The sequence below is a fragment of the Somniosus microcephalus genome, chromosome 2, assembly GCF_052327205.1.
Source record: "Somniosus microcephalus isolate GS21.2 chromosome 2, FLI_Smic_1.0, whole genome shotgun sequence".
NCBI lineage: Eukaryota > Metazoa > Chordata > Chondrichthyes > Squaliformes > Somniosidae > Somniosus > Somniosus microcephalus.
In genome coordinates, this window is record NC_140988.1 from 262,478,424 (window position 1) to 262,622,602 (window position 144,179).

At 46.4% G+C, this 144,179-nt stretch overlaps 1 protein-coding gene across 1 annotated transcript; it reads left to right on the forward strand.

Annotated features, from left to right (window-relative positions):
• The first annotated feature begins 4,770 nt into the window (after window positions 1–4,770).
• Window positions 4,771–109,570, forward strand: elovl7a (ELOVL fatty acid elongase 7a). Its single transcript, XM_085971557.1, has 8 exons — window positions 4,771–5,344; window positions 68,389–68,488; window positions 69,162–69,352; window positions 88,617–88,697; window positions 89,836–89,892; window positions 97,904–98,009; window positions 103,995–104,131; window positions 106,757–109,570. The coding sequence occupies exons 2-8, from the start codon at window positions 68,425–68,427 to the stop codon at window positions 106,958–106,960; spliced, it is 840 nt and encodes a 279-aa protein (XP_085827683.1). The 5' UTR covers window positions 4,771–5,344; window positions 68,389–68,424; the 3' UTR covers window positions 106,961–109,570.
• The last annotated feature ends 34,609 nt before the right edge of the window (window positions 109,571–144,179 follow it).

A 144,179-nucleotide genomic window follows, 5' to 3' on the forward strand; every position in this document is an offset into this window, starting at 1 on the left:
GAACAAAGAATACTAGTCTTTTATCATTTGTATGTTGGTCAAATACAGCTTGCAGGCTGTAGGAGTCCTACATAAAATAAATTTGGCCATCTCTGTCCCATTCCAATTTGGCATTTTGGAAATACGGCATAAAACTGCATCTAATTGAGCATTAATAAGCACAAAATTGGCAATCTCACTGCAAGAGGCCACAGTGGAGATACACATAAGTGCGCTTGCAGTCTTTGGAATTTGATGGTGGATCACCTTGCTGGACAGAAGAATGACACCACTGCAGAATCTATGAAGAAACCGATTCACGACCAGAACTGACTTAGGAAGAATCACTAATTGTTACTGGTAGTAAAGTATAAGAAATGGAATGGATTGCATTACTTAGCCGAACTCTGTGTGGCTGGGGCTGGACCCGCCACCTTATTCTAAATTAGGTGCAATTTTATGCTGTGCTCATGCCAATTCGGAACGGGACTTAGAGTGCCAAATTTATTTCATGTAGGACTCCATGGAGCTAATAGGCAGTCAGGGCTGAATTTGACCTTGTATCAAAGATGAAAGAGCAATAAAATTGTCTTTTTGGAGTGTGAAAAATGAAAAAAAAAAGCAAGGGGACAAAAATGAAGAAAACATTTAACGTGACTTTTGAGAATAGAAAAGTAGCTACTTCTTTGCTTGGACCACTCTGCCTTAACATATGTTTTGTACTGAATAAGACAGTATTCTGTAAGCCATAATTTGAGTGGTCCAAGCACATATTAGTTGGATTGCCTCCATGATCCCCACACAGTGGTTGATTGAGGACTTGACTTCCAGCAGTGATGTACATGGAGAAGCACATAGAAGGTTGTAGCATAGAAGGAAGCTGTTTGACCATGGTATCTGTTCCAACTCTTTGCTAGAGCAATCCAAAACAAATCCAATTGTTAACTCGCCCCATAGTCCTCATCAAAAATGTATTCACTTTTCCATTAAAATATACACGGATTGCTGTGCAACGCATTCAATGCTTCAACTACTCTGTAGAAAGAAATATTTTCTAAACTCTTTCACTAGATACTTATAGAAGAAGAAGTTCATTCAGTTCATCTTAATTCATCCATCTAGAACAACCCTACATTACCCCCATTGCTGAATCTAGTTGTTCCACTCTCTTAATTCTCCAATTCTGGTCTCTTGTGCATCCCTTCTTTCCTTTGCTCTACCATTGATGGCCGTACCTTCAACTGTCTCGGCCATAAATTCTGGAATTCCCTCCCTCAACCTCTCCATCTCTCTCCTCCTTTAAGATGCTCCCTAAAATGTACCTCTTTGACCAAGCTTTTAGTCACCTGTTCTAAAATCTCCTCTGTCTTGGGTCAAATTTTGTCTGAAAAGGACCTTGGGACGTTTTACTACATTGAAGGTGCTATATAAATGCAAGTTGTCAATGACAATTTTAAATTGATGATCCTTAACTATTGAGTCCTCAAAGAAAGGAAGTGGTATTTTCCTATTCATGCAATCAAAGCCCTTTATAATTAACTTCTATTAGATTTTTTAGCCTTGTCTGTGCCAGTGGAAATAGACCCAGTATCTCAAGTCTCTTCTTATAACTATACTTTCCTAGCCCTGTCTTATGTGAATTTGGCAGATGAGGACGGGATTGTGCTCGGTTACGATGCTCACCGCAGTTAGAAAACCTGCTGGTACTCACTTTCTCGGCTCATGCGAATGTGAGTGATGATGTATTTGAAATATCGAAAGGAACAGGAGAGAAAAGTTGAGGACTACTGACCATATTAGTATTGTTAAAATAGATGATATGAAAAGTTGCAATACAGGATCGAAGTACCATGGTAGTGTTCATAGTCATGCCGTCATGGCATTTCCTGTCTTGACAAATGGACAGGAGCTTGTACCTTTTCATACTGAGGAACTCTATTGGAGACTGAGCTGACAGATGCACAAACTCATTCTTCATTACCCTGCGTACAAAGTAAATGATTGCATCCTGTTCAGAAATGCTGGAAGAGTCACTCCAAATATGAGCCCATATTTCAAGTCCTGGTTCTAAAATTTCCACTCAGCACATCACTCGCAGCAAAAAAAAATGGGTTCCTTTGAGTGTCGAGGCTTATTTCCTGCTTTTTAGTGTGCTAAATTGTGATAATCACCGTCGTGATGTGTTTAAAATTGTTTGAAAAAATAAAGTAATACGCAACATTTGAATGCCGAGAGAAAGCTGGCGTTTCCGCCTGTTTTGTTTACTTTTGATGACATCAGAACTACAAATATAGTATTTGGCTCTTGTGTTTTAAGACAATGAAAGCGGCTATTATTATGTATGGAATGTATATTTTTATTTGAAAATGATCTCTTACCTTGTCCTTTCCTCGCCCTCGTTCTTTAAACGGTGTCAGCTTTTCTAAATTGGTCGCTCTATTACCTTTGGGCTGGTAGGTTGTGGGTTTGAGTCCCATACTACTGTACTACCTGAAGTTATAATCTAGGCTGGCACTCCAGTGCGGTATTGAGACAATTGTGTCCTTTTTGCCTGCATAACAGCGGTCATTTTGCCCCAAAAAAGTAATTTGTTTATGAAGCATTTTAATTACATGATGATCTGCTAGTAAATGCAACGATAAATAATGATTTGCACAGTGGGGTTTCTGTGCGCTGACGAATATAACTTTTTTGAGTTATAAAATGAGTATAATTACTATGCTGCATTTGCTGAGGTGTGGCAACCCCACTATTCAAAATGTTGTCCCGAACTAATGTTACCCCACTATTCAAAAAAGGTGGTAGAGAGAAAATGGGAAATTACAGACCGGCAAGCCTGACATCGGTAGTGGGGAAAATGCTAGAGTCCATCATAAAAGATGTAATAGCAGAGCACTTGGAAAACAGTGACCGGATCGGACAAAGTCAACATGGATTTACAAAAGGTAAATCATGCTCGACTAATCTACTGGAATTTTTTGAGGATGTAACTGGTAAAATAGATAAGGGAGAACTAGTGGATGTGGTGTATTTGGACTTTCAAAAGGCTTTCGATAAGGTCCCGCATAAGAGATCAGCGTGTAAAGTTAAAGCACATGGGATTGGGGGCAAGGTATTGACTTGGATAGAGAACTGGTTGGCAGACAGAAAGCAGAGTTGGAATAAACGGGTCTTTTTCCGAGTGGCAGGCAGTGACTAATGGGGTACCACAGGGATCGGTCCTTGGACCCCAGCTATTCACAATATATATTAATGATCTAGACGAGGGAACTAGATGTAATATCTCCAAGTTTGCAGACGTCACAAAGCTGGGTGGGCATGTGTGCTGTGAGGGGGATGCCGAGAAACTCCAGGATGATTTGGACAGGTTGGGTGATTGGGCAGAAGCATGGCAGATGCAATATAATGTGGATAAATGCGAGGTTATCCACTTTGGTGTCAAAAACAGGAAGGCAGATTATTATCTGAATGGCAATAGATTGGGAGAAGGGGGAAGTGCAACGAGACCTGGGTGTCCTTGTGCACCAGTCGCTGAAGGTAAGCATGCAGGTGCAGCAGGCAGTTAAGAAGGCAAATGGTATGTTGGCCTTCGTAGCGAGAGGGTTTGAGTACAGGAACAAGGATGTCTTACTGCAGTTGTACAGAGCCTTGGTGAGACCACATCTTGAGTATTGTGTGCAGTTTTGGTCGCCTTATCTGAGGGAGGAAGTTCTTGCCATGGAAGGAGTTCAGCAAAGATTCACCAGGCTGATACCTGGGATGGCAGGAATGACGTATGAGGAGAGATTGGGTCGATTGGGCTTACACTCGCTGGAGTTGAGAAGAATGAGAGGAGATCTCATTGAAACTTATAAAATTCTGACAGGACTGGACAGACTAGATGCAGGAAGGATGTTCCCGATGGCCGGGGAGTCCAGAACCAGGGGTCACAGTCTAAGGATAAGGGGTAAACCATTTAGGACAGAAATGAGGAGGAATTTCTTCACCCAGAGAGTGGTGAACCTGTGGAATTCTCTACCACAGAGGTAGAGGCCAATTCATTAAATATATTCAAGAAGGAGTTGGATATATTCCTTAAGGCTAAAGGGATCAAGGGATATGGGGAGAAAGCAGGGACAGGGTACTGAATTTGGATGATCAGCCATGATCTCATTGAATAGTGGAGCAGGCTCGAGGGGCCGAATGGCCTACTCCTATCTTCTATGTTTCTATGTAACTGCTGGTCTAATCCAGTTGTAGCAGTGCATTACAGATAAGTGGTTACTTGTTTTCATTCAGAATGTGATTTCTTACAATATCAACTGCAGGATTAGCTCTCATCTTTTACTTTACAACCATTTGAGCTGTATTACAGACTCAAATTCCTGAGGTGGAATTTCCCATTCTGGTTCCGGGTAGAGTTGGGAACTGGATCAGGCAAAGTTTATCCAAACCTAGGTCCTTTCCTCTCATCATAATAATAATAATAATAATAAAGTATAAATTGCAATTGGTGCTGGCTTGTACATCCATGTTAATGCCTGTCTTAAACGAGCACAACAGAATTTGCTCCGCTAAACGTTTGAATTAACAGCACCAATTGCAATGTCTACCCTACTGTGAGCAACGCCGTCGGAGCGGGACTGGCCAGAGCTCGCAAACACTGGGAATACTGGGGGGAGGTTTACACCTGAAGTGGTGATTTCACCCCTCCCCGCAAAAGGTGGTGATCTCTGTATTCCCCCATGATAAATCCTGCTATGCGTTGGAAACTGTACAGACAACATGTGTTATTAACCCCCTTCAGCCCTATTATAGGATTAGTTAAGATTTTGATTCAGCCAATATATCAATTTGATGTGACTCCATCCTTGTATCCCACCTTTCTTCATTAATGTCGTAGTTTAGGCGTTTTATTAAACAAAACACTTGAACCGCAACGTTTTTGAGAGCTTGCAAGCAATTTCGTAGCAGAACATTCTGTCATTTGACTCCATCGCGTAATAGTTACTTAAAGAAAACAGAAGTGGCAAAACAGGTATTGGGGCTGCACCAGGATCACTTCCAAGACACTTCTGGAAAAACTGGTTTCTGACTGAAACGACCAACCAACTGGGTGTGTCATGTTCTCAACAACGAGCTGAAACAATTGATTGTAAGTGTAATTAAAAAAAAAGTGATCCCTGGACTCGGCTTTATGGCACCTCCGCATTTTTGAATGCTAATTAACAAAGCGCAGCCAATAGCGAGCGCCCCGACCCCCGCGTTCAGTGTTGAAGTGATCTCCACTTGCATCACATGGTACTGGAGACCCGAGGGAGGTGTTGAGAGTGAGTCCTTGCTGAGCTCTGAGGCTGTTCCGTCACCACCTGATCTCACCAAACAGGTAGATATGTTGAGTTTTTTTTTAATGGTCTACATTTTCACTATATGTAGTTTATCGTTATGGTTAAAGCGAGCAACAGATTTGTACATTCAAGTATTTGCAAAGTAGCAAAAATGGTAAAGATGTTAAATAGGTAAACATTCATTTGAATGTAACTTGTGTACACACGCGTTCGTGTGTGGTTTTTTTTGTAAACACATTTAATTTGTACTTTCTTAAACCTGACCGCTGGCGGGGTTTTATTCAGCAGCCCCAATGTTTCAAACCCCAGAACTTGGTTCTGTGAATGGCGTTACTCAGCGCAGACTATCACTACACGTGCAAAAAAAACTTCAGATGTTCGGTGCACTTGAGTCTTTGGGGGAGAAATTCATTATAGCCCCGTTTGGGGCGCTAACTTTAAAAAGTTGAGAAAATTAATGTTTCTAAATTTTTTTTAAATTCGGTTTTGCGCTCCAGGAAGGAAGTGGAGTGCTAAATCAAGTTTGATAAGATAACAAAATACTGCAGATGCTGGAAATCCGAAATAACAGAAAATGCTGGAAAAACTCATCAGGCCAGGCAACATCCGTGGAGAGAAAATATGTTGACTCTATTTTCTCTCCACGGATGTTGCCTGGCCTGCTGAGTTTTTCCAGCATTTTCTGTTATTTAAGTTTTTGGTAAAGTAAGTTTTTATTTTACTTGGCCACCTCACCTTTAATCATCGCCCGCCCGATGCACACCTCCTGCAGCAATCAGTGATTTCGACCGGTGCTACTGCAGGGGACGGAAGTCAATTTTGGGTCCAGGATGATGTGTATGGCGATGATGTAATGATAGCCAGGTGAAGGAGATTGGGGTGCAGTGCCGTGGCGCCACTGAATATGGCGGGAGTTGATATCAGCACCGCGCCCGGTCGCAAAGCCATTTCGGGGGCACTAACTGGAGGCACAATTTCACCCCCTTTATTCCCTCAAATCATTGCCCTGGTTTATGATTTAAGTACAGGTGTACTTGAAGATTCCTGAGTGTTGTTAGGCTACAACGAGGCGTGTTTGATACAGCCTTTGGTAAACCCTGCATGAAATCTCCTATTGTTTACAGAAGGGTGTGTTGCTATTTGCAGGATCGTCTAACTGATAAGGCCAGGGTTGATTGCTGCAGTTAACCCATATAGACGACTTCTTTCTACTTCGCAGATATTCAGTGATGCAACTTTTTGTGTTCAAAACTGCCATGATCTGTGCTCGTTTGTGTATTGCGTGAGCATGCATTTTATACTAGAGCTGGTGCACTGCACTTTTGGCTTTGTAGTATAGAATGTAAATATTTTGAAAATGTGAACTGATTCTGAAGTGCAGTGGACTAAGCCAACTTCCTCCAGGGCTACTCTGCATTAAAAGCAAATCTCCCCACCCCCCCCCCCCCAAACCTTTTTTCTCTCCCTCTTGTGTTAAATTGGGCCCTGGCTCTAGATTAATCTGTCAATTTGCGCTTTAACTACAGTGCTAGTACAAAGATTATCCAAATAACTGCATTGTTTCCCCCGAGTTTTTTTTAGTTTGGTGCTGCACTGTTAATGTTTGTTTCCCCCATACCACTGCTATAATAGCATTTCTCTGCTATATTCTCTGCCTCCATCAAAGCCCACCCAAGTAGTTATAGTCCCTCAATGCTGGAAGTAGGTCTGTTAGCTTGAGTACACCTACCAAATGCATTTAATTACTGAAGTCTATTGAAACTGCCTGGTGTATTTACTAGCATGAGTCTGATTCCTCCACAGTAATGATCTCTTGCCTAATATGCAAGTCCCTGACATTTACTCAGAAACTGAAATTCCCAGTTTTGTCTTGGGCTGAGATCCAGCTAGTGTCTTTGTCATTTAAGGTTTCAATAGGATGTAACATTTGGTTTGTGGCTTGTACTGTCCATTTGAATTGTTCTGGATAATAAACAGAAGCAAAAACTCTGGCCAACCTGCAGCTCTACCTCCACCAGTCCACAGTAAATATGTATTACCAAGCATTTACAGCACAGAAACAGGCCATGTTTATGCTCCACATAAGCCTCATCCCACCCCTCTTCATCTAACCCAATCAAGATATCCTTCTATCCTTTCTCCCTCATGTGCTTATCTAGCTTCCCTTTGGATGCATCTATGCTCATCACCTCAACTACTCCCTGTGGTAGCAAGTTCCACCCTCTGGCTAAAGAAGTTTCTCCTGAATTCCCCTTGGATTTATTTAGTGACTATTTTGTATTGATGGCCCCTAGTTCTGGTCTCGCCTGCAGGTGGAAACATCATCTCTACATCTACCCTATCAAACCTTTTCATAATCTTGAATACCTCTATCAGGTCACCCCTCAGTCTTCCCTTTTCTAGAGAAAAGAACTCCAGCCTGTTCAATTTTTCCTGATGGATATAGCCACTCCGTTCTAGTATCATTCTAGTAAATCTTTTTTGTACCGTCTCTAGTGCCTCTATATCCTCCTTATAATATGGAGACCAGAACTGTACACAGTAACCAAGGTTCTAGTCAAATGTAACTTAACTTCTGCTTTTCAGTTCTATCTCTCTAGAAATGAACCCCAGTGTTTTTGAATTTTAAGGGCCTTATTAATCTGTGTTGCTACTTTTAGTGATCTGTGTTTCTGTACCCCCAGATCCCTCTGATTCTCTACCCCATTTAGATACTTATTTTGCAAGGAGTATATGGCCTCCTTATTCTTCCTACCAAAATATATTACCTCACACTTATCTATATCTAAGTTAATTTGCCAATTACATGGCCGTTCTGCAAGTTTATTAATGTCTTTCTGTATTTTGTCACAGTCCTCCTCTGTATTAACTATACACCCCCCAATTTGGTGTGAAACGCAAATTTTGAATTTGTACTTCGATTCCCGAGTCCAAATCATTTATGTAAATAGTGAACAATGGTGGTCCCAGCACCGCTCCTTGTGGAAACACCACTTTCCACCATTTACCAATCTGAAGTGGGGGAGGAGCTAAACACGATCAAAATCACTAAGGAAGCGGTACTCGGTAAAATAATGGGACTCAAGGCGGATAAATCACCTGGACCTGATGGCTTACATCCTAGGGTCTTGAGGGAAGTGGTGGTAGGGATTGTGGATGCACTGGTAATAATTTTCCAAAACTCCCTGGACTCAGCAAAGGTCCTGGCAGACTGGAAAACTGCTAATGTAACACCCTTATTTAAAAAGGGCAGTAGACAGAAGGCTGGAAACTATAGACCGGTTAGCCTAACATCTGTGGTAGGTAAAATTTTGGAGACCATTATTAAGGAGACAGTAACAGGACATTTGGATAATCATAATTTAATAGGACAAAGTCAGCATGGTTTTATGAAGGGGAAGTCACGTTTGACAAATTTGCTGGAGTTCTTTGAGGAAGTAACATATAGGGTGGATAAAGGGGAACCAGTGGACGTAGTGTATTTAGACTTCCAAAAGGCATTTGACAAGGTGCCACACAAAAGATTATTGCTTAAGATAAAAAATCACGGGATTGGGGGTAATATTCTGGCATGGATAGAGGATTGGCTATCTAACAGAAGGCAAAGAGTTGGGATAAATGGTTCATTCTCAGACTGGCAATCAGTAACTAGTGGTGTTCCGCAGGGGTCAGTGCTGGGTCCCCAACTCTTTACAATCTATATTAACGATTTGGAGGAGGGGACCGAGTGTAACATATCAAAGTTTGCAGATGATACTAAGATGGGAGGGAAAGTAGTGAGTGAGGAGGACATAAAAAACCTGCAAGGGGACATAGACAGGCTAAGTAAGTGGGCAGAGATTTGGCAGATGGAATACAATACTGGAAAGTGTGAGGTTATGCACTTTGGCAGGAAAAATCGTAGAGCAAATTATTATCTTAATGGCAAGAAACTGGAAAGTACTGAAGTACAAAGGGATCTGGGGGTCCTGGTGCACGAAACTCAAAGGGTTAGTATGCAGGTGCAGCAAGTGATTAAGAAGGCCAATGGAATGTTGGCTTTCATTGCTAGGGGGATAGAATATAAAAATAGGGAGGTATTGCTTCAGTTGTACAAGGTATTGGAGAGACCGCACCTGGAATACTGCGTACAGTTTTGGTGTCCATACTTAAGAAAGGACATACTTGCTCTCGAGTCTGTACAAAGAAGGTTCACTCGGTTAATCCCGGGGATGAGGGGATGGACATATGAGGAGAGGTTGAGTAGATTGGGACTCTACTCATTGGAGTTCAGAAGAATGAGAGGCGATCTTATTGAAACATATAAGATTGTGAAGGGGTTGGATCGGGTGGATACGGGGAGGATGTTCCCGATGATGGGTGAAACTAGAACTAGGGGGCATAGTCTTAGAATAAGGGGCTGCTCTTTCAAAACTGAGATGAGGAGGAACTACTTCACTCAGAGGGTGGTAGGTCCATGGAATATGCTGCCCCAAAAAGCTGTAGAAGCTACATCATTACATAAATTTAAAACAGAAATAGACAGTTTCCTAGAAGTAAAGGGAATTAAGGGTTACGGGGAGCGGGCAGGAATTTGGACATGAGTCTAGGTTCGGATCGGTCATGGCCCTGTGGGTAGCGGAGCAGGCCCAGGGGCCATGTAGCCTGATCCTGCTCCTATTTCGTGTGTCTAATTCTGTTAGATTCAGGAGATGGTTCTGTGATAGTAGATTGGCGGTTAGGATCAGATCAGCCATGATCTTATTGAATGGCGGAGCAGGCTCGAGGTGCCGATTGGCCTACTCCTGCTCCTATTTCTTATGTTCTTATGTATGAATAACTACCTTTAACCCCTACTCTATTTTCTGTTTTGTATCCATTTTGCTACTTGTCCCCTGACATATTCTGACCTTGGTCATGAGTCAACTATGCTGTACCTTATCAAAGGCTTTTTGGAAATTCATCGACTACATTACCGTTATCTACACTTCCTGTTATTTCTTCAAAGAATTCAATAAAGTTGGCCAAGCATGACTGACTCCCTTTTGGGGAGCTCAGTAATGGATTAATGAGTTCAGATGGAAGTTCTACACCTGTTCTCCACAGATGCTGACTGATCAGATTTGTTTCAGCATCTGCAGTTTTGCTTTTTGTTGATGGATTTCTGTGTTGACTTCAGTGTAACACCTGCAGCTGATGCAGCATCCTTGAACTGGCGTGTAATAAAAATGTCTCTCATTGGACTGCTCTATCTGCTTGAGAGTTTGACTCTTGTACCATTTCTGCAGATTCATTTCAGCTGTTAAATTTCGTATTGAGCATAATCTGAACAGATTTCTTTTAAAATGCAGGTCAGTTGATGGGTGTGCCACCCTGCTCTCTTTTCTTCGTTTACGTTTACGCCTTTTTAAAAATATGTCTCCAAGGCAAGTACACAACACGTTTTAATTATCTGCCTTTGGGTGTGCAAATAATGGCAGTGTAATCTCAACCTTGTGAACATTCCCATTCACTTGGTTGGCAGTAAATCAAATCATTATCAATGTTCTACTTCAATATGTTACAATAAATGGCAGTGCAGACTGCTGTATTCTGCTTTCCCTTCCTACTCTTCATGGTCTTGGAACTTGTAATATTTGCAGGAACATTCCTGCTCTATTCCTTACTGACATTGGATTAAAGTATCCTTTCACAGTTAAATAGGTGAGATATGTAAACATAAAATGCATATTTTTTTTCCAAAATATTTTTCATTACGTATAGTGCTTTGACACAAGATTGCCTACATTTGCCAGTATACTAAGTGGTTTTTGTATTCTCCAATGTAGGAACCACAGTAATGAGATAAACAAGCAGATATTTTGTTTTAGTGACATTGATTCAGGAATAAATGTTGACCAGCAGAACTCCCCTACTCCTCTTCAAACAGTGCCATGGGATCTTTTATGTCCACATGCTATGGGATCTTTTATGTCCATTTGAGGGACATCTCATTTGAAAGATGGCATGTTTGACAAGGCAGCGCACTCTCAGTACTGCATGAAAATGTCAACGTAAGATTGTGTTCATAGAATCATAGAATGGTTACAGCACAGAAGAAGGCCATTCAGCCTGTCAAACCCGTGCCGGCTCTCTGCAAGAGCACTTCAACTAGTCCCGCTCGCCTGTCCTTTCCCTGTAACTCGGCAAATTTTTTTCCTTCAGGTAGTTATCCAATTCCCTTTTGAAAGCCACGATTGAATCTGCCTCCACCACCCTCTCGGGCAGTGCATTCCAGATCATAACCACTCGCTGCACAAAAAAGTTTTTCCTTGTCTCGCCTTTGGTTCTTTTGCCAATCGCCTTAAATCTGTATCCTCTGGTTCTCGACCCTTCCACCAATAAGAACAGTTTCTCTCTAGCTACTGTCTAGACGCCTCATGATTTTGAACACCACTATCAAATCTCTCAACCTTCTCTGCTCTAAGGAGAACAACCCCAGCTTCTCCAGTCTATCCATGCAACTGAAGTCCCTCATCCCTGGAATAATTCTTGTAAATCTTTTCTGCACTCTCTCTAAGGCCTTTGCATCACAGAATCACAGAATCACAGAAACCCCACAGTGCAGATAGAGGCCATTTCGGCCCATCGAGCCTGCACCGACACACATCCCACCCGATCCCCATAACCCCTACATCCTTCCTAAAGGCTCAAGTCTCTGGAGTAGGGGTTGAACCCATGGCCTTTTGACATGGGGAAAGAGTACTACCGCTGAGCCAAAGCTGACTTTAAAAAAAAAAAAAAAATGCAACAATCATCCTATATACTAAATACATTCATAAAATTACATAGAATTTACAACGTGATAATGGCCCATTTGACTGAGCCAGTCTGTGTTGGTGTTTATCCTCCACATGAGCAGTAGTCTTAATCTCCTGCAACTCCACTCACTTGCTCCAAGTAAAAGGTGTCACCTTGGGGATCAGTATGGGCCCTGGCTATGCCTGCCTTTTTGTGGAACATTCTTTGTTCCAGTCCTACCTGGGTAACCTCCCTCACTTCTCTTTCCAGTACATAGACTGTTGGTGCTGCTTCCTACTGTTGTCCTGAACTGAAAAATGGCATCAAATTTGCTTCCGATTTCCACCCTTCCCTCTTTATCATGATCCATCAAAGTTGTTGTACTTCCTATTTTAGTATACTGTATTCGCTGCTCAGGTTGCTGTCTCTACATTGCGGAGACCAAACACGGATTCGGTGATTGTTTTGTTCAACACCTCTGTTAAGTTTGTAAGCGGAGCTTCCAGTCACTTGCCACTTTAATTCTCCATCCCACTCTGCTGACCTCTCTGTCCTTGGCTTCTACACATTTTCAATGAAGCCCAACACAAGCTCAAGGAACAGCAGCACCTCTTTCAATTAGGCACTTGGTAGCTTTCTGGCTTAAACACTGAATTCAACATATTTCTATCATAACTACCGCTCCTGTTTTCTCAGACAGTAGATGCTGGTAATGGTTCTGTTACAATTTACAGCTCCTCCTAGACCCAGCTTTTGTTTCTTCACTTGTCCCATTACTACTCCCTTTTGCCTTGCACCACCATTGTTGTCATTTAATCACCCCTGCCCTCTGCCCAATCACAGACCTTCCCCTTTGTTCTTTCCTTTCTCCACCACTACCCCTGGCTCTCTACTTTTTTATAAACTGTTAAATCTCTAATTTTGCCTGTTCTGATAAAAGGTAATCGACTTGAAATGTTAACTCTTTCTCTTTCCATGATTGCTGCCTGGCCCCTGTATTTCCAGCATTTTCTGTTATTCCTAATCTCCCCTTTACTTCAACGACCTATCTAACCTATTTTTAAATGTTGACATGGTCTCAAATGTTGGCACGCTTTTTCAATCAGTAATACTGGTTGTTGTGTATGTCCCTTTAAGGGAATAACTGGTCTCAGACTGCAGTACCGGCAGTGACCACCCCTGTATAAAAGGCGCTAGCAGCCTTCTGTAGTTTCAGTTTCCAGAGTGTCTCCATTCAGTAAAGACTTGTTAAACCAACTCCTGCATTCCGTGTCTCCATTAACACACGGATTTAATACTGGCGACGAGTAAGAAACGAACTTACCTGCAACTCGGCATGCACCTCAGACGACGTTATTGAAGGTCGAAGCCAGAAGAAAGAAAAAAATATATAATCCAAAGAAACTCGAGAAACGGGCGTCGACCGTGGGCAACCGCCCTCCAAATCATCGGATTGAAAACTTGCAGGAGAGGCTGTCAAGAGCCAGGCTTGGTTCCCCAGTCTGTGGTTTCCCAGCTAATCGGGCTGGTGGCAGGTCGTGCACTGATCCTTCCTGGGCTGCGGCGGGCTAGAGCTCGATCGGGTGGCTCTGCAACGGGGCTGGGCAGCGAGTCGGGAAGCAAAGAGAGAGAAAGGGGGTGGAGCGCACACGGCGCGGCCGGTGCTTCACAGCCGGGCAGCGTTCGGACCTAAGAAGAGGGAGGGAAGTGTCCCAGAGGGTCCGCTCCACGACGGGAATGGTTAAAAATAAAAATACTGCGGAGAGCGGCGTTGACAGCAGCGGCGGGAAAGCACGGGAGGCGCCATCTTAACTTGGCGGGGAAGAAGGAAAAGCGCGGGAGGTGCCATTTTGATCCATCGGGGACGAAGGAAAAGCGCGGGAGACGCCATCTTAGATTTTCAAGATGCCAAAGACTGGCGATATCACTGCCTTCGATAATGCAATAGAAGACTGGACCACGTATGTGGAAAGAGTCAAGGTATATTGCGAGGCAAACGAAATAGCCGATGAGAAAAAGGCATCGGTATTCCTAAATTTAATGGGCGCAAGAACGTACGGCCTATTGCGGGACCTGATTACTCCAGCCAAACCGAAGGCGAAGAGTTTTAACGAAATTGTTGCTATCCTACAGGAACACCTAAATCCTACACCGCTGCTGATAACAGAAAGATTTAAATTCCACAGGAGAAATCGGCATAAAAATGAGAGCAATGCTGATTACCTTACGGAACTACGCAACCTATCAAAGCACTGCCAGTTCGGAGCAGGACTGGCAGATACCTTACGGGACAAATTTGTCTGTGGACTCCTGAGTGAAGGAACCCAGAAGAGGTTACTCTCAGAGAAAGAGCTGACGCTAGATAAGGCTTTCAGCGTGGCAGTATCGTACGAAGCAGCAGCAAGGGGAGCTGCGGAAATACAACAAAAGCCACAGGAATACGGCACCCACGAAATGACACGGGGATTTGCAAAATGTTATCGCTGCGGCAGAAAAAACCATGACCAGAAGGACTGCTGGTCCAAGGACAAAATATGCAGGCAATGCGGAAAGATGGGACACATTGCACGAGTTTGCAGGTCTGAGAAGAAGACCAACTACAACAAAAAGGCTACTAAGGAACCGTACAGGAAAGTACAAAAGATGACGGGACAGTAGTTCCGAAGACCAGATGAGCGATAGTGAATCCGGGAACAAGAGACTAAGCTGTCTCAAACTTCACAACGTAATCGCAAAAGAGGATCACCGAACCATTTGGGTCACCCTCACGACAGCAGGGTCCCAAGTCAAAATGGAATTGGATACAGGATCAGCTCTAACAATCATGAATCGACGAGACTACGAGCAGCTATTCTCACACATACCCTTGAGAGAGACAGCCATTGTCTTGAGGACGTATACGGGGCAAAAAGTATACCCCAGAGGAAAAATAAGGGTGCCTGTCGAATACAACGGCAAGAAAATACGGAAATTGTATCTCTACATTCTGCAAGATGGTGGACCACCATTATTGGGATGTGAATGGATCAGAAAGATAAGTTTAGACTGGCACTCCATTCAGGCACTGACGGTGGCTGGTAAAAAGGATGACGACGTCACTCCTGGACGATTGTCAACAATCTTAGCTGACGCCAAAGAGGTATTTCAACAAGAACTGGGCACACTTAAAGACGTAACCGCCTCGATAAAAATAGAGGAGAATGCAATTCCCAAGTTTTTCAAAGCAAGACCGGTACCATATGCAATTCGCCCAGCCGTCAAGGCAGAGCTGGAGAATGCAGGCGTATTGTCTAAGGTAGACTGGAGCGAGTGGGCGACACCCATCGTTCCTGTCATGAAGAAAACATTAAACAATAAGTCTGAGGAGCCAAGGAAGGTTCGCATCTGTGGGGACTTCAAGGTGATGGTGAACCCAGTCCTTCACACAGTACAATATCCTCTTCCAAGGATAGAAGACATCTTCGCCTCACTATCTGGAGGGAAGCGTTTTACAAAAATTGACCTAGCACAAGCATATTTACAGATGGAGGTTGAAGAATCCTCTAGGAAGTATCTCACGATAAACACTCACAAAGGTCTTTACCAGTATCATCGATTGGTATTCGGAGTAGCATCGGCTCCGGCGATTATGGCAAAGAGCGATGGAACAAGTCTTGCAAGGGATTCCGGGGACTCAGTGTTACTTGGATGACATCCTAGTGACAGGTGAAGATGACAGTGAACACCTTAACAACCTAGAACAGGTGCTCACTAGACTACGGGAACATGGGCTACGAGCCAACCGCCCAAAGTGCGAGTTTTTTAAGAAACAGATATCGTATTGTGGCCACGTGATTGATGAAGAGGGGTTACACAAGTCACCTGACAAAATTGAAGCGGTTGTTAAGGCCCCAGCGCCTGAAAATGTGTCGCAACTGAGGTCATTCCTCGGATTGGTGAATTACTACCATAAGTTTTTACCGAATTTGTCCACAATTCTGCACCCACTGAACGCCCTACTACAAACGGGAGTAGCATGGAAATGGAGCAATGACTGTAAGCGGGCCTTTCAGAAGAGTAAGGACTTCAAGAGAAGTATTGGCTCACTACAACCCATCACTACCGATAAGACTGGCGTGTGATGCGTCTTCCCTACGGCATTGGGGCGGTACTGTCACATAAATCCCTTGATGGTTCAGAGAGGCCGATAGCTTTTGCGTCACGCTCGTTAACTTCAGCCGAGCGTAACTACGCCCAGATTGACAGAGAGGCCCTCAGCCTAGTGTGGGGGGTGAAGAAGTTCAATTACTACCTGCACGGTCAAAAATTTACTCTAATAACTGATCATCAACCTCTTGTCTCCATTTTCAACCCTCAGAAGGGCGTACCGATAATGACAGCACAACGGCTACAGAGGTGGTCCCTTTTCCTAGGGGCACACCAATATGACATCAAGTACAAAGGAACTAAACAGCATGGGAATGCTGATGGATTGTCGTGCCTACCGTTACCGACGGTGGAAGAAGAACTTGCATTGGATCCAATGGAGATATTCCACTCGACCATAGTCGAATGTCTCCCTGTGACGAATGCAAACATAGAAAAGGAAACACGAAATGACCCGACACTATCCCGGGTCTATGATTTAACGGTGAAGGGATGGCCAGCACATGGCGAACCACTGCTGCCAGCATTCTCGCCGAGAAGAGAACAGCTGTCAGTGTGCAGAGGAACCTTGATGTGTGGATCCAGAGTAGTGATTCCACCCAAATTGAAGGATAAAGTGCTCAATGAGCTTCATGAGGGTCATCTGGGAGGGGTAAAAATGAAGAACTTAGCTAGAGCGTTTGTGTGGTGGCCGGGAATCGATAGAGAAATCGAAGAGATGACCAAGAGCTGTACAGGATGCCAGAAGGTCCAACACGCCCCACCACAAGCCCCTCTACATCCATGGGAGTGGCCCTCATCTCCATGGCAAAGGGTGCACATTGATTTTGCTGGTCCCTTCATGGACTCGATGTTTTTAATTGCGGTGGATGCACATTCAAAGTGGCCAGAGGTAATAAAAATGTCCTCAACCACCACAGAAAAAACTATCACAGTCTTACGAACCATATTCGCCAGGAATGGGCTGCCTGAACAGATTTGCTCTGACAATGGACCACAGTTTGTGTCTGAAGAGTTCCGGAGGTTCTTAAAGAACAATGGTGTTAAGCATTACACATCCGCCCCATATCATCCAGCCACTAATGGATTGGCTGAGAGGTTTGTTCAAACATTCAAGAAGGCTATCAAGGCAATGTGTAATGAAGATATACCCCTACAACTCCTGCCATGATGTTCTTCAATCGAAGACTACGATGCCGCTTGGATTTGGTTAAGCCGAACATCAGAAGAGATGTGGAGAACAGGCAGTTTCAGAATATGAATGAAAGGCCGACCAGGAGTTTTAAGATAGGTCAACCAGTTTTGGCCCGGGACTACCGCACAGAGAAATGGCAGCCAGAACGATCTGTACATGGCAAGGACCTCTCATGTATACCGTGGACGTTGGAGAGCGCATTGTAAGACGCCATGCTGACCAGATTCTAGAGTCACTGGAAAACGTCAACTCCACACCACGATCTGATATACCTGGCGATGAAGCCGACGTACCAATTGCATCTACCGCACAATCGGTGATATTGGAAGCAGATGAACCAAACAATGACATTGATCCCGACTCAACTTTACCAGAAGAACCTGATACCCCAAAGAGGCGTTATCCAGACAGAATCAGGAAGCCTCCTCAAAGACTGAACTTATAATTGCTTAACCTCAACCAATGTATCTAGCAACTGTAATTGTAATTAGTTATCATTTAGTTGTTAAATGAATGTTATGTACTGTTTATCTAAAAGGGGAGGAATTGTTGTGTATGTCCCTTTAAGGGAATAACTGGTCTCAGACTGCAGTACCGGCAGTGACCACCCCTGTATAAAAGGTGCTAGCAGCCTTCTGTAGTTTCAGTTTCCAGAGTGTCTCCATTCAGTAAAGACTTGTTAAACCAACTCCTGCATTCCGTGTCTCCATTAACACACGGATTTAATACTGGTAGTGCATTCCACAGCCTCACAACTTCTTCTACCTCTCTTATGTTTAATCTTGTATCATTGTCCCCTTGTTCTAGACCCCTGAATCTCTGAAAATAGTATTTTCTACCTACTCTGTCCCATTGCTTTATAATGTCAAAACACCTATCAAATCACTCCTTAATCTTCTGTTAATGAAAACAGTCCCAATTTTTTAATCTTTTTGTACTTTATTATATGAGCTGGCATCCTAGTGAACCTGCGCTGCAACCTCTCTTATTGCCTCAACATCCTTCTTAATGTGGAGCCCAAAACTGCTCACAGTCATCCCACTGTGATCTAAGGTTTTAAATAGATTCAATATTACATCTCTATATTCTATACCTCTGGTCATAAAAACCTAATATAAGCATTTTTTTAAATGGCCTTATCCACTTGAGGTGCTGCTTTTAATGTCTTGTGAACCTGAAGCCCCCAAATCTTCTCAGTGGGAGGGGAGAGAAACATATGGCTGCAGGGACTGAACAATGCTTTCAGGACTTATGTCGGCTGTTTTTGGCAATAAAATGAGAATTGGTGCAGCACCCAGTAGGTGTTCCTGTGCCTAAATAAGACCTTTCCCCCTCTTCTGTTGGGGCGCACCTGGTAAGTGTTTCCTTTTTTTTTAAAGGTGATCCTTAAATAGCAGAGGGCAGCCTCAGTCTTAGCAGTTCCATTTGAGCTCTTAGCTAGTCTAATCCCACAGATTCAGTGTAACATTCTGGTAGTGCGGATAAAATGTGGGAATTCCTCTGGTTGTAATCGGGGCCAGCATGCAACTGCCCTTGTTATTTGTCATTTGCTGTAAGTCCATCACTTCTATCATAAGCATTCTAGGGGTGGGACCACTTTTTAGTTTTCTTAGGTGTGAGTTTAATGGTATTAGTAGCAAATGTTGCATTGGGATTGGCCCATTCCTTGCCTGCTCTTATCTCAATAGACGTGGATAGATATGCATAGCGATGCAAAAAGTTATGGAATGGGTGTATGAGTGGCCAGCTAGCTGGCGGTCGTGGTTTGTGTGGGAACCAATAATATAGATAGTCGTAGGTTCAGGGTTCTGCAAAGGGATTTCAAGGAGCTCAATTCTAGATTAAGAAGCATAACCTTCAGGGTCATAATCTCTGGATTACTCCCAGTACCACACGCTGGACCAGAAGGAAAAGAAAGATTCGGATTGTTAACGCGTGGCTGGAAGGATGATTTAGAAGGGAGGGTTTCACATTCCTGACAAGCAAAGGCTACGGATCCCAACAACATCCCAGTTGTAGTGCTGTAGGCTTGTGCTCCCGAACTAGTCACGCCTCTAGCTAAGCTTTTCCAGCACAACACTGGCATCTATCTGACGATGTGAAAATTGTTCAAGTATGTCCTGTCCACAAAGCAGAACAAATCTAACCCGGCCAATTACCGTCCTATTAGCCTACTCTCCATCGTAAGCAAAGTGATGGAAGGAGTCATCACAGTACTATCAAGTGGCATTTAATCATCAATAATCTGCTCGCCAATGCTCAGTTTGGTTTCCGCCAGGACCACTCGGCTCCAGACCTTATTATGGAAGAGGAAGTAGCAATATTGATATAGACAGAATTAGCACAGTAGAAAGAAGGGATTTGAGTAAGTGTGATCAGGCAGTGGAAACAGTATGTGTAGAGTTAAGGAACAGTGAAGGATACAAGATTCTGATAGGAGTTCTCTACAGACCTCCTGATGTGTGATGACGTGGGAATGATGGATAAATACGGAGATCAGGGAAGCACATAGTAAAAAGAGTGGTTATAATGGAAGATTTTATTTTCACAAACTGAGAAAAGCAGAACAGCTCAAGTAGTAAAAGCAATGAATTTATTTGGGAATGTTTTCTGGAAAGGTGGCCTAGAAATTCAGTGTAGCCACTTTTGGGGCGGTAAAGTCGGGCGGGCGCTAAAGTTAGCGCCCGCCGGAAAGTGGAGGCCACTTCGCCGATATTCAGTAGCTTTGGCCAAGGAGTTTGGGCGAGTGCTGAAACTGGCATTGCACTCCTATCTTTAGGCGCTAAGCCGGCGGTGCAGACTGATAACGCTGAGGCCGGGCGCAGCGCAGGTGCGGTCATGTTTTGATTGACAGCAGACACCCTGACGCCGGCCAGCTCTTAAAGGGGGAAGGGTCGACTTTGTCTGCTGCCACGCCCTGGATAGTGGAGCCCTGCAGCTAGGCCTGAACACCGCTGGTGGACCCAAATAGCGCCTGAAGCCATGCAGAAGGCCCGTGAACGAGCGCAGCGCTTCTCAGAGCATGCTTTGAGGGTGCTGCTTAGGGGTTTGGAAAAGAAAAGAGATCTTGTGCCCAGACAGTGGCAAGAAGGCTCCCAGGAGGCAGTACAGGAGAGCCTGGAGGGAAATCGCCCAGAGGGTCTCAGCCAACAGCGATGTCCCCAGGACTGGTGACCAATGCCGCAAGAAGTACAATGACTTCACTCGGTTGGTCAGGGTGAGTACCTTTTCCAGTGTCCTCCTCATCCTTGCATGTGTACCTCACATTATGGGCAAAGGGACCTCAAAGGCCTAATGGCCAGCCCTCCTCCCGCAGCTATGGCACTGGCATGATCATCAATAGCACTTTCTGCACTTTACACACTGGCCAAGCTATTCGACCATGGGAGGCAGTGCACACAACAACAGGGCACCACACTGGCCAAGCTATTCGACCATGGGAGGCAGTGCACACAACAACAGGGCACCACACTGTACTTAGAGGCCGTCCTTTCTCTTGCAGGCCAAGCTGGCGCAGAATCTGAAGAGCCGGACTGTCACCGGGGGAGGCCGTGTCCAGTTCCAAGAGCTCAGTGACCGGGAGGAGCGCGTGGCTCGACTCATGCGTGCCCGGGTGGTTGGCCCCGTAGCTATTGGAGATGCCGACCCTGTGCTGGGCCCCAATGGTAAGGACATGACCGTTTGGACCTCTCTCGTTCCCCTTGCGCTTCAGATCTACATCCTTTGCCACTGTCCCACCAATGCGCATAATGCCAACACTCATGCCTCCCTCGCTGACGCCCTGTCCTCACTCTAAAGCTACTCTTGTGCCTTCCTGCTTTCAGCTGGTGAGGAGGAGGTGGTCCCTGAAGCTGAGAGTGCCAGTCCCTCGGAAGAGGAGGATGACGAGGACCAAGAGGAAGGCAGCACATCGGGGGAACCCTCATCCGCGCCAGGGGATGGCAATGGAGGGGACACGTCTTGCCTGGAGGAGAGCCAGGGGGAAGTGTTGCAGGGGGGTGTAGCTCCTGGGCCCAGTGGCGTCCAGGCACGCGGGAAGGGTCGGGCAGCACGGCTGCCTTCTCCCCAGAGGGGGGAAGTGTTGCAGGGGAGGGCAGTTGCTGGGCCCAGTGGCGTCCAGGCACGCGGGAAGGGTCGGGCAGCTCGGCGGCCTTCTCCCCAGAGGGAGAGTCCGGCCTCCAGTCCGGAGACGGTCCTCGCCCAGGAGGTGCGCCTCCTTGATGAAATGTCCGCGGACTCGGAGCGGCGCCACACCGAGTTCATGGGGGTTGTGGGACAGTTGCCTCAGGCCATTGAGTCCCTGGCTCATAGTGTGGCCGATTTCGGGGATTCACAGGCCAGGGGTGTCGACCAACTCGCGGCAGCACAGGCCGCGAGTCGAGAGTTCCTGAGTGGTGCCGTGCAGACACTGGCTGGTCTGATGCGGGCACAGACCAGGGCAGTTCGGGCACTCACTTCTGCCACACTCGCTGTGTCACGGACGCATCGCCAGGGCACCCGCCGCCCTGCTGCAGCACAGCGGTCTGGCCTTCACCAGATTGCTGCGCTTGCTGCAGTGCCAGCCCGGCCGAGTGCCAGTGTCTCTGGCGACCAGCGAGCGCCTGGCATCAGCCAGCTTGCCCCCATTGCTGCAGCCGCCACTGCCACTCCCCCAGCCAAGCTGCGACGAGCTGCTGGTGAGACTGATGCTGCCCAGCCACAGCTGCAGCAGTCAGCAGCGGCTGGACCTCGTCTAGGCCGACCCCCAAGGGCATCTGCCGTCACGCATTGTGCCCCTCAGGAGCCTTCCCCCAGCCTTGCAACACCCACAGGGCCCAGGTTGAGGCAGAGCAACAGGTCGGGCAGGGGCCGGAGAAGCCTGCACAAGGACTCGCCCTCTCGGCACACCAAGTAGAGTGTGTTGCCAACTTTTTTTATATGGGGGTGTTTGTGTTCTGTATGGGGGGGTTTGTCTTGGTTAGGCCGAGGATGAAGGCCAATTGGATGGACAAGTTTTGTTATTCCTCCCCAGGTTGTGGGAGTGAGATATGTTTTTGACTTTTTTGGGGGTCTTGTCTGTTTTTCTGTTTCATGTGGGAAGGGCCCTGAGTTTGTTAAATAAAGCTTTTTATTTATTCAGCTTGTCAAGGTGTCATGTTTCAAGTGGTTGTTGCGTTAACCGGCTGAGGGCTTGCGGAGCGGCTGCATTCATGTGCCTTCATTGCCACAAGCCATTCCCTGACGGGGCCTAGAAGTGTCGATCAATAAGCCGCCGGCGGACGGCCCTTTGACCTTGTGGCTCCCTCCTGGGCTGGTACTCCTCCTCCTCCTCCTCATGGTCCTCCTGCTCGTCCTCCTGAGGTGGTGGTCCAACGTGAGGTGGCAGTGCCTGAGTCCTGCGGATAGCCAGGTTGTGCAGCATGCAGCAAACGACGACGAACTGGGAGACTCTATCCGGCGAATACTGTAGAGATCCGCCGGAACGATCCAGGCAGCGGAACCGTTGCTTGAGGACGCCAATCGTTTGCTCTATGATGTTCCTTGTGGCTTGATGGCTTTCGTTGTATGCCTCCTCAGCAGGGGTCCTGGGCGCGCGGAGCGGGGTCATGAGCCATGTACACAAAGGATAGCCCTTGTCCCCAATAAGCCATCCCCTTGGTGGAGGCTGTGCCTTGAACATGTCAGCCACAGTAGTCTGGCGCAGGATAAATGCATCGTGGCTGCTTCCTGGAAAGCGGGCATTGACAGCTAGGATGCGCTGCCTGTGGTCACACACCAGCTGTACATTGAGGGAATGGTAGCCCTTCCGGTTGCGGTAATCCTCGGCATTGTGATAGGTGCCCGCATAGCCACATGCGTGCAGTCAATGGCGCCCTGCACCATGGGGAAGTCAGCGATCCTGGCAAATCTGACTGCACGCTGCTCCTGCCTCTCTAGGGTCATGGGGAAGGAGATGAATTGGTGTCTCCTTGCGAAAAGGGCATCGGTGACCTGCCGGATGCAGCGATGCACGGCGAACTGGGAGATGTTCGCTATGTCCCCAGCAGCGGCTTGGAAGGATCCGCTTGCATAAAAGTTCAGAGCCACCGTGACCTTCACTTCCACCGACAGAGACGTCCTGCACATCAGCTGTGGACGCAGATCTCTGTGAAGCAGCTGGCAGATCTCTGCAACCACCTCCCTTCTGAAGCGCAGCCTCTTAACACAATGCGCGGCAGTCATGGTGAGATAGGACACCTGCTGCCGGTATTCCCTGAGTGGGTAAGGCCTACGTTGCCGACGCCTGATGGCCCCTCTGCGTCTAGGCATGGCTGGCCCTCTCACACGGCGCCTGCGAGCCCTTCGCACATAATGCTGGAACTGAGGGTTGGAACCCCATGCAGCCCCCATAATAAACTTGCAAACAGTGAAATCACAATGAGTCAAATTTCCAAGCTCTGGCCAGAAGCCAAAAATACCTCCTATGTTGTCCCAAATCAGCAAGGTCTGTTCCTTGGTCTCTGTCCAGAAATCCAAAGCACAAAAGTCATTGCAGCAAAATGGCTGGCCTTTATAGTTCAGTCTAAGTGCCCTTTAATTAGCGCTCCCCGAGGCCCACAGGGCCTCTGCTGCGTTCCACTTCACAGTTCTTAACAGCGCCACGCCCACATTGGGCGGGCGCCACTGAATTTCCGGTTTGGGGCGCACAAACAGCGCTGCACGACGAAATGACGTCACAAGCTGCGCGCGCAGCTGAGCGGGCGCAAACACTTTGCGCCGGCGCTAAATGTCAACTGAAGTTGGGCGTAGGCGCAGATCGGCCTGCGCCCGGGCGCTAAGTGCCTAGCGCTCGAAATCTGCCCCTCTTATGGCGCTAACGGCTGGCGAACGCAACTGAATTTCTAGGCCGGTATGTTTTAGAACCAACAAGGTTACAGGACATACTGGACTTAGTGAAGAGTCACAAACAAGAATTGGATAGCAATCTGACGGTGAGTGGGCATCTTGCAAATAATCACTGATTGAATCCAAGTTTTAAAATTTAAATTAAATTTTAAAATTAGGGCTAACTTCAAAGGGATGAGATATAAATTAACCACAGTAAACTGGGCTGAACTGTTAATAGACAAGCAGTAGGAAGTATTCAAAGAAATATGTGGTGCAATACAAAACCAGTACATACTCCAAAAAGGCAAAAGCTCCATTTGTGTAGGTAAGCAACCATGGTCAACAAATGAGGTGAGACACAGTATCAAGCTAAAACAAGAGGAACAGCACCAACTACTGTACATGGCCACCTTTGACCTCACACAGGCCTTCGACACCATCAACCGTGAGGGATTATGGAGTGTTCTCAAATTTGGCTGCCCTCAAAAGTTTGTCACCATCCTCCACCTGCTTCACGACGACATGCAAGCCATGATCCTGACCAATGGATCCCGTACGGACCAGGGCTAAGCAAGGCTGTGTCATCGCACCAACGCTCTTCTCGATCTTCCTGGCTGCAATGCTCCATCTCACCCTCAATAAGCTCCCCGCTGGAGTGCAGCTAATCTACAGAACAAACGGGAAACTGTTCAACCTCCATCACCTCCAGTCCAGATCCAAGGTCATCCCATCCTCTGTCATCGATTTACAGTATGCAGATGAAGCTTGCGTCTGTGCACACTGAGGCCGAACTCCAAACCATCGTCCACACCTTCACTGAAGTGTACGAGAGCATAGGCCTTACACTAAACATCCGTAAGACAAAGCTCCTCTACCAACCTGCCCCCGCCACACAGTATTGCTCCCTGATTATCAAAATTCAGGACGAGGCCTTGGACAACGTGGACCACTTTCCATACCTCGGGAGCCTACTGTCAACAAGGGCAGACCTCGATGACGAAGTCCAACACTGCCTTCAGTGTGCCAGTGCAGCATTCGGTCGCTTGAGGAAGAGTGTTTGAAGACCAGGACCTCAAACCCGGCACCAAGCTCATGGTCTACAGAGCAGTAGTGATATCCGCCCTCCTGTATCCCTCAGAGACATGGACCATGTACAGCAGGCACCTCAAAGCACTGGAGAAGTACCACCAAAGCTGCCTCCGCAAGATCCTGCAAATCCAGTGGCAGGATAGGCGCACCAACATCAGTGTTCTCACTCAGGCCAACGTCCCCAGCATCGAAGCTTTGACCACCCTTGATCAGCTCTGATGGACGGGCCACATTGTCCACATGCTCAATACGAGACTCCCAAAACAAGTGCTCTACTCTGAGCTCTGACACGGCAAGAGAGCCCCAGGTGGGCAGACGAAACGCTTCAAGGACACCCTCAAAGCCTCTTTGGAAAAAGTGCAACATCCCCACCGACACCTGGGAATCCCTGGCGCAAGACTGCACAAAGTGGAGGAGAAGCGTCTGGGAAGGCGCCAAACACATCAAGTCTCTTCGCCGGGAGCAAGCGGAAGCTTTTTTAGTGATGTTGATTGAGAGATAAATATTGGCTAGGACACTGGAGGTAACTCCCCTGCTCTTCTTTGAAATAGTGCCAAAGGATCTTTTATGTCTGTTTAACAGCTCATCCAGAAGACTGCTCCTCAGACAGTGCAGCACTCCACTGGGGTGTCAGCCTAGAATTTTGCAGCGAACTCTCTGGAGTAAAGGAAGATGGCAAAGTATTAGCAGAATAAGGGAAACTAAAAATAAGTCAAGGGCAGGAAACTTAGTGGATTTAATATAAGTAAAAATGGTAATGGAGAAAATAATGGGACTTGACAAAGAAATTGAGGAAATTACAGGTACATTAGTCATAATTTTCCAAAGCAGTCTAGAAGCAAGAATTGTACCTTTCTTGGATTAGAAAATATCACCCCATTATTTAAGAAGGGAGGGAGAGCAAGAAACCAAGCAATTACAGACCCAGCAGTCTAAAAGCAGTTGTGGGGAAGTTATTGGAATCTGTCAGCGGGGAGAGTGTGAGCACTTGGGCAAGTATGAGTTGTTTGAGATTCAGCATGGATTTGTGAAGGGTAGGTCATGTCTAGCATTCTTAACAGACTTTGGTTTTGGCTTAAAAGCTACCAAGCAGTTCTGTTGACGGATAAATAAACGTAAGAAGTCACACGACACCAGGTTATAGTCCAACAGCTTTATTTGAAATCACAAGCTTTCGGAGCGCTGCTCCTTCAGGTGAAGTGGAGAAATGCATAAAGACACAGCTTATATAGTCAGAGAATCATGTCAGATGTTTACAGGTAACCTTTCCAACTGCCATTTATCACACCTCGGCAGAGAGATAATCACAGCAGTCAAAGGTGTGAATGGTGTCCAAACAGGTCAGTCAGGGAAACATTACATCAAAGAACAATGAGGTGGGGTCACAAGGGGTCAAATATTGCAGATGCTGGGGTCTGTATGAAAAACAAAAAAACAGACAAAAAACACTCATCCGCTTCATCCTTGACCACAATGTCTTCACCTTCGACAACCAGTTCTTTACCCAAACACACGGAACAGCCATGGGGACCAAATTCGCACCCCAATACGCAAACATCTTCATGCACAAGTTCGAGCAAGACTTCTTCGCTGCACAGGATCTCCAACCAACGCTATACACCAGATACATCGACGACATTTTCTTCCTATGGACCCACGGCGAAGAATCACTGAAAAGACTACACGATAACATCAACAAGTTCCATCCCACCATCAAACTCACCATGGACTACTCCTCAGAATCAGTCTCATTCCTGGACACACGAATCTCCATCAAAGACGGACACCTCAGCACTTCACTCTACCGCAAGCCCACGGACAACCTCACGATGCTTCACTTCTCCAGCTTCCACCCTAACCACGTTAAAGAAGCCATCCCCTATGGACAAGCCCTGCGAATACACAGGATCTGCTCAGACGAGGAGGAACGCGATGGACACCTACAGACACTGAAAGACGCCCTTGTAAGAACGGGATATGACGCTCGACTCGTCGATCGACAGTTCCGACGGGCCACAGCGAAAAATCGCATAGACCTCCTCAGAAGACAAACCCGGGACACAACCAACAGAGTACCCTTCATCGTCCAGTACTTCCCCGGAGCGGAGAAACTACGCCATGTTCTTCGCAGCCTTCAACATGTCATCGATGATGATGAACACCTCGCTAAGGCCATCCCCACGCCTCCACTACTCGCTTTCAAACAGCCGCCTAACCTCAAACAGACCATCGTTCGCAGCAAATTACCCAGCTTTCAGGAGAACAGCGACCACGACACCACACAACCCTGCCACAGCAACCTCTGCAAGACATGCCAGATCATCAACACAGATACCATCATCACACGTGAGGACACCACCCACCAGGTACATGGTACATACTCATGTGACTCGGCCAACGTTGTCTACCTCATACGTTGCAGGAAAGGATGCCATGGTACATCGGCGAGACCATGCAGACACTGCGACAACGGATGAATGGACACCGCGCAACAATCACCAGGCAAGAGTGTTCCCTCCCAGTCGGGGAACACTTCAGCAGTCAAGGACATTCAGCCTCCGATCTTCGGGTAAGCATTCTCCAAGGTGGCCTTCGAGACACACGACAACGCAAAATCGTCGAGCAGAAACTGATAGCCAAGTTCCGCACCCATGAGGACGGCCTTAACCGAGATCTTGGGTTCATGTCACGCTACATGTAACCCCACCTGATGCAGGGTCATCCAGACTCGAGTCGACATTGGCTTGTTCTCTCTACACAGATGCGGCCGGACCTGCTGTGATTTCCAGCCAAAAAAAATGTTTTTTGTCTTTTTTTGTTTTTCATACAGACCCCAGCATCTGCAATATTTGACCCCTTGTGACCCCACCTCATTGTTCTTTGATGTAATGTTTCCCTGACTGACCTGTTTGGACACCATTCACACCTTTGACTGCTGTGATTATCTCTCTGCCGAGGTGTGATAAATGGCAGTTGGAAAGGTTACCTGTAAACATCTGACATGATTCTCTGACTATATAAGCTGTGTCTTTATGCATTTCTCCACTTCACCTGAAGAAGGAGCAGCGCTCCGAAAGCTTGTGATTTCAAATAAAGCTGTTGGACTATAACCTGGTGTCGTGTGACTTCTTACATTTGTCCACCCCAGTCCAACTCCGGCATCTCCACACCATGGATAAATAAACAGTGGCAAAGACAGCCGATTTACAGTAATATACAGAATCTAGCGCGTCTTTCTCAGTACATAGAAATTAACCAAATAATTGCACTTCAAGAATTCCCTAACCCAAATTCTGCTTTGGAGTTTGCTGCTAACCTTCTATGGACTCTCTTACCCCTGTCTCGGGAGATACACTTTGTCATTATTTTAGAAATTCAACTAGTGAACAACAAAGCCAAATAAGTATCTCTCCTGTTTGCGTTAGCTTGTCAAACATGTACAGGATGTTATCCATGAGGGTGAGCTTCCAAAAAACTGTTTCTATGGTGATAACTGGGAAGTTTTAGGTTTGCATATAAACCGCCTGGGAATTGTATGCATTTTGACTAATCAAAATACCAGGACTGACCACTGCTGCTATCCCTTACCCTTCTTAGGCAGTCCCTCGGAACCGAGGATGACTTGCTTCCACATTAAAAATGAGCTCGCATGTGGCTGATGAGTCCAATGCGGGACCTACATTCTCTGTCACAGGTGGGGCAGATGGTGGTGAAGGGGCCGGTGGGTGGGGTGCTTGGGTTGACTTGCGCTGCCTGCGCTTGGCTTCCACTTGCTCCCGGCGAAGAGACTCGAGGAGTTCGGCGCCTTCCCGGATGCTTCTCCACTTTATGCGGTCTTCGGCCAGGGATTCCCAGGTGTCGGTGGGGATGTTACACTTTTTCAAGGAGGCTTTGAGGGTGTCCTTGAAGCGTGTCCTCTGCCCACCTGGGGCTCTCTTGCTGTGCCAGAGCTCCGAGTACTGCGCTTGTTTTGGGAATCTCGTATCGGGCATGCGGACAATGTGACTCGTCCATTGGAGCTGATTGAGTGTGGTCAGAGCTTCGATGCTGGGGATGTTGGCCTGAGCAAGAACACTGATGTTGATGCGCCTATCCTGCCAATGGATTTGCAGGATCTTGTGGAGGCAGCGTTGGTGGTACCTCTCCAGTGCTTTGAGGTGCCTGCTGTACATGGTCCATGTCTCTGAGGCATACAGCAGGGCAGGTATCACTGCTGCCCTGTAGACCATGAGCTTAGTGCCGGGTTTGAGGTCCTGGTCTTCAAACACTCTCTTCTCAGGCGACCGAAGGCTGCACTGGCACACTGAAGGCGGTGTTGGATTTCGTCGTCGACGTCTGCCCTTGTTGACAGTAGGCTCCCGAGGTATGGAAAGTGGTCCACGTTGTCCAAGGTCTTGTCGTGGATTTTGATAATCGGGGGGCAGCACTGTGTGGTGGGGGCAGGTTGGTAGAGGACCTTTGTCTTATGGATGTTTAGTGTAAGGCCCATGCTCTCGTATGCTTCGGTGAAGGTGTTTACGATGGTTTGGAGTTCGACCGCCGAGTGAGCGCAGACGCAAGCATCGTCTGCATGCTGTAATTCGACGACAGAGGATGGGACGACCTTGGATCTGGACTGGAGGCGACGGAGGTTGAACAGTTTCCCGTTTGTTCTGTAAATTAGCTCCACTCCAGTGGGGAGCTTACTGAGGGTGAGATGGAGCATTGCAACAAGGAAGATTGAGAAGAGCCTATTAGTTGTTAGAACAATGGGCTGAATTTTAATAGGGAAGACGTGTTGGGGGTGGGGGGCTCCAAGGTTGTCGGGGAAACCCGGGCGAATGGGTTTCACGCAGGCCTTGCTGAATTTAACGGCAGGGCCTGATTAGCACGAGAAGCCTGTTTCCCATCCGCGGCTAGCCAGATTGAGAGGCTGGCTGGTTCAAGGCAGGTAGGCCTGCGGCACTAGGCCACACAGAGGAGGATGGGAGGGATTGCGTGGGGGCCGTGCAGCGGCTGCAGCAGGGGGCGGTGTCCAAGTTAGATCAGGGTGTCCGCAGCAGTGGGGGTGGAGGGAGGGTGGTCCTAGGAGGATTGGTGGCTGGAGGAGCAGGAGGGCATCTGAAGAAGATTGGAGGCTGGGAGCAGCACGGGGAGTTCGGAGAAGTGGAGGGGAGGCCTCATCGGGGGATTGGAGGCATAAGGGGTTGGAAAAAGTCTTGGAAGGGGATCGGAGGCCTCTAGGTGAGGTGGCGGGGCGGTCTCCCATCACGGGGGGTTGGTAAGGTAGGGATGTTGGATTCAGGAAGTAAGTGTAAAAGCACTTGCCTCCTGGGTCCAGCAGTCCTCGCCTTGCATTAGCTGGCGGGTTTCACACGATGTACAAAACCCAACCAGCTAAAGTTAAATACAAAATGGAGGTTCAAGAAGAGGCTTCCAGCCTATTATAATAATTAAATAGATGACCCGCCTCCTGGCAGTGGCAGGGACCGAGTGTAATGTAGCCAAATTTGCTGCCGATACAAAGATAGGTGGGAAAGCAAATTGTGTGGAGGATGCAAATAATCTCCAAAGGAAAAAGATAGGCTAAGTGAGTGGGCAAAAATCTGGCAGATGGAGTTTAATGTAGGAAAATGCGAGGTTATCCACTTTGGTAGGAAAAATAAAAAAGCAAATTATTATTTAAATGGGGAGAGATTACAAAATGCTGAGGCATAGAGGGATCTGGGGGTCCTTGTACATGAATCACAAAAAGTTAGCATGCAGGTACAGCAAGTAATTGGGAAGGCAAATGGAGTGTTGACCTTTATTGCAAAGGGAATGGAGTATAAAAGTAGGGAAGTCCTGTTACAACTGTACAGGGTGTTGTTGAGACCACACCTGGAGTACTGCGTACAGTTTTGGTCTTATTTAAGGAGGGATTGGAGGCAGTTCAGAGAAGGTTCACAAGGTTGATTCCAGAGATGAAGGGGTTGTCTTATGAAGAAAGGTTGAGTAGGTTGGGCTTATACTCATTGGAGTTTAGAAAAATGAGAGGGGATCTTCTTGAAATATACAAGATTCTGAAGGAGCTTGACAGGGTAGATGCAGAGAGGATGTTTCTCCTCGGGGGGGTGGGGGGGGAATAATTTCAGAATAAGGGGCACCCATTTAAAACGGAAATAAGGAGGAATTTCTTCTGAGGGTCTTGAATCTTTGGAAGTCTCTTCCCCAGAGAGCTGTGGAGGCTGGGTCATTGAATATATTCAAGGTGGAGATAGACAGATTTAAGGGAGTCGAGGGTTATGGGGAGCAGGCAGGGAAGTGGAGTTGAGGCCAAGACCAGATCAGCTCGAGGGGCCAAATGACCTACCCCTGCTCCTACATCTTATGTTCTTTATATATTACTGCACACTTCGCCACATTGGTCTGACAGGTGGCAGATGCCCTATGCTGCCTTGAAGTGATTCACAGTCCTTTTCACTCTGTCAAATCTTTTCTGTATTGGCAAATTTCAGTACGATCCCTATGCCAAGTCCAAAGTGGACCCAGCATTGACCCCTGGGGTAACCCACTTTCAACCTTTCTCCAATATGAGCAATACCAATTAACTTTAACTCTGTATCCTGTCTTGGCGTGCTGGTACATTTCCTCTTGTACCATATGCCTGAATTTTTCTAAAGCCTCTTGTGAGACATGTCATTGAAAGTTTTCTGAAAATCCATATACACTACGTCTTCTGCATTCCTTTTATCCAATTAGCCACATTTTCAAAATACAATTTGTTGAACACAATTTGCCGTTAACAAAACTATGCTGGCTGTTCTCGATTAACCCATACATTCTAAATGCTCGTTAATTTTATCTTGAATTATGGATTCTGAGTTTGCCCACAACTGACATATTAGTCTTTCAAATCCCTCCATTGGCCTAGCCCCTCCCTATCTCTGTAATCCAGCCCCACAACCCCCGGAGATATCTGCACTCCTCTGATTCTGCCCTCTTGAGCATCCCTGACTATAATTACTCAACCATTGGTGGCCGTGTCTTCTGTTGCCTAAGCTCTGGAATTCCCTGCTTAAACTTCTCTGCCTCTCTACCTCTCTTTCCTCCTTTTAAGACTCTCCTTAAAACCTACCTCCTTGACCAAGCTTTTGGTCACCTGCTCTAATTTATCCTTATGTGGCTCGGTGTCAAATTTTTTGTCTTATACTCCTGTGAAGAGCCTTGGGACGTTTTGCTACGTTAAAGGCGCTATATAAATAATTGTTGTTGTAATTAGTGTGTAGTTACCCAGTTTATCCTATTATTTGGCTTCTTGTTACATTGGCTAGAGAAGAATTGAAACATTATGGGCAGAATCTTGCTACCTCTTCTGACTTTGTTCATGCAGCCTAGGGTGAATGCCATCACGGTCCACCCGAGTTCTGCTACTGTTTTCTTTTTAGAAGCAATTATTTTCTGCAGTTATCTCTAATAGAGCCACCTGGTAGACTACTGATATATATAATAATAAAGCCCTGTGCAGTACAGTTCTTACCGGAAGCCATGTTATGCGTGTGTATATATCCCCCAAGATATCAGAGAATTGGCAATGAGAATTTTTGTTGGAGGATAATCTGCCAACCAACGGAGGGACTGTTAGAGATTCTTTTTGCAGAAAAACTTAAAAATCCGAGGTAAATTTTGAGCACACGTGGCTGAACTGTCGACGTTGCCAGAGTCCAGATGGCTGCACCTATGGGAATAATAGGGCGCTTGGGTGAGTTCCATTGCGACCGAGACACTTTCGGAGCGTATGTGGAGCGGCTAGAAATGTTTTTCACTGCGAATAGTATTGTCAAAATCCCCGATGATGTAAACCATAACCGGGTGGTTTTAGAAATGAAACGGGCTATTTTATGACTGAAGCAGACCCCCAAGTGTATGAAACCCTGAAAAATGTGCTTGTTCCCGCCAAGCTGAAGGACACGCCACTGAAGGAGATCCGAACCAAATTAGAACAGCACTACAGTCCTGAGCCCCTGGAAATTCCTGACAGTTATTGTTTTGGAACACGTGATCAATTAAATGACTAGGGTATCAGTGAGTACATTGTAGCTAAAAGCTATCCATTCACCATCATTTCGGAAACTTTCAGGACCGAACCTTGCGTGACTGCTTTGTTTGTGGGTTGAAAAATGAACGCATCAGAAGTAAATTGTTGACGACCCCTAACTTGACTTTTGACTTGGCTTGTCAGACAGCTATGTCGATGGATATGGCCGACCAATACTCCAGAGAGTTCGCGCCATTTCCAGTCATCAGACAACCGAGGTGAATTGGCTGCAGGCTAAAAGTAAAAAGCAGTTGGGCCCCAAGGCCTCAGCAACTGGCCATGGTAACAGTGCATAGAAGTCGTGTTATCGGTACCTGAGACAACACATTGCTCAAAGCTGTCCATATGTGAAGGCAGAGACCGGGCATCTTATGAAGGCCTGCTGACAAAAGAGTAATGCTAGAAGTAGAAATCACCAGACACTACATACCATTGAAGAGAATCGGCAGGATGATGAGTTTCTGGAGATTCACGTCATCAGGAGCACAAAGGTATCTAACAGCGATTCGCGAGGTTTTGTCATCCAAGTAGATGTTGCAGGACCCAGGATACCCACGGAAATAGACGCTGGTACATCTGTGAGCGTAGTACTGGAATCACTATATCATGACAAGTTGCATGATTATCTACTAGAGAAATCAAAGGTAGAGCTGTGAGGCAACTCAGGAGAGCAAATCCCTGTAGTAGGAAGTGTCACCATACCAGTGAAATACAAAGATCAGTGTCCGAGCTTGCCCTCTCATAGTAGTGGCAGGAGACGAGCCTGCCTTGATGGGTAGAAATTGGTTGGGATCACTGAAGCTGGATTGGAATGAGATTTTTCGTGTGGAAGCGAAATTTGCATCGAAAGATGATTTCATCAAGCAGTATCCAAAGGTGTTCGGCGAAACGGGCAGTCCGATCCAAATCTTCAAGGCGAGTGTCAGTGCAAAAGGACACAAGACCCATTTACTGCAAGCCACGTCCCGTACCATATGCACTCAAGGAGAAAGTTGAGCAAGAACTCAAAAGACTAGAAACTGAGAACATTATCTCTAAGGTAGATCTGAGTAATTGGGCTACACCCAAGTTGTTGTACCTAAGTCAGATGGTAAGGTAAGCTTTGTCATTGATCTTTGGGGCCAAGAAGTTTCACACGTACTTGTTTGGTTGTAAGTTTACCATAGTTAGTGACCATAAGCCCCTGGCCGCAACCCTCCATCCAAAGTCCCCAGTTCCAACCGTAGCTGCAGCCCGAATGCAGAGATGAGCTTTGATTTTTGTCAGTGTATACGTATGACATTGAGTACAGACGATTAGCTGATCACTGTAATGCTGATGCTATGTCCAGGTTGCCATCCCCATCACAAGTTACACCCAATAAGGAAGAAGTGTTCTATTTCTCACTGAGCTGCCAGTCACAGCTGAAGAGATTGGTAGGGCAACCAAACATAACCCAATTATGTCAAAGGTGTATGATTACATAGCAAACGGATGGCCAAACCAATTATCAGAGGAAGCTATCCATCCATACTTCGGAATGAATTGTCAGTGGTTAAAGATTGTATCATGTGGGGAGCAAGAGTGGTTATCCCAAATAGGTTCAGGTCTAAATTGTTAGGAGATCTTCATGACCACCACCTGGGGATGTGCTTGACCAATAGCTTTGCACTCAGTTACTTATGGTGGCCAGGTTTAGATAAAGATATAAGAGTACATAGTCAGTGTACATCGTGTCAATCAGTGAGCAAGAAACCACATTCAGTACCATTACAGCTATGGAAATGGCCTCCCAGAGTGAGGCAAAGGTTACATGTAGATTTTGCTGAGTTAGAAGGACCGCAATTGTTCAGTGATAGACAGTCACTCGAAGTGGGTAGAGGTGTTTCTGCTGCAGATAATAACAAGCAAAACACTAGCTAATTTGCGAAGATTGTTTTCTTCATACGGCCTCCCAGAAGAAATTGTGTATGACGATGGGCCGTAATCTTGTTCAGAAGAGTCCACACAGTTCAGGAGCAGAAACGGTGTGAAACATACCAAAGTTCCACCATACCACCCTGCTTCAAATGGTGCAGCAGAGCACACAGTACAAATTGTCAAAGGTGCCCTCATCAAGCAAATGTTGGATCCAAATCCAAAGAAACATCAGTTGTCGTTGGACCACATGGCAAATTTTCGAATTACCTATCGGAAAACCAGCAGAGTTTTATCTAAAATGACTGCCATGAACCAGGTTCTCGTCGTTAAAGCCAAACTTGGCATAGTCTGTAGAAGAGAAACAATCAAGGCAGAAAGAGTCATGATAAAGGTAGAGTTAGAGAGAGGGTGTGAAGTTGAACCAGAGGGTTAGAGTGAAGAACCATCACCATAAATGGTTAAAGTGGTTACCAGGAAGAGTAGTGAAGATATGTGGCCCTCGCACATATTTGGTCAAGATATTTGATCATGGAAAGGTTAGGTTTGTTCACATTGATTGTATCTTAGCTACAAATATGGAAGGAATTGAAAGCTGGGATACAAACATACGAATTAGGAGCAGGAGTAGGCCACTCGAGCCTGTTCCACCCTTCAATAAGATCATGGCTGATCCGATTACTCCATATTCCCGCCTACCCCCGATAGCTTTTCACTGCCTTGGTTACCAAGAATCTATCTACCTCTGCCTTAAAAATATTCAAAGACTCTGCTTCCACCGCCCTCTGAGGATGAGAGTTCCAAAGACTCACGACCCTCTGAGAAAAAATCTGTCTTAAATGGGCGACCCCTTATTTTTAAACAGTGACCCCTAGTTCTAGATTCTCCCACAAGAGGAAACATCCTCTCCACATCCACCCTGTCAAGACCCCTCAGGATCTTATATGTTTCAATCAAGTCACCTCTTACTCTTCTAAACTCCAGCGGATACAAGCCTAGCCTGTCCAACCTTTCCTCATAAGACAACCTGCCCATTCCAGGTATTAGTCTAGTAAACCTTCTCTGAACTGCTTCCAACGCATTTACATCCTTCCTTAAATAAGGAGACCAATACTGTACACAGTACTCCAGATGTGGTCTCACCAATGCCCTATATAACTGAAACATAACGTCCCTACTTTTGTATTCAATTCCCCTCACAATAAACAATAACCTTTTATTAGCTTTTCTAATTACTTGCTGTACCTGTATAGTAACCTTTTGCGATTCATGCACTAGGATGCCCAGATCCCTCTGTATCTCGGAGCTCTGCAATCTCTCACCATTTAGATAATATGCTTTTTTATTCTTCCTGCCAAAATGGACAACTTCACATTTTCCCACATTATACTCCATTTGCCAGATCTTTGCCCACTCACTTAACCTATCTATATCCCTTTGTAGCCTCCTTATGTCCTCTTCACAATTTACTCTCCTACCTATCTCTGTGTCATCAGCAAATTTAGCAACCATACCTTTGGTCTCGTCATCCAAGTCATTTATATAAATGGTAAAAAGTTGAGGCTCCCAGCACTGATCGCTGTGGCACACCACTCGTTACATCTTACCAATCAGAAAATTACCCATTATGCCTACTCTCTGTTTCCTGTTAGCTAGCCAATCTTCTATCCATGCCAACATGTTACCCCCTACACCATGAGCTTTTATTTTCCGCAATAACCTTTGATGTGGCATCTTATCAAATGCCTTCTGGAAATCTAAGTACAGTACATCCACCGGTTCCCCTTTATCCACAGCACATGTTACTTCCTCAAAGAACTCCAATAAATTGGTTAAACACGATTTCCCTTTCACAAAACCATGTTGACTCTGCCTGATTACATTGAACTTTTCTAAATGCCCTGCTATAACGTCTTTAAAAATAGCTTCTAAAATCTTCCCTATGACAGATGTTAAGCTAACTGGCCTGTAGTTTCCTGCTTTCTGTCTCCCTTTTTGAATAAAGGAGTTATATTCGCTATTTTCCAATCTAATGGAACCTTCCCCGAATCTAGGGAATTTTGGAAAACTATCTCACCAAGACCCTAGGATGAAGTCCATCAGGACCCGGGGACTTGTCAGCCCGCAGCTCCAACAATTTGCTCAGTACCACTTCACTGGTGATTATAATTTTCTTGAGTTCCTCCTTCCCTTCCATTTCCTGATTTACAGCTATTTCTGGGATGTTACTTGTATCCTCTGTAGTGAAGACCGATGCAAAATACCTGTTCAATTCAACTGCCATCTTTGTTAACTTTTCTTTTTAAAATATCTATAGAAACTCTTAGTATCTGTTTCTTTATTTCTAGCTAGCTTTCTCTCGTACTCTAATTTTTCTCCTTATTAATCTTTGTCATTCTTTGCTTTTTTTTATATTCTGTCCAATCTTCTGACCTGCCACCCATCTTTGTGCAATTATATGCTTTTTCTTTAAGTTTAATACTATCTTTAACTTTTTTAGTTAACCACGGATGATGGGTCATCCCCTTGGAATTTTTCTTTCTTGTTGGAATGTATATATTCTGTGTATTTTGAAATATCCCTTTAAATGTGTGCCACTGCAACTCTATTGACCTATCCCTTAACCTAATTTGCCAGTTCACTTTAGCTAGCTCTGCTTTCATGCCCTCATAATTGCCCTTATTTAAGTTTAAAATACCAGTCTTGGACCTACTCTTCTCTCTCTCAAACTGAATGTAAAATTCAATCATATTATGATCGCTGCTACCTAGGGGCGCCTTCACTATGAGGTCATTAATTAATCCTATCTCGTTGCACAATACCAGGTCTAGTATAGCCTGCTCTCTGGTTGGCTCCAGATCGTGCTGTTGTAAGAAACTATCCCAAAACATTCCATGAACTCCTCATCTATGCTACCTTCGCCCATCTGATTTTTCTAGTCTATATGCAGGTTAAAATCCCCCATGATTATTGCCGTATCCTTCTGACAAGTTCCCATTATTTCTTCCTTTATACTCCATCCTACCATGTGGTTACTGTTAGGAGGCCTGAACACCACTCCCACAAGTGACTTCTGGCCTTTATTATTTCTCATCTCTACCCAAACCGCTTCTACATCCTGCTTTCCTGAACTTAAGTCATCCCTCACTATTGTGCTAATACCATCATTAATTAAAAGAGCCACCCTCCACCTTTTCCCACCTTCCTGTCCTTCCTAAATGTCATGTACCCTTCAATATTCAGGTCCCAATCTGTCATCCTGCAGCCATGTTTCTGTAATGGCTATCCGATCATATTTATTTATTTCTATTTGCTCTGTCAGTTCATCTGTTTTGTTTCGAATGCTACATGCATTCAGATTGTTGTGTATGTAACCGTTTACCTTTAAGGGAACTATAGAATGTGACCGTTCGCCTTTAAGAGCACTACTTCAGGGTGGCACTATTTATTGGCTCATGTATACTGTAATACCGATAGTGACCACACCAGTATATAAGGGTTGTGATACGTTAACTAGGGCAGAAATCGCCCAGACCTCTGAATAGTAAAGACCTGTTTTGTTTGTACTTCTAAAGTCTCTGAAGTTATTTACTGCACAACTTACAGACTTTACAATGGCGACGAGGCCGATCGTACCCTGTGGCAACAGTAGTTCCTAAGCAACTAAGGAGCGTCGAAGTGAGGCACCCGCCCTCGTCGTTCTGCTGGGTGAAAACTCGAGGCTGCAGCGATAGCAAAGAGGAAGATTTTGGCATTGAAAACTTCCATCTGCAACAGGCACTGACGGTCCCTTCTGCCACAGTGAGGAGCGAGCCGATCGACAAGAGAGGCAAGGCTGCCACGGACTGTGAGTAAGGGAACAGTAAAAGAAAATAAGGAAGGAGTAAAACCAGAGGATAAGGGCGGTACACTCGACCACGGTCGAGGGGGAAAGGAGCCAGACAAAGTCGGGTCCAGAGGCGCTGAGACCGGGAGCAGGCCGGGTGAGACAGAGCCGAGAAATCGGGAATTGGCCGAGAGCCAGTTCAGAGGCTGTAACTGTCCGCCGTCATCGGGGGTACCCGGAGCCGGTTGCCTGCCGCGGGAAGGAGAGCGCTGAAGCCGACGCGCGGGCTGGGGATCTGAAAGCCAGCGGAGAGCGCTGAAGCCGACGCGCGGGCTGGGGATCTGAAAACCAGCGGAGAGCGCTGAAGCCGACGCGCGGGCTGGGGGTCTGAAAGCCAGCGGAGAGCGCTGAAGCCGACGCACAGGCTGGGGACCGGTAGCCAGCGGCCGTCGCCCGCGGGGGAAAGTGTACCCCTCCCGCCAGGGGAAGAAGCGGGAAACCGCCATTGCTGTGGGCGGGGAGAACAGAAAAGCGCGGGGAAAACCGCCATTAAAGTGGGCGGGGAGAGCCGAGAAGCGCGGGAAAGCCGCCATTTTTCGCGGGAAAACCGCCGAAGAAGAAGGAAGAAGCGGGAAACCGCCATCTTGGAAATTATTAAGAATTTCAGAAAAGTAATAAGATTTTTCAGAAAGGCTGGTGTGTTCTCAAGAAGAGAGAAGAAAATTAATAATAAGTAAAGTAATACTTGTACTGTTCTCAAAAAGAGAAGATGCCTAAGCGAGGAAATATTAATGACTTTAATGCAGAAATAGAAGACTGGGCCACGTATGTGGAACGCATAGAAATATATTGCGTAGCCAACGAAATTGAGGATGACAACAAGGCAATAACTTTGTTAAATTCGATGGGAGCAAAAACATACGGGCTTTTGAAACATCTAATAGCACCAGTTAAACCAGTGGACCAGACCTTCGAAGAGATCGTAACAGTGTTGAAGGATCACTTGAACCCCACACCGTTGATGCTGGCTGAACGATTTAAATTTTACGCCAGAACCCAGAGGCAAGATGAAAGCAATGCGGAATACTTAGTCGAACTGCGTAAGCTAGCGAAATACTGCCAGTTTGGAGGGAATTTGACAGAGGCGCTGCGGGACAAGTTCGTATGCGGCTTGGCCAAAGAAGGAATGCAGAAGCGACTTCTGGAAGAAAACGACCTCACACTGGACAGGGCTGTCCTCATAGCTTCATCGCACGAAGCCGCAGCGAAAGGGACGGCGGAAATGCAGCTAAAGGCGGCGGCACTCGGGGTGGACCAAATTACAACAAGCACTCCCAAATGCTACCGTTGTGGAAAGACAACGCACGACCAGAATCAGTGCTGGTTTAAGAACCAAGAGTGCAGGAAATGTGGCAAACTGGGTCACATCGCGAAGGTATGCAGGTCCGGAAAGAAGACCAACAAGCAAAGGAAGCCACCACCACAAGGAAAGTACAACAAGGTGCATCAGGTGGCTGAAAAGAGTTCAGACGAACAAAATTCAGACTCAGACCCAAACAGCCAGGAGCTGGATAGTCTGAGAATCCACCATGTGGGTAAAGTAACTGATCTACAGTTGATCTGGGTCACACTAAAAATAGCGGGAGTCCAAGTACGAATGGAGCTGGACACGGGATCAGCTGTATCCGTCATCAACCAAAAGGACTATCACCGGCTATTCTCTCACATACCCTTAAGAAATACAAAATTCGTATTACAGACATACACGGGGCATCATGTATACCCCCTGGGAAAAATACGAGTCAAGGTGAGAGATAGGGGTAAAGAACACCCACGAATGTATCTGTACGTACTACCTGAGGGAGGACCACCACTTCTGGGACGGGAGTGGATCAAGAAAATAGACATGGAATGGCACTACCGACAAGCAATGACGAGTGAGGACTCGGTGCAGACAAGCAGCTCAGACTCCGAGCCGGAAGACGATAAGTCCAGCTTATGTATGAAAAACAAGATTAACATGGACTCACGGACTAAGGTTGGGAAATCGATGGCGTGCATAAAGACAGAGAATTCTGAGTCTGTTCAAGCTACAGACAGATGCATTACGGAGGAACACCGGGCTAGAACTCAACGTTATGTCAAAGTAGAACGACAATTAGAACAGTTGAGTGCCCGTCTCCTACAAGAGATGGAAAAGGTGAAAAAGTTCTGGGACACCGAATGGGAGTCCCTGGAAAGACAACAGAGACAGCCCGCTCAAGCAGAGAGCGACCATAGAGCCATCGTGGTCAAGTACCAATCACATCTCCCTGAGGCTGTTCAGGAACTAGAATATACACAGAACGATCCAAAGGAAGAGGAATCTTCAGGAAGTCAGGATGGTATTCCAGTTCACCTCTACGACTTGTTGCAAGCAGAGTGTAACGAGTTGAAAGAACAGTATGAACAGGCTCGGACTACAATCCTGGAAGGGGTTAACTTGGCAACTTCCGAAAAGCTCGTGTTAGTGAAAGAACATGAACGACTAAAGGTTGACCATAAGCAAGAATTACAAAGTCTGCAGGAAATGTTTGATGAGCTTCAGGCCAAGGCTGACTCATCGTTAGGGATTCAATCCATAGGAAAAAAATTAGTGGTGGAAGACATACCAGAACAGGGAATTCAGGATGTCCAAGAACTCGTTAAATTATTAAAGGAAACACAAAATAAATATGAAGCGGCAATGGCCGAGGTCCAACGACTTGAAGAACAGATGCAACTGGAAATCTTTTCAGTGGAAGAAAAGGGAACTGTAAGAAACACAGAGACCGTAAGAATGGGCCATGAACATGAGCTTAAATCGTCAGAGGAGAAGGGTTTGGAGCTCTCAAAAGTTATTGAAATAGCCGAGGTTGCAACACAGACGGAGAAGATGGCAGCAGAGCAACCCTTAGATACCAAAAGTACGCTGACTCATGTCAAGGTTGAACAACAGAACGCTGAAACAACTGCTCCGGTAGAGGGATTGAATAGTCCGATCAATCAATCTCCAAAGGAAGTTGAAGTATTAAAATCACAAATGAGGTCATTAGTAAACAACTTGCTGAAAGCCCAGAAAAAGTTAGAGGAAGCGGAACACGTGAAGAAGTCTCTTCAGGAAAGATGTCTGGATTTGGAACAAAAATTGGCTGACGTCCAGCTGGGTAGGGAGGATATAGAAGACCCTCTCGCTGGCCTAGCTCAGGACGACTCCGAATATTACTATGTCCTGTCCTGCCCAACTTGTAACTTCGACTCCCACCATACAGAAATCATGGAGGAGCACCGAAAGTCTACGGAACATCGGGAGAAGGTGGCTCTACTACGGAAAAAGGAGGAAGAGAAGGAGGAACTGCGCATACAGCTGGCAGCTGACAGTGGAGCCCAGAGAGTCTCCAAGAAGCAGAAAAGGAAAAGTCAAAACAGAAGATGACCCATCTGAACCATGATTACCTCTACCAGATCACACACGTGGTCGTCCCTCCGAACGGAGCCAATTCAGTTCGGAAGTTCAAACTGTTAAACCCATGGAAGGACTATTGAATGAGTCACTCCAGCAATGTGAACCGACTACACCACAGAGACTGAATCTATGAACTGTTTTCCACAGAGACTGAATCTGTGATCTGTTTTGACATGAAGATATATATGTTATTATGTTATGTTAAACATGAAGTTATATGACGTTGACTCCATCGAGAGTATATCTGTAAATTGTTATATGACGTTGACTCCATCGAGAGTATATCTGCAACCTGTTTATATAAAATTGAAGATTGTATGTTTAACGGGATTCTGTAAGTAATAAGCTAGGAAGGGAGGAGTGTTGTGTATGTAACCGTTTACCTTTAAGGGAACTATAGAATGTGACCGTTCGCCTTTAAGAGCACTACTTCAGGGTGGCACTATTTATTGGCTCATGTATACTGTAATACCGATAGTGACCACACCAGTATATAAGGGTTGTGATACGTTAACTAGGGCAGAAATCGCCCAGACCTCTGAATAGTAAAGACCTGTTTTGTTTGTACTTCTAAAGTCTCTGAAGTTATTTACTGCACAACTTACAGACTTTACACAGATGCAGAGCCTTTAGTTTTGTCCTTTTATTGTTTTTGTAACCTTTAGCCTTATCTGTTGATTTACTCTTAGAAATATACTCTCTATCCCTTCCTGTCACGGTCTGTTTATCATTTCCCATATTAATACCTTTCTCTATTGCCTTGCCTCTAATCTTTGAATTACCACATCTTCCCAAATTTGATCCCATGCCCCCAATATTTAGTTTAAAGCCCTCTCTACCTCCCTAGTTATACGATTCGCTAGAACACTGGTCCCAGCATGGTTCAGGTGAAGACCGTCCCAACGATACAGATCCCATTTTCCCCATTACTGGTGCCAGTGCCCCAGGAATTGGAAACCCATTTCTCCCACACCAGTCTTTGAGCCACACATTCATCTCTCTAATTTTATTTACCCTATGCCAATTTGCTCGTGGCTCAGGTAATAATACAGACATTATTACCCTTGAGGTTCTGCTTTTTAATTTAGCCCCTAGCTGCTCATACTCTCTCAGCAGAACCTCTTTCCTAGTTATACCTATGTCGTTGGTACCTACATGGACCACGACCACTGGCTCCTCCCCCTCCCACTACAAGTTCCTCTCCAGCCCAGAGCAGATGTCCCAAACCCTGGCACTGGGCAGGCAACACAGCCGGCCGAAGAGAACTGTATCTATCCCCCTGACTATGCTGTCCCTAATTACCACTACATTCCTATTAACTCCCCCCGCTTGAATGGCTTCCTGTACCTCGGTGCCATGGTCAGTTTGCTCATTCACCCTGCAGCCACCACTTTCATCCATACAGGCTGCAAGAATCTCAAACCTGTTGGACAATTACAAAGGCTGAGGCTCCTCCACCTCCTGGGTCCCCATACCTGCCTCACTCGCAGTCACATCCTCCTGTCCCTGACCACTGACCAAATCAGAAGACCCTATCCTAAGGGGTGTGACTGCCTCCTGGAATAAAGTGTCCAGGTAACTTTCCCCCTCCCTGATGCATCGCAGTGTCCGCAGCTCGGCCTCCAGCTCATCAACTCTGAGCCGAAGCTCCTCAAGCCGCAGACACTTACTGCAGACATGTTTGTCCTGGATCACACTGGCGTCCGGGAGCTCCCACATACTGCAGTCGCAACACATCACCTGCCTTGCCATCTTTATTGAGTCTTAATTAATTTATTTTTATTAATTCCCTACTACACCTAATAAGATTTATTACTGCTAGTAAACTAGTACTGATGAAACCTTACAATTACTAATAAATTTCCTGGGCTTTAAAAGATAAGGGAAGTGAGCAAAATACTCGCCAACCAATCACTTACCCTTTTCCCTGTGATGTCACCTTTTTATTTTTCTCCAAATGCGGTTGGAGGGTGTCACAGGGCCGAACTCCTGCTGGTTCTCTGTCCTGTCTTGTGCAGCTTTTTAACTCCTGCTCTCCTGGAAGCTGACAAAGATAGAAAAAGAAAGGAACACCTCCTTCCCCTCACTCCCTCACTCACCAAACTCGCAGCTTTACACTCTGTTCCGAGCTGCACTCAATTTATTCTGATGAGCCAGATAGTCTTGTTCCATGTAGAATCCTACATCAAACGTACCAGAAACAAGTCCAAGACAAAGTCAGAATTTAAGTCTGAGCCTGAAACAGGCAGACAAACAGTCTGAAAGTGTAGAGTCCAAATGTAGATCAAGGTCAACCCTTGGAGAAAAATTCTCTGCAGGCTCAGCCTAGAATGAATCAAAATCCTCCAAGAAGATCTGGAAGTTCTGTTCAAGAAAGAAGGTATCCTCTTCAAAACAGAAAACCAGTGGTTAAGTTTAATCTCTCAATATGGAAAATAAGTTCATATCTATAACACACACAAAATTCTACAGTAGAATTTGGAAACACAAAATGGGTTCCATTTGAGAAATTTATACCAAGAGTTATGTATGCCATGTAAGTCATGTACAATGATTATTTGCTATGATTAACTTCAATAAGGAGGGAAAAATGTAATAGCCACCTGGTGGACTTCTGATGTGTATATAATAAAGCCATGTGCAGTACAGTTCTTACTGGAAGAGAGTGGAGGGTGGGGGAAAGGAAGAGAGTGCAGGGTGGGGGAAAGAGGTGTGTGTGTGTGTGTGTGTGTGTGTGTGTGAACAAATGCAAAATATTGATTTTATTACCACTGCCATACCTTCATCCTCCATAAAAGCATTTCCTTTTGATTTAGTTATATGTTTTGATTGAACACCAAATTGTTTCTGAAATGCTAGCCAATACTGTTAATAATTCAAGTATTACAACTTAGAGTCATAGTCATAGAATCGTAACGGCACAGAGGGAGGCCATTCGGCCCATCGAGTCTGTGCCGGCTCTGTAGAGCGATCCAGTTAGTCCCATTCCCCCGCTCTATCGCTGTAGCCCTGCAAGTTTATTTCCCTCAAGTGCCTATCCAGTCTCCCCTTGAAAACATTGAATGTCTCCACCTCCACCACTTCCGTCGGTAGCGAGTTCTCGGTCCTCGCCACTCACTGCGTAAAAAAGTTCTTCCTCACGTCCCCCCTGTATCTCTTGCCCAAAACCTTAAACCTTAAATCTGTGTCCCCTAGTCCTTGTACCATCAACTAGTGGGAACTGCCTTTCCCTGTCTAGCCTATCCAAACCCATCATAATCTTGTACACCTCTATCAAATCACCCCTCAACCTCCTTTGCTTTAATGAGAACAAATCCAGCTTCTCCAACCTGTCCTTGTAGCTAAGATCCGCCATCCCCGGAACCATTCTGGTAAATCGCCTCTGCACCCTCTCAAGGGCCTTCACATCCTTCCTAAAGTGTGACCACCAGAACTGGACGCAATACTCCAGTTGTGGCCTAACCAGTGCTTTATAAAGGTTCAGCATAACTTCTCTACTTTTGTACTCAATACCTCTATTTATGAAGCCCATTTAATGGTATAATTACTGAGAAATTGCTGATACTGAAGGATTACGCCATTATGTAATGACCGGGTAGAGCAGAGAACACTCCTGTGAAGAGTGAAATATTCTCCTTATCCAGATCTTGCTATTAATAGTAAGCATACAAGATTAATCTAGTATTTGAGCAATTCTTTTTTGAGATTTGCTTATTAGCTGGGCTACTATGGTGGCATTGCCAGGCTGTGTAGATTTCTAGATTGACAATTCTATTGAATTATTTGGGCAATAGAATCTTGTAGCCTGGCTTTGAGGGGTACTTCTAAGAATTTTTCCTCCTCTGCTTGGAAGGCATTGACTTCATATTGGAGTACAGTTCTTTAGGTGCCACTAGCTTTCTGGGCAGTTGGCAGTTCCTCGTGTGAGTCTAACAGTTGGGGGCAGTACATCATTGAGCCTGAAGTATGCTTGTGCTGTTTTCTTTTCCAATTGCAGTATCCCAACTATTTCACTGGTTGAAAAGTTAATTCAGAACAGACTGAGGAGGAAAATGAACTGTTTTACAAGTATGTTTGTGAATTTGGTTGCATGTCGTCAAGTTTTTAAAAATGTGTTTATGGGGATGTGGGCGTCGCTGGCAAGGCCAGCATTTATTGCCCATCCCTAATTGCCCTTGAGAAGGCGGTGGTGAGCTGCTGCCTTGAACCGCTGCAGTCCGTGTGGTGAAGGTACTCCCACAGTACTGTTAGGTAGGGAGTTCCAGGATTTTGGCCCAGCAACGATGAAGGATCGGCGATATACTTCTGAGTCAGGATGGTGAGTGTTCCCATGCACCTGCTGCCCTTGTCCTTCTAGGTGGAAGAGGTCGCGGGTTTGGGAGGTGCTGCCGAAGAAGCCTTGGCGAGTTGCTGCAGTGCATCTTGTAGATGGTACACACTGCAACCACGGTACGCAGGTGGTGGAGGGAGTGAATGTTTAAGGTGGTGGATGGGGTGCCAGTCAAGTGGACTGCTTTGTGCTGGATGGTGTCGAGCTTCTTGTGTTGTTGGAGCTGCACTCATTCAGGCAAGTGGAGAGTATTCCATCACATTCCTTACTTGTGCCTTGTAGATGGTGGAAAGGCTTTGGGGAGTCAGGAGGTGAGAAACACGCCACAGAATACCTAGCCTCTGACCTGCTCTTGTTGCCACAGTATTTATATGACTGGCCCAGTTAAGTTTCTAGTCAATGGTGACCCCTCCAGGATGTTGATGGTGGGGGATTCGGTGATGATAATGTCATTGAATGTCAAGGGGTGGTGGTTAGACTCTCGCTTGTTGGAAATAGTCATTGCCTGGCACTTGTGTGGTGCGAATGTTACCTGCCACTTATCAGCCCAAGCCTGAACGTCATCCAGGTCTTGTTGCATGCGGGCATGGACTGCTTCATTATCTGAGGAGTTGTGAATGGCGCTGAACACCTGTGCAGTCATCAGTGAACATCCCCATTTCTGACCGTTTGGGGAAGAGAGTTCTAAACTTCTACCACCTTTTATGTGGAGAAGTGTTTCCTAATTTTACTCCTGAAAGGTCTGGCTCTAATTTTTATTTTGCCCCCTAGTCCTAGAATCTCCAACCAGCAGAAATAGTTTCTCTCTCTCTCTCTACCCTATCTGCTCCCCCTTAATATCCTGAAAACTTCAATCAGCTCACCCCTTAACCTTCATGGGAATACCACTCTAATTTGTGCAATATCGCATTGTAACTTAACCCTTGAACTCAGAGTCGTCGTCTTCTTAGGCAGTCCCTCGGGATCGAGGATGACTTGCTTCCATGTTAAAAATGAGTTCGCAGGTGACTGCTGAGTCCAATGCGGGACCTACAGTCTCTGTCACAGGTGGGGCAGACGGTGGTTGAAGGGGCGGGTGGGTGGGGTGCTTGGGTTGACGTGCGCTGCCTGCGCTTGGCTTCCGCTTGCTCCCAGCGAAGAGACTCTGTTCGGCGCCTTCCCAGATGCTTCTCTTCCACTTTGTGTAGTCTTGGGCCAGGGATTCCCAGGTGTCGGTGGGGATGTTGCACTTTTTCCAGAAGGCTTTGAGCGTGTCCTTGAAGCGTTTCCTCTGCCCACCTGCGGCGCTCTTGCCGTGCCGGAGCTCTGAGTAGAGTACTTGTTTTGGGAGTCTCGTATTGGGCATGCGGACAATGTGACCCATCCATCGGAGCTGATCGAGCGTGGTCAAAGCTTCGATGCTGGGGATGTTGGCCTGAGCGAGAACACTGACATTGGTGCGCCTATCCTGCCAATGGATTTGCAGGATCTTGCGGAGGCAGCATTGCTTTGAGGTGCCTGCTGTACATGGTCCATGTCTCTGAGGCATACAGCAGGACGGGTATCACTGCTGCTCTGTAGACCATGAGCTTAATGCTGGGTTTGAGGTCCTGGCCTTCAAACACTCTCTTCCTCAGGCAACCAAAGGCTGCACTGGCACACTGAAGGCAGTGTTGGTATCATTCTGGTAAACCTACGCTGCACTCCCTCTAAGGCCAATATGTACTTCCTAAGATGTGGTGCCCAGAACTGCTCACAGTACTTTAGGTGTGGTCTAACCAGGGTTTTCTACAGCTGCAGCATAACTTCTACCCCCTTGTATTCTAATCCTCTAGATATAAAGGCCAGCATTCCATTAGCCTTTTTGATTATTTTCTATACCTGTTCATGACATTTTAATGATCTATGTAGTTGAACCCCCAAGTCTCTTTGGACCTCCACTGTTTTTAGCTTTTCACCATTTAGAAAGTACCCTGTTCTATCCTTTTTAGGTCCAGTGGATGACCTCACATTTGCTTACACTGGAATCTATTTGCCACAGTTTTGCCAATTCACTTGATAGATTAATATCCTTTTTGTAATTTTATGCTTTCATATACACTGCCTACAATATTACCTATCTTTGTGTCATTGGCAAATTTGGATATATGACTTCCTATGCCATCATCTAAGTCATTACTAAATACTGTGAATAGTTGAGGCCCCAACACATCCCTACAGGACACCACTAGTCACACTTTGAGTGCATACCCATTATCCCTATGATGTCTCCTGCCACTCAGCTAATTTGCCCTCGATTCGTGGGCTTCTACCTTAAATAACAGTCTCTTATGTGGGACTTTATCAAATACCTTCTGTCCACTACTTTAGTCACCTGTTTAAAATATAGGTTTTATTTGAGTAAAACATTTTTTTACTGCACTTCAGTTAATTGTTGAACCCAGGCAAGGTAGCACCCACCAGAATGGAAGTTAAAAAGCACACTTCTCATTCGTGAGATGGCACACTCAAACAATGGCAATTCTAGATACTGAATTATAAACTAAAGCAAAACACAGCAGATGTTGAAAATCTGAAATAAACACAGAAAATGTTGGAAATACTCAGCTGTGGAGAGAGAAACAAAGACATGGAATTTGCAGTCAGCGGCAAAGCAAAGGCATTTGGCACTGGCCCCAAAGAAAGCTGCCCACAGATCTTGCATTTTCGGCATGTAAATGATCTCAGTGCAATTTTACAAGATGCACTGCAGCAACTCGCCAAGATTTCTTCGGCAGCACCTCCCAAACCCGTGACCTCTTCCACCTAGAAGGACAAAGGCAGCAGGCGCATGGGAACACTACCGCCTCCAAGTCACACACCATCCTGACTTAGAAGTATATCACTGATCCTTCATCATCGCTGGGTCAAAATCCTGGAACTCTCTACCTAACAGCACTGGAATGAATTTTTAAAAAATCACTCTTGCATAACTAGTATTGTTTGGTTAAAGAATGAGACAAATCATAGTACATTATGAACATTTGTAGAGAGCCAATGAATCCCTTAATTTAAAATAAAACTATGTTAATCCAAAACCAATGCAGGAAAGCATTTCTCAAACTGGCATGCCCAGTCATATGCCCCATTTTAATCTATAGTGTTGACAAACACCCTTTGTTCATTACCTACATTCTTGAGAAGTGCCATAGCATTTTCTTCAAGCGATTGAATACTTAAACAATGACTGATGCATTGCATTGCCACAACTAATATAGCAAGTATACACAATTATGAGAAAATTCATCACCACTCATTACCAGAATCTGCCAAGCTTGTTTGGAGGCAAGAGGATGCCATGCAGTTTTAGCTATTTTTCCCAATACTCCTAGAAATCCGTTTAATAATTCTGTAATAGAAACAGAAAATGCTGGAAATACTCAGCAGGTCAGGCAGCATCTGTGGAGAAAGAAACAGAGTTAACGTTTCAGGTCGATGACCTTTCAGCAGAACTGGAAAAAGTTAGGGAGATCAGTTTTTAAGCAAGTACAGAGGCAAAGAAAAAGAGAGGGGAAGAACGAACAAAAGGTCTGTGATGGGGTGGAAGGCAGGAGTGTTTAAAGGACAAAAGGGATGATGGTGCAAAAGGGGGTGGTAATGGGACAATAAAACACAAGATGGGTCTAGAGGAGCAACCAAAGTGCCGAATCAAAAGATACGATGCTGTTCCTTGAGTTTCATTGGAACAGTGTAGGAGGCAGAGGTCAGAGTGGGTGGTGAATTAAATGACAAGCAACTGGAAGCTCAGGGTCACGCTTGCACCCCATCACACCTTCCCTTTTGTTCTTTCCTCCCCTTTCCCTACTTAAAACCTGTTACATCTCTAACTTTTTCCAGTTCTGATGATGAAAGGTCATTGACCTGAAATGCTACCATTGGGCTGGAATTTGCAGTGGGTAATAACGGCAAATTAACAGTTTGACAGTTACGGCTCATAGTTTATAAAGTTTAGAAGGTCTTAATTTTTTTGTGGTTATACTTTCTAGTGCTTGTAACCAAGGGCCCTTGAGTATATCATTTAATTATAGTGTAATTGGTGGTATTGATTTGATTTAAGTTAATTTAAATTAATTGAAGGGTAAGTCATGGCAGGACAACTCGGTGCCATGGTATGCTCCTCCTGCACTGTGGGAAATCAGGGACACTTCCTGTGTCTCTGATGACCATGTGTGCGGGAAGTGTATCCAGCCGCAGCCATTGGCACTGGCGTTGCGAATGGATACATACTGGAGCATTCGCGATGCTGAGGACATCGTGGATAGCACGTTTAGGGAGTTGGTCACACCGCAGGTAAAAGCTGCACAGGCAGGAAGGGAATGGGTGACCGCCAGGCAGGGTAGTAGGTGCAGGCAGGTAGTGCAGGGGCCCCCTGTGGCCACCCCCCTCTCAAACAGATATACCGCTTTGGATATTGTTGGGGGGGTGGCTTATCGGGGGAAGACAGCAGCAGCCAACTTCCTGGCACCATGGGTGGTTCTGCTGCACAGGACAGGAGGAAAAAGAGTGGGAAAGCTATAGTAATAGGGGATTCTATTGTAAGGGGAATAGATGGGCGTTTCTGCGGCCGCAAACAAGACTCCAGGATGGTATGTTGCCTCCCTGGTGCAAGGGTCAAGGATGTCTCGGAGCAGCTGCAGAGTATCCTGGAGGGGGAGGGTGAGCAGCCAGTCGTCGTGGTGCATATAGGTACCAAGGATATAGGTAAAAACCGGGATGAGGTCTTAAAAGCTGAATATAGGGAGTTAGGAGGTAAATTAAAAAATAGGATCTCAAAGGTAGTAATCTCAGGATTGCTACCAGTGCCACGTGCTAGTCAGAGTAGAAATAGAAGGATATTTCAGATGAATACGTGGCTAGAGGAATGGTGCAAGGAGGAGGGATTCAAATTCCTGGGACATTGGAACCGGTTCTGGGGGAGGTGGGACCGTACAAACTGGACGGTTTGCACCTGGGCAGGACCGGGACCGATGTCCTAGGGGGAGTGTTTGCTAGTGCTGTTGGGAAGGGTTTAAACTAAAATGGCAGGGGGTTGGGAACCTGTGCAGGAAGACAGAGGAATGAGAAACAAGGATAGAAGCAAAAGACAGGAAGGAAAAAAGCAAAAGACAGGAAGGATAAAAGCAAAAGTGGCAGGCAGAGAAGTCAAGGGTTTAAATCAAACATGGCCACAGTAAATAATAGTTTTAAAGGTCCAAGAGTGTTAAAAAAACAAGCCTGAAGGCTTTGTGTCTTAATACAAGGAGCATTCATAATAAGGTGGATGAATTAGCCGCGCAAATGGATGTAAATGGATATGATATGATTGGGATTACGGAAACATGGCTCCAGGGTGACCAAAGCTGGGAACTCAACATCCAGGGCTTTTCAATATTCAGGAAAGACAGGCAAAAAGGAAAAGGAGGTGGGGTAGCATTGCTGGTTAAAGAGGAGATTAACACAATAGTAAGGAAGGATATTAGCTCTGATGATGTGGAATCTGTATGGGTAGAGCTGAGAAATACCAAGGGGCAGAAAACGTTAGTGGGAGTTGTATACAGACCCCCAAACAGTAATGCCGAGGTTGGGGATGGCATTAAATGGGAAATTAGAGACGCGTGCAATAAGGGCACAGCAGTTATCATGGGTGACTTTAATCTACATATAGATTGGGCTAAGCAAATTAGTAACAATACTGTGGAGGAGGAATTCCTGGAGTGTATACGGGATGGTTTCCTGGACCAATATGTTGAGGAACCAACTAGAGATCAGGCCATCTTAGACTGGGTATTATGTAATGAGAGAGGATTAATTAGCAATCTTGTTGTGCGAGGCCCCTTGGGGCGGAGTGATCATAATATGATAGAATTCTTCATTAAGATGGAGAGTGAAGTATTTGACTCAGACTAGGGTCCTGAATTTAAATAAAGGAAACTACGATGGTATGAGGTGCGAGTTGGGTAGGATGGATTGGGGAATGCTACTTAAAGGGTTGATGGTGGATAGGCAATGGCAAACATTTAAAGATCGCATGGATGAACTACAGAATTTGTTCATCCCTGTTTGGCATAAAAATGAAACAAAAAAGGTGACTCAACTGTGGCTAACAAGGGAAATTAGGGTTAGCATAAGATCCAAGGAGAGGACATATAAATTGGCCAGAAAAAGCAGCAAACCTGAGGATTGGGAGGAGTTTAGGATTCAGCAAAGGAGGACAAAGGGATTAATTAAGAGGGGGAAAATAAGAATATGAGAGTAAGCTTGCAGGGAACATAAAAACTGACTGTAAAAGCTTCTATAGATATGTGAAGAGAAAAAGATTGGTGAAGTCAAGCGTAGGTCCCTTGCAGTCAGAATCAGGGGAATTTATCATGGGGTACAAAGAAATGGCAGACCAATTAAATACATACTTTGGTTCTGTCTTCACAAAGGAGGACACAAATAACCTCCCAGAGATGTCGGGGAACATAGGGTCTAATGAGAGGGAGAAACTGAATGAAATCAGTATTTGTAGGGAAATGGTGTTGGGGAAATTGATGGGATTGAAGGCCGATAAATCCCCAGGGCCTGATAATCTACATTCTAGGGTACTTAAGGAAGTGGCCCTAGAAATAGTAGATGCATTGCTGGTCATCTTCCAAAATTCTATAGATTCTGGAACAGTTCCCATGGATTGGAGGGTAGCTATTCAAAAAAGGTGGTAGAGAGAAAACAGGGAATTAAAAACCGGTAAGCCTGACATCGGTAGTGGGGGAAATGTGAGAGTCCATTATAAAAGATGTAATAACAGAGCACTTGGAAAACAGTGACAGGATCGGACAAAGTCAACATGGATTTACAAAAGGTAAATCGTGCTTGACTAATCTACTGGAATTTTTTGAGGATGTAACTAGTAGAATAGATAAGGGAGAACCAGTGGATGTGGTGTATTTGGACTTTCAGAAGGCTTTCGATAAGGTCCCGCATAAGAGATTAGCGTGTAAAGTTAAAGCACATGGGATTAGGGGCAAGGTACTGACTTGAATAGAGAACTGGCTGGCAGACAGGAAGCAAAGAGTTGGAATAAACGGCTCTTTTTCCGAGTGGCAGGCAGTGACTAGTGGGGTACCGCAGGGATCAGTGCTAGGACCCCAGTTATTCACAATATATATTAATGATCTAGACGAGGGAACTAGATGTAATATCTCCAAGTTTGCAGACGACACAAAGCTGGGTGGGCATGTGTGCTGTGAGGAGGATGCCGAGAAACTCTAGGATGATTTGGACAGGTTGGGTGATTGGGCAGATGTATGGCAGATGCAGTATAATGTGGATAAATGCGAGGTTATCCACTTTGGTGGCAAAAACAGGAAGGCAGATTATTATCTGAATGGCAATAGATTGGGAGAAGGGGAAGTGCAACGAGACCTGGGTGACCTTGTGCGCCAGTCACTGAAGGTAAGCATGCAGGTGCAGCAGGTGGTTAAGAAGGCAAATGGTATGTTGGCCTTTGTAGCGCGAGGGTTCAAGTACAGGAGCAAGGATGTCTTGCTGCAGTTGTACAGGGCCTTGGTGAGACCACATCTTGAGTATTGTGTGCAGTTTTGGTCGCCTTATCTGAGGAAGGATGTTCTTGCCATGGAGGGAGTGCAGTGAAGATTCACCAGACTGATACCTGGGATGGCAGGAATGACCTATGAGGAGAGATTGGGTCGATTGGGCTTATACTCGCTGGAGTTTAGAAGAATGAGGGGATCTCATTGAAACTTATAAAATTCTAACAGGACTAGACAGACTAGATGCAGGAAGGATGTTCCTGATGGTTGGGGAGTCCAGAACCAGGGGTCACAGTCTAAGGATAAGGGGTAAGCTATTTAGGACAGAGATGAGGAGGAATTTCTTCACCCAGAGAGTGGTGAACCTGTGGAATTCTCTACCACAGAAGGCAGTTGCGGCCAATTCATTAAATATATTCAACAAGGAGTTAGATATATTTCTTAAGACTGAAGAGATATGGGGAGAAGGCAGGGACAGGGTACTGAGTTTGGATAATCAGCCATGATCTCCTTGAATGGCGGAGCAGGCTCGAGGGGCCGAATGGCCTACTCCTGCTCCTATCTTCTATGTTTCTAACAGCATTTGCTGTTCGTACTCCTTTGAAATTGACCGCAACTCCAGGATGTAGCGCATGTGGAAATCTTGAAGTTGCAGTCATTGATTCACTGCTCCGACACTGGCTGCGCTGTTACCGCCCCCCACCCCATATTGCTGGCAATCAGTGTAATCAGTGAAATTGACACAAAATTGGGCTTTTCAGATGTAATATCGCTGTTAAATATCCCATTAAATGTTAGACCTTGTTGGATTAGGAGTAACTGGGGTTTTAACAGCGTACTGACTGCTAAACAAAAGGTTATGGCCCTGAAAAACTACAAAATAAGAAACCTAAAAAAAAATGTTTTAAGTTTGTTCATATTTATTTAAGGTTTACCTTATCGCCATGTGAGAACCCCAATCTGTTTTGCTCTAACATTTTTAAGTTAGTGTAAAAGCAGGTTCCCATTTCCTGCTTCCCTGTCTGGAGAATTCTACAAAGTGATTGGTTGCTTAGACAGCTTGTTGATGTTTCCAAGTCAGGATGATGTATGACTTGGGTAACTTGGAGGTGATGGTGTTCCCATGCGCCTGCTGCCCTTGTCCTTCTAGGTGGTAGAAGTCATGGGTTTGGGAGGTGCGTGTCGAAGAAGCCTTGACAAGTTGCTGCAGTGCATCTTGTAGATGGTATACACTGCAACCACGGTGCGCCGCTGGTGGAGGGAGTGAATGTTTAAGTTGGTGGATGGGGTGCCAGTCAAGTGGGCTGCTTTGTCCTGGATGGCTTCGAGCTTCTTGTGTTGTTGGAGCTGCACACATCCAGGCAAGTGGAAAGTATTCCATCACACTCCTGACGTGTGCCTTGTAGATGGTGGAAAGGCTTTGGGGAGTCGGGAGGTGAGACACTTGCCGCAGAATACCCAGCCTCTGACCTCTTTGTAGCCACATGTATTTATGTGGCTGGTCCAAGGTTCTGGCTAATGGTGACCCCCCAGGACGTTGATGTTGGAGGATTCAGTGATGGTAACGCCGTTGAATATCAAGGGGCGGTGGTTGTTGGAGGTAGTCATTGTCTGGCACTTGTGTGGCGCGAATGTTACTTGCCACTTATCAGCGCAAGTGTGAATGTTGTCCAGGTCTTGCTGCATGCGGGCATAGACTGCTTCATTATCTGAGTTGCGAATGGAACTGAACACTGCAATCATCAGTGAACTGCCCCACTTCTGACCTTATGTTGGAGGGAAGGTCATTGATGAAGCAGCTGAAGATGGTTGGGCCTTGGACACTGCCCTGAGGAACTCCTGCAGCGATATCCTGGGGCTGAGATGATTGGCCTCCAAACTCCACAACCATCTTCCTTTTGTGCTAGGTATGAATCCAGCCAATGGCGAGTCTTTCCCCTGATTCCCATTGACTTCAATTTTACTAGGGCTCCTTGATGTCAAGGGCAGTCATTCTCCCCTCACCACTGGAATTCAGCTCTTTTGTCCATGTTTGGACCATGCTGCAATGAGGTCTGGACCCGAGTGGTCCTTGCAGAACTCAAACTAAGCATCGGTTTGCAAGTTATTGGCGAGTAAGTGCCACTTGATGGCACTGTCAATGACACCTTCCATCACTTTGCTGATGACTAAGAGTAGACTGATGGTCCGGTAATTGGCTGGATTGAATTTGTCCTGTTTTTTGTGGACAAGACATACCTGGGCAGTTTTCCACATTGTCAGGTAGATGCCAGTGTTGTAGCTGTACTGGAACAGCTTGGCTAGAGGCATGGCTAGTTCTGGAGCACAAGTCTTCAGTATGACAACCGGGATATTGTCTGGTCCCATAGCCTTTGCTTTATCCAGTGCGCTCAGCCGTTTCTTGATATCATGTCACCCTGTTGCAATCGTGCTGATCGACCGCAGTTCGACACAGAGATGAATGCCCTTTATTTCTCTGCATAGAACAATGCCACGTTTACCGTCGGATGTGTGGAAGCATTTTACCCCAGGCATTAAAGATGGAAAGACTGTGTACGTGTGCAAACACTGTAGAAAGCCATATGTAAAGAATGCCACAAAGATGCAGCAGCATTTATCCAAATGCAACAACTTCACTCAAAGCTCACAGTAGTCAGCCCAGAGTTCCTCTGCTTCCATTCAAGAAGATGATGGTTCTCATTCAGCATCAGGCTCCTTATCATCAGCAACTGCTGGCCCACTTGGAAGGTTCTTTGATACAATGGATAACCATAGCCAGAAGAATGCAGATGAGTGCCTTGCTCGAGCTGTATATGCAACAGGCTCACCCCTCATGCTCACAGCCAATGTGTACTGGAAGAGATTTTTCAATGTTATTCGCCCTGCATACTGTCCTCCCACCAGACATGCTTTGTCTACTTATTTGCTGGAGGCTGAGTATAACAGAGTCCAAGGAAAGCTCAAAGAAACGATAGCGATGGCAGACTGTGGTGCAGTTATCTCAGATGGGTGGTCAAATGTACAAGGGGAGGGCATCATAAACTACATCGTCTCCACTCCTCTCCCAGTGTTCTTCAAGAGCACAGACACGAAGGACAACAGACACACAGGCACATACATTGCTGATGAGCTGAAAGCGGTCAGCAACGATCTTGGATCACAAAAGGTCTTTGCAGTAGCTACTGACAATGCTGCGAATCTGAAGGCTGCTTGGGCTCAAGTGGAGGAGGCCTACCCTCATATTACGTCTATTGGGTGCGCAGCTCATGGGCTTAACCTGCTCCTCAAGGACATCATGGGTTTGAGAACCATGGAAGCACTGTACAAGAGAGCCAAGCAAGTTGTTAAGTATGTCAGGGGAAAACAGGTAGTTGCAGCAACCTACAACTCCAAGCAAATGACAAAGAACAAGAACACCACACTGAAGCTGCCCAACAACACTAGATGGGGTGGTGTTGTCATAATGTACAACAGCCTTCTGGAGGGTAAGGAGTCGCTGCAAGAAATGGCAATATCCCAGTCTGGGGATATGGAAACCACCATCAAGAAAATACTGCTGGATGATGTGTTTTGGGAGAGAGTGGTTAGCAGCCTTAAACTACTCTCACCAGTAGCATCTGCAATTGCTCAGATTGAAGGAGATGACGCTGTCTTGTCAGATGTTCTCAGGCTTTTTACTGATTTTAAAAGAACAAATCAGCATTGTCCTACCCACATCCCTGCTGCTCAAAGCAGAGGAGAAGGCAATTGTTCAATTCATACAGACGCATCAAGAATTTTGTGTCAAGCCGATTCATGCTGGACCCAAAGCATGTTGGGAGACCAATACTTTCTGGAGAACAGATCAACAGTGCTTACAGTGTGATTTCTACCCTCTCACACCATCTCAATCTGGATGTGGGCAAAGTTCTGGGAAGTCTGTCAAAGTTCTCTACCAAGCAAGGTCTTTGGAATGGGGATGGGATATGGGAATCATGCAAGCATATCAGTGCACATACCTGGTGGAAGGGACTTTGTGCATCTGAGGCCCTGTCACCTATTGCATCGGTGATACTCCAAATCCCACCTTCATCAGCGGCCTCTGAACGAAACTGGTCACTTTTTGGGAATACGCATACAAAGGTGCGCAACAGGCTGACTAACAAGAGAGTGGAGAAACTGGTGGCTATCCGGGCGAACCTACAGAAGTGTCCACCACACAGCTAGACACTGACACAGAGGAGGAAATGGACATGTCAGAGTCAGAGAATCAGGAGGAGCAATGAGGAGTAGAAGACTCAGAAGACTCATGAGTAGAAGACTCAAAGGGACAAAATAAGGACAAATTACAGGCTAAATAAGCTGACGCTCTTTTTATTTTATTTTAGATGGGTCTTTTTTGTGGGGGTTCAATAAAGTTCAAAATTATAACCTAAATAAAGTTTTGAAAGCCTGTTTTTATTTGTATGGAACAGTATGTCTATTTTGACGACAAAGATAATATAAGGGTCAGAGACAAAAACCATCAGTGTGCAAAAAAACTCTAAATTCCCATAAATTCCTGAAAATTCCCATGGAAAGTTTCCTCTTTTAAAAATTCCCAGAATTTTGCAACCCTAATCACGTGGAGTGAATCGAATAGGTTGAAGACTGGTTTCTGTGATGGTGGGGACCTTGGGAGGGAGGCCAAGATGGATCATCCACTTGGCACTTCTGGCTGAAGATGGTTGCCAACGCTTCAGCCTTGTCTTTTGCACTCACGTGCTGGGTTCCGTCATCCTGTAGTTATTGGGAAAGTCATATTGAAAATTTTTATCTATTTGATAGGAGGGATTTTGGTTTAATTTGTTCCTGTGAAGTTAAATTCGGTTTGCAAAGAGTTATTAAATCTTAGCGAGTGAGAGGAAAATTTAGCACTAATTAGTTGGAGTGCCAGCTGAATTGGGTGTGTATTCTCGTGTACCACACTGCTTTTGGAGTCATTGGAGGCTGTTGGTCATAGGAACAACAGAGTAGGCCATTCAGCCCCTAGAGTCCATTCAATTGGTGAAGTGCTTTGTGACCTCATCACTGAACAGCCTCACTCCAATTTTTTGGTTACCCCCCCCACCCCCCCTTGTTCTTGGCTCTCCCACGAGAGGAACTAGCTTCTCTCCAATGTTTCCTTTAAGCTGTGCAGGCCGCTTGCTGGCTTTCTAATGGAAAAACCACGTGCGGAAATTTGAATGGGCCGTACAGCGCACATACCCCCACCCCCACCCCAAATTAGAGGGAACATTGCTTCTCTTTATCTACCCTATCGACTCCTTCAATCATCTTAAACACATCAATTAGATCGTTACCTTCATCTTCTATATGCGGGAATACAAGCCATGTCTGTGCAACCTGCTTTCATAACTTAACCCTTTTAGCCCCGGTATCATTCTGGTGAATCTGCGCTGCAGCCCCTCCAAGGCCAGTATATCCTTCCTGAGGTGTAGTGCCCAAAACTGAATGCAGTGCTCCAGGTGTGGTCTGACCAGAGCGCTCTAACATAACTTCCACCCCTTTTGTATTCCAGCCCTCTTGAGATAAAAGCCAACAATCTATTATTAACCTTTATAATATTTTGTTCCTGCCCACTAGCTTTTAGTGATTTCTGTACTTGGACCTGAAATCTCTCTGCTTCTCCAGAGTTCCTAGCTTCTCGCCATTTAGAAAATACTCTGATCTATCTTTCTTGGGTCCAAAGTGATGACCTCACACTTCCCCACATTGAACTCCAGCTGCCACAGTTTTACCCACTCACTTAATCTATCAATGTTCCATTGCAACTTTCTGTTCCCATCTGCACTACTCACTGTGCCAACTAACTTAGTGTCACCAGAAAACTTAGATATACAGCTCTATTATTTCATCCAAGTCATTTATTTATAAATATAGTGAAAAGTTGAGGCCCCGGTACAGATCCCTGGGGGACACCACTAGTCACATCCTGCCAATTTGATTAGATATCCCTACTCTCCACTACCTCCTAACCAATCCCCGACATAAAGCAATAAGTTGCCTCCAGTTCCATGCTCTTTTTTTAAGTCTCTTGTGTGAAAGGTTGTTGAATGCCTTGTCCTATTCTAGAACAGTTGGAGATTTTCAAGACTGAGCGAAATAGTTTTGTTTGGCAGGAAGGGATATGGAGCAACGGTGGGTAAAGATCAGCCATGATTTAATTGAATGGCAGAACAGAGTCAAGTGGCTGAATGGCCGACTCCTGTTCCTATGTTCCTCAATTACAGGGCTGAGGGAGGAGTCGGAGGTCAAGTTTATCCATTTTTCTGAACAAATCAGTTGAGAGATCGGGAGGTCTCACTTCCTGTACTGCTGACCATAACCAAGAGCAAATCCAGCTAATCTATTTTGATATGCAGAACATTCAGAAATTGGTAAATCTTGCTGTGAAAGTGGTATTCTGTTCATGCATAGGAACAGGAGTAGGCCATTCAGCCCCTCAAGCTTGTTCTGTCATCCAGGTGAGATCATGGTTGATCTGTATCTTAAACTCCAACCTCCCAGCTTGGCTCCATATCCTTTTTATTCCCTTGTCTATTGAACTCCGATTTAAAATGAATTGAGCTTGCGTTACTGCTTTTTGGGGGAGAGTGTTCCACCCTTTGTGAAGAAGTGTTTGTTAACTTCTCTCCTGAATGGCCTGGCTCTGATTTAAGGTCATGTTCCCTTGTCCTAGACTCTCCACCAGCGGGAAAAGTTTATCTCCTATTATATTAATTAATTTCAAAATCCTAAAAACCTCCAATCAAGTCACCCCTTAACCTTCTATAGTCCAGGGAATACAAGCCTAGTTTAGGTAATCTCTCTTCCTAATCTAACCCTTGGAGCCCTGGTATCATTCTGGGGAATCTGCGCTGCACCCCTTCCAAGGCCAATATATCCTTGTTAAGGTGCGGTGCTCAGAACTGTACACACTTTTCCAGATGTGGTCTTACCAGTACTTTTTATACACTTCCTCCCCATTTATATTCCAGCCCTCTTGTTATAAAGACTAACGTTCCATTAGCCTCTTTGATTTTTTTTTGTAGCTGGCCATTACATTTTAGTGATCAGTGTACATGGACCCCTAAATCTATTTGGACCTTCATTGTTCCTAGCTTCTCCCAATTTAAATAACACTCAGTAATAACTCATTCACGTATCTTATTTATAATAAACCAATTTGTTGGTATACAGCTATACTTCATTTTGAGTGTTTCTGAAAAGAGAAAGCACCTGGAGGTCATAGAATCTAGTTCACGCAACAAAGGGTCTTTGTATGACTCGAGGGTCATCATAAGAACATGGAGCTGGAGTAGGCTGTTTGGCATTTCGAGCCTGCTCCGCCATTCAACAAAATCATGGTTGATCTTCTCCCTCAACTCCACCTTCCCGCACGATCCCCATATCCCTTAATTCCCTTCGTTCCCAAAAATTTATTGACCTCTGTCTTGAATATACTCAACGACTGAGCGTCCACTGCTCTCTGGGGTAGAGAATTCCAAAGATTCACCACCCTTCGAGTGAAGAAATTTCTCCTCATCTCAGTCCTAAATGGCCTACCCCTTATTCTAAGACTGTGACTCCATGTTCTAGATTCCCAAGCCAGGAGAAACATTTTCTCAGCATTAACCCTGTCAAGCCCCTTAAGAATTCTATATGTTTCAGTTAGATAACCTCTCATTCTTCTAAACTCTGGGGAATATAGGCCTGGTCTACTCAATCTCTCTTCATAGGGCAATCCCCCTCATCCCAGGAACCAGCCTAGTGAACCTTTGTTGCACTCCCTCGAAGGTAAGTATGTCTTTCCTTGGGTAAAGAGACCAGAATTGTGCACAGTACTCCAGCTGTGGCCTCACCAATGCCCTGTATAATTGTAGTAAGATTTCTTTACTCTTGTACTCTAATCCCTTTGTAACAAAAGCTAACATACCATTTGCTTTCCTAATTGCTTGCTGTACCTGCATGTTAACTTTCTGTGATTCATGTACAAGGACACCCAGGTCCCTCTGAATGCAAACATTTCCCAGTCTCTCTCCATTCAAAAACATTCTGCTTTTTGTTTTTCCTACCAAAATGGAACTTCACACTTCCCCACATTGTATTCCATTTGCCATGTTCTTGCCCACTCAGTCAACCTGTCGATATATCTCTCTGCAGCCCCTTTGCGTCCTCCTCACTGCTTACTTTCCCACCTAACTTTGTATCATCAGCAAACCTGGATACGTTACACTCAGTCCCTTCATCTAAGTCATTCATATAGATTGTAAATAGCTGAGGCCCAAGCACAGATCCTTGCGGTACCCCACTAGTTACAGCCTGCCAACCTGAAAAGTCCCATTTATTCTTACTCTGTTTTCTGTCCATTAACCAATCCTCCATCCATGCTAATATATTACCCCCAATCCCTTGAGTCCTAATTTTGTGTAACAACTTCTTGCATGGCACCTTATCAAATGCTTTTTGAAAATCCAAATACACTACATCCACTGGTTCCCCCTTATCCATCCTACTAGTTACATCTTCTATCTATATATATAAAAGGATACATCTGTCTGTCTGTCATTCCGTCTGTCTGTCTGTATTGAATTAACTCGAAAGTTATAGAGCGTACCTACACGTGCGTTATGTCGAAAGAAAGCTGACGATTCCAGAACCGTCCTAAGCGTATTTACGTTTCGGCCGGACAAGAATTGCACCCGCGGTATCCAAAAAACGTTCAACATTCCGCTCATTATCCGCTCATTAGCATCGAGTGACGTCGAGGTTGACCAATCGTACGGCGGGTTCCTGGCGCGTGCGGCCGGGCCCTCCTACGGTCGAGTGACGGGACGATTGACCAATCCTACACTTCGGTGACCTGACGGTCCACCAATCAGTGCGTGTGTGGGTGGGCCTTATTGTTCTGAACCGAGGTGAGTCGCCGCCATCTTGATTCCAAACTTTTCCTTTCTTTTTCCCGCTTTCTGCGTGTTTCTTTTCAAATCTATATTTCCAGCAAAAAAAAGTTGCTTTTAAAAGACAAATTGTTTTTTAAAAAAGTTAATTAATTTGCAAATCTTTTGTCTAACCTCCCCTCCCCTCCCTCCCTCCCCCCTTCCTCCTCCCCTCCTCCCCCTCCCCTCCCCTCCCCTCCCCCTCCCCCTCTCCCTCCCCTCCCTCCCCCCAGTCGCTGTCTCTCTTCCCCCCAGTCGCTCTCTCTCTTCTCCCCAGTCGCGCTCTCTCTTCCCCCCCAGTCGCGCGCTCTCTCTCTCTCTCTTCCAACAACAACATGCCCTCGAAAAAGCCTCGACACTGCCGGGCACTCCAGCTAGTCCTCAATAATAGATTTGTCAAACACGATTTCCCTTTCATAAAACCATGTTGACTCTGCCTAATCATATTACGATTTTCTAAGTGCCCTGTTACCACATCCCTAATAATAGATTCTAGCATTTTGCCTACTACTGATGTCCGGCTAACTGGCCTATAATTCCCCATTTTTTCTCTTCCTCCTCAAATAGTGGGGTTATGTTTGCTACCTTCCAATCCTTGGGGACTGTTTTAAAATCTAAGGAATTCTGGAAGATTAATACCAGTGCATCCACTATCTCTGCAGCTACCTCTTTTAAAACCCTAGGATGCAGGTCGTCGGGTCATGGGGATTTTGTCGTCACTTAGTCCCATTAATTTCTCCAGTACTATGTCTTTACTTATACTGATTTCTTTAAGTTTATCATTCTCTCTAGACCCTTGGTTCCCTATTATTTCCGGAATGATTTTTGTGAAGACCAATACAATGTATTTGTTTAATGTCTCTGCCATTTCCTTATTGCCCATTATAATTTCTCCTGTCTCTGCCTATAATGGGCCCACATTTCCTGTGGCAACACAGAAACACAGAAACCTCACAGTACAGATAGAGGCCATTTCGGCCCATCGAGCCTGCACCGACACATATCCCACCCGATCCCCGTAACCCCTACACCAACACATATCCCACCCTATCCCCGTAACCAATCCCCCTAACACTAAGGGTCAATTTTTATCATAGCCAATCAACCTAACCCGCACATCTTTGGACTGTGGGAGGAAACCGGAGCACCCGGAGGAAACCCACGCAAACACGGGGAGAATGTGCAAACTCCACACAGACAGTCACCCGAGGCTGGATTCGAACCCGGGTCCCTGGCGCTGTGAGGCAACAGTGCTAACCACTATGCCACCGTGCAAAACATATTTGTTCCCTCTTTTTGTTTCCAGGATGGATGTGGGGTGAATTGTAGTTTTTACATTATCCTTCAGTCAGATAGTTGTGACTGCTTCGGAGTTTATATGGTCCTCACAGAACACCCACATACCAGTGTGAAAAAAGTGGGTATGTGGAATGTGAAGTATTTTAATGTAGGCTGCTTCAAGGCTTAAGTATTTTGAAAAACCTGTTTTCTTAAGTAAACTGATTAGTATGTCTGCCATGTTTTGTGCTCAATTTTACAAAGATTCAGAAGGATTTGCTTTTTTTAGTTGGAACCATAGAAGTTTACAGGAGAAGAGGGAGCCATTTGATCTGGCTTTTTTTGCTAAAGCAATCCAAAACTATTCTCGCTGCCCTGCTATCTCCCCATTGTCCTGCATCTTCTATGCATTAAATAGTCACCATCTCTTCCTTTCAAACGATGCCATGGTCTGCCCCTCAGCCACTCTCTGACAAAGAATTCCATGCTTTAACCTTCTTTGTGTAAATAACCTCTCACTCCTATTTTAAATTGATTTCATTATTGACTCCCCAACTAGAGGAAATAGCTGTGCAGGAAGGAGATACAATAGGTTAGTGAAAATGGTACTGACTAGAAACTGAGATTTGAGTTCAAATCCCATCATGGCAAGTTAAAGAATTGAATTCCATACTCCAATAACTCTTCATAAAGAAATACCTCCTAACCTCTTTCCAGACTCAACCATTGAAACTTGATCCCTTCATCAGAATCCCCAACTAGAGGAATTTTTTTTCAATATTCACTCCTTCATAATTTTAAAACCTCAATTAAATCTGCTCATAGCTTTGTCTGCTTCAGTAAAATAGTACCAGTATCTTAAGTGTCTCATAACCAGTTTATCGTCCCTAGGATAATCCTGATAAATCTCTGTCTGCTTTTTATGGTTTTAATGCCTTTTCTGTAATTGACACCCAAAACTTCACAGTACTCATAATGGTGGCCAAGCAATTATTCAAATGTATCAATGCCCTCAAACGCTATGGGCTGGATTTTCATTCGGCAGTCGGGAAGGAGGCGTGACTACAACTTTTGGGTTTTAGTCCCGCCTCCATCGACGTCCGGCCAATCGACGCGATTTTCCCTTGATTGACCTTGTTGAGCCCGCCCAGCGGGCTCAGCAGGCCAATTATGGGCCACCTGGCAACAGGTGACGTCACAGACTGAAATTTCATCTGTCAAGAATTTTTGACAGATGAAATATCAGTGTTTCACAGCTGTTTGAAGCTGTCAAACACTGAGGGGTAGATTTTCCCGAACCTGTCGGGAAGAAGGCGGGACTTCCCCTTTCAGGTTTTTGACCCGCCTACTTCGACGTCTGGCCAATCCGCGCGATTTTCCCTTGATTGACCTTGTTGAGCCCGCCCAGCGGGCTCAGCAGGCCAATTAAGGGCCACCCGGCAACAGGTGACGTCACAGGCTGAAATTTCATCTGTCAAGAGTTTTTGACAGATGAAATATCAGTGTTTCACAGCTGTTTGAAGCTGTCAAACACTGACAGTCTGAGTTCTACCATGAGTCATTCTGCACAGACTCAGTTAGAACTCTTACCGGCACTCAAAGCTGAAGGCTGTCACTTTTCACAGATCGCAGCCGTTCAGCTTTAAGTAATGGCTGAGTGATGCGCTCCCGACGGCTACAGGAAGAAAGGCTGTGAAGGTAAGTACAGGTAAGTAAAAGTTCTTTACACACTTTAGACACACCAAACACACTTACCTTTACACTCATGCACCCATCACTCACCTGAGCACCGACATCGCGACTCCTCCAACTCCTTCAACCCGACGGCCCGCCTGCTCTAACCTGGCGTGGTTTGGAGCCATTGGGAAACCCACACAAAACCCCTCAAAATAGGGATTAGGCTAAAAACTGCCTGTTAACTACCTGTTAATAGGCAGTTAATTGGCACTAATCCCTTCCCGCCTGGTTTTGGCGGGTCCCAGTGTGGGGCGGGTACCCGCCGCCCCTGAAACTTACGTGGGGCGGGGTTTTGGGCGGGATGGTGTCGGGACCCCCAAATTCAGGATTTCCCCCCCCCCCCCACATGCCTGAAACCCCGCCTGACGGCTCCACGAAAATCTAGCCCTGACAGTCTGACTTCTAACCTGAGTCCTTCTACGCAGACTCAGTTAGAACTGTCACCGGCACTGAAAGCTGAAGGCTGTCACTTTTGACAGATCGCAGCCATTCAGCTTTCAGTGCCGGCTGAGTGATGGACTCCCGACGCCTAGAGGAAGAAAGGCTGTTAAGGTAAGTACAGGTAATTTAAACTTCTTTACACACTTTAGACACACCAAACACACTTACCTTTGCACTCATGCACCCATCACTCACCTGTACACCGACATCTCGACCTCTCCAAGTCCTTCAACCCGACGGCCCGCCTGCTCTAACCTGGCGTGGTTTGTAGCTGTCGGGAATCCCACACAACACCCCTCAAAATAGGGATTAGGCTAAAAACTGCCTGTTAACTACCTGTTAACAGGCAGTTAATTGGCACTAATCCCTTTCCGTCTCGGGTCGGTGGGTCCCAGTGCGGGGCGGGTACCTGCCTCCTCTGAAACTTACATGGAGGCGGGTTTTGGGCGGGATGGTGTCGGGACCCCCGAATTCGGGATTTTTGCCCCCCGCACGCCTAACAGCCCGCCTCACGGCACACTGAAAATCTGGCCCTATATCTCTATGTATCAAACCCAAACTGCTACTGCCTTTTGTATGCCTTTAGTAGTACTGCAGAAAATTCTATTTAAAAGTTATTTGGTTCTATGTCAGTTTGGTTTTATCCTTAAACTGCATTAAAGGGACTTGTACATGACTGGTTGAAATTTTATTCTGATCCTGTTTTCTGGAAATTGCTGCACTGAACAGTACACATGAAATCATTTTCTCTTTCTTCCTTTTCTCTTGCCCTCGTGCTCTCTACAATTAGTATTGAATTTTAAAATGTTTTTCTTAAAAAAAACTGCAGATCTAATGGGATATAATTATTTCTTGCAAAGTATAAAGCTAACATTCACCTGGTTAATGAAGTATCCTATATATTGTCCAATTCTAGGCACCACACTTTAGGAAGGATGTGAAGGCTTTGGAGAGGGTACAGAAGAGATTTACTAAAATGGTTCCAGGGATGAGTGATTACAGTTATGTGGATAGACAAGAGAAGTTGGGGTTGTTCTCCTTGGAGCAGAGAAGGCTAAGAGGAGATTTGATAGAGGTGTTGAAAATCATGAAGGGTTTGGAGTAACTAAAAAGAAACTGTTTCCAGTGGCTGAAGGGTCAATAACCAGAGGGCACAGATTTAAGGTGATTGGCAAAAGAACCAGAGGCGACATGAGAAAAAACTTATTTACGCAATGAGTGGTTAGGATTTGGAATACCCGATAGTGTGGTGGATACAGATTCAATAGCAGCCTTCAAAAGGGAATTGGATAATACTTGGAGAAAAAACTGCAGTGATATGGGGAGAGAGCAGGTGAGTGAGACAAACTGGGTCGTTCTTGGAAAGAGCCGGCGTAGCCTCGATGGGCCGTACTATATGCTTCTGTGCTGTACTATTCTATGATTCTGTGCTGTACTTTTGTGGTGCTCTTGAAATAAAGTTGGTATTTCATTACCCCCGCCCCCAATAATGGGACCTTTTATAGGAACTAAACTTATATTTTAATTGCAGGACTTAAGTACTCTCGAGTAGAATTTTGTGCTGGAAATGTCTTTCAAAGAACTGACATCCAGAGCGGTGCTGCTATATGATGAGTGGCTTAAAGATGCAGGTAAGTGTCTTTTAATGGAGGTAAGAAATGGGAAGAGCTTGTCATGGTATTGTTTAGATATTGGCATACCTTTGAACGTATTATATCATATAATTGTGTATATGGTACTGAAAGCCCTTTTTTATTATTTTCAACTTGAGCGGGGTCAAAGCAAACTCCCTGCAATAAGAATTTTTCATAATCTCTGGCAATAACTTGCCCAATATTTATTCAAAGCTGATTAATATTGAGTTTTGCATTGCATTTTATTGCAAAACAACATACTATGACACTCCATGTGAGCTGGGTGGAGTCAGTAAAAGCAAAGTTTCACAATTTTTCTGTTGGTTGAGGGTGGTGTCTTCATGCTGAAGTACAGTTTATGAGGGTGTCAGCAGCTCTTTGGCACTGCACCAACTTGTTGCCAGTTTTTATGTGACTCAGGTGTGAGTCAGCAGACCTCCATTATTTGGGATGGGGCAACATTCTATCAAAATGTGATCCTGGCCTTGAGAGGCTCTATGCTGAGAGCGAGTTTCAATATTTGTTAAATGAATTGTGCACTCGGCCTTTAGGAGAACTAAAGCCTTCGTCATTCATTTTAGGAGCAGTGTAAGTTATGAAGTTGGAGCAAAGCAGAACTAAAATGAACAACTATTTCTGTGCTAAAAGGGGTTCTTATTTCATTTTGCAGATCCCAGAGTTGGAGACTGGCCATTAATGTCTTCTCCACTCCCACAAACAGTTATCCTCGGAGCCTACATCTACTTTGTAACGTTATTTGGACCAAAACTAATGGAGAACAGGAAGCCATTGAACTTGAAGCAAATAATGATTGTGTACAATTTTTCCATGGTGATCTTTTCAATGTATATGTGTTATGAAGTAAGTATTTTCTGGCTGTAATTTGACTACTTTTGTAAAACTTGCACCTTGTCGATGACTGTTGATCAGATTTGATATGTTGAATTTGCACTTTATAGCAGGAAGGGCTCGATATATGAGAGAATTAAACTATTCATATTTCCTAGTGTGTGAGAGCACACTGCATGTTGCTCTCATCTCTATCTTAGATTCGCTTGTTCCCAGTGAAAAACTCTCCCACCCTTGCTTCCCCCCCCCCCCCCGCCGCCCCCCCTCCCCCGCAGTACAACATACATTTTCACTTTCCTCAAATCTGACGAGTGCAAGTTTAAGTCTCCTTGGTACGCATTCGGCCTAGTCATCCGTTGAGCACTACTGTTTGTTTGGCTTGCCTCCACCAAAGCCACTACCATCATGCTAAAGGGCAAGTGTAACACCCAGGTGCTCTTCCTCTCTATAACCAATTGCCTCCATAAACTCCTCCCCATGGCTCCTTTGTTGGGCTGCCCTCATAGCTCCATCCCTCCGCACAAACACGAAATGCAGGAAGCTCATGGATTTCTTCATCGGGATCAAGACTTTCTGTGCAGCTGCCTTCCAAAATACCAGTCTCGCGCTCGCTCGCCTTGATCCCTGGCTTTGCAGCTTCCTGCTCCCTCAATCATCTTCCCACTCAACTGACCAAGCAAACTCACCTTTCTAGCTGTATTGCTAGCTCGATGTAATCAACAGGGTTTTTTTCTCTTTTCTCATGCATATTCCCAAGTTCCTCAAATGTTTCATCATCTCCCGTTCCCAGCTCTGTGCCCATCTCTCCCATAACTCTGTTCGACTCCCTCTAGTCCACCTTCAAACTACTTGAGCACCAAACTCACAAATAACATTATCCGACTGTCCTGCTTTATCACTTCTCTATCTTCTGAATTTTCAAATAGTCAAGTGCCATTGACCTTCAACACCTGTTGTCTAACTTTGTTGGGTTGCCCCCATAGCTCTATTCCTACTTAACCAAACATAGCCATCACATCTCCACCAATAGCTTCTCTTCCCTTCCCTACATCGTAAGCTTGAGTCACCCACAGATTTGTCCTCGCGCGCCGCCTTTCATTATTACATGCTGTCCCTCGGTGACACAATATACAAGCCTGAGGTCAGCTTTGATGACATGCCGCTCGATCTAACCACCACCTTCTTTGCATCTTCTTTGATTCCTCAACTGCCTCTGTGTGGTCACACTGCTTGTCCAACATCCAGATTTGAGTCACAGCTTCCTCCAACTCAACAGGAACACCGAAACTGCCATCTTCAGCCCTCTCCCTGGCCTTTGTCTCAAGTTGAACCAATATGTTTCCAACCATGAGGCATCCTGTTTAATTTTGAGCTGCATTTCACATCCCATATTCTCTCTCTGTCTGCCTATTTTCACCTTTACAACATTGCCCATATCTGCCCCATTACCACTAAATCCCCTATCTTTGCCTTTGTCACTTCCAGAGTTCTCCACTCCAATCCTCGTCTTGCCGACCTCTTCCTCCAATTTGTGGAAGACTCTGTCGGATACCTCCTGTCCCACTTCCCGCAATGATGCAGACATTGCAATCGGTGAGGAGGACTGTGAAATATTAGATGAAATAAACATAGTGAAAGAGGAAGTATTAAGGGGTTTAGCATCTTTGAAAGTGGATAAATCCCCAGGCCCAGATGAAATGTATCCCAGACTGTTGAGAGAAGTAAGGGAGAAATAGCAGGAGCTCTGACCATCATTTTCCAATCCTCTCTGTCTACAGGTGTGGTGCTGGAGGACTGCTAACATGGTACCGTTGTTTAAAAAGGGAGAAAGGGATAGACTGAGTAATTACAGGCCAGTCAGCCTAACCTCGGTGGTGGGCAAATTATTGGAAAGAATTCTGAGGGAGAGGATAAATCTTCATTTAGAAAGACATGGATTAATCAGGAACAGTCAGCATGGATTTGTTAAGGGATGGTCATGTCTTACTAACTTGATTGAATTTTTTGAGGAGGCTCGATGAGGGTAGTGTATTTGATGTAGTCTATATGGATTTTAGTAAGGCTTTTGATAAGGTCCCGCATGGCAGACTGATCACGAAAGTAAAAGCCCATGGGATTCAAGGAAAAAGTAGCAGGTTGGATCTGAAATTGGCTCAGAGGCAGGAAACAAATGGTAATGGTCAAAGGGTGTTTTTGTGACTGGAAGGCTATTTCCAGTGGGGTTCCACAGGGCTCAGTACTGCGTCCTTTGCTTTTTGTGGTATATATCAATGATTTGGACTTGAATGTAGGAAGTATGATTGATAATGAAGAAGGCTGCAGACTGCAGGAAGATATCAATGGACTAGTCAGGTGGGCAGAACAGTGGCAAATGGAATTCAATCTGGGGAAGTGTGAGTTAATGCATTTGGGAAGGGCTAACAAGGCAAGGGAATACACTATAAATGGTAGGACACTGAAGTGCAGAGGATCAGAGATCCTTGGAGTGCATGTCCACAGATCCCTGAAGGTAGCAGGTCAGATAGCTAAGGTGGTGAAGAAAGGCATACGGGATACTTGCTTTTATTAGCCAAGGCATAGAATACAAAAGCAGGGAGGTTATGCTTGAACTGTATAAAACACTAGTTAGGCCGCAGCTAGATTATTGTGTGCAGTTCTGGTCACCACATTACAGGAAGGATGTGATTGCACTAGAGAGGGTGTAGAGGAGATTTACGAGGATGTTGCCTGAGCTGGGGAATTTTAGCTATGAGGAAAGATTGGATAGGCTGGGGTTGTTTTCTTTGGAACAGAGGAGGCTGAGGGGAGACCTAATTGAGGTGTGTAAAATTATGAGGGGCCTAGATAGTGTGGATAGGAGGGACCTATTTCCCTTAGCAGAAGGGTCAATAATCAGGGGGCATAGATTTAAAGTAATTGGTCAGAGGTTGAGAGGGGAGTTGAGGAGAAATGTTTTCACCCAGAGGGTGGTGGGGGTCTGGAACTCGCTGCCTGAAAGGATGGTAAAGGCAGAAACACTCATCACATTTAAAAAGTACTTGGATATTCACTTGAAGTGCCGTAACCTACAAGGCTACGGACCAAGTGCTGGAAAGTGGGATTAGGGTGGATAGCTCTTTGTCGGCCGGCGTGGACAAGATGGGCCGAATGGCCTCCTTCTGTGCTGTAACTTTCTATGATTCTATGAACCCTGTCCTCACAGACATACGTTGGCTCTCTGCCCTCCAAACCTGTGCCTTAGATTTTAAGAGATTAAACTTATCAATGGCCTTGTCCCACCCTCTCTACAAACTCCTTTTGCCTTCTATTTTTTCTCCTTTACTTCACCATTGGCAGCAAAGCCTTCAGCTGCTTCAGCCATACTCTCTGGAGTACCCTCTGTAAATCCTACCTCTTAGTCTTTTTTTGTCAACATGCATCTCTTCAACTAAACCTGTTCACCCATCATAACCTCTCCCTTTCTGGTTCAGCATCAGTTTTCTTATTGCCTATCGGTGAAGGTAACAAATGCAGCGATTTTCACATTAAAGGTGCTGTATAAAAGCGATTTTAATCATCCCATAGCTTGGGACTTGCTCAAAGGCAATAAGAGTAATTAATGTGGGAAGTGGAGAAATTTTCATTGGTCTGTAGAGAGTGGTCTTTTGAGGCTGAGGGATAAAGTAAAGACAGGTTTGCTGACCTTCAGGTTGTGCTGTTTGTAACCTAGAAGTGTTTAATATAGTTCACTGGTTCTTCCATTTTCCAACACTGGCATGCCTCAACCTTGTCGACATAATAATTTGACTCTTGGGATGAATTTTAAGTAGACAATTGCATTGTTTGAATACCACACCCTCTCCACCACCTTTGATGCCCCAGTCCCTATTAAAACAATTACTCTCTCTCTCACTCTGGCCATTACCCCAGTACGGCCCTCCTCTTCGCTCCCTTAAGTCCAAGGGACACAGATTTGAATGGATATGGCAGCCAACTGGTTTAGCCATTCACTGCCAGATCTGGCTGGACCACATAAAGCATTATCGGGTCCTGCTCTCGTCTGCCAAAACTGCTCACTATTCCAGAATCATTCTGGAATGCAAAGATAACCCCTGGCTTCTATTCTCTGCTGCTAACCATCTTCTTAAACCCCTGTCTCCTCCACCCTCCCCTCTAACCAGAAGTGTGAGGGGCTCATGGACTTCTTTGTAAGATTAAGATTATCCAATCAGCTGCATCTGCCACTTTCTTCCTTGCCCTAGCCCACAGGGCCAAGGTAACCCCCTGCCCTAGCCCACAGGGCCGAGGTTATCCCCTGCCCTAGCCCACAGGGCCGAGGTTATCCCCTGCCCTAGCCCACAGGGCCGAGGTTACCCCCTGCCCTAGCCCACAGGGCCGAGGTTATCCCCTGCCCTAGCCCACAGGGCCGAGGTTATCCCCTGCCCTAGCCCACAGGGCCAAGGTAACCCCCTGCCCTAGCCCACAGGGCCAAGGTTACCCCCTGCCCTAGCCCACAGGGCCAAGGTTACCCCCTGCCCTAGCCCACAGGGCCGAGGTTATCCCCTGCCCTAGCCCACAGGGCCAAGGTAACCCCCTGCCCTAGCCCACAGGGCCGAGGTTATCCCCTGCCCTAGCCCACAGGGCCAAGGTTACCCCCTGCCCTAGCCCACAGGGCCGAGGTTATCCCCTGCCCTAGCCCACAGGGCCAAGGTAACCCCCTGCCCTAGCCCACAGGGCCAAGGTAACCCCCTGCCCTAGCCCACAGGGCCGAGGTTATCCCCTGCCCTAGCCCACAGGGCCAAGGTAACCCCCTGCCCTAGCCCACAGGGCCGAGGTAACCCCCTGCCCTAGCCCACAGGACCGAGGTTACCCCCTGCCCTAGCCCACAGGACCGAGGTTATCCCCTGCCCTAGCCCACAGGGCCAAGGTTACCCCCTGCCCTAGCCCACAGGGCCAAGGTAACCCCCTGCCCTAGCCCACAGGACCGAGGTTATCCCCTGCCCTAGCCCACGGCCAAGGTTATCCCCTGCCCTAGCCCACAGGGCCAAGGTTACCCCCTGCCCTAGCCCACAGGGCCAAGGTTACCCCCTGCCCTAGCCCACAGGACCGAGGTTATCCCCTGCCCTAGCCCACAGGACCGAGGTTACCCCCTGCCCTAGCCCACAGGGCCAAGGTTACCCCCTGCCCTAGCCCACAGGACCAAGGTTACCCCCTGCCCTAGCCCACAGGGCCAAGGTAACCCCCTGCCCTAGCCCACAGGACCGAGGTTATCCCCTGCCCTAGCCCACAGGACCGAGGTTATCCCCTGCCCTAGCCCACAGGGCCAAGGTTACCCCCTGCCCTAGCCCACAGGGCCGAGGTTATCCCCTGCCCTAGCCCACAGGGCCAAGGTTATCCCCTGCCCTAGCCCACAGGGCCAAGGTTACCCCCTGCCCTAGCCCACAGGGCCAAGGTAACCCCCTGCCCTAGCCCTGAACTCTCCTCTTCAGTTTCTCTCCAATCTCCCCTCATGACCTACACACGCTCATTTTGTCAATGAGACCCATTTCCTGCTCCCTGGACCCTATACCCACTAAAGTGCTGACCACCCAACTTCCCTTTCTGTCTCCCATGTTAGCTGACATTGTTAATGGTTCTCTCCTTGGGTACTGTCGCCCTCTCCTTCAAATCTGCCTTCATCACCCCATCTCCTCAAAAAATAAAACAACCCTTCACCCCTCCGTTCTTGCAAACTACCACCCCATCTCCAACCTCCCTTTCCTCTCAAGTCCTTGAACTTGTTGTCACCTCCCAAATTTGTGCCCATCTTTCTCGAAACTCCCATGTTTGAATCCCTCCAATCAGGTTTCCGCCCCTGCCGCAGTACCAAAACAGTTCTCGTCAAAGTCACATGACATCCTTTGTGACTGCAACAAAGGTAAACTATCCCTCAGCCTTCTCGACTTGTCCGCAGCCTTTGACACGATTGACCACTCCATCCTTCTCCAATGCCTCTCCATTGTCGTCAAGCTGGGTAGGACTGCACCCGCCTGGTTCCATTCTTACCTATTGATGCGCTATCAATTACTCATAAAAGACTGAGAGTTAGAAGAGTAACTAAAGGCTTTTATTAACAACAGAATGGAGGTCTGCCTCGCGTGGTCGACCGGTCCAGGATACAAAGGGCTGGGGAGCAGTCACCTTTATACTAGGACCTGTGGGAGGAGTCAGCCGAGGCATGTCCAGGCATGTACACAGTGGAATACAAACAGGACAAACAGGAATACAAACAGTGGTTTACCACATTCACCCCTTGTTTAAAATTGAGTCCGGCGGGGTGAAGTGTATTAAAAGTTAGTGTATTGGAGTCTCTCCGGAGGTCTTGTCTGCCGCTGTGATCGGCGTGGCGACGGCAGGGGTAGTGAAGCTTCCGGAGTCGAGTCCAGCGTAGGCTGTGGCACAGGCGTGTCGTCCTCGTAGATGCCGAGCGGGTCGCGGGGCCCAGGCCTGCCGTCTGCTGGGGCTGGATATCGGACCGTGGGGGGGGGGTGGTAGTGGGTAGTGGGTTACTGCGGCCCCCGAGGGTGCAAGGTCTCTTATGGAGACTGTGTCCTCCCGCCCGTCCGGGTATGCGATGTAAGCATACTGGGGGTTGGCGTGGAGGAGGTCGACCCTCTCGACCAGGGGGTCCGTTTTATGGGTCCTCACGTGTCTTCTCAGTAGGACCGGCCCTGGGGACGTCAGCCATGGCGGTAGCGATGTCCCCAATGTGGACTTTCTTGGGAAGACAAACATTTTCTCATGAGGGGTGGCGTTAGTGGCAGTGCAGAGCAGTGACCGAATAGAGTGGAGCGCATCGGGGAGCACATCCTGCCAGCGGGAGGTTGGAAGGCCCCTAGACTTTAAGGCTAGCAGGACGGCCTTCCAAACTGTCGCATTTTCTCTTTCCACCTGTCCGTTCCCCCGGGGGTTGTAACTGGTGGTCCTGCTTGTGGCAATACCCCTAGTTAGCAGGTACTGACGGAGTTCGTCGCTCATAAACGATGAGCCCCGGTCGCTATGGATATAGCTGGGGAAGCCGAACAGGGTGAAGAGGTTGTTCAGACATTTAATGACCGTGGCACTGGTCATGTCCGGGCAGGGGAAGGCGAACGGGAAACTGGAGTACTCATCAATAATATTGAGGAAGTACACATTGCGGTCGGAGGAGGGGAGAGGCCCTTTAAAATCAACGCTCAGGCGCTCGAAGGGGCGAGTGGCTTTTATCAGGTGGGCCCTGTCTGGTCTATAAAAGTGCGGTTTGCACTCAGCGCAGACTTGGCAGTTCCTGGTCATGGTCCTGACCTCCTCAATAGAGTAAGGCAGGTTGCGGGCCTTGATGAGGTGGAAGAACCTGGTGACCCCCGGGTGGCAGAGGTCATTGTGGAGGGCCCGCAGTCTATCGATCTGCGCGCTGGCGCAGGTGCCACGCGATAGCGCATCCGGGGGTTCATTTAGCTTCCCGGGCCGGTACAAGATCTCGTAGTTGTAGGTGGAAAGTTCGATTCTCCACCTCAAGATCTTGTCATTTTTGATTTTGCCCCTCTGCTTGTTGTTAAACATAAAAGCAACTGAACGCTGGTCAGTGAGCAGGGTAAATCGTTTTCCGGCCAGGTAGTGCCTCCAATGACGCACAGCCTCCACAATTGCCTGGGCCTCCTTCTCAACAGCGGAGTGTCTGGTCTCCGGGCCTTGGAGGGTTCGTGAAAAGAAGGCCACGGGTCTCCCCGCCTGATTGAGGGTAGCGGCCAGGGCAAAGTCGGACGCATCGCTTTCCACCTGGAAGGGGATGGATTCGTCCACTGCGTGCATGGTGGCTTTGGCAATGTCCTCCTTGATACGGTGGAAGGCTAAGCGGGCCTCTGCCGTCAAGGGAAAAGAGGTGGACTTGATCAGCGGACGGGCCTTGTCCGCATAGTAGGGGACCCACTGGGCGTAATAGGAGAAAAACCCTAGGCACCTCTTCAGGGCCTTGAGGCAGTGGGGCAGTGGAAGTTCCATAAGGGGACGCATCCGGTCGGGGTCGGGGCCGATGACTCCGTGTTCCACAACACAGCCAAGGATGGCGAGGCGGTTTGTGCGGAATATGCACTTCTCCTTGTTATATGTCAGGTTCAGGAGTTGGGCGGTGCGGAGGAATTTTTCGAGGTTTGCGTCATGGTCCTGCAAGTCACAGCCGCAGATGGTCACATTGTCCAGGTATGGGAAAGTGGCCTGCAACGCATTTTGATCGACCATCCGGTCCATCTCCCTTTGGAAGACAGAGACCCCGTTGGTGACGCCAAAGGGAACCCTAAGGAAGTGATAGAGGCGGCCGTTTGCCTCAAAGGCAGTGTACTGGCGGTCCTCAGGGCGGATGGGGAGCTGGTCAATGGTCGAGAAGACGCGGTACTGCGCGATCTGGTTGACCATATCAGCTATACGGGGGAGTGGGTAGGCGTCCAGCAGGGTGTAGCGATTTATTGTCTGGCTGTAGTCGATGACCAGGCGCTGCTTCTCGCCGGTCTTAACGACCACAACCTGGGCTCGCCAGGGGCTGGTGCTGCCCTCAATAATCCCTTCTTTCAGGAGCCGCTCCACTTCGGTTTTAATGAAAACCCTGTCCCCGGCACTGTATCGCCTGCTCTTTGTGGCGATGGGCTTACAGTCGGGGGTGAGGTTAGCAAACAGTGGTGGGGGGGTGACTCTGAGTGTGGAGAGGTTGCACCTGGTGCGCGGCGGGCAATTTGGAAGCTGCTGGCTGCGGACTGTGAGTGGGGGTAGGGGTCCACCGTACGCCATCGTAACACTTTTAAGGTGGCACTGAAAATCTAACCCCAGCAGGACGGCAGCGCAGAGGTCAGGCAGGACCAGAAGTTTAAAATGATCGTACACGGTCCCGTCTACTATGAGTGTCACCACGCAGTAGCCGCCGATGTCCGCCGACTGGGACTCGGAGGCCATAGAAATCCGCTGTTGCGCAGGCAGGACTGGGAGAGAGCAACGCCGCACCGTGTCGGGGTGGATGAAGCTCTCCGTGCTCCCAGAGTCAAAAAGGCAGATTGTATCGTGACCATTTACCTTAATGTCCATTGTGGAACTGGCCAGTTGGTGCGGTCTCGCTTGGTTCAGTGTAACGGATGCCAGCGTAGGGGTCGGTGTGTCGCTGCGGGTATCAGATGAGGCGGTGTCGGGGGCCTGCTGCGTCCCAGCTGTCGTCCAAGATGGCGGCGTCCATGATCCCCATGTGGCTGGAGGCGTCCAAAATGGCTGCTGTACCGGTGATTCGCACACGGCCGGGGAGGTCCAAGATGGCGGCCCGCATGGCCCACACGCGGCGCTGCTGGGGTTCGGGGTGGCTTTGGCCCTGCAGATGCTAGCGTAGTGTCCCTTCTTCCCGCAGCCCGAGCAGATCGCGTTTTTCGCCGGGCAGCGCGCTCTGGGGTGTTTTGCCTGGCCACAGAAGTAGCATTTCTGGCCTTGGGGCACTGCTGTCTGGCCTTGGGACACTGCTGCGGTAGTTGGGCCGTTGTTGGGGTGTGGCTGGGGTGGCACGGCGCTATGAGGCGGTCCTACCGTGTCCCAGGCTGTCATTCCCCGCGGCGTCCACGGTGCAGAGGAGTAGGCATCCATGCCCTGGTAGGCTGCATCCAACGATAGTGCGAGTTCAGAGGCCTTGTTGAGGTCGAGGTTACTCTGCTCCAACAGTCGCTGTCGGGTGTAATTGGATCTGCGGCCCGCTACAAAAGCGTCCCGGATAAGTTCCTCTGTGTACACGGCGGCCTTTACATCCTTACAACCACAGGCCCGGCCAAGCACAGACAGTGCCTGAAGGTATTCCACGGTCGATTCCCCAGGTTGTTGTTTACGACTCCCCAGGAGGTGCCTGGCGTACACTTCGTTCACTGGGCGCGTGTACTGGTCCTTGAGGAGCTTGATAGCGTTCGCGTACGAGGTCGCGTCTTGGATGACCGAGTACACTCGGTGGTTCACTTTGGAGGTCAGGACATCCAGTTTGTCCTCGTCCGATTTGATTGCTTCGGAGGCGGTCAGGAATTTTTCGAAACACTTAAGCCAGTGAGTAAACTTGGTGGATGAGTCCGCCTCCCGATGATCTAAGTCCAGGCATGCTGGTGTGAGGATCTTCTCCATTATAAAAATGTTGTTAATAAAATTGATGCGCTATCAATTACTCATAAAAGACTGAGAGTTAGAAGAGTAACTAAAGGCTTTTATTAACAACAGAATGGAGGTCTGCCTCGCGTGGTCGACCGGTCCAGGATACAAAGGGCTGGGGAGCAGTCACCTTTATACTAGGACCTGTGGGAGGAGTCAGCCGAGGCATGTCCAGGCATGTACACAGTGGAATACAAACAGGACAAACAGGAATACAAACAGTGGTTTACCACACCTATCTAATCGTAGACAGAGAATCACCTGCAATGGCTTCTCTTCCCACTCCCACATCATTACCTGTGGTGTCCGCCAAGGATCTATCCTTGACCCCCCTCCTATTTCTCACCTACATGCTGCCCCTTGGCGACATCATCCGAAAACACGGCTTCACTTTCCACATGTATGCTGACGACACCCAGCTTTACCTCATCACCACTTCTCTCGACCACTCCATGGTCTCTAAATTGTCAGATTGCTTGTCCGACATCCAGTAGTGGATGAGCAGAAATTTTCTCCAATTAAATATTGGGAAGACCGAAGCCATTGTTTTCGGTCCCCGCCACAAACTTGTTCCCTAGCCACTGACACTATTCCTCTCCCTAGCATCTGTCTGAGGCTGAACCACACTGTTCGCAACCTTGGTGTCATATTTAACCCGGAAATGAGCTTCCGACCACATATCCGTGGCATAACTAAGACCGCCTATTTCCACTTCCATAACATCACCCGTCTCCGCCCCTGCCTCAGCTTAACTGTTGCTGAAACCCTCATCCATGCCTTTGTTACCTCTAGACTTGACTATTCCAACGCACTCCTGGCTGGCCTCCCATGTTCTACCGTACATAAACTTGGTCATCCAAAACTCGGCTGCCCGTGTCCTAACTCGCACCAAGTCACGTTCACCCATCACCCCTGTGCTCACTGACCTACATTGGCTCCCAGTTAAGCAATGCCTCGATTTTCAAAATTCTCATCCTTGAAAACGTTAGTGGGAGTGGTATATAGACCTCCAAACAGTAATGCGGAGGTTGGGGCTGGCATTAAAAGGGAAACTAGAGAAGCGTGCAATAAGGGCACAGCAGTCATCATGGGTGACTTTAATCTACATATAGATTGGGCTAACCAAAAGGTCAGGAAAAGCAAGCCCTGGAAGGTCGGACACCGCGGGAGGCTCAGAGGTCAGACCGGGTGGAAGGAGAGCCAGGGAGAAGCAGGCCCCGGGACGTCGGTACCACGGTAGCTGAAGATTGTCGGGCAGGAGTGCGGGAAAGGCGGAGCGGGGCGAGCGCGGACCCTATTGTGATGGCGCCGATGAAGATGGCTGCCGTCTTTGCGGGCTCCGTGCGTACCAGGCAGCTAAGTGTCCTTTGCTGATTGGTGCGCTCGGCTCGTTAAGAAAAAAGCATTTCACTGACTGGATTTCACTTGTTGTATTTGGTTATGTGACAAATGAAATTGAAATTGATACTGTGGAGGAGGAATTCCTGGAGTGTTTACGGGATGGTTTCCTGGACCAATATGTCAAGGAACCAACCAGAGATCAGGCCATCTTAGACTGGGTATTATGTAACGAGAAAGGATTAATTAGCAATCTTGTTATACGAGGCCCCTTGGGTCGGAGCGATCATAATATGATAGAATTCTTCATTAAGATGGAGAATGAAGTAGTCGACTCAGAAACTAGGGTCCTAAATTTAAATAAAGGAAACTACGATGGTCTGAGGTGCGAGTTGGGTAGGATTGATTGGGGAATGTCACTCAAAGGGTTGATGGTGGATAGGCAATGGCAAACATTCAAAGACCGCATGGATGAACTACAGAATTTCTTCATCTCAGTTTGGCATAAAAATAAAACAAAAAAGGTGACTCAACCGTGGCTAACAAGGGAAATTAGGGATAGCATAAGATCCAAGGAGAGGACATATAAATTGGCCAGAAAAAGCAGTAAACCTGAGGATTGGGAGCAGTTTAGGATTCAACAAAGGAGGACAAAGGGATTAATTAAGAAAGGGAAAATAGAATGAGAGTAAGCTTGCTGGGAACATAAAAACTGACTGTAAAAGCTTTTATAGATAGTGAAGAGAAAAAGATTGGTGAAGTCAAGCGTAGGTCCCTTGCCGTCAGAATCAGGGGAATTTATAATGGGGAACAAAGAAATGGCAGACCAATTAAATACATATTTTGGTCCTGTCTTCACAAAGGAGGACACAAATAACCTCCCAGAGATGTCGGGGAACATAGGGTCTGATGAAAGGGAGGAACTGAAAGAAATCAGTATTTGTAGGGAAATGGTGTTAGGGAAATTGATGGGATTGCAGGCCGATAAATCCCCAGGGCCTGATAATCTACATCCTAGGGTACTTAAGGAAGTGGCCCTAGAAATAGTAGATGCATTGCTGATCATCTTCCAACATTCGATGGAATCTGGAACAGTACTCATGGATTGGAGGGTAGCTAATGTTACCCCACTATTCAAAAAAGGTGGTAGAGAGAAAACGGGGAATTACAGACCGGTAAGCCTGACATCGGTAGTGGGGAAAATGCTAGAGTCCATTATAAAAGATGTAATAGCAGAGCACTTGGAAAACAGTGACAGGATCGGACAAAGTCAACATGGATTTACAAAAGGTAAATCATGCTTGACTAATCTACTGGAATTTTTTGAGGATGTAACTTGTAAAATAGATAAGGGAGAACCAGTGGATGTGGTGTATTTGGACTTTCAGAAGGCTTTTGATACGGTCCCGCATAAGAGATTAGCATGTAAAGTTAAGGCACATGGGATTGGGGGCAAGGCATTGACTTGGATAGAGAACTGGTTGGCAGACAGAAAGCAGAGTTGGAATAAATGGGTCTTTTTCTGAGTGGCAGGCAGTTACTAGTGGGGTACCGCAGGGATCAGTCCTTGGACCCCAGCTATTCACAATATATATTAATGATCTAGGCAAGGGAACTAGATGTAATATCTCCAAATTTGCAGACGACACAAAGCTGGGTGGGCGTGTGTGCTGTGAGGAGGATGCCGAGAAACTCCAGGATGATTTGGACTGGTTGGGTGATTGGGCAAAAGCATGGCAGATGCAATATAACGTGGATAAATGTGAGGTTATCCACTTTGGTGGCAAAAACAGGAAGGCAGATTATTATCTAAATGGCAATAGATTGGGAGAAGGGGAAGTGCAACGAGACCTGGGTGTCCTTGTGCACCAGTTGCTGAAGGTAAGCATGGAGGTGCAGCAGGCGGTTAAGAAGGCAAATGGTATGTTGGCCTTCGTAGCGAGAGGGTTCGAGTACAGGAACAAGGATGTCTTGCTGCAGTTGTACAGGGCCTTGGTGAGACCACATCTTGAGTATTGTGTGCAGTTTTGGTCGCCTTATCTGAGGAAGGATGTTCTTGCCATGGGAGGAGTTCAGCGAAGATTCACCAGGCTGATACCTGGGATGGCAGGAATGATGTATGAGGAGAGATTGGGTCGATTGGGCTTGTACTCACTGGAGTTTAGAAGAATGAGAGGGGATTTCATTGAAACTTATAAAATTCTGACAGGACTGGACAGACTAGATGCAGGAAGGATGTTCCCGATGGTTGGGGAGTCCAAAACCAGGGGTCACAGTCTAGGGATAAGGGGTAGGCCATTTAGGACAGAAATGAGGAGGAATTTCTTCACCCAGAGAGTGGTGAACCTGTGGAATTCTCTACCACAGAAGGCAGTGGAGGCCAATACATTAAATATATTGAAAAAGGAGTTGGATATATTTCTTACGGCTAAAGGGATCAAGGGGTATGGGGAGAAAGCAGGGACCGGGTACTGAATTTGAATGATCAGCCATGATCGCATTGAATGGTGGAGCAGGCTCGAGGGGCCGAATGGCCTACTCCTGCTCCTATCTTCTATGTTTCTATGGAACACTATTTTTGAGGAGTACTTAATTGACACACTGAAGCTCAAATATAAGCCAAATTTAATTTTTGTTCACTTGATTTGGCTTATACCCAAAATAACAAATGGAATTTAAGTTTAAGTGATGGAAGCTTTTGAATAATTTTATAATCTTGAGTAAAATATGGTGCATGCAGTTTTATTCGTAACTGTTCAATTGGAATCTGCTTAAAATAAAATACCCAATAATTGAGGTCTTGACTTTTATATGGTATTAAGCATATTTTTACATTTTTCATTTGGCTAAGTAATTAAATGGCTTGATTACAATGAACCTGCTTCCATCAAATGCCAGCCTTTTCAGGTAGTTGGAATACCCTGAACTGAGTGCCGTCTAACTGAAACTGCATGTAGATAACTAACAAGTAACTTGTTTTCCAAGATCAAGTTAGTCCTTGAAATGCAACAGTTTCTTTCTTTCTTTCTCCATTTCTTCACCCCTTCTATCCACTCCCCCACTCTGAGCAGCAGGACTATAACTTATTCTAGTTCAAAGCAACTGGCCTGTGTTTCACCTTGAACATGAAATGGGTGAGCAATGGAGATGGTGCCAATTCCTCATCTCATCTAATTGCAAAGGAACAGCATCAATGACTCGCATGAAGAGGCAGTAGCTTTTTGGGATAGCCGTTGTTAAATCAACTCCACATAAAACAAAATTTAAATTAGTTCTATTTTAGTTTAGTCATCCCCACACAAACACCTCCATATAATAAGAGTGTTGTATATGAGGTTGACGTATAATACAAATCAAGTTGGAACTGACCATTTCTTGGTAAATAGGTACTTTTGCAATACAAGGCAATGATGCTTCTGAGCTCCATCTGAATTAATAACAATTTCTTGGCAAGCCTAAGAGTAATGTAGATTTTTTTTGAAGAATGTAGTTCAATGGTGTGTTGTAAGACTTAAATATTGGCAGTCTACTTGCTGTGCATCATTTCACCAGCTAAGATACAACAAAATCTCTATACAAATGTCAGTCTGAAAACATGGGAGAAGAAATGCAGACAGAAGGGAGGATAAGAGAAAACATGAGGGGCAGTGAAGTGAATATGTAGGGCGAGGGGAAAACTGGACAAGAGCAGAAAAAAATGGTAGTATCGTAGAAACCGGAGTAGGCCATTTAGCCCCTCGCACCTGTTCTGCCATTCAGTGAGATCATGGCTGATCTGCAACCTAACTCCATATAACTGCCTTTGGCCCATATCCCTTAATACCTTTGGTTTACAAAAATCTATCAATCTCCGATTTATAATTAATAACTGATCTAGCATCAATTGCCATTTGCAATTGTTGTAAGGGAGGGAAAGAAAACCGGTAGTGAAGAGGTGAGGGGAAGAGAATTGTGCGAAGAGGAGGAAACTTGAGATGGGGTGAATGCATTGAAATGGAGGATTGAAAAATGATGGCTAGAACCTCTCCCCTCTGACTTTCAACTCCCTCTGGTGCAGACCATTGGGGCCTGGTGACTTAATCGTGGAGTTCTTTTAATTTTTTCAGAAGCAATTCCTTTTCTACAGTTATCATCCTGTAGTACACCTGTGTTCTCACTTCTGACATCACTTGTAAAAATTAATTCAAAGTATTTCCGTCATGCAATTACCCTCCAAGTAGAATCTCCTTCATCCAGGTGGTCCTATCTTTTTTTTTATACTTAGAAAAGCTCTTACTGTTGCCATTTATATTTGAAAGTCTTTTTTTCATATTCCCTTTAGCCCCTCTAATCAATTTCTTCCTCATCATTAACCTTAACTTCTCTTATTCATTTCAATTTGTTTAATCGCTATTTAGCTATGGAACTCAGTACTTTTTACTTTTATAGGAATGTATTTATTTTGTACATCTCCTATTTGAAGATTCCCCACTGTTGATCTGCCTACTAACTTTTCTGTTCCGTTTAGTTGGGCCAGGTTCCCTTTTTATCACCATTGTCTCGTTCCCCTCTGTACTTTTTGGCTCTTTATCTTTTTCTACTCTTGCATAGTGACCACAACTTAGGTTCAATTTCTCATTTGCTTTCCTCCTTTCACATTAGTTATTTACTCCACTTCATTCACAGAATTAAATTGAGCAGAACTTCTTTCCATGTTGGATTGGAAAAATACTGACCTGTGAAGCTGTCCTGCATGCACTTGAATACATCGGAGGGATGTGAACACACCAGGAGGGGGAAAAAAATGTCTATGGGGAGTAGAGAAACAGAGGGAAGGAAGAGAAAATACAAAATGCAGAGGGACAAGAGAGGGAGCACATGAGGTGAAGGATGTATGAAGGAGGCAAGACCTAAACAGGGGTGGGATTAGTACTTTTTAAATTGATACTATGAATAGTTTTCAATTTCTTAAAACAGATTTATTTATGCACTTGTGAATTTAGCTACCGTGGCCAAGGAAAGCACTAGGGAACCAATCAAAAAATAATTTGCTTTACTGTCGCTAAGCAGAATTACAAACTTCATTCCAAATTCTTGCCTTTTACCTCTGCGCTCTGATGGTGGTTGCTTTTGTCTTCCATTACCTCCTCAATACCTTTTTGCCAACATGGTAAATATAGCTACAGAAAATGCTGGAAATACTCAGCAGGCCAGGCAGCATCCGTGGAGAGAGAAACCGAGTTAACGTTTCAGGTCTGGGACCCTTCATCAGAACCAGACCTGAAACGTTAACTCTGTTTCTTTCTCCACAGATGCTGCCTGGCCTGCTGAGTATTTACAGCATTTTCTGTTGTTATTTCAGATTTCCAGCATCTGCAGTATTTTGCTATTATATTTTATGGTAAATATAGCTGTCTGCCGCTTCTTAAAAATAGTGAGACCAAAAAAAATTGAGCAAATAAGTGAATGAATTTGGCAAAATCAGAGCTGCTGATTCTTTATCTTGATTAAAGCTGCACAATTTGGCCCCCCAAACATGAGTAAAATTCCCAGAATATATACCATATAATTTATTTTCACATTCAGTCACTGTAAATGAGTGGCCATGATAAACGTTGGCATAAAACAGCATGTTTTCCAACTCACGGTGAGCAAAACCACAGGGCCACATTTAATATAAAAGCTGTACATGGTCATATGCATTTCCTTATTCTCATATCACACTTCTAGGCAAATTAATTCCAGGTAAACTGCAGGTCAGTGGCTCCTATGCAAATTTCAAACAAAGTGCGTACAGAGAAACTTTCATACCAATAGAAAATGTTTTATTGACACCCTAATCAGAACACGTGTAGCCTATAACTTTTTTAAAGAATCAAAGCCACCCATTCCATCCTGGGTTCTAACCTACAGCGTGAAGAACAATGAAGCTCTGGTCTTGACCTGTGCAGTTCCCCCACCAAATAATTAAACTCTGATTTGTGCCTCAATGCATCACCTCTCGACTTTCACAACAGAATAATGCATTGCGTATTATAACTCACCTGCCCTTGGTAAACAATATATTCAATTTATTGTGTTGTGTCACAGGAGATATACTGGCTTGTAATTTTAATTAGTATGTGCTACATAATCACATGGGTGACAAATCATTTATGGCTCTCCTTTTTTCTTGAGGGTTTTTGATCCGTGGCTGGCATTGGGATATTCAGCAGTGTGAATAGCTCAGATGCTGGTCTCCCAAAATACAAACTAGGCTCTGGTGCAGGAGGAGCTTCACATTGTTGTATAACAAGGGCTTGTTAGAACATAAGAACATAAGAAATAGGAGCAGGAGTAGGCCAATCGGCCCCTCGAGCCTGCTCCACCATTCAATAAGATCATGGCTGATCTGATCCTAACCTCAAATCTTCTATCACTCTGCATCCAACCTAACCCATGTGATCTCCCGGGAGAGGCGAAAAACCAGATAAAGACCCAATGGCCAATTTGGGAGAAAAAAACCTGGGAAATTCCTCTCCGACCCATCTAGGCGATCGAAATTCTTCCAGGAGATCACTCTGTCCCTATATTTTCTACAGTACTTACCTTCTGTAAAGGCGCTCTCCACCCCAGCCAGGAACAGGAATAAAACCATTTCCTGAAATCTAACAGAATTAGAACACAGTAGGAGCAGAACAAGGCTACACAGCCCCTGGGCCCACTCCACTACCCACAGGGCCATGACCATTCCGAACCTAGACTCATGTCCAATTTCCTGCCCGCTCCCCGTAACCCTTAATTCCCTTTACTTCTAGGAAACTATCTATTTCTGTTTTAAATTTATTTAATGATGTAGCTTCCACAGCTTTCTGGGGCAGCAAATTCCACAAACCTACCACCCTCTGAGTGAAGAAGTTTCTCCTCATCTCAGTTTTGAATGAGCTGCCCCTTATTTTAAGATTATGCCCCCTAGTTCTAGTTTCACCCATCATTGGGAACATCCTCACCGCATCCACCCGATCAAGCCCCTTCACAATCTTATATGTTTCAATAAGATCGCCTCTCATTCTTCTGAACTCCAATGAGTAGAGTCCCAATCTACTCAACCTCTCCTCATATGACCACCCCCTCATCCCCGGGATTAACCGAGTGAACCTTCTTTGTACTGACTCGAGAGCAAGTATGTCTTTTCTTAAGTATGGACACCAAAACTGTATGCAGTATTCCAGGTGCGGTCTCACCAATACCTTGTACAACTGCAGCAATACCTCCCTGTTTTTATATTCCAACCCCCTAGCAATAAAAGCCAACATTCCATTGGCCTTCTTAATCACTTGCTGCACCTGCATACTAACTTTTTGAGTTTCGTGCACCAGGACCCCCAGATCCCTTTGTACTACAGTACTTTCCAGTTTCTTGCCATTAAGATAATAACTTGCTCTATGATTTTTCCTGCCAAAGTGCATAACCTCACACTTTCCAGTATTGTATTCCATCTGCCAAATCTCTGCCCACTTACTTAGCCTGTCTATGTCCCTTTGCAGGTTTTTTATGTCCTCCTCGCTCACTACTTTCCGTCCCATCTTTGTATCATCTGCAAACTTTGATATGTTACACTCGGTCCCCTCCTCCAAATCGTTAATATAGATTGTAAAGAGTTGGGGACCCAGCACTGACCCCTGCGGAACACCTAAAAGCATTCCTGCGACCACATTGAGCTAGCAAGGATTCTTGGTGTGTAAGTAAGTATTAACATACCTCTTTGACCTTCATGGATTTTTTTAATGCACAGTAATTTACTTTTGATGGCTTTTCTAATTAACAGTTTCTTATGTCTGGCTGGGCCACGGGTTACTCATTCCGTTGTGACATTGTGGATTACTCCAGTTCACCCCAAGCCCTTAGGGTAAGTAAATACTCAACTGCCCTTTTTTCACAATCCTGCTTTAAATCTGTGCATGTGAGAGAACATGAAAGGGTTTCTGATTTACTCTAGGTCAGTTTTCAATGTTGGGGGGTAGGGGTAGGGGAGAGAGAGAGTGCAATTTGTTATCCCAGAAAAACAGCCTGGTATAGTAACAACTACAAATTGTTTTGTCTGAGCAAAGTGTAGAAGTACACACTTAACACAAACACTTACGAAGAAGAGCAGGGGAGTTACCCCTGTGTCCTGGCTAATATTTATCCCTCAATCAACATAACAAAAACAGATTATTTGGTCATTATCACATTGCTGTTTGTAGGAGCTTGCTGTGCACAAATTGTCTGCCGCGTTTCCTACATTACAACAGTGACTACACTCCAAAAAGTACTTAATTGGCTGTAAAGCGCTTTGAGACGTCTGGTGGTCATGAAAGGCGCTATATAAATGCAAGTCTTTTCCTTTATTTTATCTTTTCCTTTTTTTCTTTGTCATTGTACAATTGTTTTCTTGTATGTAGTTAGAGTATCATTACAGGACAGAGGAAAACATCTTAATCTATCATGCACGCTCATGTTTTATGGGAAAAAAACTTGAGCAAATTGAAGATAAATTGTGAATTTAAAAAGCCTATTGAGGGATTCCTGAATCCCAATTGTTACCTCTAGAAACAAAAAATCTCAGTTGAGGCCTGTTGCTGCTACATCCAATATGTTTGTTTATGCATCTCCATGTGTTAGATGGTGCAAGTTATAATTGTTTTACCTGTTTTTTTGTCTTTTGCGACATTGAATAGAGGCCCCATCTACCCTTGAGGTGGATGTAAATGATCCCACGGCACGATTAAAGGGGTGTTCTGCTGTCCTAAGCAAAATTCATCCATTAACCATGAGCATCAAAACAGATTATCTAATTATTTTTCTTGCTGTTTTGGGGACCTTGTACACACATTGTCTACAAAATAAAAGACCTAAAATGGTAATGTGTTGGTTGTGAAGCCTGTTTTTGACAGCCTAAGAATGTGAAAGATGCTATATAAATTCAAATTTGTTCTTTCTAGGGTTGGGGGGGGGGGTGAAATAGTTGGGCTGCATTTTCATGTACTAATATACCTTTGTCTTAGATGGCCTGGACCTGCTGGCTTTTTTACATATCCAAGTTTATCGAATTGTTGGACACTGTAAGTATCATGGGAACAGATTAGAAACTTTATTTATATCTTGACACTGGCACCTTGGATCGTTCCTAAAAAAAAAGTATTAATCTTATAGAAATGTATATCAAGTTACATAATTAACAATATTAGGTTGTAGCATGAAGTGTTTAAGAAAAAATGTCTCTTTTTAAAAGGTTGCAGTAATAAAAGTTGTATTCCAAAAAATATTACGCAGCTGTTTAAAGCTGTAATTCAGTTACAGGACACCTTGTTATATTTTGTGTGTGCCACACAATTCAGTGTCTGTGGCTTTTGTGTCAGCCAGTCGCTCAGTGAGTAGCACCCTCGCCTCTGAGTCAGAAGGTTGTGGGCTCAAGTCCCACTCAGGGACTTGAGCACATAAATCTAGGCTGACACACCAGTGCAGTGCTGAGGGAGTGCTGCACTGTCGGAGATGCCGTCTTTCGGATGTGACGTTAAACCGAGGCCCCATCTGCTCTCGGGTAGATGTAAAAGATCCCATGGCACTATTTCAAAGACGAGTAGGGGAGTTACCCCCGGTGTCCTGACCAATATTTATCCCTCAATCAACATAACAAAAACAGATTATCTGGTCATTATCACATTGCTGTTTGTGGGAGCTTGCTGTGCGCAAATTGGCTGCCACGTTTCCTACATTACAACTGTGACTACACTTCAAAAGTACTTCATTGGCTGTAAAGTGCTTTGGGACGTCCAGTGGTCATGAAAGGCGCTATAGAAATGCATTTCTTTCTTTCTCTTTTCTCTCTTTCTTTCTCCTCTCTTATTCTCTCTCTCTCCTCTTTCTCTTTCTGTCTCTCTCGTACGACCAGTGTCAATTTTATGAGACACCCTGTTCCCTTCACTGTCCCCCAAACAAAAAGAAACCTACAATGAATGTTGACATTGCATAGACTCTGGAAATGCTTCAACATATTGTAGAAAAGTATGCAATAATTAATGCTGTGTTGTATTGGTGCCTGTCTTCTCCCATATAGAGTAATATTGATGAGGTTCAGAGTTCAGTGCTGAAGCAGATTGCTTTTACATAAACATTTAACCTTAGTTTTATGGTATATGAATCTAAAATATTATGTCCTTTGTAACCCCAGTATGCTATGTCATGATGCTAGGTCATACAAATGATTCATCACTAAGTTTCTAGTCTCCTCTGTGCAGCTGTGGCAAAGTGCTAGAGAGTGGCCAGTTATGTTTCAAACACCAGCCAGTATTTGATTTGTAGTAGCATTTTTGGAGACTGAGGAACAGCTCACCCTTTCACTATCTAGATGGAAATGATACGTGGCATGGGGACACAGAAGAGGTATTTTTGTTTTGTATGTTCGTTTTAGTATGTTCATACATGCCAACGTAGGAACTAAATGAAAGCTGGTCACCCATTTAATAAAAACTGAAAAGGCCCTTAAAAAGCTGATCAAGCTCCTAAAAGGCTGCCGACGCAATGACAAGTAGTTAGTTACATGGGCCTTGTAACTTAAGCTGTAGCTATACACAACATTCCCTCATTTTGTATTTGGAGGAAAGCACATGAATATGAAATCAATTGCACATTAGATTGGGGTGGGGCAAGGATCCCCAGAGGCATGCTCCCCCAGAAATGGTTGCATTTTTACCTTTAAAATGTTTTAATACATTCTGGTTCATTAACTGAATTACAAAAGTAACTTAATTTTTTTTTTTAATTACATTGATTTTTCAACAGAACGACCGACCAGACTATCACTTATCCAAAAGTTACCTTGATGGTCACTAATTTGCATCCAAGCCCAGATCCTAAAGATAGGCCATTCCTCCTGGAGTTCAGATGCTATACCTCATCCCAATCCCTTTCATAGAGCTGCTCTGTTATCCTTTTACCCTGCTAGTTCATAATAGCGTGCTCCTCCTTTCTCTTCTCCCTCCCCCTTTTTAACCTAGTCTCGATGCAACCTGACCAATTCCTAACTTTTGTTTTCACTTTCAAACCAATTAAAAAAAAAAAAAATGAATTAATACTGTATTTAATCAAATACTTAGTGATTTACTTGCGTGGATGAGGGAAATGTTGAAGCTGAAATTCCTTGAGCCCAGCTCTCGTCGGTGGTATGGTGAGGCGGGACTTGCGGGCGGAAGTCTGGCCTGCTCGAAATGTAAAGATTTATCTTTCACGAAAGAAACTGTTGACCTCAAACTTGCCAGTTTGCTAACATGAAGCATTGACTCTTGGATTCGCCATTAGAAAAGTTGCATTGTGGACTGCACCTCCACACCTACATCATGCAGGTCTACTTTCCATGGGGTAGAAGAGACAGGATTTCTGGTGGGTATTGTCATCCTGCTGGTTCCTCCCTTGCTGCTGCTTAGGTCAGAATGGAATCTCTCATCAAGGAAAAGGGGTTCAAAAAGACAACCGGAGCTTGCCCAAATGGTGTTTCTCCCCTCCCCAACCTTTATGGGGTACACCACCACCTTGCCCTCCTAAACCCTGGAATTCCAGTGCTTTTCTTTTTAATGTTCTGTCACCTTGCAGAAGGAAGTTCCATAACCTACACCTATCAATTACCTCCTTTCTGTTATGAAGCTTAAATTCAATTCAGATTGAAGTTTGATTTGATCCAAATTGGATTCAAATGTCCCAAAAAAAATGTTTTAATTCCTCACCCAGTCTGAGCTGTAATTAGAAGAAAAATTGCCACTTGATTCTGTTATCACAGAATGACAGAAACCCCACAGTGCAGATAGAGGCCATTTCGGCCCATCGAGCCTGCACCGACACATATCCCACCCGATCCCCGTAACCCCTTCACCAACACATATCCCACCCTATCCCCACGTATTTAATCCCCCTAACACTAAGGGTCAATTTATCATAGCCAATCAACCTAACCCGCACATCTTTGGACTGTGGGAGGAAACCGGAGCACCCGGAGAAAACCCACGCAAACACGGGGAGAATGTGCAAACTCCACACAGACAGTCACCCGAGGCCGGATTCGAACCCGGGTCCCTGGCGCTGTGAGGCAACAGTGCTAACCACTATGTTCACCTTGCATGGGTAAAAAATGTTGAAAATGCACAATTTCTGGGTAAATATCTGTTGAAACTGTCTAGCTTTATTGCTCACACTTCCACATGGCTTTTAAGCAAGTTTCCATCCTATACCATTTTCTTTCACTTTTTTCCTCTTCTGCCAGCCTCTCCGCCAATCTTCTCCCCTCTACTGAAAGTGTCATTCTCCTTGCTGGAGTACATTTTGATTGGCTCTGAATAACCCAAGTGGAGAATCTGAATGTGTGAGCCAAGACAAAACCACGGGTGTCAGTAGCCTATTTGACCGTGGGGCACGGCAGCTGAACCCAATCGTTTCCCCACCTGACATCTGTCCATGTGTGCACGCACACAAATACATGCTTCATCTTCTGGGATAGCGAGCGGGAACCCTGACTGATTATATGCCCTCCTCCCACATCAAACCCAGATGCCAGTTGTAGTGTACACTAATCATCTTGGCTTGAATCAGCTAATTCACCACAATGGGAACCTATTCTGGTCTGGATGGTTCTGCTGGTCAGTATTTATAACTCCCACGCATGGAAGCACTGTTTGAATCCAAAACCGACCACAATCTTGCCTCTAACAATGTAATTAAGCCTGTGTGAAAACCTCCCAAGATTGGTTTTACATTGGCACCAGTTTAATGCTGTATAACCTGCAATTCGTGCACACCATTGCTCCCCTGTTGTGAGGTTGATGCATTCCACTTGATGTTTCCTACTGCAGTTTACTGTTGGCCTATTATCTGCCTGTTTTTAATCAAAATGGTGTGCCCTAGCAAAAAGTTGAACTTGATTTGGTATCGAGTTGTCCAGCTGAGTCAATCCAATATAACGGGCTGTTCCATTTATATTGTCCTTATTTCTAGATTATGGCATCAGTTTCTCCCTTGAATCAGCATCCCTTTCAGAAGATTTAAGCTTCTTCCTGCATAACAATAGCACCCTCCTCTAATTAATCCAGTTGTTGCTACACAACGCAGCAACAATACCTAGCTTTAACTGCAGAAGTAATGATATTTTAAAAATGTTTTGAGGGTATCGGAGCCCAGAATCACTTGACTCAAAATGGCTCACCACCACTTTCTCAAAGGCAACTAGGGATGGACAATAAAAAAATTTTTTTATTCGTTTATGGGATGTGGGCATCGTTGGCAAGGCCAGCATTTATTGCCCATCCCTAATTGCCCTTGAGAAGGTGGTGGTGAGCCGCTTTCTTGAACCGCTGCAGTCTGCATGGTGAAGGTACTCCCACAATGCTGTTAGGGAGGAAGTTCCAGGATTTTGACCCAGCGACGATGAAGGAACGGAGATATATTTCCAAGTCCGGATGATGTATGACTTGGGGAACTTCGAAGTGATGGTGCTCCCATGCGCCTGCTGCCCTTGTCCTTCGAGGTGGTAGAGATCATGGGTTTGGGAGGTGCTTGTCGAAGAAGCCTTGGCGAGTTGCTGCAGTGCATCTTGTAGATGGTACACAGTGCAGCCACGATGTGCCGGTGGTGGAGGAAGTGAAGGTTTAAGGTGGTGGATGGGGTGCCAATCAAGCGGGCTGCTTTGTCCTGGATGGTGTCGAGCTTCTTGAGTGTTGTTGGCGCTGCACTCATCCAGGCAAGTGGAGAGTATTCCGTCACACTCCTGACTTGTGCCTTGTAGATGGTGGAAAGGCTTTGGGGAGTCAGGAGGTGAGACACTCGCTACACAATACCTAGCCTCTGACCTGCTCTTGTTGCCACAGTATTTATGTGGCTGGTCCAGTTAGGTTTCTGGTCAATGGTGACCCCCAGGATGTTGATGGTGGGGGATTTGGTGATGGTAATGCCATTGAATGTCATGGGGTGGTGGTTACACTCTCGCTTGTTGGAGATAGTCATTGCCTGGCACTTCTGTGGCGTGAATGTTACCTGCCACTTTTCGGCCCAAGCCTCAACGTCGTTCAGGTCTTGTTGCATGCGAGCATGGACTGCTTCATTATCTGAGGAGTTGTGAAAGGCACTGAACACCGTGCAGTCATCAGCGAACATTCCCATTCCTGACTTTATGTTGGAGGAAGATTATTGATGAAGCAGCTGAAGATGGTTGGACCTAGGACACTGCCCTGAGAAACTGCTGCAGCAATGTCCTGGGGTTGTGATGATTGACCTTCAATCACCACAACCATATTCCTTTGTGCTAGGTATGACTCCAGCCAGTTGAGAGTTTTCCCCCCAATTCCCATAGACTTCAGTTTTACTAGGGCTCCTTGATGCCACACTGTGTCAAATGCTGCCTTGATGTCAAGGGCAGTCATTCTTGCCTCACCTCTGGAATTCAGCTCCTTTTGTCCATGTTTGGACCAAAGCTATAATGAGGTCGGGAGCTGAGTGGTCTTGGCAGAACCCAAACTGGACATCGGTGAGCAGTTTATTGGTGAGTAAGTGCCACTTGATAGCACTGTCGACAACACCTTCCATCACTTTGCTGATGATTGAGAGTAAACTGAAGGGGCAGTAATTGACCGGACTGGATTTGTCCTGCTTTTTGTGGACAGAACATACCTGGGCAGTTTTCCACATTGTCGGATAGATGCTAGTGTTGCAGCATTACTGTAACAGCTTGACTAGAGGTGCAGCTAGTTCCGGAACACAAGTCTTCAGCACGGTAGCCGGGATGTTGTCGGGGCCCATAGCCTTTGCTGTATCCAGTGCGCTCAGCCGTTTCTTGATATAACGTGGAGTGAATCGAATTGGCTGAAGACTGGCTTCTGTGATGGTGGGAGCCTCAGGAGGAGGCCGATAAGGATTATCCACTTGGCACTTCTTGCTGAAGTTTGTTGCAAATGCTTCAGCCTTGTCTTTTGCACTCACGTGCTGAGCTCCACCATCATTCAGGATGGGGATATTCATGGAGCCTCCTCCTCCCGTTATGTTGAATGGTCCACCAACATTCACGACTGGATGTGGCAGGACTGCAGAGCTTTGATTTGTTCCGTTGATTGTGGGATCGCTTAACCCTATCTATAGCATGCTGCTGCTGCTTTTTAGCATGCATGTAGTCCTGTGTTGCAGCTTCCCCAGGTTGGCACCTCATTTTTAGGTACGCCTGGTACTGCTCCTGGCATGCTCTTCTGCACTCCTTATTGAACCAGGGTTGATCCCCTGGCTTGATGGTAATGGTAGACTTAGGGATATGCCAGATATGGTGGAATACAATTCTGCTGCTGCTGATGGTCAACAGCGCCTCATGGATGCTGTACTGGTCTCGCTAGATGTGCTCCTATCTAGTTATCCAGCAAGTTAAACACTTATTCAAATAATTCCTCGAGAAGCCGGTTTGCTGTTTTGAAGCTTTACTTGAACAAATTTGTGAAACTGTAAACAAAGACAAAGTATGTTTTGTACATAGAACTGAGTACTGTACATTAGATGTTACATAAGATATAAACATATTTATAACAATAGAATAGACTAATTGTATAACTAACTAACATTTGAGCTAGACTTCTGTAAATACCAACTATTACTTATAAACATAGTATTGTCAAATACTACACTGACAAAGTTGCTATCATGTTAACGAACAAGGATGCTCACAGATATTGCGTCTGGCCTAGCATATGAGATGAGATGGCATAAGATTGAGATTCTCACATGGAATTCTCCATTACTCAGTAAGTAGCTTCTTTCTGGCAAACTACTTCCGGGGTCAAACAGGAAGAAAGGTCAAATGACCTCTGCTGTATACTAACACTGCTATACAATAGCTACCACCAGAGGGTGCTATCTGCATGTAATAAATCCAGCACACTCCCCATCTGGGGTCGTTAACGACTCCACATAGTCCTAACTTTACTTGTCACTATCTGCATGTAATAAGTCCAGAACAGATGCCCAGTTTTGAGATGCTAGCTCTGTTCTGAATCTATCCCATTTAGCACAGTGGTAGTGCCACACAACATGATGGAGGATGTCCTCAGTGTGGAGATGGGACTTCGTCTCTACAATGACAATGCGGTGGTCACTGCTACCAATACTGTCATGGACAGATGCATCTGCAACAGGTGCATTGGTGAGGATGAAGTCAAGTAGGTTTTTCCCTCGTGTTGTTGTTGGTTCTCTCACCACCTGTTGCAGGCCCAGACTGGCAGCTATGTCCTTTAGGACTCGGTCAGTAGTGGTGCTACCGAGCCACTCTTGGTGATGGACTTTGAAGTCCCCCACCCAGAGTACATTCTGTGCCCTTGCTACTCTCTGCTTCTTCCAAAATTGTGTTCAACATGGAGGAGTACTGATTCATCAGCTGTGGGAGGTGGTAATCAGCAGGAGGTTTCCTTGCCCATGATTGATCTGAAACCATGAGACTTCATGGGGTGTGGAGTCAATGTTGAGGACTCCCAGGGCCACTCCTTCCCAACTGTATACCACTGTGCTGCCACCTCTGGTGGGTCTGTCCAGGGATGGTGATGGAGGAGTTTGGGACATTGGCTGAAAGGTATAATTCTGTGACTGTGACTATGTCAGGCTGTTGCTTGACTAGTCTGTGGGACAACTCTCCTAATTTTGGCACAAGTACCCAGATGTTGGTGAGGAGGACTTTGCAGGGTCAACTGGGCTGGGTGCGCTGTTGCCTTGTCCGTAGCCGGTGCCGAGGGCGATACCGGGTGGTCTGTCCATTCGTGTTTCATAGCTGTTTGTTACTGGGCCATTTCAGAGGACAGTTGAGAGTCAACCACATTGCTGGCCTTGCTAGTGACAGAGCCCAAGAAATGAATAAAGTAAAAAGAAATGCATAGTTGGCGGAAGCAGTTAACCACAAGTGACACAAATAATACATTTTTATATTTAAAATTTATTCAGCCACTGTTTGTATATAAGTGGAAACTCTTTGCCCACTGCCCCCTCAAAATCTAAACTGGTAAAACAATTTTCAGATGATTAATGACACCAATAAATTGTGATGGCATTTCCTGTTTTCCCACACAGATCTTCTTTGTACTTCGAAAGAAGAACAGCCAAGTGACATTCCTTCATGTCTATCACCATACCATCATGTCTTTCACATGGTGGTTTGGAGTCAAATTTGCTCCAGGTAAAGTTGTTGACCAATGGGATGTTCAACCCATAAATCAACTATGATGGTTTTTACTTCTTAAGGTTGGACTTTCAACAAGTGGGTCACTCTACCTCTGGTAATCTGTGAATGTATGTCTTGGTTTGTGAAGCTGTCTAACAATTGCCTTAGTCAGCAGAAACACTGCATGCTCGGATTTGAATTGTAGTCTCATTGCATCTCCTGTTCCAAAACATGGAAAATACTGCAAACTGACCCAATTTGTACAGGCTAAACTGATGTACAGGCTAAACTAATTTGAACAATTGCTGAAGCAGGTTAACACCTAAAAGTACAAAAAATGTACATCCCTAATCTATTAAGTCTTGTGTACAGCGCACACGTCTAGGGAGTAAAACTTAATGTCATCACACTATTGCCAGCCTGTTAAATATAATGGGGGAAAAATTCAGTATCGCCCCGTTTGGGGCGCCATTATCGGCCGTGCGCAAAGTTTAGCGCATGGCGCTAATTATCACCTCCGACAGCAAACTTGGCTTTTATCGCCCCCTGGAGGTGATTGGAGCGCTAAATCAGGCGCTTCACACATGTCTTAAGGCGCAAAGGCCGAGGAGTGAGGCGCTACCTCAGAGCGCTGGCGAAGCAAGGAAGGGCAAATCAATATGAACCTGCAAAGTGCTGCTCAGTACTCAAAACTCCTTCACACAGCGTTGAATCTCTCCAGAAGTCAGTCTCTTTCTCTCTCCCTCAGAATGCGTGGTGCAAAAATGTCACCGACAAAAAAAGGCAGGAAGCGGTCGCCTTTAAATAGCGCTCCCCCAGTCCCTTTCTGACAGCAAAACGCTCCCCTCAACCTGTCGTTGCTAGCGGTAAGGCAGGGGGCGCCACTCAATATCCGGTCCGTTGCACACTCGACTGATGTCACGATCTGCCAGCGCAGGAGATCGTGGCGGTAGTGTTTAGCGCCGCCGCAAAATGTAGTTAATTTCGCGAGCGGCGCAAATATCGCCGCGCCCGGCCTCTAGTTGCTTGGCGCCCTCTTAAGGCGCTAACGGGAGGTGCAAACAACTGAATTTTCCCCCCAATATATTTTAAATATTTTAATATTTATTTAAGACCTCTTCTGACTTGCCAAATCCTAACATTCCCATCCTAATATTACAACATCCTGGGAATCCCTCCCCTGAACTAACATTGGATTACATAGGATATACAGCACAGAAACAGGCCATTTGGCCCAACCAGTCCATGCCAGCCTTTATGCTCCACGCAAGCCTCCTCCTGTCTTTCCTCATCTAAATATATCAGCATAACCCTCTATTTCCTTCTCCCTCATATGCTTGTCTAGCCTCCCCTTAAATGCATCAAAACTATTCGCCTCAGTCACTCCCTGTGGTAGCGAGTTCCACATTCTCACCACTCTCTGGGTAAGGTTTCTTCTTAATTCCCTGTTGGATTTCTTGCTGACTCTTATATTGATGGCCTCTAGTGATGCTCTTCCCCACAAGTGGAAACATTCTCTCTGTATCCACTCTATCAAAATCTTTCATAATTTAAAGACCTCTATTATGTCACCCCACAGCCTTTTTTTCCAAGAGAAAAGAGACCCAGCCTGTTCATCCTTTCCTGATATGTATACCCTCACATTTCTGGTATCATCCTTGTAAATATTCTCTGCACCCTCTCCAGTGCCTCTTTCTCCTTTTTATAATATGGCGACCAGAACTGTACACAATACTCCAAGTGTGGTTTAACCAAGGTTCAATACAGGTTTAGCATAACTTCCCTACTTTTCAATTCTATCCCTTTTTAAAAATAAACCCTCGTGCTTGGTTTGCTTTTTTTTTATGGCCTTGCTAACCTGTGTCGCAACCTTTAGAGATTTGTGTATTTGTACTCCGAGATCCCTTTGTTCCTCTACCCCACCTAGACTCGCACCCTCCATGTAATAAGTGACCTCCCAATTCTTCCTACCAAAATGTAATGCGTCACATTTATCTGTGTTGAACTTCATTTTCCAATTATATGCCCAGTCTGCACGTTTATTAATGTCCTCCTATAATTTGCTGCAGTATTGACTATCCCCCCAATTTGGTGTCATCTCCAAATTTAGAAATTGTGTTTTTGATTCCAAAGTCTATATTGTGAACAGCAGTGGTCTCAGCACTGATCCTAGTGGAACACCAATACCCACCTTCTGCCACTGTGAATAGCAGCCTTTTACCCCTACTCTCTGCTTTCTGTCTTGAAGCCAACTAGCTATCCATTCTGCTACTTGTCCCCTGACTCCGCATTCTCTGACTTTGTTCATTAGTCTATTATGGGGTACCTTATCAAAGGCTTTTTGAAAATCTAGATAAATTACGTTTACTGCATTACCCATGTCTAATCTCTGTTTCCTCTTCAAATAACTCAATGAGGTTGGTCAAGCAAGACTTTCCTTTTTGAAATCCATGCTGACTATTCATTATTATATTTTTGGTTTCTAGATGTTCTTCTATTTTCTCCTTTAGTAGGGATTCCATTATTTTTCTTACCACCGATGTTAAGCTGACTAGTCTATAATTCCCTGGACATGTTCTATCCCCCTTCTTAAATATAGATATTACTTTAGCTATCCGCCAGTCCTCTGGCACTACACCTTTTTCTAACTAATTATTAAATATGTGTAGTAATGCCTCTGCTATCACTTCCCTAAAAATTTTTTAAATGTGTGGATGCAATGGGGTTTTATCCTGAGTTTGATTAGTTTATTTAATGTAGTCCCTCTTTCTTTTAATTTTAAATGCAGTTATCCCACTCATCCAATGTCATGTCCACCTGCTCCATCTCCCTGGTAAATACTGAAGCAAAATAATTATTGAATATTTCTGCCATTTCTCTCTTGTTACCTGTGGTATTATCCTGTCTATCCCTTAATGGCCCTATTCCCATCCCAACCTTTTTTTATTGATGTGCCTGTAAAATATGTTACTATTTTTGTTTTATGTTCCTTGATAATTTAATTTCATATTTCCTCTTTGCCTTCCTAATTGTTTTTTGATTTCTCTCCTAATCTCTTCGTATTCTCCCTTATCATGCACTCCCCTGCTGTCTATGTACTTAATGTATGCCTCTTTTTCCTTACCCTCAATTGTTCCCTTATGGCGTTATTCAACCATGGAGTCTCATTAGTGTTTAGTTTGTTCTTTCCTTTTAGTGGAATATATTGTTCCTGCACTCTGTTGAACACCATTTTAAATGTTTCCCATTAGTGTTCTGTATCGTTGTTTGCCAATATTCTTGCACATTTTATTTTCCCAAATTCTATTCTGAGCCCCTCAAAATCAGCTTTTCTCCAATCTATTACCCTGGTTTTCGTCATACTTATGTCCTTCTCAATTATCATCTTAAAGCGTATTATATTATGGTCACTATTGCCTAGATGTTCCTCTACTTTTACTTCTCTTAACTGCTCTGGTTCATTCTCCATTACTAGATCCAATAGCAAATCCTCCCTTGTTGGGCTTTTTACATATTGGGTTAGAAACAGGCCCTCCGAGGCTCAGATCTCCCTGCCCCAGTACTTCAACCCTGAGATTGCTCCCAGACTATGCAGTCACACTCTTGTGCTTTCAAATCCTAGTGCCCCTACCTCAATACTCCAAACAGCTACACCCACTGCAATGTTACCACATCCTAGCACCTTCCCCCACCAAGTGCTAATAACTTTTCCCTCCTGCACAGTGATATCCTGAGACCACTCTGCCCAACCCACTGCTGTAAACCAACCCCTCCATTCCATCTGCAGTAGTAATATATGGCAGACCACCTCCCCCCCCCACAATCTATCAAAGCAGAACAACCTCATAACTGCTGCTAAATCTCACAAGCTACCTTCCCCACTACTGCTAAACCTGGTTATACCTACCTCCATTCTGCTACATTATCTACCATCTTCCAGTGTATTGCCTTTAAAAAATGCTAAGATAAAAATTAAATACTGTATAGGTGAAGAAACATAGGGCTGGATTTTGCAGTAGAAAAAACAGTGAGGCTAATGGTGTCATAGAGTTATACAGCACAGGAAGAGGCCCTTCGGCCCATCGTGTCCACGCCAGCCATCAAGCCCGATCTATTCTAATCCCATTTTCCAGCACTTGGTCCGTAGCCTTGTATGCTATGGCGTTTCAAGTGCTCATCTAAATGCTCACCATTTATTGAAGTGTAAATTGGGTAGCAACTGCCAGCAACCGCACGTGCATGATTAAACATGGAAATCAGGAAGTTGCTGTCTGAGATGTCCTGCTCCTCCAGAAGCTCCGCTATAACAGTATCTCACCGAGAGACTTGCCATTGAAATACATGGAATGGCGTGAAGTTGCTGTACTTAAGGGATGGATACCCACTAAACTCAGCAGAAAATGTTAGGGCTTGTCCATTCTAGTGTAAGTACACTTTTAACTATGTGATGAGTCTTAATTACTACTAAACAACTTTTCTGGCACTGAAAATTAACTTTTACAAGTGTGCAGTTTCATTCATTTAGATTTTAATTATTGTTGGAGATTTTTTTTAATTCTACGTTTTCTTGATCAGCTCAGTCCAGGAACAGTAAACTATTGTAGCTAATTGCAAGATTTGCCATCACTAATGACAATGTGAAAACAAATGCCAGTTGATATGCAGTAATTGCTTACTGCCATTAGGTGGCACAAGCATGCTTTGTGTGGTAGCTAAATTCACAAGTGCTGTCCTGTAATTCACAATCAGTAATGCAGCAGATTGGATATGGCTTAGGGGAGTGGAGAGAACCAACTTGCCCATACTACAGTAGTTGGTGCTCCGAGAACTAGCTATTGATATGTTAAATCACTTTTTTTATGCATAACTTAGGCATTCGTGCTTTGGATAACTTTAAGCTTTTTTAATAGAAGGGTTGGCACTACGGGTTGACTAACCCTTATCCGAAAACCTTGGGACCAGCTGTGTTTCGGTTTTCGGAAATTTTCAGATTTCAGAAGGTATTATTTCAGACTGGGAAACTCTGAACATTAAATTAATTTGGTAATTAGTATTTGTATTTAATATAAATTTTAAAAGTTCAGGCTACCTCTTGCGACTGTTCCATGTCTCATTCCCCTTCCTGCTTCTCTGTGCTGCTGCTCACAGTCTGTTTACAGCTCCCCCTGCTCCGTGTCTCATTCCCCTTCCTGCTTCTCTGAATTCCTTGACTTAGCGGGGGTCTGGGGCTCGACTGCCGCCGCCAGTTGTGGGAAAGCCGGATATCGGCTGACTCCTACGCTAAGCTGGCCCGCAAATCAGGTCGGGGGAGGAGAAAAGAATATCGGACGGGCTGCTGCAGCTATCGGACGGGCCGCTGTGTTGTTGGGTTCACTCTCCCGGTACCTCCTTTACACTGCCCGGCTCGGCCTGCAATTTCCTACCTAGGAGGGAACTCTGTGACCCTCTGTCCTGCTCACAGGGAAAGGCAGAGCTCCCTCAGTCACACTTAACATCGAGAGCGAAGGCCGGCGTGTCGACAATCTGCAGGAATTCTTGTTCTGGGCCCCGGAGTACCACTCCTGTCATGTTTTGCACCACTCGGATCATGTCGTGCGCACGACTTACACTGAACGAAAAAACTTTCGGTTTTCAGAAGTTTTCGGTTTTCGGAAGTTCGGATAAAGGATAGTCTACCTGTATGACTCTATGACACCATTAGCCTCACTTTTTTCTACTGCAAAATCCAGCCCTATGTTTCTTCACCTATACAGTAATTTTATTACTTTTGAAAAAATATTGCTGTACTTAATTTACTGCTAGTCTTTTTAATCTAAAATACCTTTAAACACTAGAAGCTTCTCGAGATGTTCTTTCCATGGGCTTTGTGTTGTGCACTTTACAGCAGTAGGTTAAAAGTGCACCAGCACAGATTTTGGACAGCCAACCAAACTTATTTTTCTAACTGCTTTTCCCTTTCTCTCTTTCTTCCTCACTCCCACCCCCCACACTCCCATACAGGTGGTCTAGGAACATTTCATGCTCTTGTAAACTGTGTTGTACATATTATCATGTACACATACTATGGTTTATCTGCATTGGGACAAACTTACCAGAAGTATTTATGGTGGAAAAAGTACATGACGACAATTCAATTGGTAAGTTTTCTTTTGTTCTTGGGTTGTGGATGACACTGGAAGGGTTGCATTTATTGGCCATCTATAGTTGCCCCAAGGGCATTTAGAGTCGGCCATATTATGGACTGGGCTGGAGTGGTGTAGACAAATCCAGATACGGCTGGCAGGTTCCCTTCCCTGAAGGACTTAGTAACCCAGTTGGGTTTTTTGCAATAGTCCAGTGCTAGCCCGCAATTTAGCAGATTTTTAAAAGTTTAATTTCAGAGCATGCCCTGGTGAGATTTGAACTATCCCATACTTCTTATAGTCAGACTACCATACCCTAGTGTTTGGTGTCCTGGTTTTCCTTTTTTGGCAAAATGAGGTGGAAACCTGCAATATGCTCCATATCTGATGAAACATAGAAACATAGAAGATAGGAGCAGGAGTAGGCCATTCGGCCCCTCGAGCCTGCTCCGCCATTCAATGAGATCATGGCTGATCATCCAAATTCAGTACCCTGTTCCTGCCTTCTCTCCATATCTCTTGATCCCTTTAGTCTTAAGAAATATATCCAACTCCTTCTTGAATATATTTAATGAATTGGCCTCTACTGCCTTCTTTGGCAGAGAATTCCACAGGTTCACCACTCTCTGGGTGAAGAAATTCCTCCTCATCTCTGTCCTAAATGGCTTACCCCTTATCCTTAGACTGTGACCCCTGGTTCTGGACTCCCCGACCATCGGGAACATCCTTCCAGCATCTAGTCTGTCTAGTCCTGTTAGAATTTTATAAGTTTCGATCAGATCCCCTCTCATTCTTCTAAACTCCAGCGAGTACAAGCCCAATCGACCCAATCTCTCCTCATACGTCATTCCTGCCATCCCAGGTATCAGCCTGGTGAATCTTCGCTGCACTCCCTCCATGGCAAGAACATCCTTCCTCAGATAAGGCGACCAAAACTGCACACAATACTCAAGGTGTGGTCTCACCAAGGCCCTGTACAACTGCAGCAAGACATCCATGTTCCTGTACTCAAACCCTCTCGCTACGAAGGCCAACATACCATTTGCCTTCTTAACCGCCTGCTGCACCTGCATGCTTACTTTCAGCGACTGGTGCACAAGGATGCCCAGGTCTCATTGCACTTCCCCTTCTCCCAATCTATTGCCATTTAGATAATAATCTGCCTTCCTGTTTTTGACACCAAAGTGGATAACCTCGCATTTATCCACGTTATATTGCATCTGCCATGCTTCTGCCCAATCGCCCAACCTGTCCAAATCATACTGGAGTTTCTCGGCATCCTCTTCACAGCACACACGCTCACCCAGCTTTGTGTCGTCTGCAAACTTGGAGATATTACATCTAGTTCCCTCGTCCAGATCATTAATATATATTGTGAATAGCTGGGGTCCAAGGACTGATCCCTGCGGTACCCCACTAGTCACTGCCTGCCACTCTGAAAAAGAGCCGAAAGTTTGTGACATTTTTATACAATAGCTAGTGCTTTTCGTTTTAATGATTGTACTGAGAGAAATTGTGGAACTATTTCCTGGAGAGAACAAAACCAATTCAGTAGTTTTCTTGGACTTAAGCAACTTCAATTCAGGGTAGACTGCACTTAATATGAATTGGCATCGAGGTGAGAAAGCTTAATTTATATTGCAAAATTCAATGTTTTGAACAAAAAACAACTTAGCATTAACAGAAGTAGACTGTAGTAATAGTATATGCCATGGGCACTATGACTTAAAATAAACCTGCCTCCACTTAAGGAGACTATTATTCTTTTGTGATTTGGTTAGTTTGTGCTAGTGCAATTACTTGACACCATGACCAGATATGAAATTTGCCTTAACACATAGGTTGGAACATGTCACAGCCAAGGAATTAATTTAAAGATAGCATTTTATAAAGAGAGCAACAGGCAGTTGGACTGGCTTATGTTACAGCAGCTTCATTATGATCTCAAAGCAGCCTAACTCTTTCCATTGTGTAAAGAGACAATGGTGCTTCAGCAGAGTATATTACAGGATGTGCTTTTTTTTTCTCCATTCTCTTTGCCCCCCTGCCCTCCTCTGCCCCCCTGCCCTCCTCTCCCCCCAATTTTCCTGAAGCCCATTCTAGTATGAGGCCAGACAATGTTGGCATTTGGGGAGGGATCACCTGAGTCTGATCCTGTTCCCTCCTGACATCTACACGTGCCTTTCCAGCAGACGTAGATGGATTAGTCGGAACCCTGACTGTTTTCTCCATTTTCCGGAAATCAGACATTTAAGGGGAATCCCTGCTCCCTGTTGGAGTGATTTGTAGCAGGTTGAAGATGTTGCTGATGGTATAGAAATGAATGAAGCTACTGCCTGTTTTCATGAACTGCCTTAAAAGTACATTGAGCATGAGTTTCTATCCCCTCCAAACCATATCTCAATGTTTCCTCATTACAAGTTGCTCTTTTTTCAAATATAGTTTAGTTCTGTGTTTAAGGTGGATCATCTACAAATCTTTGTAGCCCGGAGTGTAACCTTGGTACTACTCTCATTGCTGAAATTGTATTGCTATATCTATTTAAAAGGATCTACTTTGGGACAAGTTGACTAAAAATATATTGTGCACGGAGATCGAGTTACAACCAATTAATTGGCTTGTTATTCCTTCAATTTTCAGATCCAGTTTGTGATGATTACTGTCCATATTGGGCAGTTCTTCTTCATGAAAAACTGCCAGTACCAGTATCCAGTCTTCCTCTACGTAATATGGCTTTATGGAATTAGCTTTATGATTTTATTTCTTAACTTCTGGTACTACGCATACACAAAGGGTCAAAGATTGCCAAAGAACGCTACGAACAAATTGAAGAAAGAGCAATAACAATTATGCTAACTGGAAAACAATTGACTTCATGCTTTAGACAATAATGAAGAACATGTATTACACAATATGATACATGGACCCATATTATCCAGTTTTAAAAAAAAAGCACTGTTTGTGGTTAATGTCTCTGAAGTTGATGTCAAAGCATGCTATCATGTAGCTGCTAAATTTGTAAAATAAATGAAACCACTTTAGAATCTGTTGCCTCCCTCACTTGCTCGATCCTTTGCCCTGTGTTAAAATCGGCTTGCATTACTCGTGCTTCCATCCCTTCCCTCTTCCTGCTTTGCTAATTCTGTGTAAAAATGATGCCAATGAGCCTTGTGCACTGTTGCACTACATGTTTGATCTTGTTGCTGTACCAAGTTGTTTTTCTTGTCAGTAGCAGAAGTGCAATATAGTATTGCTGCAGTTGGGCAACTCTGATCCCTCATCTGTTTTGCTTTGCATGGCCACAGTGTAACGGAGGTTAGTACAAAGCCTCTTTAGTTTTATAAGTACTTAAAGGGACAGGGTGGAAACTGGCAGACCAGCTTTATTTTGTTTAGTGTTTCTTGTTAAAATTGAAAAGCAGTAGTAAGATGGTTAAATCTCACTCTGTTTCAGCACACATTGGGGCTCTGTCTTTCCCTGTTTAGGATATGAGTGGATAATGTTTAACTATCTCCCTTGGATTGTGATGCTGGCCTTTTTTGAGGGGAATAGTATGAACTTTCCACATTCTTAGTGCACATTTCTGTAAATCACTTTTTAAGAAGGAAAAAAACTCCCATGTAGTATAAATACGTTTAAAAGAAATTTGATTTTGTTCTGATGGCTTTTTAATTCAAGAACTTGCAGTATACAGCTGGAGAGACTTGCTCTCAAAGTATTTCATTGTAGGAATGCAGGGCTCTACTGTCTGTCATCTTATTGCAGCTGTCTTCATTGTTGAAAGTGTATGTGGATATGTGCGTTTTTAAACTTGCAAGAAGTATTTTTTTATACAAGTTCCCCCTTCCTCGCACCCCCCACTGCCCCGGTGCTTGTAAATGTCTGATTGTAAATATCTTGTTTAGCTGCTGCTTTTGTGAAGGACAGAAGATGGTGTTTGGGGATATTAGCAGGAAGTTGTGGAAATTTGTGTATTTGTTTTCTTATTTCTGAAATTTCATGCTGGCAACAGTTTTTAAATGTGAATTTTTATTATTTTTGAGGTGCTTTAGGTTTAGATATGGTAAAATCACAAATGTTTGTTTAATCTTCAAGAAAAAAATATGATTAAAGGAATGTTTGGATGTTCCAGCTTCATGTTCACAGTTGGATGCTGCAGCTTTTTTCCAAATGTGTAACATTCCAAGGTTATAATGTTTTTGACTACTTGGCTTTCTACGCGAGGCCACTTCCCATTATCTCAATTTAATTTTCTTTTTGTATCCCTTCCCTGCTCAAATGTTCTTTGTACGGTTATAGGGGGAAAATGTTTGGTCACTCAACAGTTGGTGGTTATTTTTATATTCCAGATAAGAGATAAGCACATTTCTACCCTATTCACAGACAAAAGTACTGTATTGGACAGGTCTCTCATCTACAGTTTAAAATTCTTAACTAAAGTCAACAAAGCTTTCTAGAACACTAATTTTTGAAACGCACAGCAAATTCCTTTTACCTCCTGGAGCTGTTTTGAATCCAGACTTGGATCAAAAACACCTTGCTTGCATGTAATGGTTATAACTGAAGTATATATGTTTGGGAAGTCTTTGTCTGGTTGGCAGAGCCACAAAACTGAGCATTTCACGGACCAGTACTGAATTGACGATGGCATTCAAAGAGGACATTAGGGTGGCTGGTACAGGAAATGGAAATGTTACTGGAGTGTTTTTTGAGATTTGGTTTAAAAACATAGGCTTCCCTTGTGTCTTTTTTTTTTTAATGCTTACGGTGCCAAAGGGGAAGAAACTCCACAAAAGGTTTTATTCCCAACAGACTGCAGTATTTCTAAATTAGCTTTTTTCTTAAAAAAATTTTTGAGCCCATGATGTAGAATTTTATAATAGAGTTTTCAGAGGAGATAACTGCATAATTATCCAACCCAGCCAGGAGCTGGGGGCCAGTTGTTTTGTGTTTTTAATAAGGAGTATTGTATCATGAGCTGGATATTCACAATACAAGCACTGCGGTGTAATGATGTACCAAATAATGTAACCTTGAGTAAATTGGAAATGTTTAGCTTTCTAATGAGGGTTGGATTTTGCTTTACCATTTTAAAACTAAAGTACTGTTGCTGCTCCAAAGCTATTACAACTTGATAATGCATTTTTCTTACAAAATTGTATATGAAACCATAGTTGGTGGAAAACTACTGATGCAGGTGCTTGTTTGAGATTACCACAAGTACAGGAAGTGAAATATTTTGAGGAAAAACTATGATAGGTACAGAAAGTTGTAACTTGAAGTTTTTCAAATGTTGTTTCTGCTCTGTCATAGCGGAAGATAACCATGTTCTATTCCAATTTTAGCAAGTGTTTCCAAATGAATTAATTTCTTCTGTAAATGGTAATACTTGCAATGATGTGTCTTCAAATCAATTATATGTACATCTTTAATAAATATTTACCATTAAATCTAGATTGTATATTTTGTCTTCTGACCAGTGAAGTGCTCATCCAGAAGCAGCAACTTGCATTTAATTAATACCTTTAATATTTTTTTAAGTCCCAAGGCGCCTAGGAAAATGGGTGCTGAGCCAGGAGGATGATAATGGTTGAAAAGATGGATTTTAGGAAGATTTTTAAAGGAGAGGTTTAGTGGGGGAATTGAATAGTAGGATTTAGGCAAATGATTGTTCTGCCACCAACTGGGGGAGGGGGGCTTAGGGATAGGAATGACGAGGCTAAAAGGATTTAAGGATGGAAATTTTAAATTTTAGGGATTGGGTTCAATGTTCCCTCTAATTTTGGAAGGGGCTGCACGGATCATTCAAAATACCGCACGTGCACAGTTTTTTGTATTGAAAATCTGGCAAGCTGGCTGCGCGGGCTCCCTGGAGCACTACACAGCTTACAGGAAACATTGATTGGGGTAGTGGCTCCCAGTACCCCAATGTGCAGGTCGACAAGGGGTTGGGAGGGATGTGATGGCTGAATGGGACTTGGTGTGGGTTAGAATATGGGCAACAGAATTTTGGAGGAGCTATTGTTTTCGAAGATGGGAGGCTGGCCAGGAGAGTCTTTGAATAATTGAGGCCAGAGGCAATAAATGCATGGTTGAGGATTTCAACAGCAGTTGGGCTGAGGGTGGGGTGGATGATCGCGGTGGAAGTGGGCTGCCTTTGTGATGGAGGAGTATATTGGGTTGGAAGCTAACCTGAGACAGCTCAAGAGAGGGACGGAATCTGTGTTCTGGGCACAGTGTTTGTGGTGGGGACCAAAGATCATGGCTTCATTCTTCCCAATGGTTAGCTGGAGAAAATCTCGGCTCATCCAAGGCTGGATATCAGACAAGCAGTCTGACAACAGGGGCAGTGCAGGGGTCAAGGGATGTGGAGAGGTAGAGCTGCATACATATGGAACCTGACGCCATGTCTTTGGATAATGTCGCTGAGTGGCAGCATGTAGAAGAGGGGTCCAATGATGGATCCTTGGGTTACTCCAGAGGAAATGGGATGGGGAGAGAAGCTATTGCTCGAGGTGCTCTGGCAATGATCGGATAGTGAAGAGTGGAACCATGCAAGGGCACACCTACTGAGCTGGACAACAGATGGTTGACCATTTCCGCTGATGTCACGGATACAGCAATATGGTTCAGCATTTTGTTTGCCACAACCCAAATTTAGTTGGACAATATCCATAATTGTAGGCTGGGTGTTTTTCAAAGCTCATGTGGACATCTTTATCTTAATTCTTACATCAACATGTACTTCCTGTCATCATATTTTTCATTTTTTATGTTGACTTTTTTCAATTATAAATTCCTACTGCAATATTTATAATGGAAAATACCAGTGTAAACTTGCCATGCTGTAATATCCTCTCACCAGTGGTGGCATTGTAACTGCTCAGTTTTGCATTTGGTAGCTCCTCAACTTCTAGTAGAGAAACTCCTATACTTCAACCAACTACTTATGTTTCCAAAATGATCACCAGGTTTTTCTATTTAACTATAATATAAAAAAGATACATAATAGGATAAAACTTGTAACTTTAAAACACACACATACTATCTCCTTCAAGTATATATCCTATGTCTGCTTGCCCTGGTCCTATTATCTTCACTCATCACCTGAAGACTACACATAGTCTTGACTCCCTGTGCATACACCATGGGATATCAACAAGTAATAGAAAATGTCACACAACTATCATTTAGCTTTACTGAAATTCTAGTAACAAAACTGACTTACAAGAATATTCATGGAGTGAGAATTATTCTAAGTATTAAGTTGGTGGTTGATTTCAGTACTCACTTCCAATATACTGTAAATGGGGTAAAAATGCAGTTGATTTAATACAGTTACGTAGATAGACTGGAGAAGCTGGGGCTGTTCCCCTTCGAGCAGAGAAGGCCAGGAGGAGATTTGACCGGTTTTAAAAATCATGACTGGTTTAGATAGAGTAATTAAATAAAGAGAAACTTTCCAATGGCTGAAGGGTCAATAACCAGAGAGCAGAGATTTATGGTGATTGGCAGAAAAACCAGAGGCGACATGAGGAAAACGTTTTTAGACGCAGTGATCAGGATTTGGAATGCACTGCCTGATAGGGTGGTGGATACTGATGCAATAGTAGTGATGAAAAGGGAATAGGATAAATACTTGAAGGAGAAAAAATTGCAGGAATATAGGGAAAGTGCGGGAGAGTGGGATTAATTGGATTTCTCTTCGAAAGAACCTGTGCAGACCAATGATCCCTCTAATTATTTTTTCCTTGTGCGGGCCCGTTTAAATTTGCTGTGTGGCCGTGCATGCACGGTGTCTCTTCCAGCAGCAGTGCTGGTGAGCGACCTGCGCAGGACCTCAATTGGTGCACGGGTGCGAACCTTTGGGGAACATTGGTACAGACCCGATGAGCTGAATGGCCTTTGATTCTAATGGATGTGATTCTCTTAATTCATCTCATTACTTCCACCTCTGCCAACACCAATTCTGTGACCATCAGTACTTCATACCAGTGTTATATAACTCAATGTTTTCTCCAGACACAACCCAAGTCTGGAAGAATATAATCTATGTAATTGTGCTGCTGGCTATTTCCACAGTTCAAATGGACACACAGAATTGTTACAGCACAGAAGGAGGCCATTCGGCCCGTCGAGCCCATGCCGGCTTTCTCCAAGAGCACTTCAGCTAGTCCCACTCCCCCGCCCTTTCCCCGTAGCCCTGCGATTTATTTTTTCTTTCCGCTCCCCCCCACCCCCCTCCCTTGGGTACTTATCCAATTCACTTTTGAAAGCCATGATTCAGTCTGCCTCCACCACCCTTTTCAGGCAGTGCATTCCAAATCCTGGTTAACAAAATTGAGGCTCATGGAATCGGTGGGTCAGTGGCAGCTTGGATAAGGAATTGGCTTAAGGACAGAAAACAGCGAGTTGTGGTAAATGGCTGTTTTTCAGACTGGAGGATGGTAGACAGTGGTGCTCCTAAAGGGTCAGTGCTGGGGCCATTGCTTTTTTGATTATATATAAATGACCTGATATTGGAATACAGAGTAGAATTTCTAAATTTGCCAACAACAACTAACTTGGGGGGGTGGCAAACAGTGATGATACCAATCGACTGCAACAGGACATAGAAAGGCTAGCAGAATGGGCAGACAAGTGACAGATGGAATTTAATACAGAGAAGTGTGAGGTGATGCATTTTGGCAGAAGGAACAGGGAGAGACAATATACACTTAATGGCACAGTTTTAAAGAGTGTGCAGGGACAGAGGGACCTGGGAGTTAATGTGCATAGGTCCCTGAAGGTGGCAGGACATATTGAGAGAGTGGTTAACAAAGCATATGGGATCTTGGGCTTCATAAATAGAGGTACTGAGTACAAAAGTAGAGAAGTTATGCTGAACCTTTATAAAACGCTGGTTAGGCCACAACTGGAGTATTGCGTCCAGTTCTGGTCACCACACTTTAGGAAGGATGTGAAGGCCCTTGAGATGGTGCAAAGGAGATTTACCAGAATGGTTCCGGGGATAGGGGATCTTAGCTACAAGGACAGTTTGGAGAAGCTGGATTTGTTTTCATTAGAGCAAAGGAGGTTGAGGGGTGATTTGATAGAGGTGTACAAGATAATGACGGGTTTGGATAGGGTAGACGGGGAAAGGCTGACCCACTAATTGATGGTACAAGGACTAGGGGACGCAGATTTATGATTTTGGGCAAGAGATACAGGGGGGACATGAGGAAAAACCTTTTTACGCAGCGAGTAGTGAGGACCTGGAACTCGCTGCCGACGGGAAGTGATGGAAGCAGAGACACTCAATGTTTTCAAGGGAAGACCGGATAGGAACCTGAGGGAAATAAACAGGGCTACGGGGATAGGGCAGGGGAATGGGACTGACTCAATTTGCACTGCAGAGAGTCAGCACGGACTCGATGGGCCGAATGGCCTCCTTCTGCGCCGTTATGACTCTATAACCACTCGCTGTGTAAAAAAAGTTTTTCCTCATGTTGCCTTTGGTTCTTTTGCCAATCACCTTGAAACTGTCCTCTGGTTCGCGACCAATGGGAACAGTTTCTTTCGACCTACTCTGTCTTGGCCCCTCATGATCTTGAACACCTCTATCAAATCTCCTCAACCTTCTCTGCTCTAAAGAGAACAACCCCAGCTTCTCCAGTCTATCCATGTAACCAAAGTCCCTCATCCCTGGAATCATTCTCTTAAATCTCTTCTGCACCCTCTCTAAGGCATTCACATCCTTCCTAAAGTGCGGTGCATAGAATTGGACACAATACTCCAGTTGAGGCCGAACCAGTGTTTTATAAATGTTCATCATAACTTCCTTGCTTTTGTACTTATTTTGTACCTTTGTATTTATGAGCCCAGTATCCCGTATGCTTTTTTAACTGCTTTCTCAACCTGCCCTGCCACCTTCAATGATTTGTGAACATATATCCCCCAGGTCTCTCTCTTCATGCACCCCCTTTAGGATTGCACCCTGTAATGAAATCTGTTTGTCTTGGTCCTGTATTCGTTTTGCACTCATGTATATTACCCTCCCCCACTGTGTATAGTTTCACTTCCTCTTTCCCGACTAACCTGGGAGGTTCCAGGTCTTGGCTCTTGGCTCCGCCCCTGACTTCTCTTACATAAAGATCCCAGGATCTGTATGACTCATTCCTGTGAACCAGTCGGCGTGTTGAGATGTTAGCTCTGATCTTAGTGATTAAAAGCCAACTTGTTTAAGTCTATAACTTCTAGTTTTGTGGTTATTGAAGGCCCATCAATTTTAATCACTAAAGAATACTAGGATGGATCGACTCCTAAAACCAGAGCGTCTGGACTTGGATCCACATTCTGCTGAAGCATCAAATCAATTTGGACACTGGCTCAAATGCTTCGAACTCTTCGCGGGGGCCTCATCCGCTAGCGAGGTAGATAAACTGAGTCTACTGACTACTCGCGTAAGTCATCGGATTTATTCGTTCATCTGGGACGCCACCTCTTACACGGAGGCCATCACTATCCTGAAGGCCCAATACCAGAGGCCGGTAAACGAAGTGTACGCCAGACATCTGCTGGCTACACGCAGGCAGCGACCAGAGGAATCAATGGACGATTTCTTACAGGGCCTAAAGGACCTGGTCCGGGACTGTAACTGCAAGGCCGTGACGGCCAACGCGTACTCTGACGAATTGGTCCGCGATTCCTTCATCACAGGCCTCAAATTGAATTATATCCGGCAGAGACTGCTGGAGAAGGAGGTCCTGGACTTAAAAAAGGCAGTGGCCACTGCGCGATCGCTGGACGTGGCCCAGAAAAACTCTGACTCTTATTCTTCTGGCCATGCGGCCCTCACCGCCTCGTGCGCGCCGAGGGGGCCGCCACCTTGGAATCAGCCATCTTCCCCATCCAGGTCTCAGACCAGCTCTACGCCGCCGGAGTCCCCACACAGAAGTTCACCCAGGAGTCCTACTACAGCGGCAATGTCTCGAGGCCCGAAATACTACTTCTGCGGCCAGGCCAAGCACCCCAGACAACGATGCCCAGCGAAGGACGCTACATGCTTCAAATGTAAGAAAAAGGGGCATTTTAGCAAAGTCTGCAGGGGGAATCCGATTTCCAACTCCGTCACCGCCTCGTGCGTGCCGTGCGGGCCGCCATCTTGGGATCCGCCATCTTTTCCCGACTCAACGGCTGCCCAGGGCCCAACAGTGGCTTCGGTCACGGTGGATCAATCCAGGCCACACCCGTTGACAAAATCCATGATGGACATACAGGTAAACGGGAATTTAACGAAATGTTTAATTGACTGTGGGAGTACCGAGAGTTTTATCCACCCTAGCCTGGTACGGCGGCACTCATTAACGGTAACCCCTACATGGAGCAGAATTGCTGTGGCTGCTAAGCCCCACACTTCGGACATTTTGGGCTACTGTGTGGTAACACTGACTGTAAAAGGCACGGACTACAAGGATTTTAAACTCCTCGTGATGCCAGAACTCTGTGTTAATGTAATCTTGGGGCTGGACTTCCAGTGCCACCACGAAAGTGTCACGCTAGCATATGGCGGGTCCCAGCCGCCACTCACAGTCTGTGGCCTATCAACCTTAAAAATCAGCCCGCCCTCTTTATTCGCTAATCTCGCTCCGAACTATAGGCCCATAGCGACCAAAAGTAGACGGTACAGTCTGGAAGACAGACACTTTATCAAGGCGGAAGTGGACAGACTCCTGCGGGAAGGCATTATTGAATGCAGTACCAGCCCGTGGCGTGCCCAAGTAGTCATAGTTAAAAATAGCGAAAAGAAACGGATGGTAATTGACTACAGCCAGACTGTTAATATTTATACCCAGCTGGACGCCTACCCTTTACCCCGCATATCAGAAATGGTCAACCAGATTGCGCAATACCGAGTCTTCTCGACTATCGACCTCAAATCCGCGTATCACCAGCTCCCCATTAGAACGGAGGACCGCCCATACACCGCCTTCGAGGCGAACGGGCGCCTCTACCATTTTCTCAGAGTGCCCTTCGGGGTAACAAATGGGGTCTCAGTCTTCCAACGTGAGATGGACCGCATGGTTGACGAGAATAAACTACAAGCTACCTACCCCTATCTGGACAATGTCACTATCTGCGGGCACAACCAGCAAGACCACGATCTAAATCTTGCGAGATTTTAAAAAACTGCCCTAAAGCTGAATCTAACCTACAACGAAGACAAATGTGTCTTCAACACAACCCGTCTCTGTATCCTCGGCTGTGTGGTGGAAGATGGGGTAATTGGACCGGACCCTGACCGATTACGCCCCCTAAAGGAACTGCCCCTGCCACACAATCCCAAAGCTTTAAAAAGGTGCCTGGGATTTTTTTCGTATTATGCCCAATGGGTGCCCAATTACTCTGATAAGGCCTGACCCCTCATTAAATCGACGTCCTTCCCACTATCAGCTGAAGCTCGGGAGGCTTTCACCAGTATTAAACAGGACATTGAAAGGGCTGCAGTGTGCGCAGTGGACGAATGCATTCCCTTTCAAGTCAAAAGCAATGCGTCAGACTTTGCCTTAGCTGCGACCCTCAATCAGGCTGGGAGACCTGTGGCCTTCTTCTCCCGAACCCTTCAGGGACCTGAAATCAGGCACTCTTCTGTCGAGAAGGAGGCACAGGCTATAGTGGAGGCAGTGCGGCACTGGAGACACTACCTAGCCGGCAAACGTTTCACCCTGCTCACCGACCAGCGGTCGGTGGCTTTCATGTTTAATAACAAACAAAGGGGGAAGATCAAGAATGACAAAATACTCAGGTGGAGGATCGAACTATCCACGTTCGACTATGATATTATGTACAGGCCGGGAGCCCTTAATGAACCCCCAGACGCCCTATCGCGAGGAATGTGTGCCAGCATTCATACGGACAAATTACAGGGTCTCCACAACGACCTCTGTCACCCAGGGGTCACCCGACTATACCATTTTATAAAGTCCCGCAATCTGCCCCACTCCATCGAGGAGGTCAGGGCAATGACCAGAGCCTGCCGCATCTGTGCGGAATGCAAGCCTCGTTTCTACAGGCCTGACCGTGCACACCTTATCAAAGCCACATGGCCATTCGAGCGCCTAAGTCTGGACTTCAAGGGACCCCTTCCCTCTGCCGACCGTAACGTATACTTCCTCAATATCATTGATGAATATTCCCGCTTCCCCTTCGCCATTCCCTGCCCAGACATGACCAGTGCCACGGTCATCAAGTGTCTCTGTAATCTATTCTGCATGTTTGGCGTGCTGAACTACATACACAGCGATAGGGGGACGTCATTCATGAGTGACGAGCTGCGCCAGTTCTTGCTCTCGAAGGGGATAGCCACTAGCAGAACCACTAGCTACAACCCCCGGGGTAATGGGCAAGTGGAAAGGGAGAATGCTACTGTTTGGAAGGCTGTCACGTTAGCCTTAAAGTCAAAAGGCCTTCCGACCTCCCGCTGGCAGGAAGTCCTCCCAGGCGTGCTCCACTCCATAAGGTCTCTGTTATGTACTGCCACTAACGCTACCCCTCACGAAAAGATGTTCGTTTTCCCCCGGAACTCCACCTCGGGCATATCTCTACCCGCATGGCTGACGTCTCCGGGGACAGTACTATTGCGGAAGCACGTGAGAGGCCATAAAACGGACCCCCTTGTGGAAAAGGTACAGCTCCTCCATGCAAACCCTCAGTACACCTATATCGAATACTCTGACGGGGGAGAGGACACTGTTTCCATAAAAGACCTCGCTCCCTCGGGGAGCGGAGAGAACGATGGGAGACTACCCGATGAAGACCTACACTACAAAGAGACAGGACGCCCAGAGGTATCAATACCCAACTTTAACCTGGAGGACACTGCAGATAACCTGGAAGACACTGCGGAGGCCCGGACAGCGGAGGAACCAGAATCCACTCCCCTAGAGGCACCCCAACCGGCTTTGCGCCGATCCCTGAGAACTGCAAAACCTCCTGACAGACTCACTTATACCAACTTTTAAGAAACATCACCCCGATGGACTAAATCTATAGAAGGGGTGAATGTAATGAAATCTGTTTGTCTTGGTCCTGTATTCGTTTTGCACTCATGTATATTACCCTCCCCCACTGTGTATAGTTTCACTTCCTCTTTCCCGACTAACCTGGGAGGTTCCAGGTCTTGGCTCTTGGCTCCGCCCCTGACTTCTCTTACATAAAGATCCCAAGATCTGTATGACTCATTCCTGTGAACCAGTCGGCGTGTTGAGATGTTAGCTCTGATCTTAGTGATTAAAAGCCAACTTGTTTAAGTCTATAACTTCTAGTTTTGTGGTTATTGAAGGCCCATCACACCCTTTAATTTATATTGCCTCTCATTCTTCCCACCAAAATGTATCACTTTGCACTTTTCTGCTTTAAATTTCATCTGCTACGTGTCCGCCCATTCCACCAGCCTGTCTGTCTTCTTGAAGTCTATCACTATCCTCCTCACTGTTCAGTATAACTCCAAGTTTTGTCATCTGCAAATTTTGAAATTGTGCCCTGTACTCCCAAGTCCAAGTCATTAATATATATCAAGAAAAGCAGTGTTCCTAGTACCGACCCCTGGGGAACCCCATTATGTACCGTCCTCCAGTCCGAGAAACAACCAGTCACCGCTACTCTCTGTTTCCTGTCACTTAGCCAATTTCGTATCCATGCTGCCACTGTCCCTTTTATTCCATGGGCCTAGAAATTGGGTAAAGCCCCGCTTGAGGCGTTAGAACTGGCGCTGCGCAAAGTTTATAGCCAGACGAAACTTATCGCTGCCTGGCGAGATATTGGGTTGCATCGCCCCCAGAGGGGATTGAGGCACGAAATCAGACGTTGCACGGGGCTCCTAAGGCGTAAAAGTTCAGGCGCTACCCAATATCAGCACGGACGGGCGCAGCGCAGGTGATCTCAATTACCGCAAACCACGAGACTTCCAGGCGCCGGCCGGCTCTTAAAGGGGTGGGTCAGTCAGCCTGAGCTGCCACACTCAACGCCCTGTAGGCCTCAGAATCGGCGCTCGCCCTTCTCTGGCGCAAGAAACTTGGTCAGGATGGAGAAGGTGAGACAGAGAGCAGAGCGCTTCAGCACTGAGGCTCTGGACCAGTTGGTGTCTGCAGTTGAGCGCCGTCGAGATGTTCTGTATCCTGACAATGGCAAGAGGCCGAATCAAAAGGATTACCGGCGATCTTGGAGGGAGGTTTCACTGAGGGTCAACTCCAGCAGCATGGCGACCAGGATCCCTGTTCAGTGCAGGAAGAAATTCAACGACCGCACTTGGGTCGTTAGGGTGAGTGTTGGTTATGCAAACTTCTGATTCCCTCCATCTGCACCTGACTTCGAGCACCCTGTTGCCATGATGCCCCAATGGCCATCTGTCAGCAAGCACCCATGGCCCTTTCTGGGCACACACATGGACATTTCACTCAAGGCCACATGTAAGGGCTCTTGCACCATGGGGGGCATGCGATGATCTCTCAAGGCCTCATGTAAGGGCTCTTGCACCATGGGGGGCATGCGATGATCTCTCAAGGCCTCATGTAAGGGCTCTTGCACCATGGGGGGCATGCGATGATCTCTCAAGGCCTCATGTAAGGGCTCTTGCACCATGGGGGGCATGAGATGATCTCTCAAGGCATCATGTTACAGAACTTCCCCTTCTTTCCCCTGCAGTCCAAGCTGGCAGTGAGGCAAAAGGACCAGACAAACCGGTGGCGGGCCTCCAGAAGTCGTCACTCTGACGGATCTCGAGGAGAGAGTGCACCAGATTCTTGGAGGACGTCTGTCTGGTCCTGTTACCACTGCAGCTGCCGACCCCATTTCCGACAGTGAGGGTAAGGCTCTCTCCTTTTTCAGCTGTTTCCTTCTACTTGGTCCCCCCGCCAGCATGCTTCCTCAGTGTGCAACCATGTCAGAGCCTTGCCGCAATCTGGCATGCCTTTCCGCCAACCTGTCCTTTTGCTAAAGCCACTCTTCCACCTCCCTGCTTTCAGATGATGCATCACCAACTCGGACTCAACGCTCTGAAGCTGCCAGTGCCAGTGCCTCCGGAGGCGAGGATCAGGAGGAAGCCGGACCATCCATTCCAATCTATGGGGAGCATACACATCTACAGACTGGGGATAGTAGTTCCCTGGAGGGGAGGTGGGGGTGCTCTGAGGATCAGCCAGTTGCCGGAACAAGCGGCATGCAGCAACGCAATGGGGGTAGGCAAGTTCGGCCACCGTCTCCCCGGAGGGCAAGGCAGGTAGTGATGACTGCTGCACAGAGTGCAGAGGAGGTGCGTCGCCTGGCTGAAATGAGCACCCAGGCCCGGCTCAGGCACACTGAGCTGATGGCTGCAGTGGGGAGGATGCCTCAGTCAATAGATACACTGGCAAAGAGTGTGTTGGACTTCGGGGCAACAATGGAGAGGACTCTCCAGGGCTTCGGGGCAACAATGGACAGGACTCTCCAGGGCTTCGGGGCAACAATGGAAAGGACTCTCCAGGGCTTCAGGGCAACAATGGAAAGGACTCTCCAGGGCTTCAGGGCAACAATGGACAGGACTCTCCTGGGCTTCAGGGAAACAATGGACAGGACTCTCCAGGGCTTCGGGGCAACAATGGAGAGGACTGTCCAGGGCTTCAGGCCAACAATGGAGAGGACTGTCCAGGGCTTCGAGGCCACTATGGAAAGGACTGTTCAGGGCTTGGGACAATCCCTGGAAAGGTCTGTCCAGGGCTTGTCCGAGGCAGTGGAGCGGTCGGCACCGGCCTTGTCCGAAGCAATGGAAAGAACTGTCCAGGGCTTCTCCGAAGCACTGGCACCTGGCTCACAGGTCCTCACTGCTGCCACGCAGTCACTTGCCGGCCTCGTCCAGACCCAGATTGAGGCAACGCGAACTCTCACTGCAGCCACCCTATCTGCATCAGTTAGGATCACCCCGGCCCCTTCCAGTCCCATACAAGGCCAGGAATCAGTGGAGCATGCGATTGTGGCGGATGAGCCGAGCCGGTCCCCTCAGAGAGCCAGTGTGTCGTCCGACCATGGTGCAGGTGTCCTCTCTCGGCAGGTGACCATTGCACATGCCAGCGCTGGTACGTCTGCAGTGCAGCTGCCACCACCTGCAGGGCACACTGCTTCCAGCCATGCTCAGATCAAGCACCCTGCGTCCGCACCCTCCAAGCCCAGAGGTCGGCCAGGCCGTCCCTCAGGGGCTTCTGCGCTTCCACACAGTCAGCAGGCGTGCCCCAGCCTTCACCCCGCCACTGGGGTTCAATTACGTAGGAGCAGCAGGGAGGGAAGGGGCCGACCACAAAAGAGAAGTCGTTCTCCATCAAGGGGCCAACAGTAGAGGGAGTTGCTGAGACGTTTCTTTGGCCAAATTCAAGGACACCCTCACCAATTGTAATTGTTGGAAATGGTTTGTTTAGTTTTGCGGCTTTGCCGAAGAGTTAACTGTTATTTTGTTAGTTATGGTTTCTGTTGACATGACGTTGGTTTGCTGTAATGAAAGACTTTTGTGACAATAAAGAGAAGTTTTAATGTGCTATGGTGCACATGACTAATTTCAATGATGCTGGCCTTCAGAGGCTTTCAAACATCCAAAGTGCGCAGGAGTAAAGACACTCATCATTCCGCCAGAGGGGCCTCGAAACGAGTCCTGATGAGCCTCTGACGGATGGCCCTTCCACTTTCAGGAGCCCTTCCATCTTCCTCCTCCTCCTCCTCCTCCTCCTCGTGCACATGCTCCTCCTCCGCCTGCTCTTCCTCCTCCTCCTCGACCGCCTGCTCTGCTGGTCGTTGAGGGACAGCTGGAATTGGCTGGGTGCGTCGAATCGCCAAGTTGTGGAGCATGCAGCAGACGACGACGATGTGACCCACTTGCTCCGGCGCGTACTGCAGGGCTCCCCCCGAATGATCCAGACATCGGAAACGCTTTTTGAGCACACCAATAGTGTGCTCTACAATGTTCCTGGTCGCCTGATGGCTGCTGTTGAACAGCTCTTCTGCTGGGGTGGCGGCCACACGGAGTGGTGTCATCAGCCATGGGCAGAGAGGATAGCCCTTGTCCCCATTAAGCCAGCTTCGTGGTCGAGCCGGCCCCTCAAAAAGGTCACAAACTGAGGTCTACCGCAGGATTAAGGCATCGTGGCTGCTCCCTGGGAATTGGGCGTTGACTGCCATGATGATTTGGCGGTGGTCACAGACCAGCTGCACGTTGAGGGAGTGGACCCCTTGCGGCTGCGGAAGTCCTCAGGATTCTGGAATGGCGCCCTCAAAGCCACGTGTGTACAGTCAATCGCCCCCTGCACCATGGGGAAGTCCGCAATAGCAGCGAAGCCCTGCGTGCGCTCTGCCTGCTTCTCCAGGGTCAGAGGGAAGGTGATGAATTGGCGCCTTCGCCTATAAAGGGCAGCTGTAACTTGCCGGATGCAACAGTGGACTGCAACCTGAGAGATATTCGCAATGTCCCCAATGGCTGACTGAAAGGATCCGTTGCCATAAAAATTGAGGGCAACAGTCAGTTTAACAGCCACCGACAGAGAGGTCCTGCACCGTAGACGCGGCTGCAGATCCTCAGCAAGCAGGTGGCACAGCTCAGTAACAACGTCCCTCCCGATTCGGAGCCATCGCACACACTGCTCCTCCAACATGTCAAGGTATGACACCTGCTGCCTAAAGACCCTCGCAGCATACCCTCGGATTGGCCGACCTCCATTGCCCCTCCTCCTTCTGGCCAATCCCGGCCCTCCTGCCGTCTCTCTGCCCCTTCATAGTGTTCGGCCATGAGGCCGTCGCCCTCCAAAGCTTCTCCCATTCCAATGCCAGTTGGTCAAAAGGCTGTTAGGTCTAGTGCTCCAACTGCTCCGGACAGGTTTGAAGGTCCCAAGTACTCTAATGCTAAATTCCAAAAACTCTGCTCCACAGTAGCTCACCAACTCTCTCCACCAACGATCGCAATGAACAGGCCAAGTGGCTGAAGCTTCTATGCTAGAGCTGCCCCCTTTAAATAGCGCCCCCCGACTCCGAGAAGGGCCTGCTAACGCTCCTTCGAACTGTCACTAACAGCGCCAAGCGTAAAGGCTCCGGGTGCCACCCAATATCCGCTCAGGCGCCCCTAAAAGGCGTTGCACACTGAAATGACGTCATGATCTGCTTGCGCTCACGGGCGCACGCAAACACTTAGCGCAGGCGTTAAATGTATAGTCAACATGGGAGTTGTCGCTATCTTCATTGCGCCCGCCCTAACATTGGGTAACGCCCCAATTCTCGGTCTCTTTAGGCGCTAACCGCTGGCGCAAACAACCGAATTTCTAGGCCATGGGCTTTAACTTTGCTGGCAAACCTATCATGTGGCACTTTATGAAACTCCTTTTGGAAGTCCATGTACACCACATCAACCGCATTGCCCTCATCAGCCCTCTCTGTTACCTCATCAAAAAACTCAATCAAGTTAGTTAAACACTATCTGCCTTTAACAAAAACATGCTGGCTTTCCTTAATTAATCCACACTTGTCCAAGTGACTGTTAACTTTGTCCTGGTTATCATTTCCAAATGCTTCCCCACTACCGAGGTTAAACTGACTGGTCTGTAGTTGCTGGGTTTATCCTTGCACCCTTTTTTAAACAAGGGTGTAACATTTGCAATTCTCCAGTCCTCTGGGCCCAGCCCCATATCTAAGGAGGATTGGAAGATTATGGCGTGTACCTCCGCGATTTCTTCCTCAACTTCCTTCAGCATCCAAGGATGCATCCCCTCATGACTTATCAACTTTAAGTTCAGACAGCCTTTCTAGTACCTCCTTTATCAATTTTTATCTCATCCAGCAACTCCACTACCTCCTCTTTCACTGACTTTGGCAGCATCTTCTTCCTTGGTAAAGAAAGATACAAAGTATTCATTTAGTACCTCAGCCATGCCCTCTGCCTCCATGTGTAGGTCTACCTTTTGGTCCCTAATCAGCCCCACCCCTCCTCTTACTACCCGTTTATTATTTATATGCCTATAGAAGACTTTTCAATTCCCTTTTATGTTAGCTGCCAATCTATTCTCATACTCTCCCTTTGCCCCTGTTTTCTTTTTCACTTCCCCTCTGAACTTTCTATAGTCAGCCTGATTCTCATTTGTATTCTGAAACTGACATCTGTCGTACGCACCCTTTTTCTGCTTCATCTTACTCTATCTCTTTTGTCATCCAGGGAGCTCTGACTTTAGTTGTCCTACCTTTCCCCCTCATGGGAATGTACCTCAACTGTACCCGAACCATCCTCTTTAAAGGCAGCCCATTGCTCGATTACACTTTTGCTAGCCAATCTTTGATTCCAATTTACCCGGGCCAGATCCATTCTCAACCCACTGAAATTTGCCTTCCTCCAATTAAATATTTTACTCTAGATTGCTCACTGTCCTTTTCCATAACTAACCTAAACTTTATGATACTATGATCAGTGTTCCCTAAATGTTCCCCTACTGACACTTGCTCCACTTGACCCACCTCATTCACCAGAACCAGATCCAGCAATGCCTCCTTCCCCATTGGGCCAGAAACGTACTGATCAAGAAAGTTCTCCTGAACACATTTCAGAAATTCTTCCACCTCTCTGCCCTTTATACTATTATCCCGGTCTATATTCGGATAATTGAAGTCTCCCATTATCACTACTCTATAGTTCTTGCACCTCGCTGTAATTTCCCTGCAAATTTGCTCCTCTATATCTTTCCCACTAGTTAGTGATCTATAGAATACAGCTAGTAGTATAATGGTGCATCTATTATTTCTTAACTCTAACCAAATAGATTCTATCCTTGACCCCTCCAGGACATCCTCTCTCTCCAGCACTGTAACATTCTCTTTAACTAATACTGCAACCCCACCTCCTTTCTTTCCTTCCCTATCTTTCTTGAACACATTGGGCTGGATTTTAACTCGGGTGCGGGATGGTGTCTTGTTATCCGCATTTCGTGTTATCCACCCGAATCTAAATGGGTGTGGGAGATTGATGCAATTTTAATTTAATTGTCCAATTGATTTCCAACGTGTGGGAACTCTTGGCAAATGGGTTTTTCCTCACTGAAAGTCGCCTCTGATGACGTCATCACTGCTGTTGCATTTAAGGTCTACAGCAAGCCTTGCTTCTTCTGCAGACTGCCAAGCTTTTTGCCTGTGGAGTGTGAGACCTGCAGGAAAGATTACTAGCGGGAGACCCAGATCAGCTCCCCGTTTTGACGAGGTGGCCCTGCAGGCATTAGTAGATGGGGCTACAGCCAACAGGGAGGTGCTCTTCCCTTCTACAGGAAGGAAGAGGCCTCCCAAGCAGACCAAGGCAGTGTGGATGCAGGTGGCTGAGGAGGTCAACTCCTTGGGAGTCACCCGCAGAGCCTGGATACAGTGCCGCAAGAGATTTCATGACCTTCTCCGCACTGGAAAAGTAAGTATGATTTTCCCATCACCCTCAATCTGATCCCCATTGCCTTTCCTCACCAGCACTCAGCTTTAGCAATCTCTTCCTCCACAACCCACTTGACACTTGACATCCATGCACCCTTACCCATTCCCTTTCTCTCTATGGTCACATTGGACTATGCAGCCCTCACATTCCCTATCACTGTGATGCTATGCAAACAACTGACAAAACTCAGGGAGAGCCCTTGGTCTTGCCACCTCACTCTATCTTTGTCTCCTTCTAAGCATCTATGCTATGGAATCTCTACACTCACTCAACCGCCACTTTTCTCCCTTATTGCAGGAAAAGAGAGCTCACAATAAAAGAGAGCGAGCGAGGACAGGAGGAGGGACAGCCTCATTAGCCCACCTGACCCCCTGGAAGGAGGCGGTCCTGGAAATCGTGGGAGTAGAGGAGGATGCGCAAGTCGGGGACGGACAGACGGGTGCAACACAGCAAGCTGGTGACAGAAAAGTTTCCCATCTCTCATTGGCATTGCATGAGTCACTGATAATGATTTTGAAGCTCTAACAGACGGACTTATGAGCATCTGCAATATGCAATGTGCATGTAACCTTGGCATCACATCTCTGACTCTTTCCTTTACTCCCCCACAGGACCATCGCAAGCATCCATCCCCACTAGCCAGGAAGAACAGGCTCAGCAGCCAGACTCCTCAGAGGAAGCTGCAACCTCTGAGGGCGCAGCATCACCAGAATTCAGCACACCCAGCATCAGCACAGACACTCACACCTCGGTGGGACCTTCGGGATATAGAGTAGTGTTGTCACCTGATGTATCACAGCTCACAAGTGAGCATCAGCAGATTGTGGAGACAGGGACAACAGTGGCGAGTCCTAGTCGGAGGGCGCAGGACTCTGCCAGCTCGGCTCAGCTGCATGTCAACCCTCTGCCTTTGGGTCCATCCATAAGATCAGCAGAGCTGGAACTCCAGGAACAAATGCAGGAGTCTCTGGCAGGTTTTGTCTCCAGGGTCGCTGCGAGTGTGGAGCGAATGGAGGAGTCCATAGCGACCATGAGCAGAGCCTTTGTGGAGTCATTGGCGCACGAACGCATCACGATGGAAAGGATGGCAACCTCCATGGAAAGGATGGTTACCATAGAGAAGAGGATGGCTTCAGCCATGGAGGTGATAAGTCGCCAGAGTGCTGAAAACATGGTGAGTGTTCATAATAGAATAACATCTCTGGAGGAGCGATGGTCATCTATTGAACTGAGAAACCAAATCTTCATGGAAGTCCTTCTGAGTAGGACTGCCATTGCAGATACTGGTCCCCATGGCCCCCTGATGTGCAGCAAGGTGCTCTCCAGCCACTTGCAGGCGCTGAGGGGGACCTGACCCATGAGAGGGAAGTTGGTGGCAGACATCAAGGAAGTGGGGGCTGCTCTCCAAGCGCTCACACTTCCATACCACTGCAGAGCCCTCGGTCAGAGCCCCACCGGAGTCCACACCCAAGTGAGATCAGCGTCTCAACCCCTGCACAGCCACAGGAGCAGCAGACTGTTGACGAGCCCTCACAGGCTCGCAACCCCAGAGGATGCCCGCCAAAGGTGTCGAGACAGGAGCAGCAGCAAAGTGAGCAAGGGGCCTCCACATCTGCTGAAGCCACAGGGGAGGCACCACGTAGGAGCACGCGTAAGAGAAAAATTCTGCACAAATAGTCACTTGAGTAAAATGTTGTTTATTGTAAAAATGACATCAGTTGGTTCTTGTACATAAAAATTCTGATGGCAACTGTTGCAGTTGTGGCGTGTGTCATTTCGCGAATGGGACTTTCACATTGAGGGCTTAGGATTACTTCCAACTGTCGGTATGCTGGTCAAATAGCTAGGAATCAGCAGGGCCTTGGCCATTGTCGATGCTCAGGCAAGAAGCTGCGAGGCAAAAATGCTTGATTGGCAAGGCTAGGCAAATCTGGCCAAGATGAGTGCATTCCTTGCATCCCGGGCAGCAATGTTCTCGCGTAATGCTGCCGCTGGTTAATGGGCCTCTGCAGGATGTGCGTTTTCGCCCTCCTCCTCCTCCTGCTCCTCTCCTCCTCCTCATCTGAGGAGGGTATGTGAGGAGCCACTTGGTCCTCAGGAATCTGCAAGCCACGATACTGTGCCATGTTGTGAAGTGCACAGCAAACCATGATGATTCTGGAGATCCTGGCTGCTGAGTACTGTAGGGCTCCACCGGATCTATCCACGCATCTGAAGCGCATCTTCAGCAAACCGATGGTTTGCTCGATTATGGCTCTGGTGGACATGTGGCTGGAGTTGTAGCTCTCCTCCGCTTCATTGGATGGGCTCCTCAATGGCGTCATTAGCCACGTCCTCAGGGGATAGCCCTTGTCTCCAAGTAGCCATCCGTTAAGTTGGTCTGGCGGACTGAATAGCAGAGGCACACTAGACTGGTGCAGTATGAAGGAGTCATGGCAACTGCCAGGGTACTTGGCACAAACATGCAAAATTTCCTTCTTGTGGTCACACACCAGCTGAATGTTAAGGGAGTGGAAGCCCTTGCGGTTGACAAAAATACCTGGATTGCGATGGGGTGCCTTAAGGGCCACGTGTGCAGTCAATGATGCCCTGCACCCTTGGAAAGCCTGCCAGATTAGCTAATCCAACCGCTTGTGCCGTGACACTTGCTCGATCCTTGGTGAAATGGATGTGATTGTGTGCGATGGCAAAGAGGGCATTGGTTACCTATGTGATGCAAGTGTATGCGGCCACCTGGGAGATGCCGCTGATGTCTGCTGCTGATCCCTGGAATGAGCCTGAGGCAAAAAAGTTGAGTGCGATGGTGACTTTGACGGCCACTGGTAAGGCTTGTTCACCTGGTCCTCTGGGCTGCAGGTATTGTTGCAGCATTGCGCAGATGTCACTCACTACCTCTCGCAAAAGTCGGAGCCGCCTTTGGCACTGCTGCTCAGACATGTTGAGATAGCTGACCCTGTGTCTGTAGACCCTGTTTGGGGGGTATCTCCTGCACTGATGGGCTTCCAAGCACTGGCCCCTTCTGCCCTGTGCAGCTTCAGGTGGGTGAGCAGCAGCCTGGCGCTCCTGTTGCTGCTGCTGCTGTTGGTGCTGCTGTTGTTCCTGGTTCTGCTGGTGCCACGGCTGGTGCTCGAGCTCATCTAAAGCCCAGAAGGGAAGGAAATAAATGGCTCCCATGCTTCTGGTATATGCCTCAGTTGAGGAAGCGCTCAGAGGGTGGTGAGAGGGGTTTCCCAGGAGGTCACACTGGAGATGGGTGTCAGGCTCCAAACTTCCACAGCTGTGGTTATGGCTTCTAAAAGTTGCCCCAGACCTGAGACAACAAAATCCTGCCACCTGCAAATGATGGCTGATCAAATCTCCTCTTTAATGGTTGACCTGCAGCTGATAGTCAGCAATCCAATCGTGCTCCCGCCAGGTTTCACCATCGTGTTTCCCACCAGGCGTGTTTCACATGGGAAATGGGTTAAATTCACAAGGTGTGGTAAACCACTGTTATACCTGCCTGTGTGGGTGTTTGTATTCCACTGTGTACATGTCTGTATATGCCTCGGCTGACTCCTCCCACGAGTCCAGGTATAAAGGTGACTGCTCCACAGTCCCTCTGTATTCTGGACTGGTCGACCACTCGAGGCACACCTTCATTCTCTTGTTAATAAAAGCCTGTTAGTTACTCGCTTAACCTCAGTCTTTTGAGTAATTGATAGCGCATCAATTTTATTAACAAGATTTTTTTATAATGGAGAAGATCCTCACACCAGCATGCCTGGACTTAGACCATCGGGAGGCGGACGCATCCACCAAGTTTGCTCACTGGCTTAGGTGCTTTGAAAGATTCCTGATCGCCTCCGCTGCAACGGTCAAATCGGATGAGGACAAACTGGATGTCCTGACCTCCAAAGTGAACCACCGAGCGTACTCGGTCATCCAGGATGAGACCTCGTACACGGCTGCTCTCAAGCTCCTCAAGGACCAGTACACGCGCCCAGTGAACGAGGTGTACGCCAGGCACCTCCTGGGGAGTCGTAAACAACAACCTGGGGAATCGACCGAGGAATACCTTCAGGCACTGTCTGTGCTTAGCCGGGCCTGTGGTTGTAAGGATGTAAAGGCCGCCGTGTACACAGAGGAACTTATCCGGGACGCTTTTGTAGCGGGCCACAGGTCCAATTACACCTGACAGCGACTGTTGGAGCAGAGTGACCTCGACCTCAACAAGGCCTCTGAACTCGCACTATCATTGGACGCAGCCTACCGGGGCATGGATGCCTACTCCTCTGCACCGTGGACGCCACGGGGAACGACAGCCTGGGACACAGTAGGACCGTCTCATAGTGCCGTGCCACCCCAGCCACATCCCAGCAACGGCCCAACTACCGCAGCAGTGTCCCAAGGCCAGAAATGCTGCTTCTGTGGCCAGGCCAAACACCCCAGAGCGCGCTGCCCGGCGAAAAATGCGACCTGCTCGGGCTGTGGGAAGAAGGGACACTACGCCAGCATCTGCAGGGCCAAAGCCACCCTGAACCCCAGCAGCGCCACATGTGGGCCGTGCGGGCCGCCATCTTGGGCCTCCCCAGCCATGTGCGAACCACCGGAACAGCAGCCATTTTGGACGCCTCCAGCCACATGGGGATCATGGACGCCGCCATCTTGGACGCCAGCCGGGACGCAGCAGGCCCCCAACACCACCTCATCTGATACCCGCAGCGACACACCGACCCCTACGCTGGCCTCCGTTACGCTGGACCAAGCGAGACCGCACCAACTGGCCCGGTCCACAATGGACATTAAGGTAAATGGTCACGAAACAACCTGCCTTTTTGACTCTGGGAGCACGGAGAGCTTCATCCACCCTGACACAGTGCGGCGTTGCTCTCTCCCAGTCCTGCCTGCGCACCAGCGGATTTCTATGGCCTCCGAGTCCCAGTCGGCGGACATTGGCGGCTACTGCGTGGTGACACTCTTAGTAGACGGGACTGTGTACGATAATTTTAAACTTCTGGTCCTGCCCCACCTCTGCGCTGCCGTTCTACTGGGGTTAGATTTTCAGTGCCACCTTAAAAGTGTTACGATGGCGTACGGTGGACCCCTCCCCCCACTCACAGTCCGCAGCCAGCAGCTTCCAAATTGCCCGCCGCGCACCAGGTGCAACCTCTCCACACTCAGAGTCACCCCCCCCCCCCACTGTTTGCTAACCTCACCCCCGACTGTAAGCCCATCGCCACAAAGAGCAGGCGATACAGTGCCGGGGACAGGGTTTTCATTAAAACCAAAGTGGAGCGGCTCCTGAAGGAGGGGATTATTGAGGGCAGCACCAGCCCATGGCGAGCCCAGGTTGTGGTCGTTAAGACCGGCGAGAAGCAGTGCCTGGTCATCGACTACAGCCAGACAATAAATCGCTACACCCTGCTGGACGCTTACCCACTCCCCCGCATAGCTGATATGGTCAACTAGATCGCGCAGTACCGCGTCTTCTCGACCATTGACCTGAAATCAGCGTACCACCAGCTCCCTATCCGCCATGAGGACCGCCAGTATACTGCCTTTGAGGCAAACGGCCGCCTCTATCACTTCCTTAGGGTTCCCTTTGGCGTCACCAACGGGGTCTCCGTCTTCCAAAGGGAGATGGACCGGATGGTCGATCAAAATGCGTTGCAGGCCACTTTCCCATATCTGGACAATGTGACCATCTGCGGCCATGACTTGCAGGACCATGACGCAAACCCCCAAAAATTCCTCTGCACCGCCCAACTCCTGAACCTGATGTATAACAAGGAGAAGTACATATTCCGCACAACCCGCCTCGCCATCCTTGGCTGTCTTGTGGAACACGGAGTCATCGGTCCCGACCCCGACCGGATTTGTCCCCTTATGGAACTCCCACTGCCCCACTGCCTCAAGGCCCTGAAGAGGTGCCTAGGGTTTTTCTCCTATTACGCCCAGTGGGTCCCCTACTATGCGGACAAGGCCCGTCCGCTGATCAAGTCCACCTCTTTTCCCTTGACGGCAGAGGCCCGCTTAGCCTTCCACCGTATCAAGGAAGACATTGCCAAAGCCACCATGCACGCAGTGGACGAATCCATCCCCTTCCAGGTGGAAAGCGACGTGTCCGACTTTGCCCTGGCCGCTACCCTTAATCAGGCGGGGAGACCCGTGGCCTTCTTTTCACGAACCCTCCAGGGCCCGGAGACCAGACACTCCGCTGTTGAGAAGGAGGCCCAGGCTATTGTGGAGGCTGTGCGTCATTGGAGGCACTACCTGGCTGGAAAATGATTTACCCTGCTCACTGACCAGCGTTCAGTTGCTTTTATGTTTAACAACAAGCAGAGGGGCAAAATCAAAAACGACAAGATCTTGAGGTGGAGAATCGAACTTTCCACCTACAATTACGAGATCTTGTACCGGCCCGGGAAGCTCAATGAACCCCCGGATGCTCTATCGCGTGGCACCTGCACCAGCGCGCAGATCGATAGACTGCGGGCCCTTCACAATGACCTCTGCCACCCGGGGGTCACCAGGTTCTTCCACTTCATCAAGGCCCGCAACCTGCCTTACTCCAATGAGGAGGTCAGGACCATGACCAGGAACTGCCAAGTCTGCGCTGAGTGCAAACCGCACTTTTATAGACCAGACAGGGCTCACCTGATAAAAGCCACTCGCCCCTTCGAGCGCCTGAGCGTTGATTTTAAAGGGCCTCTCCCCTCCTCCGACCGCAATGTGTACTTCCTCAACATTATTGATGAGTACTCCCGTTTCCCGTTCGCCATCCCCTGCCCGGACATGACCAGTGCCACGGTCATTAAATGTCTGAACGACCTCTTCACCCTGTGCGGTTTCCCCAGCTATATCCATAGCGACCGGGGCTCATCGTTTATGAGCGACGAACTCCGCCAGTACCTGCTCGCTAGGGGTATTGCCACAAGCAGGACCACCAGTTACAACCCCCGGGGGAACGGACAGGTGGAAAGAGAGAATGCGACAGTTTGGAAGGCCGCCCTGCTAGCCTTAAAGTCTAGGGGCCTTCCGACCTCCCGCTGGCAGGATGTGCTCCCCGATGCGCTCCACTCTATTCGGTCACTGCTCTGCACTGCCACTAACGCCACCCCTCATGAGAAAATGTTTGTCTTCCCAAGGACGTCCACATCGGCGACATCGCTACCGCCATGGCTGACGTCCCCAGGGCCGGTCCTACTGAGAAGACACGTGAGGACCCATAAAACGGACCCCCTGGTCGAGAGGGTCGACCTCCTCCACGCCAACCCCCAGTATGCTTACATTGCGTACCCGGACGGGCGGGAGGACACAGTCTCCATACGAGACCTCGCACCCTCGGGGGCCCCAGTAACCCACTACCCACTACCACCCCCCCCCCACGACCCAATATCCAACCCCAGCAGACGGCACACCTGGGCCCCGCGACCCGCTCGACACCCACGAGGACTACACACCAGTGCCCCAGCCTACGCGGGACTTGACGCCGGAAGCTTCACTACCCCTGCCGTCGCCACGTCGATCACAGTGGCAGACAAGACCTCCGGAGAGACTCCAATACACAAACTTTTAATACACTTCACCCCGCCGGACTCATTTTTAAACAAGGGGTGAATGTGGTAAACCACTGTTATACCTGCCTGTGTGGGTGTTTGTATTCCACTGTGTACATGTCTGTACATTCCTCGGCTGACTCCTCCCACGAGTCCAGGTATAAAGGTGACTGCTCCACAGTCCCTCTGTATTCTGGACTGGTCGACCACTCGAGGCACACCTTCATTCTCTTGTTAATAAAAGCCTGTTAGTTACTCGCTTAACCTCAGTCTTTTGAGTAATTGATAGCGCATCACAAGGGCCTTTCAAAATAGGATTATATAGGCTACTTAGTGCTTGTTAATGGCCTTAATGACCTATCCCGTCTGTTGGAGGCGGGACGGAGTCGGGACCATTAGACACGACTGAGTTAAAGTTGCTCAGAGCCGGGAACCAGGTTGGGGGGGTCCTGCCCACCAGTTTTCACGATTTTATCCCCCCACACGCCTCCACGGCCCATTTAAAATCCAGCCCATTATATCCAGGAATATTTAAAACCCAATCCTACCCTTTTTTGAGCCAGGTCTCAGTTATCGCCACGACAGCATATTCTCATGTGTTTTTTGGTGCCTGCAGCTCACCAGCCTTATTTACCACGCTTCGTGCATTTACACACATGCACTGTAAACTGTCTTAGATCTTTTTGTATTCTGACGTGCGAGTCAGAGTAGAAATGGAAGGATATTTCAAATGAATACGTGGCTGGAGGAATGGTGCAAGGAGGAGGGATTCAAATTCCTGGGACATTGGAACCGTTTCTGGGGGAGGTGGGACCAGTACAAAATGGACGGTTTGCACCTGGGCAGGACCGGGACCAATGTCCTAGGGGGAGTGTTTGCTAGTGCTGTTGGGGGAGGGTTTAAACTAAAATGGCAGGAGGTTGGGAACCTGAGCGGGGAGACAGAGGAAAGGGAAACAAGGATAAAAGCAAAAGACAGGAAGGAGAAAAACAAAAGTGGCAGACAGAGAAATCAAGGGTTTAAATCAAACATGGCCGCAGTAAATAATAATTCTAAAAGATCTAAGAGCATTAAAAAAACAAGCCTGAAGGCTTTGTGTCTTAATGCGAGGAGCATTCGGAATAAGGTGGATGAATTAGCTGCGCAAATAGAGGTAAACGAATATGATATGATTGGGATTACAGAAACATAGCTCCAGGGTGGCCAAGGCTGGGATCTCAACATCCAGGGGTATTCAATATTCAGGAAAGATAGGCAAAAAGGAAAAGGAGATGGGGTAGTATTGCTGGTTAAAGAGGGGATTAACACAATTGTAAGGAAGGATATTAGCTCTGATGATGTGGAATCTGTATGGGTAGAACTGAGAATTACCAAGGGGCAGAAAACGTTAGTGGGAGTGGTATACAGACCCCCAAACAGTAATGCGGAGCTCGGGGGGATGGCATTAAAAGGGAAATTAGAGAAGCGTGCAATAAGGGCACGGCAGTTATCATGGGTGACTTTAATCTACATATAGATTGGGCTAACCAAATTAGTAACAATACTGTGGAGGAGGAATTCCTGGAGTGTATACGGGATGGTTTCCTGGACCAATATGTCAAGGAACCAACTAGAAATCAGGCCATCTTAGACTGGGTATTATATAATGAGAAAGGATTCATTAGCAATCTTGTTGTGCGAGGCCCCTTGGGGAGGAGCGATCATATATGATAGAATTCTTCATTAAGATGGAGAGTGAAGTAGTTGACTCAGAGACTACGGTCCTGAATTTAAATAAAGGAAACTACGATGGTATGAGGCGTGAGTTCGGTAGGATTGATTGGGGAATGTCACTCAAAGGGTTGATGGTGGATAGGCAATGGCAAACATTCAAAGATCGCATGGATGAACTACAGAATTTGTTCATCCCAGTTTGGCATAAAAATAAAACAAAAAAGTTGACTCAACCGTGGCTAACAAGGGAAATTAGGGATAGCATAAGATCCAAGGAGAGGACATATAATTTGGCCAGAAAAAGCAGTAAACCTGAGGATTGGGAGCAGTTTAGGATTCAACAAAAGAGGACAAAGGGATTAATTAAGAGGGGGGAAATAGAATATGAGAGTAAGCTTTCAGCGAACATAAAAACTGATTGTAAAAGCTTTTATAGATATGTGAAGAGAAAAAGATTGGTGAAGTCAAGTGTAGGTCCCTTGCAGTCAGAATCAGGGGAATTTATAATGGGGAACAAAGAAATGGCAGACCAATTAAATACATACTTTGGTTCTGTCTTCACAAAGGAGGACACAAATAACCTCCCAGAGATGTCGGGGAACATAGGGTCTAATGAAAGGGAGGAACTGATCGAAATCAGTATTTGTAGGGAAATTGTGTTAGAGAAATTGATGGGATTGAAGGCCGATAAATCCCCAGGGCCTGATAATCTGCATCCTAGGGTACTTAAGGAAGTGGCCCTAGAAATAGTAGATGCATTGTTGGTCATCTTCCAAAATTCGATAGACTCTGGAACAGTACCCATGGATTGGCAGGTAGCTAATGTTACCCCACTGTTCAAAAAAGGTGGTGGAGAGAAAACAGGGAATTACAGACCGGTAAGCCTGACATCGGTAGTGGGGGAAATGCTAGAGTCCATTATAAAAGATGTAATAGCAGAGCACTTGGAAAACAGTGACCGGATTGGACAAAGTCAACATGGATTTACAAAAGATAAATCGTGCTTGATTAATCTACTGGAATTTTTTGAGCATGTAACTGGTAAAATAGATAAGGGAGAACCAGTGGATGTGGTGCATGTGGACTTTCAAAAGGCTTTCGATAAGGTCCCGCATAAGAGATTAGCATGTAAAGTTAAGGCACATTGGATTGGGGGCAAGGTATTGACTTGGATAGAGAACTGGTTGGCAGACAGAAAGCAAAGAGTTGGAATAAACGGCTCTTTTTCCGAGTGGCAGGCAGTGACTAGTGGGGTACCGCAGGGATCAGTCCTTGGACCTCAGCTATTCACAATATATATTAATGATCTGGACGAGGGAACTAGATGTAATATCTCCAAGTTTGCAGATGACAAAGCTGGGTGGGCGTGTGTGCTGTGAGGAGGATGCCGAGAAACTCCAGTATGATTTGGACAGGTTGGGTGATTGAGCAGAAGCATGGCAGATGCAATATAACCTGGATAAATGCGAGGTTATCCACTTTGGTGTCAAAAACAGGAAGGCAGATTATTATCTGAATGGCAATAGATTGGGAGAAGGGGAATTGCAATGAGACCTGGGTGTCCTTGTGCACCAGTCACTGAAGGTAAGCATGCAGGTGCAGCAGGTGGTTAAGAAGGCAAATGGTATGTTGGCCTTCGTAGCGAGAGGGTTTGAGTACAGGAACAAGGATGTCTTGCTGCAGTTGTGCAGGGCTTTGGTGAGACCACATCTTGAGTATTGTGTGCAGTTTTGGTCGCCTTATGTGAGGAAGGATGTTCTTGCCATGGAAGGAGTGCAGCGAAGATTCACCAGGCTGATACCTGGGATGGCAGGAATGACGTATAAGGAGAGATTGGGTCGGTTGGGCTTGTCGCTGGAGTTTAGAAGAATGAGAGGGGATCACATTGAAACGTATAAAATTCTAACAGGACTAGACAGACTAGATGCAGGAAGGATGTTCCCGATGGTCGAGGAGTCCAGAACCAGGGGTCACAGTCTAAGGATAAGGGGTAAGCCATTTAGGACAGAGATGAGGAGGAATTTCTTCACCCAGAGAATGGTGAACCTGTGGAATTCTCTACCACAGAAGGCAGTAGAGGCCAATTCATTAAATATATTCAAGAAGGAGTTGGATATATTTCTTAAGGCTAAAGGGTTCAAGGGATATGGGGAGAAAGCAGGGACAGCGTACTGAATTTGGATGATCAGCCATGATTGCATTGAATGGCGGAGCAGGCTCGAGGGGACGAATGGCCTACTCCTGCTCCTATCTTCTATGTTTCTATGTTTCTCTTAATCTGACCCCACGTAATACCTTACTATTTCTTACTCTAGTGCTATCTGTCTCTCCCCATCCTTTGTGCACTTTGTTTCTTCTTTCTAGTGCTACATCCTGGTGTCCAACCCCCTGCCAAATTAGTTTAAACCCTCCCCAACAGCACTAGAGCCCTACCCCCTGTGAGGACATTGGTTCTGGCTCTATTGAGGTGCAACAGGTCCCACCTCCCCCAGAACCGGTCCCAATGTCCCAGGAATCTGAAGCCCTACCTCCCGCGCCATCTCTCCAGCCATGCATTCATCTGCCCTATCCTCTTATTTCTTTATACTCACTAGCTCGTGGCACCGGGAGTAATCCAGAGATTACGACCTTTTGAGGTCCTGCTTCTTTATCTCTTTCCTAGCTCCCTAAAATCTGCTGGCAGGACCTCATCCCTTTTTCTACCTATGTCGTTGGTACCAAAATAGACCACGGCCTCTGGCTGTTCACCCTCTCTCTCCCCCCCCACAGAATGTTCTGCAGTTGCTCAGTGACCTTTATGACCCTGGCACCACGTCTGTGACCGCAGAAACGCCTGTTTGCTCCCCTAACTATTGAATCCCCTACCAGTATTGCTTCCCCTATCTTCCTCCTCCCCTCCTGTACAGCTGAGCCACCCGTGGGGCCATGGACTTGGCTCTGGCTGTACTCCCCAGAGGAACCATTGCCCTCACCAGTATTCAGTACTCAATACTGGTTGGAGAGAGACATGCATTCAGGAGACTCCTGCACGATCTGCCTGGTTCACCTTGTCTGTCTGACGGTCACCCATTTCCTCTCTGCCTGCACACTCTTATGCTGCGGAGTGACTGTAGTGTATGTACCTTGAAGAAGGAACTATATTCTGCAGCCCCTGTATACTGCAGTACCAGTAGTGACCACCCCTGTATATAAGCCTGTGTAGTAACTTTGTATAGTAGTTCCAGTTTTGTCTCCATTCAGTAAACACCTGTTATAACCAACTTCTGCAGCCCGTGTCTCAATTACACACAGACATTACATTGGCGACGAACAGATCCGAACTTACCTACAGTTCTGCACCACCTCACGGGGATCCATCACTGAAGCGAAGTTATTGGAGGTCGAAGCCAGAAGGAAGAAATCCAAAAAGAAAAAAAAAACAGACAGAGGAAACGGGCATCGACCGTGGGCAACCGCCCTCTGATTCATCGAATTCGAAGATTTGCAGGAGAGGCTGTCGAGAGCTGGGCTTGGTTATCCAGTCTATGGTGTTCCAGCTAATCGGGCTGGTGGCAGGTAGTAAACTGATCCTTCCTGGGCTGCGGCGGGCTAGAGCTCAATCGGGTGGCTTTTCAACGGGGCCGAGCAGCGTTGTCGGGAAAGAGGAGAGAGAGAGAGAGGGTGGAGCACACAGGGTGCGGCCGGTGCTACGAAGCCGGGCAGCGTACAGACCCGAGAAGAGGGAGGAAAGTGTCCCATAGGGTCTGCTCTGACGACGGGAACAGTAATTAAAATAAAGGAAAAAGTTAGAAGCACAGAAAGCCGCGAGGAGCTGCAGTTTGCCACGGGGACCGCGGAGAGCGGCGTTGGCAGCAGCGCGGGGGGAAGCGCGCAAAGACCATAGGGCGTCACCATCAAGGCATAAAAACGCCAGCAACAGCGCTGGCAGCAGCAGAAAAGACAGAAAGCGCGGGAGGCGCCATCTTAATCCAGCGGGGAAGAAGGCAAAGCGCAGGAGGCGCCATTTTGTTCAATCGGGGAAGAAGGCAAAGCACGGGAGGCGCCATCTTAGATCTCCAAGATGCCGAAGACTGGCAATATCACTGCCTTCGATAATGAAGTAGAAGACTGGACCACATATGTGGAAAGAGTCGAAGTATATTGCAAGGCAAATGAAGTAGCCGATGAGAAAAAGGCATCGGTACTACTAAACTTAATGGGCGCAAGAAAGTACGGCCTATTGCGGAACCTGATCACTCCAGTCAAACCGATGGGGAAGAGTTTTAACGAAATTGTTGATATCCTACAGGAACACCTAAATCCTACACCGCTGCTGATAGCAGAAAGGTTTAAATTCCACAAGAGAAATCAGCATAAAGATGAGAGCAATGCTGATTACCTTACGGAACTACGCAAGCTATCAAAGCACTGCAGGACTGGCAGATACCCTACGGGACAAATTTGTCTGTGGACTCCTGAGTGAAGGAACCCAGAAGAGGTTACTCTCGGAGAAAGAGCTGACGCTAGATAAGGCTTTCAGCATGGCAGTATCGTACGAAGCAGCAGCAAGGGGAGCTGCGGAAAAAAAGAAAAGCCACAGGAATACAGCACCCATGAAATGACACGGGGATTTGAAAAATGTTATCACTGCGGCAGAACAACCCATGACCAGAAGGACTGCTGGTTCAAGGACAAAACATGCAGGCAATGCGGAAAGTTGGGACACATTGCACGAGTTTGCAGGTCCGGGAAGAAGACTAACGACAACAAAAAGACTACTAAGGAAAAGTACAGGGAAGTACAAAAGATGACGGACAGTAGTTCCGAAGACCAGAAGAACGATAGTGAATCCGGGAACAAGAGACTAAGCTGTCTCAAACTACACAACGTAATTGCAAAAGAGGATCACCGAACCATTTGGGTCACCCTCACGATAGCAGGGTCCCAAGTCAAAATGGAATTGGATACAGGATCAGCCCTGACCGTCATGAATCGACGAGACTACGAGTGGCTATTATCACACATACCCTTGAAAGACACATCCATTGTCTTGAAGACATATACGAGGCAGAAAGTATACCCCAGAGGGAAAATAAGGGTGCCTGCTGAATACAACGGCAAGGAAATACAGAAATTGTATCTGTAAGATGGTGGACCACCGTTATTGGGACGTGAATGGATCAGAAAGGTAAGTTTAGACTGGCACTCCATTCAGGCACTGACTGTGGCTGGTAAAAAGGATGATGATGTCACACCTGGTCAAAAATCTTAGCTAACGCCAAAGAGGTATTTCAACAAGGACTGGGAACTCTTAAAGGCGTAACCGCCTTGATAAAAATAGAAGAGAATGCAATTCCCAAGTTTTTCAAAGCAAGACCGGTACCGTATGCAATTCGCCCAGCCGTCGAGGCAGAGCTGGAGAATCTGGAGAATGCAGGCGTGTTATCTAAGGTAGACTGGAGCGAGTGGGCGACACCCATCGTTCCTGCCATGAAGAAAACGTTAAACAATAAGTCTGAGGAGCCAAGGAAGGTTCGCATCTGTGGGGGCTTCAAGGTGACTGTGAACCCAGTCCTTCACACAGTACAGTATCCTCTTCCGAGGATAGAAGATATTTTCGCCTCACTATCTGGAGGGAAACGTTTTACAAAAATTGACCTAGCGCAAGCATATTTGCAGATGGAGGTTGAAGAATCCTCTAGGAAATATCTCACGATAAACACTCACAAAGGTCTTTACCAGTATAATCGACTGGTATTCGGAGTAGCATCAGCTCCGGCTATATGGCAAAGAGCGATGGAACAAGTCCTGCAAGGGATTCCGGGGACTCAGTGTTACTTGGACGACATCCTAGTGACAGGTGAAAATGACAGTGAACACCTTGCCAACCTAGAGCAGGTGCTCACTAGACTAAGAGAACATGGGCTACGAGCCAATCGCCCCAAGTGTGAGTTTTTTCAGAAACAAATATCGTATTGTGGCCACGTGATTGATGAAGAGGGGTTACATAAGTCCCCTGACAAAATTGAAGCGGTAGTTAAGGCTCCAGCACCTGAAAATGTGTCGCAACTGAGGTCATTCCTCGGATTGGTGAATTACTACCATAAGTTTTTGCCGAATTTGTCCACAATTCTGCACCCACTGAACGCCCTGCTACAAACTGGAGTAGCATGGAAATGGAGCGATGAATGTAAGCGGGCCTTTCAGAATTGTAAAGGCCTGATCACTTCAAGAGAAGTATTGGCTCACTACAACCCATCACTACCGATAAGACTGGCGTGTGATGCGTCTCCCTACGGCGTTGGAGCGGTACTGTCACATAAATCCCTTGATGGTTCAGAGAGGCCGATAGCTTTTGCGTCACGCTCGTTAACTGCAGCCGAGCGTAACTACGCCCAGATTGACAGAGAGGCCCTCAGCCTGGTGTGGGGGAAGAAGTTCAATCACTACCTGCACGGACAGAAATTTACTCTTCTAACTGATCATCAACCTCTTGTCTCCATTTTCAACCCTAAGAAGGGCGTCCCGATAATGACAGCACAACGGCTACAGATGTGGTCCCTTTTCCTAGGGGCACACCAATATGACATCGAGTACAAAGGAACTAAACAGCATAGGAATGCTGATGGATTGTCGCGCCTACCGTTGCCGACGGTGGAAGAAGCACCTGCAGTGGATCCTGTGGAGATATTCCACTCGACCATAGTCGAATGTCTACCTATGATGAATGCAAACATAGAAAAGGAAACACGGAATGACCCAACACTCTCCAGGGTCTATGATTTAACGGTGAATGGATGGCCAGCACATGGCGAACCACTGTTGCCAGCATTCTCGCCGAGAAGAGAACAGCTGTCAGTGTGCCGAGGAACCTTGATGTGTGGATCCAGAGTAGTAATTCCACCCAAATTAAAGGATAGAGTGCTCAATGAGCTTCATGAGGGTCATCTGGGAGGGATAAAAATGAAGAACTTAGCCAGAGCATTTGTGTGGTGGCCGGGAATCGATAGAGAAATCGAAGAGATGACCAAGAGCTGTACAGGATGCCAGAAGGTCCAAAACGCCCCACCACAAGCCCCTCTACATCCATGGGAGTGTCCCTCATCTCCATGGCAAAGGGTACACATTGATTTTGCTGGTCCATTTATGGACTTGATGTTTTTAATTGCGGTGGATGCACATTCAAAGTGGCCAGAGGTAATAAAAATGTCCTCAACCACCACAGAAAAAACTATCACAGTCTTACGAACCATATTCGCCAGAAATGGGCTGCCTGAACAGATTTGCTCCGACAATGGACCACAGTTTGTGTCTGAAGAGTTCCGGAGGTTCTTAAAGAACAATGGTGTTAAGCATTACACATCCGCCCCATATCATCCAGCCACCAATGGATTGCCTGAGAGGTTCGTTCAAACATTCAAGAAGGCTATCAAGGCAATGTGTAATGAAGACATACCCCTACAACACAAGGTGGATAACTTCTTGTTTGCCTACCAGAATGCGACACATGCGGTTACCAACCAAACTCCAGCCATGATGTTCTTCAATCGAAGACTAAGATGCCGCTTGGATTTGGTTAAGCCAAACATCAGAAGAGATGTGGAGAACAGGCAGTTTCAGAATATGAATGAAAGGCCAACCAAGAGTTTCAAGATAGGTCAACCAGTTTTGGCCCGGGACTACCGCACAGAGAAATGGCAGCCAGGAACTATCTGCACACGGCAAGGACCTCTAATGTATACCGTGGACGTTGGAGAGAGCATTGTAAGATGCCATGCTGACCAGATTCTAGAGTCACCACGATCCTATACACCTGGTGATGAAACCGAAGTACCAATTGCATCTACCTCAGAATCGGTGATATTGGAAGCAGACGAACCAAACAACGACGTTGATCCCGAATCAACTTTGCCAGAAGAACCTGATACCCCAAAGAGGCGTTATCCGGACAGAATCAGGAAGCCTCCTCAAAGACTGAATTTTTTATAATTGATTAACTTCAGCTAATGTATATAGCAACTGTAATTGTAAATATGTTATTTAATTATTAATCGAATGTTATGTACTGTTTAGCTAAAAGGGGAGGAATTGTAGTGTATGTACTTTGAAGAAGGAACTATATTCTGCAGCCCCTGTATACGGCAGTACCAGTAGTGACCACCCCTGTATATAAGCCTGTGTAGTAACTTTGTGTAGTAGTTCCAGTTTTGTCTCCATTCAGTAAACACCTGTTATAACCAACTTCTGCAGTCCATGTCTCAATTACACACGGACATTACAGTGACCACCTCTTGAAACATGCTATCCATGAAGCTCTCAGCCTCACGGATGCACCACAGTGACACCAGCTGCTGCACAAACTCCGAAACCTAGAGCTCGAGCTTCTCCAGCCGATAACACGCTGCACATGTGGTTGTTGTGTCCTGAATTTCCCACATGGGACAGGATGTGCATTCCGTGGGATTGAGGTGTCCTGCCGTGCCTCTATTTGTCTGACTATTAACTAACTTACAGAAATAAACTTGACTAAGAGTCTTAAAAGTCAGGCCTACCTTTATCTCGCTTTCTTAGTTAAAGTCTTTATTCACATAATTACTTATAGTTATGTTAATTAGTTTATCTAGTTAAGTTAGAAAGAATGAAACTCTAATACTCACCCACCAATCACCTACCTGCAGTCCTGTGATGTCACTCCTTGATTTTGCTATTCTTTTGGAATTTGCCGGATTTGTATCTGCCGACTCCTTCCTCGGGTTCTGCTCTCTTTATTCTCTGCCACCTCTGATACGGCCTCCTTCCAGGTCCGCACAGTTTGAAAATTCCACAAACCAGTAAATTTTACTGAAATTAACAGTAGACTCTCTGGCTGGAATTTCCCGGGGGGTCAGCGGGCGGGATTAGTGGCAGGTAGGGTGGGAAATTTGATTATTTTTGACTAGGTCGGAACCCTGCTGTCAAGCTGCCGCAACGCGCCTTTCCCAATGGCGCATGTGAGATCTCCTCGCTGACCCGACCTGCAGTGGCAGGCGACCCAAATAAACAATTATTGGGTTGCCAACAGACCCTTAATGCTTTTAACCTTACCTTTTAGCTTTAACTGCTCGCCCATGGGGTCCACGCTACTCGGGGACCAGGTCTGTGAACCTAAGGGGGGAGTTGAATGGCCATTGCTCCAGCTGATTACTTGACAGCTTCAAATGTACGGTAAAAGCTCCCACCTGACAGATCATCACTTTCCTCAGCCATTTCTCAGTCCATTTCCAGCACAGATTCTGCAGGCTTTCCACTATCCACTCTCCTCATTGGAAGAACTCTCTCACCATTGACAGATCGCTTCTGTCATCTCTACTTCACCTGCCATCTATTCCATCAACAGTGCCCTTTA

Excerpts from the sequence above, each read along its gene's own strand:
- elovl7a (XM_085971557.1), top strand. The coding sequence starts at position 68,425 with ATGTCTTTCAAAGAACTGACATCCAGAGCGGTGCTGCTATATGATGAG. Across the intron at positions 88,698-89,835 it reads GTTCACCCCAAGCCCTTAGG|ATGGCCTGGACCTGCTGGCT; the intron begins GTAAGTAAATAC and ends CCTTTGTCTTAG. Across the intron at positions 104,132-106,756 it reads ACATGACGACAATTCAATTG|ATCCAGTTTGTGATGATTAC; the intron begins GTAAGTTTTCTT and ends TTCAATTTTCAG.